The 144,179-nt window shown below is 42.0% G+C and overlaps 2 protein-coding genes across 7 annotated transcripts; one reads left to right on the top strand and one right to left on the bottom strand.

Moving 5' to 3' along the window:
* Nucleotides 1-30,579: 30,579 nt before the first annotated feature.
* Nucleotides 30,580-83,422, top strand: FXR1 (FMR1 autosomal homolog 1). 3 transcript variants are annotated; one of them, XM_058187466.1, is made up of 17 exons: nucleotides 30,580-30,716; nucleotides 59,166-59,218; nucleotides 59,584-59,677; nucleotides 61,942-62,013; nucleotides 62,890-63,038; nucleotides 65,130-65,223; nucleotides 66,533-66,649; nucleotides 66,783-66,953; nucleotides 68,961-69,039; nucleotides 69,427-69,536; nucleotides 72,628-72,714; nucleotides 73,477-73,684; nucleotides 76,399-76,602; nucleotides 78,366-78,566; nucleotides 79,302-79,382; nucleotides 81,543-81,634; nucleotides 82,400-83,422. In XM_058187466.1, exons 1-17 carry the CDS (start codon nucleotides 30,666-30,668, stop codon nucleotides 82,568-82,570), a joined length of 2,034 nt encoding a protein of 677 aa, XP_058043449.1. In that variant the 5' UTR covers nucleotides 30,580-30,665; the 3' UTR covers nucleotides 82,571-83,422. The 3 variants fall into 3 exon arrangements, with proteins under 3 accessions (XP_058043449.1, XP_058043448.1, XP_058043450.1); XM_058187465.1 differs by lacking the exon at nucleotides 30,580-30,716 and adding an exon at nucleotides 35,961-36,116 and having other exon boundaries at nucleotides 59,164-59,218; XM_058187467.1 differs by lacking the exons at nucleotides 30,580-30,716; nucleotides 79,302-79,382 and adding an exon at nucleotides 35,961-36,116 and having other exon boundaries at nucleotides 59,164-59,218.
* DNAJC19 (DnaJ heat shock protein family (Hsp40) member C19) lies at nucleotides 82,548-96,978 on the bottom strand. Of its 4 annotated transcripts, XR_009155652.1 has the most exons (7): nucleotides 96,822-96,978; nucleotides 92,075-92,126; nucleotides 89,025-89,098; nucleotides 88,534-88,610; nucleotides 87,315-87,385; nucleotides 85,838-85,941; nucleotides 82,548-82,712 (listed from the first exon to the last, which is right to left on the bottom strand). XR_009155652.1 is itself a non-coding variant. In XM_058187471.1 (6 exons), exons 3-6 carry the CDS (start codon nucleotides 89,076-89,078, stop codon nucleotides 86,885-86,887), a joined length of 273 nt encoding a protein of 90 aa, XP_058043454.1. In that variant the 5' UTR covers nucleotides 89,079-89,152; nucleotides 92,075-92,126; nucleotides 96,822-96,924; the 3' UTR covers nucleotides 85,959-86,884. The 4 variants fall into 4 exon arrangements, 3 of the variants coding, with proteins under 3 accessions (XP_058043454.1, XP_058043452.1, XP_058043453.1); XM_058187471.1 differs by lacking the exons at nucleotides 82,548-82,712; nucleotides 85,838-85,941 and adding an exon at nucleotides 85,959-86,955 and having other exon boundaries at nucleotides 89,025-89,152; nucleotides 96,822-96,924; XM_058187469.1 differs by lacking the exons at nucleotides 82,548-82,712; nucleotides 85,838-85,941 and adding an exon at nucleotides 85,963-86,955 and having other exon boundaries at nucleotides 96,822-96,977.
* Between the last annotated feature and the right edge of the window lie 47,201 nt (nucleotides 96,979-144,179).

Genomic DNA, 144,179 nt, shown 5'->3' on the forward strand with positions numbered 1-144,179 from the left:
GAGGCGCTTCGGGGCCGATCTCTGCCCTCCTATCAACACCGTCTATGACTGGTCGGAGAGATAGGAGGAGAACCACCGATGAACGGTGCCCCCCACTCCAAGTCCCCCGAGCCGGCGCAGCAGGATACCATGGTCGATGGTATCAAAAGCTGCTGAGAGATCTAGTAGGACCAGGACAGAGGAACAGCCTCTGTCCCGAGCCCTCCAGAGATCATCAACCAACGCGACCAAGGCCGTTTCCGTGCTGTAACCAGGCCAGAAACTGGACTGGAATGGATCTAGATAGACAGTTTCATCCAGGTACTGGGGTAACTGTCGTGCAACCACACTCTCAACAACCTTCGCCACAAAACGAAGGTTGGAGACAGGACGGTAATTTGCTAAAACAGCTGGATCCAGGGAAGGCTTCTTGAGGAGGGGCCTCACCACCACCTCTTTCAAGGCAGTAGGGAAAACACCCTCCATCACAGAAGCATTAACAATTCCCTGGAGCCAGCCTCGTGTAACCTCCCGGGTGGCCAGTACCAGCCAGGAGGGACACGGGTCCAGTAAACATGTGGTCCCATTCAGTCCCCCCAGTATCCTGTCCATGTCCTCAGGAGCCACCGAATCAAACTCATCCCAGATAGTAATCTCAAGACCTGCCTCTCCTACCCCACCTAGATCTACCCAATCTGTGTCCAAACCTTCCCGAATCTGAGCGATTTTATCAAACAGATACTGTCCAAACTCCTCAGCACGTCCCTGTAAGGGATCTTCCACCGCTCCCTGGTGAAGGAGCGAGCGGGTCACCCTAAACAGGGTGGCCGGGCAGTTATGACCTCAACATTCCATCCCCTTAAATAATAAACTTCTCCAGCTCTGCTGTTGCTTCCAAAAGCTCCATTTTGCCTAACAATAGTACTCATCCTAGCTCAGGGGTTGGCAACCTTAAACACTCAAGGAGCCACAAAGGTCCTAACCGGAAGCCCCCTGTTCAATTCTGGAGATGACCAGAAATCCAGTTCCGCCATCCTAGCATGGTGTCCTTTTTCCTCTGCTGACCAGAAGTCCGGTTCCCCCACCATAGAGTCTCCTACTAGTGTGGCGTCCTTTTTCCTCTACCTGTCCTAACTGAAAGCCCTATCAATTGTGGAGCCAACCGGCAACAAGGAGCCGCAGCAGAGGGATGAAAGAGCCACATGCGGCTCCAGAGCCACAGGTTGCTGACCACTGTCCTAGCTACACTGACAAAGCCTACCTAGTTTCCCCAAACTAACCAGCCCATCAGATCCCTAGGATTTCTCACCTTGCAGCCTTCAACTTCTATTCAAATCTTTGTTTTTCCATTATTCAGGATCTCTTTTTCTTGTAAATCTTAACATCCTGGCTATAAAAGATGGCTCAGTGGTGTGTTCCTTATTTTGATTGTTCCATGACAATTAAAAACTCACTTGCATTTTGCCTGGCTGAGTTTACAGCTGATGTGCATAAACCAAGCTGATGTGCATGGAGTGAATTCCAACAGCCTGAATCAATTTTTGGGGGGATGGGGGTGGGAAATGTGCATCCATTTATGGATCCCAACATTCCGATCCCATCCATAATGGAGTTATCAGACACTTTCAATAATGCCAATAAAAGGCAGATAGAACAGTGTATTGTGTATTCACACATTGCTTCGTTTAACCCTGTGACAACAGAATTAATAGCAAATTTTGGACAGATGGATGAAGGGAGAAACTTCACTTTTGAAGTTTTGATGGCCCTTCCAATTTTACAAGAGTCGCTTGGTGCTTAAAGCCAGCATCTGGTAAGGCCCGAACAATCCTCGTTTGTCTTTCGGTACTTTTGAAGCTTGTGAGAACTCAGAACTCGTAAAAGTGCAGACTTCAAAAGGTAGCTATTATACTAGGGTTGGCTACTGCTGCCTTTTCTCATTTAAGTACTGTTTTAAAATATCTCTGCATGCTCTCTATGACATATATCCTTTTTTTTTTTTAAAGAAAAAGAAAGTCCAATTGTTTTCCCAAAGGAAAACTAAGTGGTATATGGGAAATTCTTTGCTAGATCCAATCCTGCCTGTCTGGATTTTTTTTTCCTGCCTAGTTCCAGCCCTCTTAAATTTCATTAATTTTCTAGAAGTTGAAAGTGAGAGGGAATAAGACAAGGTAGGTTTTTTAAAAAGCACCTCATCTAAAATCATAGAGTGAGCTTTCTGATTTAGTGGGAATTGGGTTTAGAATAGAATAACAGAGTTGGAAGGGACCTTGGAGGTCTTCTAGTCCAACCCCCTGCTCAGGCAGGAAACCCTGCACCATTTCAGACAAATGGTTATCCAACATTTTCTTAAAATACATAGCAAAAAAGGCTCTAAGAGTTGTAAACCTAATCTTGCGTAGCTTCTTTTCCAAAAACACTACACTACTAACCAGAGCATATAAAACATTTGCTAGACCAATTTTAGAATACAGCTCACCTATTTAGAACCCTCACCATATCTCTGAAATCAATACAATTGAACATGTCCAGAAATATTTTACAAGAAGAGTTCTCCATTCCTCTGTAAACAACAAAATACCTTATCCCACTAGACTTGAAATCCTGGGCTTGGAAAACTTGGAACTCCGTCGCCTTCGACAAGACCTAAGTTTAACTCATAGAATCATCTATTGTAATGTCCTTCCTGTCAAAGACTACTTCAGCTTTAATTGCAATAATACTAGAGCAACCAATAGATTTAAATTTAATGTCAACTGCTTTAATCTAGATTGCAGAAAATATGACTTCTGTAACAGAATCATCAGTGCTTGGAATACTTTACCTGACTCTGTGGTCTCTTCTCATAATCCTAAAAGCTTTAACCAAAAACTTTCTATTATTGACCTCACCCCATTCCTAAGAGGACCATAAGGGGCGTGCATAAGCGCACAAACGTGACTACCGTTCCTGTCCTATTGTTTTTCTTTTCTTCTATACCGTTATATACTATATAACCTTTCTGTATGATAGTTACATATATTGTTGTGACAAAATAAATAAATAAAATAAATAAAAATAAGTTAGCACCCACTTCTCTCCCTGGAAAATGAAATATTCTAGGAAATATTAAAGAGGCAACATATTATATTTTCCCTAATGGAGAAACATGTTTCTAAAGACAAACTCAGAGCCTCAGCTCCCTGCTCCCCCAGCAGACATTTTGGTGCCAATCTATCTACAAGACAAAGGCTGGGCCAGCTCCAGCAGTGAAATCCGGCCAGATCTATATGGCTCATGTGAACCGATAGGACTGGCGGCGGGAGGCTCCGCTCGCCCACCAGGATAACATTACGTCCTGTTTTTTACCCTCTGCGCATGCACCGAAGACACTGTGCATGCGCAGAAGAGGGGCGTGCGTTCACATTTCCGAACCGGTAACGAAGGTAAGTGCATTTCACTGCTGGCTAGCTCATCTACAACAGAAAAAACATGGCCCTCAGGACATGAGGATTAGCCCTCACTCAAGATCTGAACCAGGACAAAGCCATTAAGCCATAATAGGAATTGCCCAAAGCCCCTTCATTACATAATCACCCAGCAAGATTCAACCAGGCCTGGGAATCTGACAACCAATCAGAGTACATTCCTTACACAGGAACAGGAAGCTCCACGGCGGAGCCAAAGAGCGGGTATAAATCTTTCTCCCTCTCTCACCCATGTGCTCATTTTGCCCAGGACCTCAAATCATGTGGTCCTGTCCACCATTAAATCATCTTTCCAAACAGCTTCCATGTTTCCAGTGTCTTTCTCCCCACTTGGAACTGAACCCAGATGGACATGTCTTTCAACAGCTTCTTGTCCTGCCCTCAGGTGCTTTAGAGAATAGCTTGACTCCCTCTTCTTTGTGGCAACTCCTGAGATATTGGAACACTGCTATCATGTCACCCCTAGTCCTTCTTTTCATTAAACTAGACTTACCCAATTCCTGCAGCCATTCTTCCTATGTTTTAGCCTCCACTCCCCTAATCATCATGTTTGCTCTTCTCTGCACTCTTTCTAGAGTCTAGAATTGAGTACTGGGGAGAACCAAAGGTGAACAAGGAGCCATCCATCCATCCATCCATCCATCCATCCATCCATCCATCCATCCATCCATCCTCATCATTATCTATCTATCTATCTATCTATCATCTACCTGTCTCTGTGTCTCTCTCTCTTTTCTCTCTCATTCTGTCTCTCTGTCTCAATATATTTCTAGTTTGCAATGGGGGGAAACTGTTAGTGTAGAAATATACTCGTCAATATTCAACTGTGTAACAATATTCTATGTGTAACTTTGTCTTTATGCACATCTTTTGGTTTTGCATCGTTGTTTTTCCTTTCTTCTTTTATTTTTGTGGATTTTGTATTCTATACAACAGTACAAAATTTATCAAAAAAAAAGAGACCTCATTTTCTGAATAAAACTCAACTGTTTGGAACGACTTTATGAACTATATTTTATAAAATACAGTGGCTTAGTTTGCGCAACATACCAAACCAACATTAAAGAAAGTGTTTTTTAGCTTAGTGTAATGTGTGAATCAAAAATATATTATAAGTATTTAAAGTATTGTTTACAGGACGAACAAAATATGCTGACAACATTGTCTATATACTACTGATGTGCCAGTGTGGCATTCGAGTTGAGTCAGTTAAAAAACTCTGCATTGCTTCAGTTCATTAGTGCTTACTTCTTTTGTGGAAGGCTGAAATTGTGTTTACATTGCTCTTGTATTTCTTAAAAAAATGAAATGATGAGGAGAAGGAGGAGAAGGAGGAGGAGGAGGAGGAGGAGGAGGAGGAGGAGGAAGAGAATGGAGCCAGAAGGGACCTTTGAGGTCTTCTAGTCCAACCCCCTGCTCAAGCAGACAAGTGGCTGTCCAATCTCTCCTCAAAAAAACTCCATTGATGAAACACCCACAACTTCTGAAGGCAAGTTATTCCACTGGTTAATTGTTCTCACTGTTAGGAAGTTTCTCCTTAATTCCACGTTGTTCCTCTCCTTGATTAGTTTCCATCCATTGTTTCTTGTCCTGCCTTCAGGAGCTTTGGAAAATAAGTTGAGCCTCTCTTCTTTATAGCAGCCCTTCAAATACTGGAATTCTGCTATCATGTCCCCCAAGTCCTTCTTTTCGGTAGATTAGCCATACCGAGTTCCCGCAACCATTCTTCATATGTTTTAGTCTCCAGGCCTTTAATCACCTTTGTTGCTCTTCTCTGCACTCTTTCTAGAGTCTCAACATCTTTTTTATATTGTGTCCACCAAACCTGTATGCTGTATTCCAGGCGTAGTTTTACAATACTAATATTAATACTAGAAATACTAATACTTCACGTGATTCTGATTCTATGCCTCTGTTTATACAACCAAGGATTATATTAGGTTTTTTTTTATTGCTACTGCACACTGCTTCAGCTGCTGCTGTTGTTCTTTGGTTTTACAATTCCTTATGCACTGTTGTGCTACTACAGTTATGTAAAATGTAATGTGAATTTTCAGTTTAATAGGATTCACTTGTGTATCTAAAATACGAAATTATGTGGGGTCAGTTTTATTTATTTTAAAGTGTGATTATTTCATGACAACTGGCCAAATCAAATTATTTTGCAATTGATCAACAGGCAGGTTTAGGATTCCTTGTTTTTGCTTCATATTAAAACACCTTTTTTTTTCTTTCTACAATAACCAGATGGAGTAGAAACCATTCACAGAACAAAAGAGCCCAACAGCTGTGGCTATACCAGGTTGGGAGGTTACAGCAAAGGGCTCCCTTTCCTAACTGGCATTCTGCCAACGTTCTCATCATCCACCACAAATGAAAAATCCATTGGCAACACACTGTATTTGTCTATGGAGATTCTCCATCATCCAGGTCATGGTTGTCCCAAAGGTGCTTTTTCAAGAGGCAATTGGGCTTTTGTGTTTTGTTTTGTTTTGTTTTTGAAGACGTTTCGCTTCTCATCCAAGAAGCTTTTTCAGCTCTGACTGGATGATGGGGAATGGAAGGATTTATTCTCCTTGCAGACAGCTGGATATTTGCATTCTTTTAGTGAGTTGTTAAGGTCACCTGGGACCTTATGGGATGCGGTGGCTTAGTGGGTAAGACGCTGAGCTTGTTGATCGAAAGATCGGCAGTTCAGTGGTTCGAATCCCTAGTACCGCATAACAGGGTGAGCTCCTGTTACTTGCCCCAGCTTCTGCCAATCTAGCAGTTTGAAAGCACATAAAAAATGCAAGCAGAAAAATAGGGACCACCTTTGGTGGGAAGGTAACAGCATTCCGTGCGCCTTTGGTATTGAGTCATGCCGGCCACATGACCACAGAGATGTCTTCGGACAGCGCTGGTTCTTTGGCTTTGAAACGGAGATGAGCACCGCCCCCTAGAGTCAGGAATGACTAGCACGTATGTGCAAGGGGAACCTTTACCTTTACCTAAGGTCACCTGGAGATTTATCTATGTTGTCAAGGTCCCCTGAGTGGTGCAAATTGGTGTGGAGCCTTCTTGGAACTGTTGAAAGGACTTCTGTTGTAGATTGGAGATAGAGGATGTCATATCCCTTCCCCTCTGTTGAGATAGGGCTGTTCTATTTTGACATAGATGGCCTCTTTGACCCCTCTTTCAAACCAGCGGCCTTCTCTGTCCAAAATGTGGGCTTTGTTGTCTTCAAACGAGTGGCCTGTGTCTTTTAACACCTCTCACAATACCTCTCACAATACTAGACAACACAGTATCAACAGTAGAAACCTTCAAATTTCTAGGTTCTATCATATCGCAAGATCTAAAATGGACAGCTAACATCAAAAACATCATTAAAAAAGGACAGCAAAGAATGTTCTTTCTGTGCCAACTCAGTAAGCTCAAACTGCCCAAGGAGCTGCTGATTCAGTTCTACAGAGGAATTATTGAGTCTGTCATTTGCACCTCTATAACTGTCTGGTTCGGTTCTGCAACCCAACAAGAAAAACACAGACTTCAGAGGATAATTAGAACTGCAGAAAAAATAATTGCTACCAACCTGCCTTCCATTGAGGACCTGTATACTGCACGAATCAAGAAGAGGGCCGTGAAAATATTTACAGATCCCTCGCATCCTGGACATAAACTGTTTCAACTCCTACCCTCAAAACGACGCTATAGAGCACTGCACACCAGAACAACTAGACACAAGAACAGTTTTTTCCCAAAGGCCATCACTCTGCTAAACAAATAATTCCCTCAACACTGTCAAACTATTTACTGAATCTGCACTACTATTAATCGTTTCATAGTTCCCATCACCAATCTCTTTCCACTTATGACTGTATGACTATAACTTGTTGCTGGCAATCCTTATGATTTATATTGATATATTGACCATCAATTGTGTTGTAAATGTTGTACCTTGATGAACGTATCTTTTCTTTTATGTACACTGAGAGCATATGCACCAAGACAAATTCCTTGGGTGTCCAATCCCACTTGGCCAATAAAAATTCTATTCTATTCTATTCTTAAATGCAGATGGGCTGCTGAATCTAGTCCTAATGTGTTTGTTCTACTATGTGGTACCATGAGCTTATGAAGTGGTTGTTTTGTTTCCCCACTGTACCGAGCCACACGTGGCTTGCTGCATAGTCCACGTTGCTCACCGTACAACACACTGTATTGTATTCACCACACTTCCATGGCCACTCTTTCATCACTCTGCCCAATCTTCTCCTGCCCTTCTTCTCTGTATCCAGAAAGCAGAGTCCGCATCGAGATCAAGCAGGAAGTGATAGTATCACTCTGTACAGGTAGTCCTCGACTTACAACAGTTCATTTAGTGACCAGCACTGGGGGGGAAAAAGTGACTTAGGACTGTTTTTCACACTTGCGACCATTTGCAGCATCCCCATGGTCACACAATCAAAATTCAAATGTTTGGAGGCCGACTCGTATTTATGATGGTTGCAGTATTCCGGGGGTGTTGTGCGCATCCTGTTGTAGGAATTTAGCACCCACCCCCCTCCTAGAAGAATGAAATATTTTAGAAAATACTTAAAAGGCAGAATATATTTCCCTGGATGAGAAATGGAGAAACATGTTTTAAAGACAAAGCAGCTTCCTGACTCCCCCCCACCTTTGTCAATGGGCCATTAAAGCCTCAACCAAGCTCACTCATTCTCCCCACCTTTGTCAATGGGCCATCATCATCTGCAACATAATAGAACCCATCTAGCAACTGAAACTCACCACATGGCACCTGGGAAGATTACATCAGCCAGCAAGGCTAGCTAAGACCCCCACCCCCTGGGAGTCTGACAACCAATCAGGATACTCTTCCTGTGCCCCAGAAAGTTCAAAGCTCAGAAAAAGCATAAAGCCAGGGAGCACACATGATTTTCTGTTCAGGAACTCAAGCCATGTGATCCTGACCACCATTAAACCATCTTTCCAAGCAGCCTCCATGTTTCCAGTGTCTTTGTCCCCACTTGGAACTGCACCCAAATGGATATTTCTTCCAACACTGTGATCACCTTTTTATGACTTTCTGACCAGCAAAGTCAAGGGGGAAGCCAGTTTCAGTGAACTATTGTGTTATTAACTGTAGGAAGTTAAAACTCATCCCCCCCTCCTAGAAAATCCTCCACTGATCGCTGCTGAGTGAGCGCCGAGTGCCGCCACCGCCGCCAAATGCTCCACTAAAGCCTCCTAGACATCATTACTAAACTGCAGAGCCTACTCTGCTCTGCCAAAGCCCTCGGCTATTCCTTCTGCTTCCTTCTGCTGAAGATGAAGCCCTGCCCTGCTCTGCTGTAGCTGGTGAGTTCCGAGGGGACTCCAGTCTCCCAATTTCTATCAACTTTTTAAAATTCCCACCATTGCAACTGTGCTAAAAGAGGCTTCTTCAACTGCCCAGTTTCATCATTTTTAAATTTCCCGCCGAATCTTCACCGTTACCATAGTGATTGCCACCATTACCATAGTGATTGCCAGAAAAAGTGAAAGAGAGAGAGATAAAAATTGAGGAAGATCGATTAAGTGAGAGATACTTCTTCAATACTAAAACTGAAAAGAGTGTGAAATAAAACAAAAGAAATAAGAAAGATACTGCTTTAATACTAATTACATAAAAACTCAAAAAATATCATTATGCCAGCCAGAAAATCCAACAGATCAACCATTAACGCTGATAAAAACTTAGAAGCAAGAATAATAGCTATTGAACAAAACTTAGAAAAAAGAATACAAGCTATTGAACAAAACTTAGAAAAAAAAATTCTAACAGTTATTGAACAAAGTTTCACAAATCTGATAAAACAAATTACAACACAAAAAAATGAAAACTCAAATGATCTAAATCTCTTCCCAACTCATCTAACATTACATAATACACAACCTAAACAACAAATAACTACTAACCAACTAATTAGAGATGCCATGGAGAGAGGACAAAAAAATAAATAAATAATGCAAAATGAGATATTTTCGGAAATATTAAAAGGGCAGAATATTTCCCCTAAAAGGGAGGGAGAAACTCAGCCCCCTTCCATCTTTGTCAATAATGGGCCATTAAGGCCTGAGCCAGTCCATTCTACATAACAAAGATCTACTTCCTTCAGGCAGAGCCATTTAATTGCCCTTCATTGCATCACCCAACAAGATTCAACCAAACGTAACACACAGACGACCTAAAAAGCTAGCTGTGACCTCTGACAAAAACCAATCAGGGTACTCTTCCTATGCCCCAGGAAGTTCAAAGAGCCAGAGAGGGTATAAAACTCAGGGGCTCTCAGCATCTCTTCCCCTTTTTTCGCCCAATATCTCCAAGTCATGTGATCCTGTTCATCAATAAAGATGATTAGGGGACTGGAGGTTAAAACATGAATGGTTGCAGGAACTGGGTATGTCTAGTTTAATGAAAAGAAGGATTAGGGGAGACATGATAGCAGTGTTCCAATATCTCAGGGGTTGCCACAAAGAAGAGGGAGTCAAACTATTCTCCAAAGCACCTGAGGGCAGGACAAGAAGCAATGGATGGAAACTAAGCAAGGAGAGAAACAACTTAGAACTAAGGAGAAATTTCCTGACAGAACAATTAATCAGTGGAATGACTTGCCTGCAGAAGTTGTAAATGCTCCAACACTGGAAATTTTTAAGAAAAAGTTGGATAACCATCTGTCTGAGATGGTGTAGGGTTTCCTGCCTGGGCAGGGGGTTGGACTAGAAGGCCACCAAGGTTCGTTCCAACTCTGTTGTTGTTATTGTTAAATAAGCCTTCTTTCCAAGCAACTTCCATGAATCCAGTGTTTTTTCCCCCCACTTCGAACTGAACCCAGAAGGATATTTCTTCCAACATAACTAAACAACTGCATTTAACAACCGTAGCAACGAAGGTCGTAAAGTGAGGCAAAATTCACTTAATAAACATTTCGCTTTTGCTTCTCATCCAAGAAGCTTCTTCAGAGCCTTTCTGACAATGCTGCTAAGCAATGCTCAATGTTGATTTTAATTCTTATTCACCGATTGGAACCATGGAATATTGGTCCGATAAGAGAGGGGTAAATGGATTCTTAACGCGTTCATGTCTACATGATATGTAGACATGGGCCTCAGCTGGCTCAACAGACTAATGCAGTCTGTTATTAACAGCAGCTGCTTGCAATTACTGCAGGTTCAAGTCCCACCAGGCCCAGGGTTGACTCAGCCTTCCATCCTTTATAAGGTAGGTAAAATGAGGACCCAGATTGTTGGGGGCAATAAGTTGACTTTGTATATAATATACAAATGGATGAAGACTATTGCTTGACATAGTGTAAGCCACCCTGAGTCTTCGGAGAAGGGCCGGATATAAATGCAAATAAAAAACAAAAACAAAAACATGCATCCGTGTATAAGGATATTTTAAATTCAATGCTCAGCTGAATTTTGCTGGCTTTTTGATCCACAGGTAGAAATATATATTTCAAATTATATAGTTGTATATAGCTAAAATTATTTAGGTAACAGCAGCAGGGCAAAATATAGGCAAAGACCGTAGATGGGAGAGGTGCGGGATAAATCAAACAGCTATCCTGATAGAGATTATGATTTTTCCCTTGTTAATTTGAGTCTCTCATTATAAAATTAATGCATTTATTTTCACTAGCATTTTATACCCTAGGTGGCAGCAGTGGAACAAAATAGCAGTGGAGGAAAACATAGTTTGCTAATCATAATTATATATGTTATTTTTGGTGTGTTCATTTAGGTGATAATGAATTTATTTATATAGTTCATCATTAACTACTGAGGAGATGATTTTCTGAATGAAACAATAGAAGCTAATTGTCCAATACAATTTACAGCCTTTACCCAAATTACTGGAAGAGCTTGATTTACATTAGCTTAAAACAGGGGTGAAATACTCCCAGTTTGGACCGGCTTGCACAATCCGGTAGCGATGGTGGCTGCTGGTTCGGAGGACTGGTAGCAAAAATTCCTGGCCCCGCCCCCCTGCCTCTGCTGAGTCGCACCATCAGTAGAGGGTTTTTTTTTTTACTTTTAAAAGCAGGTTTTTCTTCATCCGAAACATGCCTTTAAAAGTAAAAAAAAAGCCTTTGAGGATCCCGCCCTCAGCTGAGATCGGCAGAGCCTTTAAACTTAAAAAAAAAATTTTTTTAAGGCTTCTCTGGCAATCTCACTTGAGTTCCTCATCAGCAGAACCTTAAAAAACATGTTTTCTACAAGTAAGAGTAGAGATTCTAAGGCACTTACCTGATTACTGATGAACGCATGGCTCTTTTTCCAGCCCGAAAGCAGTTTCACTTTCAGCACCAGACAGAATCAATTGCTTAAACTAATCTATTTCCTCAGTGAGCAACTAATGCTGTCTGACTTTGCTGACTGAGGAACTCTGGGAATCGAAGTCCCCTGATTTAAAAATATAAATAAAATAAAAAAATAAAATATTTATTTATTTATTTATTATTTCAATTTCTATACCGCCCTTCTCCCGAAGGACTCAGGGCAGTTTACAGCCAACTAAGAACAACAAGTATAAAAATTAAAAACAAATTTAAAAGATTAATTTAAATAGGCTGAAAATTCTAAAAACTATTAAACCCCCCCATTAAAAAACTATTAGGCCAGTCCTAATATTTGTGCAGCTTTTTGAGATTTGGTGTGTTTCAGTAGTGTTTCACTCTAACTACACAAACTAACAACAGAATCTCACAAAGCTGTATGTGGCATTTTGTGTGTGTGTGTCAATTGTGTTGTGTTGTGTGTGTGTAAAGTGTGAAAGTTGGTTTTTGAGCTTTTTGTGGCTGTGTGAAGTGTGAAGGGCAGCTGCTTTTACATTGTGTGTGAGTCAGTTGTGTTGTGTTGTGTGTGTAAGGTGTGAAAGTTGGTATCTCTTATTGTTCTTTATACTTTGTTTATTATTTTTATTATTTATTATTATTGGCCATGCCCACCCAGTCATCTGACCACCAAGTCACGCCCACAGAACTGGTAGGGAAAATTTTTAGATTTCACCCCTGGCTTAAAACCTTTATGAGGCAGACTTGCACTATTTCTGATTTTCATATCAAATACGATACAAAATTTATGAGCAGCTGAAGGTAAGAACTAATGGCTCTACTTAGTAAATTCCTAGATGAGGCAAGATTTGAACCAGGAAGATCAGGCTAGTGACACTCGCAAAACATTAACATTCTTAATTAATAATCTGAATGACTAATCTAAATAACTGTGTCTGAGATTTTGAGGATTAAATGAAGAATCTTGGTTTTAGCACTGTCCAAGAGAGATCAGAATTAAGCTTATCTTTCAGTTACATCTTTCTCATATCTTGCTAAGATTTTATTGGGCTGACTGATGGATTGACTGACTGACCGATTGATTGAATGACTGATTGAAAGTTTCTGTGTGCTGCTATAGCAGTTTGGTAATAGAGGGTTTTGGAATTTCAATCTTGTCTTTTATTCTCATTAATAATTTTTATTAGCTTTATAGTATACTATTTTTATTTATTGTTGTTTTCCCTGTTAGCTATTTTGTTATTAATATAGTATGTAGGTGACAGACTAACAATTTGTAAACAGGTTGAATAGTTTAAAATTCTTTTGGCCTATTTGCAAGGGATGGGAAACTAACGTTGTATTCTATCAATCAGCATTCGATTATGGAGGATAATATGTGCATAAACTGTTTCAACTCCTACCCTCAAAACGACACTATAGAGCACTGCACACCAGAACAACTAGACACAAGAACAGTTTTTTTCCTGAAAGCCATCACTCTGCTCAACAAATAATTCCCTCAACACTGTCAAACTACTTACTAAATCTGCACTACTATTAATCTTCTCATCGTTCCCATCACCAATCTCTTTCCACTTATGACTGTATGACTGTAACTTTGTTGTTATGATTTATATTGATATATTGACCATCATTTGTGTTATAAATGTTGTACCTTGATGAAGGTATCTTTTCTTTTATGTACACTGAGAGCATATGCACCAAGACAAATTCCTTGTGTATCCAATCACACTTGGCCAATAAAAATTCTATTCTATTCTATTCTATTCTATTCTATTCTATTCTATTCTATTCTATTATAGGGGACTCCATGTGTCTTGCTTCTCCCCCGCCCACTAGGGGGCAGGGAGTGGGACGTGTTGGGCCGCTCAGACGGCTCGAAGAACAGGGAGGGAGGGCATGTCCCCCCTTTCCCCCTCCCTCCAGACTTACCTCCTCAACTCATTTTGGTTGTGCAGCAAGCAACCAGGGGAAATGGCGGGACCGGTTGCACATGCCAGTAAATAGTTTGGGGGGGGCTTATTTTGTGTGGGTGGCTTATATTATTGCATGCGCTGAAAAGCCTGATTGGGCTTATTATTTGGACATGTCTTATTTTCAGGGAAACTTGGAAATCTTGCAACACAGTTAAATAATAAAGTGCACACAGACCCAAACATGTCAATTACAAAGCCTCAAAAAACATACAAAAACTCATCTACTGGTAGTCACCAGACCAATTTGCTAGCTGCCCACAGAAATGTTTGCTGTTGTCACTGCTCTCTCTAGGTCAAAAAACCTCCTTTCTAATTGCAGTTTGCCCCAAACCTATTTTCCTCTGTCTCCCAATCTGAAATAAGACACGGACCAGATTTAACCTCCAAGAACCAACATAAAAACAATGAACACACGGACAGCAGACCTAAGTCAGTTCTATTGCAACCTCAAAATAATGTTTATTGGCTGTATGCTGAAAGACCTGGTTGAACAAAAATGTTTTTGTGTGGCTCCCACAAAGACAATAAAATGCATGCCTCACTAGGGAAGGCAGTCTGGAGTTCCAAGCATCACTAGAACATTTATTTATTTTATTTTATTTATTTGTCACAACAGTATATATAAGCATAAGCATGAAATTACTATACGATATATAAGCATATATATAAGCATAAGTATAAAATAACTATACGAATTGGATACAATCAAAGGGGACATTGGGACAGGAACAGTAGGCACGCTGGTGCTCTTATGCACGCCTCTTACAGACCTCTTAGGAATGGGGTGAGGTCAATAGTGATAGTTTTTGGTTAAAGCTTTGGTGATTTTGGGAAGAGACCACAGAGTCAGGTAGTGCATTCCAGGCATTAACAACTCTGTTACTGAAGTCATATTTTCTGCAATCAAGATTGGAGCGGTTCACATTAAGCTTAAATCTATTGTGCGCTCATGTATTGTTGTGATTGAAGCTGAAGTAGTCTTCGACAGGAAGGACATTGTAACAGATGATTCTATGAGTTAAACTCAGGTCATGTCGAAGGCGGCGGAGTTCTAGATTTTCTAAACCCAGTATTTCCAGTCTGGTGGCATAAGATATTTTGCTTGCCAGACAGCTACTTGTCACAGCTGTTTGGCATGGGAGAACATCTGGAGCTAGGTCATAGCTGATCAGAGAATATTACACACTATTACTATTTCCATTGTCCAAGAACTAGTTTCAAAAAATCTGCAATTAACCATCTCTCTGCTTTTCCAACTTGGAAACTTTGCCCCAAATTCTCTGCCCCAAATTTTGTTACAAAACAAATGCATCCTGTACCATCCTGACCAAACGTAATGCTTGTTTGTTTATTGAGAAGAGCAACAAAGATGATTAGGGGACTAGAGCAGTGGTGGGTTGCTACTGGTTCGCCCTGGATCGGGCAAAGCGGCAGCAGCAGCAGGAGGCTCCGCCCACGCACCTGGACGCCTCTTCGCATGCACAGAAGCATCAGGCATACAAGTGCATGAGCATGCGAGCAAACCGGTAGCAAACTAAATTGAAACCCACTACTGGACTGGAGACTAAAACATATGAAGAACAGTTGCAGGAATTGTCTAGTTTGATGAAAAGAAGGTCAAAGGATGACATGATAGCAGTCTTCCAATATCTAAGGGCTGCCACAAAAAAGAGGGAGTCAACCTATTCTTCAGGACAAGAAGCAATGGATGGAAACTAATCAAAGAGAGAAGCAACTTAGAACCTAAGGAAAAATTTCCTGATGGTGAAAACAAATGGAACCAGGGACTTCCCTCCAAAAGTTGTAGGTGCTTCAACACTGGAGGTTTTTAAGAAGAGATTGGACAACCATATATCTGAAATTGCATAGGGTCTCCTGCTTGAGCAGGGGGTTGGATTAGAAGACCTCGAAGATCCCCTCCAACTCTGTTATTATGTTATTCAATGGCAAACGTTAGTTGAGCACTCAGCAGAGAGAAAGCCAGAATGGAAATTTGAATAATCTTACCCAATCTGTTGTTTTCTCATAATGTTTGACTGGCACTCCTGTAAGATTGTTCGTTAAGGAGTTAAAGTTCATCACCTACGGATGGCATCAGCTGTTTTAAACTCAGGGCAGAACATATGGATAAAAGATTTAGAAGGTGGAAAACAGATGGGAGGAACCATTTTCATATCAGCTTTCTCCCTTGATATTAGCAGCTAATGACATCTCCAAGCATGTTCTCTTTCAAATGGCACTGACATGCTATGATTTAGCTGTGCTGTTTAATTTTGTACTTTGCTTTTTCTTCTTCTCATATTTGTTCCCCACTGTGGTCTGGTTTTGATGAGAAGGTGGATCACAATTTAATTTTCTTCCACTCAATCAGGTCTGATTCTTGGAGATTACCTGGACAAACCGATTTTCTTGTCAAGGATTTTCAGAAGTGGTTTGCCATTACCTCTTTCCTAGGGCCGACATCTCCCGCTAACTTCATGCCTAAAGCAGGACTAGAATTAACAGCCTCCCAATTTCTGGCTTGAGTCAGTATATCAAACTAGCTCTTGGATTAACAAGTGGGAAATGATAAATCGGATTTTGCCCTCAAATTGACTTTAAACACTAGATCAGGGGTGTCAAACTCGATTTTTTTGAAGGCCACATCAGGGTTGTATTTGACCTCGGGGGGCTGGGGGGCACGGCCAGGGGGCATGGCCAGTTTGACGTCATTCATGTCAGGAGCGCTCTGCAGTGGTGGGTTTCAAAAAATTTTACTACCGGTTCTGTGGGTGTGGCTTGGTGGGCATGGCAGGGGAAGGATATTGTAAAATCTTCATTCCCTCCCCACTCCAGGGGAAGGTTACTGCAAAATCCCCATTTCCTCCCAATCAGCTGAGATTTGGGAGGCAGAGACTAGATGGGGGCCGGGCCAGTCAGAATTTTTACTACCGGTTCTCTGAACTACTCAAAATTTCTGCTGCCGGTTCTCCAGAACTGGTCAGATCCTGCTGAAACCCACCTCTGGCGCTCTGCCAGTGAAAACAGGCTCCTGAGTTCCATTTTCGGATGCGACAGCTTCCTACAACCCACTGCCAGCGAAATCGGAGCTACGTTTTCACTGGCAGAGGCACCGTGGGCCTTGAGTTTGACACCCCTACACTAGATGATGAAGATAGAAATTAAAAAATACTATTTCATCTCATTGAAAATAGCAGTATAGGGAATAATGCCCAAGGCTATTGTAGGAGGTGACCAGGCTGAGCCTGAGGTGAGAGGTCAAATGTGTCATCAGTTCGGAGTCCCTTTGCGCCCATAAGAGTTCTAAGTCCCACCTACCTTGAATTCCTTTGGTTTTTATCTACCGCCAATTCGCTTTGACCGTTGGGCTCAAGGATGGTCGTAAATCAAGGACTACCTCTACATGTTTCTTAACAGAAATTCGAGAAAGGCCTGTCGGGAAAGGATCAACAGTATCCCCCCTCCACTCTGCTCAAAACCGACTTCTTTAGATTTTTCTTTTAAAAACCACCAACAACAACAAGGGGTGGTGGTGGTAATAATGTATAATTTGCCTCTGAGCATTAAGTCCCCTGCTTCTTTCCGTTCTGTTCGGATTACGAGACAGGAAGATGGGATAGGCAGTATGAACCGCCTTCCACAGCCGCCAAAGTCAGTGAGACCTTATCCTAAGTTTATTGGATGGCTTCCTCCCAAACTCTTTGTTTGTGTTATGTATTTGAACTTTAAGAGGGAAGTTTGGGCGGGAACTAGCACGTTGCTGATTGGCTGATGCCTCAGCCAAAATAGTATTTAAAGAGGGGTTTTTGCTGTTGGTCTTTTGCTGGGTCACAATAAACTAAAGAGCTGTTGTCACTTGTGTGGTCTCCTGCCTCGTCATTGCCCAAACTTAACAGTTTGAACTGCTCTTCAAGAGAAAAATGGACAGGGAAGACTTCAAGGCTTCCTAAAATTGAAAACTTGTCCCTGGGGTAATTGAAGTGTGTGTGTGTGTGTGTGTGTGTGTGTGTGTGTGTGTGTGTGTGTGTGTTTAATCAAAGGACTGATAAAATCGGATTCCAGGAGCAACACAGAAGAAACAGATAAAGCGGACTGGGAATTTTGGTGAAACCGAGACGGTGGTAGAGGGCCTATTGAAGACGGCCAAGCTAATTAGAATCAGTAACTCAGGCATTCTATTCCATGCTGTGCAAATGACCTCAGAAGTTTGAAATTTCCCTGTTCTAGTTTTTGTCTCTCTCTTTTTCTGTGTATTTCACAAGTAAAAAAAATAATGTGACCGATGGATTTTATGTCCTCGAATGGCCAACCCCCAAACAGGAGTCTAGCGTATGGCAAATTTCTTTTAAACAAAAGAATTCTTTTGAATTCTACGTATGTCTCTGCCTTCACCACTGTTCAAAACCACTCTTCTAAAAGTTTCACACAGAGCTTTCTGAGTTGATATGTTCAAAAGGATTGGGGTGTGTGTGTGTGTGTGTAGGGAGGGAGGGAGAGAAAGAAGCAAAGAAGCTAAACCGTTTTACGTTTTTGGAAAAAAAAAATGCCGTTAAAGGGGTGAGGTGGTTTAAATCTGATGAGCAGAAATGTCAGCTTAGATCAAAGATGAATAACCGTAGCTTTTCTTTTTTTACAAGGCAAAATGGTCGGGGTGGGCTTCAAAAATTTTAGCAAGGGGTTCTCTGCCCGGTTGCTGGGTAGGCATGGCCATGGTGGGCGTGGCGTAATTGGTCTCCTGCACCACCAACAGGAGAGGAGGCATTTTTGCCCTCCTCGGGCTCCGGCGGTTTTCTTGAGCCCAAGGGAGGGCAAAAACGGCCTCCCCAGGCTCCAGAGGCCCTCCCGTTTCTGGCCCTCCCGAACTTCGAGTAGGCCTGTTTTAAGCCCTCCCTGAGCATCCGTGTGCGCCCTGCACTTACCTTCATCCAAAATTGGCCACATGGGGAGGGGCCAGCCAGGAGTAGGATTTGGGAATTCTCTGAACTACACAGAATCTTAGCTAGAGGTTCTCCCGAACCCCTGCAAATCCCCAGTAGCCCACCCCTGAAAATAGTGCTCAAGGAATATTAAAACAGGGAGTCCTTGTCTTACGACCGTTCGTTTAGTGACCGTTCAAAATTACAACAGCGCTGAAAAAGTGACATGACTGTTTTTCACGCTTACAACTGTTGGAGTATCCCCATGGTCACATGATAAAAATTCAGGGACTTGGCAACTGGTTGACCCACTAGAGTAAGGACACAAGGAATGTTGCGGGCCCCGTCCCCTAAAGAGATACATCTGGCGGGACCCAGAAGAAGGGCCTTCTCTGTGGTGGCTCCTTCCTTCTGGAACATCATCCCTCCGGAAATTAGACTGGCTCCCACTCTAACAATCTTTCGGAAGACTCTGAAGACATGGTTCTGCCAATGGGCCTGGGGAACCCAGAGCGGGATGGAGCCAATTAAATGCCTGGTATAAAAGGTAAAGGTAAAGGTTCTCCTCGCACATACGTGCTAGTCATTGCGCCGACTCTAGGGGGCGGTGCTCATCTCCGTTTCAAAGCTGAAGAGCCAGCACTGTCCGAAGACGTCTCCGTGGTCATGTGGCCGGCATAACTCAACACCAAAGGCGCATGGAACGCTGTTACCTTCCCACCAAAGGTGGTCCCTATTTTTTCTACTTGCATTTTTACGTGCTTTCGAAACTGCTAGGTTGGCAGAAGCTGGGACAAGTAACAGGAGTTCACCCCGTTACACGGCAGCACTAGGGATTCGAACCGCTGAACTGCTGACCTTTCGATCGACAAGCTCAACGTCCTAGCCCCTGAGCCACCGCGTCCCTATAAATGGCTGGTGTGAATGTGTGTTATTTTATTATTTTAATTTTTTTATTAGTTTTGTTTTTATTTCTTTTATATTGTGCTTTTATGTCCCATAAACTATCTTGAGTCATCATGTGCAAGTAGGCAACAATGTACATTTTCTAAATAAATAAATGAATGAATAAATTCATAAATAAATGTATTTATTTATATAGTTGCACTGTCCAGGGGTCACCATTTGTATTCTTCCCAGCGGACTTTCAACAAGCAAAATCAATGGGGGAATCCAAATTTATTTAATAATCCTAATGGTTGACTTAACAGCTACGGAAAAAATTGGCATAAAATAGGGCAAAATTCACTTAACAACTGTCTTGCTTAGCAGCAGAAATTTGGGGGCCAATTGTAGTGATAAACTGAGGGCTACCTGTAAGGTATTGCAGCTGCAGTTGCACATGGAATGTACTACCTGTAAGGTATTGCAGATTGCAGTTGCACATGGAATTCAATTCTGGGCACAGCAGAGATTTCCTAATTCTTCCTCAATAAGGGGTGTTGTGCCATGCCCAGATGTCATGTCATCCCAAGGTTTTCTGCTTGTCAAAATAATCCATTATATAATCCCGTGAGGTCCAGAAGACACAGCCTTGGAAACAGGTCTTAACAGGCTCGGTGTAAATCTTTCCATTTTTGTAAGATTCCTTGAAGACTTTAATCACACCATGTATTCGAATTATTACTTTTAGTATTACTATTACTACTACTATTTCATTAGTTTCAAAATCTTAACCTTTGCTGGCTCATGCTACAGTATATGGGTTTAGACTACCTTCAGTGTCCTCCAGAAATTTGACGGAATATTTTCAAAAATCGTAAGATCCACAACCATAATAATCGGACGCAGAGGCATGAATATATATGCCAAGTTCTATCCATCAGTGGATTTTGATTGATACAGGTTTCATACAGGGGTGAAATGCTCCCGGTTTAGACCGGATCAGCTGATCCGGTAGCAATGACAGTGGGTGGTTCGGAGAACCGGTAGCAAAAATTCCTGCCACCCCCCACCTCCCCTCCTGTGCCCAGCTGAGCCGCCCGATCGTCAGAGCCTTTTTTTAAACCTTTTAAAAGCATTTTTTTACAACCTCTTCCGCCGAATAGATTGTAAAAAAAATGCTTTTAAAAGGTTAAAAAAAAGTCTCTGATGATCCCAGCTGAGCTGCCTGATTGTCAGAGGCTTTTTATTTTTATTTTAAAAGCGTTTTTCTACAACCTCTTTGGCCGATCAACCCCACCCCCAGCACGCACTGTTCTACTTACCCCATGCCTCCTTTTGGCGTGCACTGCGCATGCGCGCACCTTGCATTTGGTGCGTGGTGCGCAGCGCACATATGCAGACAGCGAACCGGTAGTAAACCAGTTCAGATTGGTTTCATAGCTTGTTCTTGGAATAGAACTTATAGCCTCAACTTATAGCCGTTTATTTAGCAACTGTCTGAAGTTACAATGGCACTGAAAAAAAGGGGATTTACAACTGATCCTCACACGACTGTTGCAGCATCCCCAAGAACTGATGGATCAGCGGAGGCAAATCTACAGAACAATTTTTTTGTAACGGGTGGAAGAAGATCCAAAACGCTGATTTCCAGGAAAAATGACATGGGGTTTGGTCGGGAGCTGCATCATGATCCCCGAATGCCGTACTCCTAAATTCTGGAGGTGCAAGAAAAGATGACGGATTTTTAGAGCAGATAAGAAAAAAAAAACTATATTGCATATTTTTCTTAAACGGACAATATTACTGGTAGAGAAGTCTAGTGATGCACGCTGTTGTGCCTCGTCCTCCGTCCTCTCCTCAGCCGGGCTCCTCCCATCTCCTCCCGGACCTGCTATCAGATTCAGAGTCTGATAATGAAGAGGAATGGCCTGGCATGCCTCCAGCCCCCAGCCCTGGCCCCATGCCCGGACAGAATGTCAGGAATGAACAAACAAACCTCACTCCTACAGCGTGTGAGCAGGGAGCCAGCCACGTGCTGGAATTACTGGCAGCAGATCCAGAGGAAGAGAATTCACAGTGGAAGGATCTCTGCTTCCGGAGATCTGAGAGGAGACATCAGCAGAAGGAAGGGAGGGGCAGGCCTGGATAAGTGCTGAGTCATGGAGCCACACCCCACAGCCTATATAAAGGATCAGCTTGAGTCAAGCAACTTTGAGTCAAGCAAAGTCTCCTTTAGTTTGCTGAAGTCACAACTTGAATTCCTGCCTGCCCCGAGAAATCTGAAAGGAATTTGGCAAAGCTGCAGAGGCTTCATGGCCACGCTTGATACGGACTTCCTAGACCCGGTCGTTATTTATTTATTTATTTATTTATTGTTTATATTTATATACCGCCCTATCTCCCAAAGGACTCAGGGCGGTTTACAGGCACTTAAAAACAAAAAATACAATAAATACAATTCTAAAAACAATTAAAAAACTTATTCAAAAGCCTTAATTAAAAATATAAAAATTAAAACCCAAGATAAAACCCACAAACTAAAATCTAACTCAGTCCTGCGCAGTTAAATAGATATGTTTTAAGCTCACAAGGAAGGTCCAAGGTCCGAAGCTGACGAAGTCCTGGGGGCAGTTCATTCCATAGGGTGGGGGCTCCCACAGAGAAGGCCCTTCCCCTGGGCGTCGCCAGACGACATTGCCTCGCTGACGGCACCCTGAGGAGTCCCTCTCTGTGAGAGCGCACGGGTCGGTGAGAGGTATTCGGTAGCAGCAGGCGGTCCCGTAGATAACCCGGCCCTATGCCATGGAGCGCTTTAAAGGTGGTCACCAAAACCTTGAAGCGCACCCGGAAGGCCACAGGCAGCCAGTGCAGTCTGCGCAGGATGGGTGTTATACGGGAGCCACGAGGGGCTCCCTCTATCACCCGCGCAGCCGCATTCTGGACTAACTGCAGCCTCCGGATGCCCTTCAAGGGGAGCCCCATGTAGAGAGCATTGCAGTAATCCAGGCGAGACGTCACGAGTGCGTGGGTGACTGTGCACAGGGCATCCCGGTCCAGAAAGGGGCGCAACTGGCGCACCAGGCGAACCTGGTAAAACGCTCTCCTGGAGACGGCCGTCAAATGATCTTCCAAAGACAGCCGTTCATCCAGGAGGACGCCTAAGTTGCGCACCCCCTCCATCGGGGCCAATGACTCGCCACCGATGGTCAGCAGATTTAGCTGACTGTACCGGGATGCCGGCATCCACAGCCACTCTGTCTTGGAGGGATTGAGCTTGAGCCTGTTTCTCCCCATCCAGACCCGTACAGCCTCCAGACACCGGGACAGCACTTCGATAGCTTCGTTGGGGTGGTCCGGTGTGGAAAGGTACAGCTGGGTGTCATCCGCATACAGCTGATACCTCACACCAAAACCACTGATGATCTCACCCAACGGCTACATGTAGATGTTAAACAGAAGGCGAGGATCGACCCTGCGGCACCCCACAAGTGAGGCGCCTCGGCCCACCTCTGCCCCCCTGTCAACACCGACTGCGACCGGTCGGAGAGATAGGAGGAGAACCACCGATAAACGGTGCCTCCCACTCCCAATCCCTCCAGCCGGCGCAGCAGGATACCATGGTCGATGGTATCGAAAGCCGCTGAGAGGTCTAATAGGACCAGGGCAGAGGAACAACCCTATCCCTGGACCTCCAGAGATCATCCACCAACGCGACCAAAGCCGTCTCTGTGCTGTAACCGGGCCGGAAACCGGACTGGAACGGGTCGAGATAGATGGTTTCATCCAGGTGCAGGGGAAACTGATATGCCACCATACTCTCTACAACCTTCGCCGCGAAGCGAAGGTTGGAGACTGGACGATAATTACCTAAAACAGCCGGGTCCAGGGAAGGCTTCTTAAGGAGGGGTCTCACCACCGCCTCTTTCAAGGCGGCCGGAAAGACACCCTCCACCAAAGAAGCGATCGTAATCGCCTGGAGCCAGCCTCGTGTCACCTCCTGAGTGGCCAGCACCAGCCAGGAGGGGCACGGGTCCAGTAAACACGTGGTGGCATTCAGTCTACCCAACAACCTGTCCATGTCCTCGGGAGCTACAGGGTCAAACTCATCCCAGACAATGTCACCAAGACCACCCTCGGACGCCTCACCTGAGTCACCGCAATCTTGGTCCAACCCGTCCCGAAGCTGAACGATTTTATCGTATAGATAACCGTTAAACTCCTCAGCACGTCCCTGCAGCGGGTCATGCCGCTCCCCCTGGTGAAGGAGGGAACGAGTCACCCGGAACAGGGAGGCTGGGTGGTTATCTGCCGACGCAATGAGGGAGGAGGCGTAGCAACGCCTCGCTTCCCTCAATGCCACTAGGTAAGTCCTTGTATAGGACTTACTTACTTCACTAGTGTCCGATCAGCCTCTGAACGGCTAGACCTCCAGGAACTCTCTAGGCGTCGTTGGAGGGGGAGGGGGACACGACACACGCTCTTACGAGAACATGAGTGTGTTCTGCCCCCCCTTCGCCTCCGTCCGAGCGATGGCTTAATTAGCCGGCACTATCAGCCCTGGCAACAAAATAGCAAGCATCTGCCAAGTGTCTCTGTTATCTCCCTTGACGCCGATGAGTCAAACAGTACTTCAGCTCTTAGTTAAGCAGTTAATTTACCTGCTACGAAGAGGCACAGCAGCTCTTGCTGCCCTTATATCCTGTGGGATGTGGCTCCATGACTCAGCACTTCCTAGGCCTGCCCCACCCCTGCTTCTGTTGTTCCCGCCTCTCCTACCTATGGAACCTAGGATCCAGCCAGGCCTGATTGCCATCAGCTGGGTCTGGAGGCGTGGCCTGGGGGGAAAGAGTCAGGAGATGGAGGCCTCATTATCATTTCCACCTGGCCTGCCTCTGGCTCCTGGAGCTGAGCCAGGCAAGCCGGTGCTCCCGAGGTAAGTCCTGATGGCCCTTCCCCCTCACTTTCCAAGTCACTTTCTGGCAGGAGGCCCGGCTCGGGGGGCGCAGATACAACAGAGTGATTCAAGGGATGGATAACAAGAGATGTACTTGCATGCTTTTTTCTTTCTTCCGTTCAATCGTGTCCGATTCTCAGAGACTGCCTGGACAAGTCCCTGCAGTTTTGTTGGCAAGGGTTTTCAGAAGAGCTTTGCCATTGCCTCCTTTCTAGCGCAGAGAGGGAGGGATTGGCCCAAGGGCACCCGATTGGCTTTGTGCCTAAGACAGGATTAGAACTCACAGTCTCGGTCATAAGTCACTTTTTTCAGTCTCATTGTAACTTTAAAGAGTCATGTTTGTGGAGATTCTCAGATCATGGTTGTCCAAAAGGCGCTTTTTCAAGAGGCAACTGGACTTCTTGGGTTTTCTTTGAAGGTGTCTTCTTATCCAAGGAGCTTCTTCAGCTCCTGAAGAAGCTACTTCAGCTCAGAGCTGAAGAAACTTCTTGGATGAGAAGCGAAACGTCTTCAAAGAAAAATCAGAAAGCCCAGTTACCTCTTGAAAAAGTATCTTTGAGTCAAAGAGTGCTAGTTCTAAGTCAAGGACTACCTGTATTTCAAATAAACAGGTCTGTGCATCAGGCTAGTTGAATCATAGTAGATTGTTTTCTCTTTTCTACAAATTAAATGTCTCCCCGGTGTATTATTGGTCTTACTCATATTACGTGCAGCCAAGATGGCCCATCAGGAATTCTAGCTGAAAACTTTTGGAAGGAACCAGTTGGAACAGGGAAAGGTTAATATTGTCCAGGGACTTTAGTGTGATCAATATTGTCAGTCTGATTTCCTTTGTATTGTTCCGTCTTTAGTTGAGCCCCATAAAAACAACTGGGTTTTTGGGGTTTTTTTGGCCAGCTGCAATGAGCGACCCCAGTATCGGCATATGAATACATTTTGCTTTTTAAACGCTGCTGAGTGCATATTTCCAGCACTAACAATTTTAATCAGGCAAATTCACATGCAGATTACAGTAGGCCAAGCCAACTCTTGTTATCATTATTGACCAGAACGGTGAATAATATTCCAAATATAGCCTTGCTGATATTTCTTGTGGCTGTATATCAACTCACTTGGAAATTAGCAGAATCTTAGCCAATTCAAAGTCTGCAAGGTTGTACGTTTTCCTGACTGATTGCTCTTTTATTCTGACCATGTTCATATGTTATTTGTGACCCTTTAGGACCTAGTTTGTGAAAAAGGCAGTTGTGCAGTTGTTTCGTTTTCAAAAACCCTTCATTGGGCAGGGCTACTTAAAGCCAGAAAACAGCAGGTAAAATGACATTCCATGACTAAAGTTATTTGTTTTTATGAATTGCTGCCTGTTAGATGTTATGATTCTTTTCTGACTTTCTCTATCCCCCAAAGAATTGATTGTTTTCATGGAATTAAACTATCTGAATGTCTGCTTCTATCAAGTTAAAAATTGAATAAATTGCATTAGTGGGGTGGAAAAGTATAGATAATCCTCTACTTGCGACCACAATTGAGCCCAAAATTTCCATTGCTAAGCAAGACAGTTGTTGAGTGACTTGTGTGTGCTTCATTTTAATTTACTGGGTTTTTTTGCCACAGTTGTTAAGCGAATCACTGCAGTTGTTAAGTGAAACTGGCTTCTCCCATTGACTATGCTTGTCAGAAGCTGGCTGGGTAGGGTATACCTGGGTTGTATCTTCAAACGGTCACCAAATGAATGGTTATAAGTTGAGGACTACCTATACTCAGAATGTGAATAGAATACGCTACAAGTAATCTTCAACTTAGAGTTGTAATTCTGCCCACAATTTTGGTCAAAAGTCAAAATGGTTGTAAAGCACATCATCACCTGACAATCTTTTTTCTGGCAGTTGTTAAGCAAACACTGAGGTCATTAAACAAACCCATTGTTTGCTATGGGGCAGTTTTGCTGGAATTTGGAAGTAAACCCTGTTTTTCAGCAAAAACATTGTAAAATTGTGGTCATGTCATGGTGGGGCAACTGCAAATGGTCATAAATGTAACAGCGAGGTTTATGTGTTTCGGACATCAGAATGTTGAATCTAGGTCATAAGTCTCATATTTGGGATCCGTTGTAAGTTTGAACATTTGTCAAGCAACTGAGTTGTAAGTCGAGGACTATATACGGCAGTGTTTCTCAAGCTAGGCAAATTTTAGATGTGTGGAGCCAGTCTGGTTGGTCAGGGAATTCTGGGAGTTGACATTCAAGTCATCTGAAAGTGGCCAAGGATGAGAAACACTGGCATATGTACACTACTGTTACAAGGTCACAATTTCCTATAAGTGATTAGGCAAATGCATACAGGTGTTATGTCTGCCTTATATGCAGCTCTATCATTCCTCTCTATTGTAGTTGTTTCTTATATCACATTGTCCCTCTAGGATTCATCTCTATTGTTCCTGTGATGCATTTCCTGTCCCTGTTGTATTACTCACTCTCTAGTACAGAGGTCTCCAACCTTGGCAAATTCAAGCCTGGAAGACTTCAACTCCCAGAATTCCCCAGCCAGCAAAGCTAGCTGGGGAATTCTGGGAGTTGAAGTCCTCCAGGCTTAAAGTTGCTAAGGTTGGAGACCCCTGATCTAGTAAAATGGTTTCTGCACAGTGATGGCTTATAGTGTGTTTATTTACTCTACATGAAACAGAAAATCCACAGAACACCATTTTGAGGCATCTGCTGATAGCAGAGATATCAAATAGAAGGATTCCATCCTTCGTAAGAACATAAGCATTGCTTGGCTGGATCAGACCCCCTGGTCCATTCTGATCAGCACCTTATTCTTCCAACTCAGTGACCAACCAACTTTCACGGTTATCTATGGACATTCTCAAGCTTCCAGGTCAGGGTTATCCCAAAGGTACTTTTTCCAAAAGCCAACTGGACTTTCTTGGTTTTGGCTTTTAAAACCTTTTCCTTCTCATCCAAGAAGTTACTTCAGTTTCTTCATCAAGAACTAAATGAGCTTCTTGGATGAGAAGCAAAAGGTTTTAAAAGGGAAAAAAAACCCAAGACATTTCAGTTGCCTTTTGGAAGAAGAAAAAAAAAAAACACCTTTGGGACAACTGTCACAGACCAATACACCTAGGAAGCCCAGTAGTTTCCCAGCAGATGGCTATCAGAGGCAGACCCTTGCTTTTAAAATTAAGAACCATGTATCTCCATGACTTCCAAGAATGAATCCAACCCTTCTCTGAAGCCAACCTAGATGGCATCCTGCCACATCGCATGCTAACAATTCCAAAGTTTGATTATGTGTTGCATTTTTTAAAAAAATTCCAGGGTTCATTTTCATTAGATGACCCTGATTTGGGGGAAACAGGTTTACCTTGTCCACATTATCTGCACCATGCACTGCTTCATATCTCAGTCACCCCCTTCCTATTAGAATAGAATAGAATAGAATTTTTATTGGCCAAGTGTGATTGGACACACAAGGAATTTGTCTTGGTGCATATGCTCTCAGTGTAGTCACCTCCTTTCTAGTCACCGTTTTGTTCCATATAGTATCAACCTTGTGAACTCTCAAGTTTTCTCTTTCCGCTATGTGTTCAAAATGGACAGTGATTAATAATAATAATAATAATAATAATAATAATAATAATAATAATAATAATAATAATGATGATGATGATGATGTTTTAATTTGTATACCGCCCTTCTCCCGAAGGACTCAGGGCGGTGAACAGGCAAATAAAATACAAACAGAAACATACACCATAATTAAAATAACCCTTAAAAAACTGATTCAAGTATGCCAGAAATTTAAAATAACATTACACCCCATACAAATTACAACAATTTAAAACCCACAATTAAAATTTAAAATTTAAAATCAGGCCAAGATTAAGATATACATGTATGGGTGTAGGTATAAATATATATGTATATAGCATGTATGTATGTGTGTTACGTAGGTGTAGATATATACTTTGAGAGTAGGCAACAGAATTTCATTTTTAATGTGTGTTGGGTACCCACAGTAAAAAAAATGACAATTAATTATTATAAATTAACTTATTATAAATTAATAAGTTATCTTATTAAGAAAAAAACCCCAAGGGTCATAATCTTCATGCGAATGCTGCTTCAATATTGGATCATCTTAGCAGTCCTCCTCAGGACCTTCTCTAGCTCCACTTTATGTCCTGTGCTCCTGTCAACGACCAAAATAGCACACAATACAGATAGTCCTCAATTTAAAACCACAATGGAGTCCAAAATTTATGTTGCTAAGTAAGACATTTGTTAAGTGAGTTTTGTCACATTTTACATCTTTTTGTTGCCCCAGTTGCAAGTGAATCACTGCAGCTGAGTTAAATAAATAGCAAAGTGATTTAAGTGACTCTGGCTTTCCCACTCACTGCTTGCCAGATTGTGAAATGTGATCACATGACTCTGGGATACTGCAACTATCATAAATATGAACCAGGTACCAAGATCACATAACCATTGGGGAAGCTGCAACAGTCGTAAGTGTGAAAAACGGTCATAAGTCATTTTTCTCAGTGCTGTTCTATCTTCGAACAGTTAGTAAACAAACTGTTATTAGTGAAGGACTATCTGTAGTCCTCATGCAGTGGCACCATTGATTTATTTATTTTGTCAATCATATATAAGATAACAGGTAAAAGTATAAACATAATTTGAATACATGAAGAGTACGTAAAAAAGAATATTAGGACAGGGACGGTAGGCACATGGGTACACTTATGCATGCCCCTTACAGACCTCTTAGGAATGGGGTGAGGTCAACAGTAGATAGTTTAAGCTTAAAATTTTGGGGGTTTGGGGAAGAAACTACAGAGTCAGGTAGTGCATTCCAGGCATTGACCACTCTGTTACTGAAGTCCTATTTTCTGCAATCGAGTTTGGAGTGGTTTACCTTAAATTGGTATCTATTGTGTGCTCATGTATTGTGGTTGAAGCTGAAGTAGTCATTGACAGGTAGGACGTTGTGATAGATAATTTTATGTACTATGCTTAGGTCAGACTGAAGTCAGTGTAGTTCTAAGTTGTCTAAGCCCAAAATTTGGAGTCTGGTATTTTATTGCGGGTAGAGGAGTGGAGAACTCTTCTCATAAAATATCTCTGGACTCCTTCAATTGTATTTATGTCCAATATGTAGTGCGGGTTCCAGACAGATGAGCTATATTCAAGAATTTGAATAGGATTAACTGCTCCCGGGCAGCCACCCACTTACTCAGCCTTCACCTTTATTGCTCCCCATACGGCTCGTATACAATATATATTACAATATTATTGTAAGATTATTACAATATTATTATTATTATTGTAATATATAATTATTATTATATATCATTGTATACAATATTGTATACAATAAAGCAACGTTTTCTACTAATTGTAGTATTTCAGTATATCTATTTCCTTACAAACGTTTCTCAACTTTTAAAAGGTGGACTATTAAAAGTCCCCGAATTCCCCAGCCAGAAAGCCGACTGGGGAACTCTGGAACTTTGAAATCCACGCTTCAAAAAAGCAGCTGCTTCTCCCATTCGAGTTTCCACTTGAGCCCAACTGAAGGATGCTCGGCTGTTACTGGAGGCCTGCCTCCCCCTCCAACCCCGCCCCTCATCACAGGTGTTTGGCACTACAACTCCCACGCCTCCTGCTCAGGTGCATATAACGGCTTCGAGCCGCTAGGAATGCTGGGAGTTGAAGTCCCGCCAACGCCGTGAAGGCCAGAGGCAAGCGGATAAAAGTGGTGGCGGAGGGAAACACCAGCCACGGGAAGAAGACGCGCAAGCCCCGCCTCCTAGGGGTGAAGTTGGGAGGAAAAGGAAGGCAGAAGTCGCCTTCGGGCTTGCGCGAGGTGCCCGAGGAAGGGACGCAGAACCGCCGAGGAGATCCTTCCGCCGCTGTGAGTCGCCCGCGGCGACTGAGGGCGGCGCCGCCCCCGCCTGTCGCGTTTGCCCTGCCGCTCCGCCTCCCACGGCCCTGGGCCTGCGCCGGGTCTGCGGAGGGGGGTGGGGTGGGGGAAGAGCCCTGGGGGCGGGGGTGGGGGAGCCCCGCGTCCCCTCCTTGTTCTTCCTGCCTCCTCTATAACCCACTCAGGTGGCGATAGTTTCTAGAAGCCCGTCCCGGCGTCCTTTGCGGCCCCAACATGGAGGAGCTGACGGTGGAAGTGCGAGGCTCCAACGGGGCCTTCTATAAGGTACGCCGCGCCCCGCTCCTCTTCGCTCCCCCACTTCCCACCGGTCGACCGGCTGAAGCGGGAACCACCGGGAGCTGCGACTTCGGGGCGGGGTGGAGGGGTGGCTCGGCCGCCATCGCCCCTCGGACCACCATTGTTGGGGGGGGGTCTTTCCGCCCCGGGCCGGAGAGTGGAAGGCTGAGGGGCCTATGGGGGTCGCTGGGGAGGGGCGGTTGAGGGGAGGGAGGGAGGGAGGGAGGCGTCGGGGGCGGTTGGTGGTGGGCGTTTTGTGGGGTTGCGGGGAAGTTTCGTCCTCAGAAGTGGGAGCCGGGAGGTGGGGGAGGGATGCCTGGAGGGCTTGGGGCGGCTTTTATCTCTTCTCCTTTGGAGGATGGTTTTCTCGGGATACTTGTAAGAAGCCCTCCATCCATACCCATAATAATAATAATAATAACCTAATCCTAACCTTTAAACCCAGGAGCTTTGGTCTCCTTTGGGGTTTTTGTTTTAGTGCAGAGACAGGGATAGGGATGAGTGTGGGGTTAGGGATTTCATGAGTATGATCTCCAACCATTTAGAGAATGCGCGTCGACAACCACTAGGAAAGTTTGGCCATGGAAAGGGCCAGCAAAATCAATGTGGATTCTTGACCAGGGCCCTTGGGGTTTTCCCATTCCTGACTGGGGCCGTTGGGGTAGGGGTCTGACTCTGGCAAGCCTGGCATTTCCCCACCCTCTCAGCAATCTCTGAGTCCATGAGTGGCCACCACACATAGCTTCTCGCTAGCCCCTTCATCCTGACGATCCCTGGGTGGCCTCGTGGAGGAGGTCCAGTACCTTTCCCTTAATTTATCGGGATTACCACACGATCACCCCATAACAGGCACCCCTTGAGCCGAGAGCTCATCCCGCTTTTTAACAAATTCTTAAACGTCGTCAAGGCAGGGCCACCCTCTTTGTACCCAACCGAGTACAGTCCTTAACATAATGTCCGGTATGATGCCCGAGCCACTTCCTTAGATGTGACTGGGCCAGAGTCCAAAGAGTCAATAAGCAGGATGGGCGTCCCGGGTGGGGTCTTGATCGCCCTGGTAGTGGGCATCTGCTTAACGCGCCTGCATGCCCCACTTCTTTTCCTGGTCGATGCTGCAGCTTGTACGAATAAGCGGCTAAGAAAATAGTCCATCGGGTCAAGCGTGCAAAGTGCCACAGGCGGTCGCCAGCCAATATCCCTAGTAGCGGTCTGTGGTCAGTCACGATTTCAAAATCCCGCCAAAAACATATTCGTGGAATTTTTCACCCTGACACAATGGCTAGTGCTTCTTTATCTAATTGGCTGTAGTTCCTCTCTGGGAGGACATCGCTCTAGAGTAAAAAGCTATAGGGGCTTCTGTGCCGTTTGGAAGTCTATGGCTGAGTACAGCCCCCACCCCATAAGGGGAGGCATCGCAAACCAGCACTAGGGGCAAAGTGTTATGATATTGGATGAGCAGGCTGTCATTCGAGAGCAGGTTTTTTACTGCTTCGAAAGCCCTATTTTCCGACTTTCCCAAGACCAAACAGTATTTTTCCTAAAAGCCTATGCAGCGGTTCAGCAACGGTCGCTTTGTTTTTAAAACCGCTAAAATTCACTAGCCCCAGGAATGCCTGTAGCTCTGCTTTGTTTTTGGGCGCTGGAGCCTTTCTAATTGCCTGACCTTGCTCTCAGTGGGTGAATTCTTCTTGTCTATCCGGTAGCCCAAGAATCACGGATTCGACCCTATCTGGCATTTGTTTACCTTGACTTTAATCCGCTGTCCGAAATGCCCAGAACCTTTCAAACGCCTCCCCACCTCTACCCCTGAAATCAGGACATCATCAAGTAGGGAACTACCCTGGGAGCCCTTGCAGAAGTCGCTCCATTAGGTTTTGGAACAGCCCTGGTGCCACACTCACCCCAAATTGCAATCGGGTACACTTGAAGGCCCCCTGTGTTACAATCGCTTGGGCTTCGCTGTGCGGGCGTCTACAGGCAGTTGTTGGTAGGCTTGAGCCAAGTCTAACTTTGCAAAGACTTGCCCTCGCCCCAAAGAGTGCAGCAAGTGTTGCACCACGGAACCGGGTAAGCGCTTTTCTGTAAGGCTTTGTTGCCGCCTTGTAGTCAGCGCAAATTCTAATTGACCCGTCTGGTTTTATTGGGGTGACGATTGCCTCCCACTTTGCGTGATCGACTGGCACCAAAATCCCTGATTTATGAGCTTATCTAGCTCCTTGTCAATTTTGGTTTTAGGGCAAAAGGACCTCCTCGCCTTAAGCCTAATGGGAGCTACCTGGGGGTCTAAGTTGAAGGAAATAGGGGTCCCCTTGTACTTGCCCAGGCAGTCCTTGAAGACATCTTCGAACTCGTTAAAGAGAATGTCTTTCAGGTTACAGTCACTTCTGTAGATGCCAGTCACTCCCATGCCCAGGGCACGAAACCAGTCTAGTCCCAACAGACTGGGCAGGGTCCCTTCGACGATCGTGATGGGCAGGGTCTTCTTGTGTGGTCCGTACTCGACTCGGACGGAGGTGGTCCCTCGAACAGGGATGCGATTCCCTTGGTAGTCGTGGACGCGTAGCCATTGTGCTTGCAGGTGGCGCTTCGCGACTGACGGTAGTGACTTCGCCAAAGTGTCCCAGGACATGATGGTGATTGCTGATCCCGTGTCTACTTCGAGCCGGCACCGTACTCCCTCTATTTTTGGTTTGGTGAAGATCTTCTTCTCCACTCGAGTCGAGGCGCGGCCTATGACCACAGTCGTTTGGTTTGAATCACGCCTTTTTGTTTGAGCCAATCGCTGGTCGCCTTGCCGATTCCGCGCCTGATTGGCCGATTTGAATTTTCGGCGGAAGGTTGGGCCGCTCGACAAACTTGAGCTAGGTGCCCTTTCTTTCCGCACCGACATATCGCGCCCTTAAACTTGCAGCGTTGGCGCTGGTGTTGACCACCGCAGCTTCCGCATCTGCCTCTCGGTCCCTTTGTCGCTTTCTCGGTTTGGCAGACCCTTCCTCATCTTCACCGCAGATTCGGTCTGAACCTCCTCCTGGTGCACTGGAGTTGGCTTCGCCGCCTTTGATGGGAGAGGCTTTTGCAGTGTCTCCGCCGCTTGGGTGGACATTTCATGTGCTCTGGCTTCCCAGAGCGTGCTGGCCAGGTTGCTCTTTGCTAGCAGCCGCCGCAAACGGATGTCTTTGACCTCGGATGAGTTGCTCGAGGAGCACCTCGCCCAGGTCGCGGTATCCGCAGTCCTTGACGCTTCCTTAGGCGGCCATGTAGTCACCGATGGATTCGCCTCCATCTGCCTTCGCTCTCCGAATTCAAACCGCCGCACGTATTTGGACGGCGTTGGCGCGAAGTGGTTTTTTAGTAAAGTCTGTAGTGTTGGCCACGACACCGATTGTAACGGCGTTGGCTCTGCCAGGGCTTCCGCGATATCAATGACCTCCGGGCCACAGGGGCGTAAGAAATAAGCCCTTTGTTATCTGGAACTCCTTGCAGTTCGTTGGCTTCTAGAAAGTTAAACGGTCATATACATTCCCCATTTCTCTTAGCCGGTCAAACGGTGCGGGCGGAGTGTAACTGGCCATCTCCGCTTTTCTGCCCTGTGTTTGCTGGGTTCGGGTCTTCGTGCTCAGCTCGGTTCTGGTTCTCCTTAGCCTCGAGATCCCACCTTCGTCGCCAGTGTTAAGTTCTGGAAGTAACGAGGCTGGAGACCAGGGTAGTGACAACAGCTCTTTAATATATGGTGAACCCAGCAACAGGCTGGGGGAAAACCTCTCCTTTTATACAGTTCTACTGGCGGCTTCGTCCAATCAGCAACGTGCTGATTTCCCGCCCAAATATTTAAAGGTACATACAAGAATACATAACATATAAGATAACAGGTAAAAGTATAAACATAATTTGAATACATGAAGAGTACGTAAAAAAGAATATTAGGACAGGGACGGTAGGCACGTGGGTACACTTATGCATGCCCCTTACAGACCTCTTAGGAATGGGGTGAGGTCAACAGTAGATAGTTTAAGCTTAAAATTTTGGGGGTTTGGGGAAGAAACTACAGAGTCAGGTAGTGCATTCCAGGCATTGACCACTCTGTTACTGAAGTCCTATTTTCTGCAATCGAGTTTGGAGTGGTTTACCTTAAATTGGTATCTATTGTGTGCTCATGTATTGTGGTTGAAGCTGAAGTAGTCATTGACAGGTAGGACGTTGTGATAGATAATTTTATGTACTATGCTTAGGTCAGACTGAAGTCAGTGTAGTTCTAAGTTGTCTAAGAGGAGAGTGGAGAACTCTTCTCATAAAATATCTCTGGACCCTCTCGATTGTATTTATGTCCAATATGTAGTGCGGGTTCCAGACAGATGAGCTATATTCAAGAATTTGAATAGGATTAACTGCTCCTGGGCAGCTACCCACTTACTCAGCCTTCACCTTTATTGCTCCCCATGGCATAAAAATATATGTTTCAATATTATTGTAAGTTTATTACAATATTATTATTATTATTGTAATATATAATTATTATTATATATCATTGTATACAATATTGTATACAATAAAGCAACGTTTTCTACTAATTGTAGTATTTCAGTATATCTATTTCCTTACAAACGTTTCTCAACTTTTAAAAGGTGGACTATTAAAAGTCCCCGAATTCCCCAGCCAGAAAGCCGACTGGGGAACTCTGGAACTTTGAAATCCACGCTTCAAAAAAGCAGCTGCTTCTCCCATTCGAGTTTCCACTTGAGCCCAACTGAAGGATGCTCGGCTGTTACTGGAGGCCTGCCTCCCCCTCCAACCCCGCCCCTCATCACAGGTGTTTGGCACTACAACTCCCACGCCTCCTGCTCAGGTGCATATAACGGCTTCGAGCCGCTAGGAATGCTGGGAGTTGAAGTCCCGCCAACGCCGTGGCGGCCAGAGGCAAGCGGATAAAAGTGGTGGCGGAGGGAAACACCAGCCACGGGAAGAAGACGCGCAAGCCCCGCCTCCTAGGGGTGAAGTTGGGGGGGGGGAGGAAAAAGGAAGGCAGAAGTCGCCTTCGGGGCTTGCGCGAGGTGCCCGAGGAAGGGACGCAGAACCGCCGAGGAGATCCTTCCGCCGCTGTGAGTCGCCCGCGGCGACTGAGGGCGGCGCCGCCCCCGCCTGTCGCGTTTGCCCTGCCGCTCCGCCTCCCACGGCCCTGGGCCTGCGCCGGGTCTGCGGAGGGGGGTGGGGTGGGGGAAGAGCCCTGGGGGCGGGGGTGGGGGAGCCCCGCGTCCCCTCCTTGTTCTTCCTGCCTCCTCTATAACCCACTCAGGTGGCGATAGTTTCTAGAAGCCCGTCCCGGCGTCCTTTGCGGCCCCAACATGGAGGAGCTGACGGTGGAAGTGCGAGGCTCCAACGGGGCCTTCTATAGGTACGCCGCGCCCGCTCCTCTTCGCTCCCCACTTCCCACCGGTCGACCGGCTGAAGCGGGAACCACCGGGAGCTGCGACTTCGGGGCGGGGTGGAGGGTGGCTCGGCCGCCATCGCCCCTCGGACCACCATTGTTGGGGGTCTTCCGCCCCGGGCCGGAGAGTGGAAGGCTGAGGGGCCTATGGGGGTCGCTGGGGAGGGGCGGTTGAGGGGAGGGAGGGAGGGAGGGAGGCGTCGGGGGCGGTTGGTGGTGGGCGTTTTGTGGGGTTGCGGGGAAGTTTCGTCCTCAGAAGTGGGAGCCGGGAGGTGGGGGGGGGAGGGATGCCTGGAGGGCTTGGGGCGGCTTTTTATCTCTTCTCCTTTGGAGGATGGTTTTCTCGGGATACTTGTAAGAAGCCCCCTCCATCCATACCCATAATAATAATAATAATAACCTAATCCCTAACCTTTAAACCCAGGAGCTTTGGTCTCCTTTGGGGTTTTTTGTTTTTTTTTAGTGCAGAGACAGGGGATAGGGGATGAGTGTGGGGGTTAGGGATAACTCTGTTCTTGATCCCTTGGCCCCTTTGCTCATCCTCATATTTTCTGATCCTTTACTCATCCCCTCTTTTCTGGCTTCTACTTATCCCCCTCTTTTCTGGCCCCTTTGACTCATCTTTTTTCTGGCCCCTTTACTGACTCCCTCTTTTCTGGCCCTTTTACTCATCTCCAACTTTTCTGGTCCCTTTACTCATCCCCTCTTTTCTGTTACTTATCTCCTCTTTTCTGACCCTTTTACTCACCTCCTTTTTTCTGCCCCTTTTACTCATCTTTGATACACTCCAGGAGATGTGAAGTCATAACAATTAAAATAAAATGTAAAAAAGAGACCCGCTGGCCTGAATGTTAACTCTAGAACATTGTGTGAAGTTCTGATCCTCCCAAATTCAGGAAACTTTCAGGTAACAACTTTGTGGCATAATGGAGTGGCTTTTTTCAACTTGGGGGCTCTCGGGAGTTTATTTATGTCATCCGAAAGCCTTTTCCCCTGTTACCCTCTCTGGAATGCCAGGATGTTGCAGGATCAATACAGGATACTCTCTCAGCTGTTGCTGTCAGTCTGTCTTCCTGAGCCAAGCCTTGGATTCTTGAAAATCCTAGCCCTTTTTATGGTGTGTGAGGCCTGTGCTGTTCCTTTAGAGAAGTGCTGCTAGCGGTCAACGGTGTGAATGTTAGTTTATCGCTGCATTGTGTAAATTAATTGCATGTAATAACAGGCATATATTGCTTGTTCTATCCTGCTAGCAGATTCCATGTTTTTTTGTTTTTTAATTTCAAGTTGAATGAGTAGTGGTTAAGAATAATAGGCCTCATGGAAATTTGAAGGATTCTTAAAAAACGGATGTTCCGAGCATTGTTCTTAATAGTTTGGTAAGACTAATGGGAGGAATCCCTATAAAATGTTATTTAATAGCTCTAACAACGACATGTCATACTTTTGAATTCCTACATAGCATATGAGCTGTGTTTCTCTTCAGCTATTTTATATCAAAGGAATGAGACAATGCCTGAATTTGTAGAAGATGCCTCACCTCAAAAGTACCTCAATCCACTAGTATTGATGTTCCAACAAGTTTGTTTATTTATTGCTTTTGTGTAATTATTGCTTGTGTGCACATAAATGAAGGGAAGTGGAAGTGATGTTGTTAGAACGGAAGCTGTTGTGATAGTATCAATTCCACATTAGGGGAGACGACTTCCGGTGTCCAGCGGCAACGGACGTCTGGAAGGCTTCTCCTGCCTCCAGCGCCCGAATCCGGCCGCCGCCGAGGCCCTCAGGGGCCAGGTGTTCCGAAAAGGACACCTGCCGCACGGACGGCTCGCCAGGGGTCTCCCAGCCGACATACAGGACTGTGGGGACCGATGCTGGCGCGTCCTAGGCTTGGCGGGGTTTGGAGGCCACAGGCCGCGGCCATTATTTTGGTCGTCGCCTGGGCGCTGTGCCCGTGACACCGGGCATTGGATTTATAACTGCAGCAGCCTGGTGGTGAACAGGAACGGAGAAGAATTGAGGAGGAGAAGGAAGGAATATCGGTAAACGTGAGTGGAGTGCTCCGAGTGCGGGGGTTTTTCTCCCCTGCGGTTGGAAGGAGCACGAGTTATTCTGGAGAGAGGAGAACTTAAAATAAGAAGATTACGGTTTTGTGGAGCTCTGGAGAAGAGGTGATGGAGAAATTTAGGAGGGAAGGTTTGAGGCCCCCTCCTTCTGGGGAACAGTGGTGGCGTCCAGCTTCCGCCTTCACTATGAGAATTTTGATGACATCACTTCCCTTCGGCTTCCTGGTTGACTAACTGTACTCTGGACTCGTTGCTCCTGTGAGTGCCCCCTGGTGGATCCGGAGGAAATTACAAGGATACTGTGCCTGCCTGAGGATTTTGTATTTTTTTTTTTCCTTAATGGCAAAGGTCAGAGACCAACTGCTGGAGAGATGGAGAATTTTGGAAAAGTTATCTAATATGGACAAGAAATTGGATGAAATAAGAGCAGAAATTGTGACTATCCAAAAGGATTTAAAGGATACTCAACAAGTTTCAGCAGAAAACAAGCAGAAAGTGGAAGGTTTGGAGGGTGAGATGCGGGCAGTGCAGAAAAGAGAGGAGACGACAGGCAATGCTGTGCTTGGACTACAGATGGATAAAATGTCTTATTTCCTTAGGTTTCAAAATTTGGAAGAAGTGGACCAAGAAGACTTGAGAGATGTTGTGACTAAATTGTTGGGAGAATTTCTTGGGAGAGGTGTTGATTTCATGAATTGGGATGTGGATCGAGTTTATAGAGTTAATTGCAATATGCACGCACGCATGCAGTTCCCAGAGAGGTTCATGTCAAATTTGTGAGAAGAGGCGAGAGATGAAATTCTTAGAAAACATAGGAGTGGGGCACTGATTTACAGGGGCAGGAGATAGCCATTCTGAGGCAGATTCCCAGACAGGTACGTGAAAAAGAAAGAAATATTATTTTTGTCAAGCAAATTGTACCAGAAGGAGTGGGCTTCAGATGGCTGATGCCAGAGGGATTGATGATTTTCCGGGAGGGCATTACGAAAAAAATCAGTACAATTGCGGAGGCTACGGCCTATGTGGAGGAACACAAAGCCCTCCTGGAATCAGATGACCCAGGAATTGAAGAAGGGGAGGTTATAGATCATGGGGCGGAAGCGGCTGCCGCTGTTGCGGCCCTGGAGTTGGGTCAGGCTGAACCCAGAGTTCTGAGATCTAAAACTAGGAAGTGATAAAGATATTTGGGATTGTGTTGGTTTTCCTTATTCTCTTTAGTACGATATTCTGTTTATTCTTGACCCTTCTTTATTACGTATTTAAAATTTGTAAACTTAGCTACTTCGTGTTACCTGCTTGCCATATGGCTGTTGTATGTGTTAAAAAATTTGAGTAAAATTCTTATTTTAGATAAGAAAAATGAAAATTTACCATACCTGATATGTATTTGTATAAACCTTTTTTTTGACTAATAAAAACTTTTTGAATATAAAAAAAAAAAAAAATTCCACATTAGTAGGTGTGTAGCTGAAGGCCTCTCCTTGTTTCCATTTTGTTACTAGAGGCACAGGCCATCTCAACAACTGTCTACAATCAGCTCATTTAGCAGCTCAGATCTCTTGGATTGGGATAGTTCAATGCTTTGATAACACACAAATGGCTTATACAAATGCACTTGACATTGAGATACCCTTGAAAGTTGTCCAGAAGTTTCAATTGTTGCAGATCATAATCACCACCATATTAAAGTATATGCTAAATTGCACCACATAACATGGGCCTGAAAGTGCTTCACTGGGCTTCCCTCAATTATTGGATCTAGTATTGGGTGTTGGCATTGGTCTATAAAACTTTAACTACTGGTAGGTACCAGGAATTTAATATTGTCTTCCTCCAATACAATCTAATTTATGCACTGAAGGTAGCTGGGAAAACCCAACAGGTCGTTTGGTTCAGAGTTCAAGGGCTAACGTTAGAATCATGGCACAGTGGTTAGAATGCAGCATTGCAGGTTAACTTACTGCCTACTGCCAGGAATTCGATTCTGACCAGCTCAAGGTTAATGCAGCCTTCCATCCTTCCATCCTTCCAAGGCTGATAAAGTGGAGACCCAGATTGTTGGGGGCAATATGCAGACTCTATAAACCGCATAGAGAGTGCTGTAAAGCACTATGAAGCAGTAAGTAAGTCTTAAGTGCAATTGCTATTAGGACATTCTCAATAGCTGTACCTCAGTTACAAAATTCTACAAAGAAAAAGTAGTTTATCTTTTAGATGTCAGCTGAAGATGTGCTTGTTTACCCAAGTATTTATAAAGTAATGATTCTTGGACCAAGCAGTTTTCATATTTCCTGTTTATATGACTTTTACAATTAACATTTCTAATTTGTGAAAGTAGTTTTAAAGAAGTGTTATTTAACACTACTATATTCCTTTTTTAAGTTGCTTGGGAACCTATGGAAGTAAGTGTAGAATGGAAATAATAGTCATTTGTTAGTGGGATTTAAAATTACATTAAGAAGTTATATTAAAATAATCATTGGCAGATTTATTTTTTCTGTGCTGTGCTACATTTTACTTAGATTGAGCTTGAATACTGAGCAACATCAAACTTGTGTTATCTGTTTGTATCCTGTTTCTTCATTCAGATGGTTAAGTGGATAGCTGTAGTTATAATGCCAAATACAAAATATAAACTAAAACAAACAGAAAAATAGACAGTTAAAACTTTGATTAAAGATATGAGTCCACAGTAAAAGCAAAATAAAGACCAAATATGACTTGTGACAGAATGTGTTGTATAGCCTAGGAATAAGGGCAGACAGAGTCCAATTCTGCATGCTGGATAAATGGACCTCTGAGAGGAGATACTTTTTCAATAGCGTCTGGTCTGCTTAGTATCAAATCCTTGATTGATTTTAGGCAATTGAAGTATTCCATTTTTCTGGTGTGGACTTCATAGAATCTGATTATTTCTTTAATTAGAGTTCCGTATCACCTTTGAGCATTTGTAGGATTCTCACATATTTACTTGTTAATAGCTATTATAATCACATGAAAAATAATATAGTTAGACTTACCGTAAATCAATTTCATATATTCTAAGAGACGAGTACTAGTCTTTTAGAAATTTGTATCTACTTTTTCCTTTATTTACGAAAAATAATCTGAAAGACGTTGAGGGCCTGTCTTTTGAAGAAAATAATATGCCAGAAACATTTTCAGCAAAGAAGAATGTGTAATTATCTGAGGCCCTCAGAAGATGCTGAATCACAACTTGTAGCCTCCATCACCATTAGCCACAGTTGTTGGAATTGCTGATCATTGCAAGGGAACACATGAAAGATCTTAGTTTCTTTATCCCCAATATAGGTGACAGCTTTCAGTAGCTAGATTTGGAAACTAGGTTGAAAAAAAAAATCAAGCAGGCTGAGTTTAACCAGGGTTTTGGAGAAAGTCTCTACATTTTTATTTGTATATTAATCAAGCCAAATTTCCTGCCTCTGGAGAAATATTGTTGATGCCGATTTTCTCCCCACTCCACAAAGGAATTCTATGCATTTCCTGTTTGTCATATTACGATCAGTCAGTGTGATGATCATTAATAATAACAGTGCCATTAATTGAGAGTCATGAAAATCAGAATACTTAATAATGCTTAGTTGTGCTGAACTATACCTTATGGTTAACTGAAATTAGTTAAAAAAAAAGTTAGGCTCAAATTATTGTTTCATTGTTTACCACAATTTGTATAATTAGAAGGCAGTGAAAATGATCTGCGTCAAAACAGCTGAAGTTTGTGGTGGCAAAGGAAGCACCAAAAAAACCCAGTTACTTTTCATATTTTGTGTTCTGAAATCAACACTTATGTTTTGGACTTTCTCTTCAAGGAGTTCTAGGGGATTCTCAAATAATTGACAGTTAAAAATACCCCTCTAAAATAGTGAAATATTAATTAAACATCTATTGAAATTATCCAGCAGATGCCTTTTCCTTGATTTTAACAAACTGCAAAAAACTTTTCCTAGAAGAAGATGTCATGACTTAGATTAGCGGTTTGAAAAGACTTCATCTTAAAATAATCTGAGGCATCAAAGAGGGCCTCTGATTATTTTAGTAAGTGGTTAAGTTCTTAAATGAAGAGAGGGCCTTTGCCATCTATCTGATCCTAAACCCTTTAGGATTTTGCAACTTTGATACCAAGCTATTAAGGCTGTGGTAGAAATTCTAGCAATAGCTCCCTCAGCCCAATAATAATAAATTAATAATATTGGGGATTATTTTTTTTCAAATGGATTGGACTTGCATGCAGTTCTCAGTGAAGGGAATTTGTTATACTTACTTGAAAATAATATTATCCCCCTCCAGATAAAATTGGAAGGATTGTCAGAAATTCATTGAGAAAATAATAATTGAAGCAGATCAGCAGAAGCAGACAATTTTCAGTAGGGCGTTTTAGAGTCAGTTTTAGAGTCACATAAATATCCTTTTAGGAGAACTTTAATACTTGCTGAGAACTTTAGCACTTACATGGGAATCCCTGGAGGCATAGACTAGGCAGAAAAGTAAGAAAAGCATATTGAATAAAGATGGTGGCAATCTGTTCGGTAGCCATAAAAAAAATTCCATGGATTATCCATGAAGTCTGCTTCAGGCATGGAAATAAAGTTACATGTATCCTATAATTACAGAATATACCCCAGGACTGGCTTTTCTGTTCAGATTTGATTTGCTGTGAGCATTGTTGGAGGGAAGGAATGCTGAATAATCCCATTCCACAGGAGGCCAGCAGGTTGGGGTGGGGAGGTTGGCAAGCCAACAGTTTGCTGTCTCTGGTTGCCCCTGCCTTTAGGAAGATCTTGTGTCCGGGCATGAGGAATTTCCCTAGCTCCTTGGTTTTCAACTTTATCCGGCAGAGAGGGTGCACACTGATGGTGCTGGAATTGTCTTCATTTAGTTATGTTAAATACAGTTTGATCAGGTTGTGTTATTTTGATTATAAACCGCCTTGAGTCCTTTGTAGAAGTGGGGATCACCTAATGTGATTGTTTGGGAATCACTTTTATTTACATACCGAGTAGAATTATGTTGCAGCTGTTCTGCATTATTGTATACTAATTAGTATTCTTACAAATTTTGAACCTAGCTGAGAAACGTGTGCAATATTTTGTTCTTTTAAAGAAGCATATGCGGTCAGTGTTTCATATAGTTTTCTTAATATGAAGCCTAAAATTTCATGAATGAATTCATTGAGACAAATCCCTTGTTCTGTGTTACCCACCCTACAAGACAGAATTACTTTCTGAGAAGTTTTGGATGTGTTAGCCTTTTCTATGGACAGAGTTTCCAAAGTAGTTCACGCTACTACGGATAAATAGGCAGAAATCTAAAAAATATCCAGTACTTGCAATTTTTAAAATCTTCAGCTGGAACCTCTGTGAGGCATTATCTTTACTTAGGTCAGAGTCAGTGTTTTCTGGAGAACAAAATAGTCCTGGCAGAAAAAAAAAATCTGTATCCATTTTGTCTAGTGGGAATATTTTTGATTTTAACAGTAATAATTTGTATTAATTGGACTAATTAAATATAGAGTATCCCTGATAGTTTTTTTGAACAAATGTGACAAAATTTGCTACCTTTAATATGTTTTGAAATAATTAATTCGACCATAAGCGATACCTGTCTCTACTTTTGCTTGCTTCTGCTACCCATGAGTCATATGTCATTTTTAGGTTGAGTTCTCATTGGCTCTCTCACATTCACTTGTCACTGTCAAGTTGCATAGCTGTGAGGTTATTTTAGGCTATCTGATTTTGATAGTAGAGCTGTGAAGACTTAAGCTATTCAGCATTTTAAATAGTCTATCTTCTGTTGCTTTTTTGTAGTAATCAATTATTTTGTAGTAATATAAAAAGATTATAAAGATAAAAACTAATAGAAACAAAAAGAAAAAATAAAGTACTGAAAAATATAAAAGAAAAAAATAAGCATATAGTAAAAAAAGCGAAAGAAATACATAGATTTCTTCCCCCTTAATCACAAGTATAAACAATTTTAGTAACTTATCTTCTCTTAAAATACAGCACATTATCTCTTCTTCCCATATCTCAACTCATATCCTCAAAAACTTCTCATCCATGTCTAGTTAACAAAAACCCACTAAAGGTTAACAGAGATAGCAACTGATCTATTTTACCCTTGATCAGATAACATCAGTATTTTAGCAATCTTGATTTTTAGTGCTTTCAAATAATTTCCTAAAATTTTATTTATTTTTTATTTGTCCCTTCTCACAAAAGTCTTCAGAACTTTAACAAATCCCTTTTTTAAATTCAATATAGGAAGATATCCAGATTGCTCTTTTATTTGTATATCTCTTTTAATTATTAAGCTAGCCTGTTTTAATTTGTATATCCAGTATAGCATCTTTCTCCATATAATTCTTGTTGCCTGTCCCTTATGAATACCCATTGAAACCAATTTGAATCTTGTATGGTAAAATCTGTTCCTTTTCATAAAGTATTTTTAAACAGTCTGTTTATAAAAGAAAAGACACCCTTAAATTCTGGATCCACTGTTCACAAATATCCCTCAATACAATAGTTTTTACTACATTCTGTAAGTCAAATTTAAGTGTCCTCCTTTAGTGTAATCTTTAGTTCCCTGGTTCCCTGTAGTCTTAACCTTCAAAATCTTATCCTATCATGATTTGCAAAAAGACAATACAAAACAGAAGCATTTTTCCGTGGAATGACTTCTTAAAATTCATTTCAAAAGTATATGCTAATGACTTTTCTCAACAACTTCATGTAGATGAAGCATAGGGGAGCAAACAAAGCTCTAGGGCACCTCGTGTTGGAGTCTCTGTAGGCTTGACATCTCCCCTTCTGCAAATGATGGACTGAAACCATCCTCTCAGGAAGAAGAAGAAGAAAAGGGACATACAGATAGTCCTCAACTTACGACCACAATTGAGCCCAGAATTTATGTGAGAAATTTGTTAAGTGAATTTTGTCCCATTGTATGACTTTTCTTGCCACATTTGTTAATTGAATCACTGCAGTTGTTAAATTAGTAACACGGTTCTTAAGTGAATCTGGTTTCCCCATTAACTTCGCTTGTCAGAAGGTTGCAGAGGGTGATCACATGACTCAGGAACACTGCAACCATCATAAACGTGGTCAAGTATCCGAATGTAAATCACGTGACCATGAGGATGCTGATTCATATGTGTGGAAAATGGTCATAACTCACTTTTTTCAATGTCATTGTAACTTTGAAGAGTTTGACCTAAATGAACTGTTGTAAGTTGAGGACTACCTGTACTCCTAACGCATAATTTAACTTGTTTGGGCAGAAAACAAGATCTCATCAAAAGCTGCAGTAATAGATGCTCAGTTTATTTTTTGCTAAACCATCAGGAAAGCTGTGAAAACAAATGAATGGGTCATTGGCATATTGCACCTAGTATATGATTTCTGGCTCATAATGAGTTCCAAGGGCTTAAGCATTCGCCAATCCTAGTTGAAGAATTGTATAATTGGTAGTTCACATTTTTAGCCAAGTCAGAATTTTAAGTTATCACTTAAAATGGACTTGAGTGCAGTCCTCGTAAGAAATCTACTCACAATTGAGCCCAAAACTATCAAGGTAGTTCCCTTGGTCTACAGGTGGCCCTTGACTTATGACTACAATTGAGCCCCAAATTTCTATTGCTAAGTAAGGCAGTTGTTAAGTGAGTTGTGCCTCATTTTATGATCTTTTTGCCACAGTTGTTAAATGAATCATTGCTGTTCTTAAGTGAAACATTAAGCTACTCTGGGTTCCCTTATTGACTTTGCTTATTGGAAGCCGGCTGAGAAGATAACAAATGGAGATCACATGACCCTGGGACACTGCAGATGTTGTAAATACAAGTGAGTTGCCAAGCATCTGAATTTTGATCATGTGAACATGGGGAAGCGGCAGTGATCATAAATGTGGAAGAGTCATAAATCACTTTTTCAGTAGTGTTGTAACTTTGAATAGTCACTAAAGAAATGGTTATAAGCCAAGGACTGCCTGTATTACTCTTTCCCAAAAGATCTAAACTACTAATACTAAGGAGCATTTTGGACTTTAATACTTGAAAATACTTGAGGAGTAATTGTTTGACCAGCATGTCTGAGCAGGGCTCCCTCAAGAGGAGGCCAAATTTGTCTGTAACTGCTGATACAGTTTGTAGCTGTTGATACTGATATACTTACTATCCTGAAATGTAACAAAGGCAATTGTTGAGACTTGCCTTCTGATGGGAGATTATTTTGTCTGGAGATACACCAAATTGGATTTGACATATTATATGCAAAGTGTACACCTTATTACTGAGCTGTGGTCCTTCACTATCCTGTAGTAATGTAGCTTTTACAGTGGTGTTTGGTTCCATAACATCTCAGTATTGAGTCCCTTTCAATTGATAAGCTTTCACTGCAATTCTGTAATCCTATTAAAATTGTTTCTGTAGAAATTTACTGTTTCATTAAAAGGTTTATGCAGTTTCAAATTTGCTGACTTTCCTTATTACCTGCTTTATACTTTGAGAGGTATTCTGATGCATTTTTGTGGTTGTAGCCTTTCCCAATGGCATGTTGTCTGCTTATTTCTCACTGTAGACTAGGGTTACTAGAAAGGATTAAAATGGCATTTTGATCAGTAATTTGAATGATAAATGATTTCCAACTTTATTACTTTTTTATGTTAAAATGTTTATATATATCTTTCGAAGAATTTATGGAAAATAGTGTCGATTTCTATGTTGTGATATTCTTGTGTATAAATGATTTTGGGTAAAGCGAACACTTGTATTTTTACAGTCAGTGGCTTAACACTATTTTTAATTCAATTTAATTACTAAATATGTATGTAGAGGATTACAGTTTAAATCAGTGGATTTCTACTTATGTGTCTGAATTAATTTCTGAGTAGATTTGTGTAGAATGGGTCTGTGAAGCAGTAATTTTAATAATTTTGGTTATGGTGATGGTGGTATTATTTGCTCAATTAATCAAAATTGTCTTTGAAGGTTACAGTTAAGCATTTAAATCAGAAAAACAACATGTATTAAGTAGACAAAAACTTAATTACATACAAAAGCAATATCCAAGGATTATGGTGGTCATTTAAAATTAAAAGTAAACCAGTGCCCTTAAATGAGCAGTGCAGAATGCACTTGCCCATTCGTTAAGTGGGCAAAAATGAAATTGTATAATGATTGTTCTACAAGCACGACAATGGCTTTGTGTGACCAGAACTAATTGAATGTGTTGAGATCAGTTTAAAAAGCCCTGAATGGCATATAGTCTTAAAAATCACAAGGATTGGTTCTGATATACCATCCAATCAGTGGGCTAAGATCAGCTGGGGAGGCTGTACTTGTGCTTCCACAGGTTGTGGGAATGGTCAGGAAGGAGGTCTCTGTGACAGTGCTTCAGTTATGGAAAACTCCGAAGGTTTCTATGCTTCGTTTCAGAAAATATATGAAAACCATGCCACTTAATTCAGGCACAGGTAAGCTACTGTGTTTCCCCGAAAATAAGATCGGATCTTATATATTTTGGGCCACCAAAAAAGGCACCTGGTCTTATTTTTGGGGAGGTTAGGGTTTTATTTTTTAGAGGTCTTATTTCCCCCCTCCCTCCCGTACCGGGAAGTGTGGGGTAGGGGTAGAGAAGCTGCCCCTGTTACCAGCAGCTTGGTCCATGGAACAGCTGATCAGCGGCCAACATCCTGCCCCCGCCTCAAAGAATCCCGGCTGCTCTTGCAGCCGATTGAGGCTGCAAAAGCAGCAGGAGGCCCCACGCGTCTTGTGCCCCCTTCAAGAACAGTCTTACATCAATCAGCTGAAATGGCCCACGTTCTTGGCATGACCCAGCCTCTGCCTGCCCTGCTTGCTGCCCTTGCTGGGACACTTTTGGCCATGTTGCTCCTGACCTCGCGGGGGCTCTTCACCCTCCTAGCAGCTCTGCTTTCAGCCGTCATGCTGGGTTGCTCCTGCCTAGTGTGGAGCAAATTGTTCCAGATCTACTTTTGGAATAGGGCATATATTATGCCTACCCCAAGAAATCAAGCTAGGACTTATTTTCTGAATAGGTCTTATTTTCGGGGAAACACAGTATCAGCCGTAGAACAAGATAACAGAGTTGGAAGGGACCTTGGAGGTCAGCTAGTCCAACTCCTTGCAGAAGCAGGAGAGTCTACACCATTCCAGACAACTGGCTGTCTAGTCTCTTCTTGAAAGCCTTCAGTGACGCAACTTCTGAAGGCAAGCCATTCCACTGGCTGATTGTTCTCCTCATTAGAAAATTTCTCATAGAGAAATTTAGAGTCCAATTGTTCATTAATTGACTATTTTTATTCCTCAAGGATTATTGGTTTTTACCCAGGGGAATACAATTGGGAATTGAGGTCTACAGGTTGTACAGTTGCCATAGTTGTCCACCCCTGGTTTTCTTGTATTGTATTATTGGCAGTTATAAAGTTAAGAGCTGAGCGAGTAAGCAGATAGGGACTGTAAATAGAAAAATCAGGAGGTTAGGATGGTCAGGAGGGGTCTTAGAGTTTCAAAAGCCACCACAACAGAAACACTACCACGGTACTTAAAACCTCAGATGGTTCCACACTACTGTAAAAAGTATTTATTTTATTTATTTATTTATTTATTTATTTAATCATATTTATATACCGCCCTATCTCCCGAAGGACTCAGGGCGGTTTACAGGCACTTAAAAACACATAAATACAGTATAAAAACCATTAAAAAACTTATTCAAAAAGCCCGTTAATTAAAACATACAAATAAAACCCAATTAAAACCCATAAATTTAAAATCTAGCTCAGTCCTGCACAATTAAATAAGTATGTTTTAAGCCCGCGGCGGAAGGTCCGAAGGTCCGGAAGCTGACGGAGTCCGGGGGGTAGTTCGTTCCAAAGGGTGGGAGCCCCCACAGAGAAGGCCGTTCCCCTGGGCGTCGCCAGACGACATTGCCTCGCTGACGGCACCCTGAGGAGACCCTCTCTATGAGAGCGCACGGGTCGGTGAGAGGTATTCGGTAGCAGTATGCGGTCCCGTAAATAACCCGGCCCAATGCCATGGAGCGCTTTAAAGGTGGTCCGTACGGGTCTGGATGGGGAGAAACAGACTCAAGCTCAATCCCTCCAAGACGGAGTGGCTGTGGATTCCGGCACCCCGGTACAGTCAGCTGCATCCGCAGCTGACTGTTGGGGGCGAGTTAGTGGCCCCAAAGGAGGTGGTTCGCAACTTGGGCGTCCTCCTGGATGGCCGGCTGTCCTTTGAGGAACATCTGGCAGCCGTCACCAGGAGGGCTTTTTACCAAGTTCGCTTGGTTCGCCAGTTGCGTCCCTTCCTTGACCGGGATGCCTTATGCACGGTCACCACGCCTGGTTACGCCTCGCTGGATTATTGCAATGCTCTCTACATGGGGCTGCCCTTGAGGTGCACCGGAGGCTGCAGTTAGTCCAGAATGCAGCTGCGCGAGTGGTAATGGGAGCCGCCGAGGCTCCCACGTAACACCTCTGCTCCGTGGTTGCACTGGCTTCCTGTGGTCTTCGGTGCGCTTCAAGATCCTGGTTACCACCTTTAAAGCGCCCATGGCTTAGGACCCGGTACTTACGAGACCGCCTGCTGTTACCGTATGCCTCCCATCGACCAGACGCCTCACAGAGAGGGCCTTCTCAGGGTGCCGTCCGCCAAACAATGTCGGCTGGCGGCTCCCAGGGTAGGGCCTTCTGTGGGAGCACCGACGCCTGGAACGAACTCCCCTGGCTTACGCCAAGTTCCTGATCTTGGACCTTCCGTCGTGAGCTAAAAACATACTTATTTATTCAAGCAGGACTGGCATAAATAGTGATTTTAAATTGGGGTTTTAGAGATTTTAAACATTTGTAAATTTTTTAATTTTTAAATTATCGGCCATTTATTAATAGTTTCTTTTAATTTCTTTTAATTGTATATACTCTGTATTTTATTTCGGCTGTACACCGCCCTGAGTCCTTCGGGAGAAGGGCGGTATAAAAATCTAATAAAACTAAACTAAACTAAACTAAAAACTTGAAGCGCACCCGGAAGGCCACAGGCAGCCAGTGCAGTCTGCGCAGGATGGGTGTTATGCGGGAGCCACGAGGGGCTCCATCTATCACCCGCGCAGCCGCATTCTGGACTAACTGTAGCCTCCGGATGCCCTTCAAGGGGAACCCCATGTAGAGAGCATTGCAGTAATCCAGGCGAGACGTCACGAGTGCGTGAGTGACTGTGCATAGGGCATCCCGGTCCAGAAAGGGGCGCAACTGGCGTACCAGGCGAACCTGGTAGAACGCTCTCCTGGAGACGGCCGTCAGATGATCTTCTAGAGACAGCCGTTCGTCCAGGAGGACGCCTAAGTTGCGAACCCTCTCCATCGGGGCCAATGACTCGCCACCGATGGTCAGCCGCGGATTTAGCTGACTGTACCGGGATGCCGGCATCCACAGCCACTCTGTCTTGGCGGGATTGAGCTTGAGCCTGTTTCTCCCCATCCAGACCCGTACGGCCTCCAGACACCGGGACAGCACTTGATAACCGTTGGGGTGGTCCGGTGTAGAAAAGTACAGCTGGGTGTCATCCGCATACAGCTGGTACTTCACACCGAAACCACTGATGATCTCACCCAGCGGCTTCATGTAGATGTTAAACAGAAGGGGCGAGAGGATCGACCCCTGCGGCACCCCACAAGTGAGGCGCCTCGGAGCCGACCTCTGCCCCCCTGTCAACACCGACTGCGACCGGTCAGAGAGATAGGAGGAGAACCACCGATAAACGGTGCCTCCCACTCCCAATCCCTCCAGCCGGCGCAGCAGGATACCATGGTCGATGGTATCGAAGGCCGCTGAGAGATCTAATACTATAATAATAATAATTCCACACTACTGCAAAAAGTATAAAAAGTAAACAAGAACTAGCGATCCTGATTCAGGGATACAACTTGGAGGGATGGTATACATGATAGGCACATAGCACGAGAAGCCTAAAATTTATTTAAAAGCAGAAAACCCAGCAAAACATGGACTGTTGCATTGTACATAAAACAATATACTTGCACAAAAATCTTGGAGCTGCAGTATGGCAAGCTTTTTGAAAAAAGATGAATAAGAATAAAAGAAGAGAGAAACAAAATGGATACATGTGGTCTAGTCATTTCAAAATGGTACCAGTTCTGTTTTTCCTTTTATTCATATCCAAATTATTTCCCACCAGTTTGATTTTTCTCCATTTTCTGTGTCTGAAGGACATGTTACTGGAGTCCTTGGGGGTCTCTAGGTTTGATTACACCAAGGTCTCAGTTCAACCCTCACCTACTGCAATGATCTCTTCTGTTGCTTTATTCACTTTTCCTCCTCTTAAGACATTAAGACTGTTGGACACAGAGGGGGTTTTAAGATAGGCCATATTTTTGTCAAGAGATCTCTAGTGGCTACAGGTGAGAGCAATTGTCAAAGATCTATCAGGACTGTGTTACCTGCTGCTGCCTGCTGAACTGTTTGCTCTAATTCAGGAGTGTCCAAACTTGGCAACTTTAAGACTTGTGGACTTCAACTCCCAGAATTCCTCAGCCAGCAAAGTTGGGAGTTGAAGTCCACAAGTCTTAAAGTTGCCAAGTTTGGACACCCCTGCTTGCCTTTCCTGCTGAATCATGAGACTTTGGACTTTAGGACTCGGATGTTGTGACCCAGGCCCAAGTAGGTAGTAGGAAACTCAGTCAGTGTAAAAACAACAAACTTTATTAGAACATAGTCCAACTAAATTAAAGCAAATTCCTCTCAACACAATTCCTCAGTCCTTTCACCAACCTTGGTCCAGTTAGGCAAATTGCCAAAGGCCTGCCTTGGCAAAAGTTCGGAAGACACCGATATGAAACAAATGCAACAAGACAAAGCTATCAATGTTGTTTTCCGGCAAAGAGTCCAAACGCCGTTGCTGGTCTTTTAAGCCTTATGGAAGGGACCAATCATCCCTTGGCCCTACTCCCGAGTCATCCTCTTTGCTTTAGCTGCTCTTGCCTTCTGGAAGCTCTTCTCATGCATGCATTAGGAACAGGCTCCTCCTGTTTCTCTGCCTCACTACTGTCAGTCTCTGGAGGCTCTGGAGTCCGCACATCACTCCCCGATGGCCCTGGCCCCACCTCTGCCTCTGATGCAGAGCCCTCATCCGGGCCTTCTCCAGCCTCCAGACTGGCCCATGTTCTTCCTCAGCCTCATTGCTGTCTGACTCCGTTGCCAGCTCCGCAGGCTGCTGGTGGACCACAACATTGGATATTTTGAATATTTTAATGGACATTCTAGAAGTAATAGCTTCTTTTATTCTATGTAATAGGTTATCATTCACTCTAGGAGCTACACAACTGGTTTGGCACTGTTTTTTCAAAACAGGATTTTTGTTACGTGATTCCAGATTTTGATTCGCCATGTACATCCAGGTACTGGTAAGCTATCTTTCAATTACTGGCCAGTCATTTCATTTATGATTGCCTCATCACCTGGAACTGAATACAAAGATGGAGTGAAGAAATGTGATATTAGAACAACATTTGTCTTGCTCTCTGTCCAGCAATAGAACATTTGGCCTGACTTGTTGCCATTTGCAGAATTTGCTTTTAAAATACTCTGTGGCATGATGCAGAGTTTATGGCTGTACCCACACATGGTTTGCTCTTGCCTTGAGTTCCTTGAGCCTCAAATTTTCTCCAAGTAGTGCAGCTCCCTTTTGGGAATGTCTGGATTCTGCCATGGCTGTGTGTAAATGGATAGCGTACATAGAGAGGAAGGCTCAAGAATTACTTTCTGGGATTTGAGTGGTTTTCCTTTTAATGTTTACCTTACTTCTGTCTGTCCAAGAAAGTGGATTCAAAGTTTATTGCATTCTTTCCTGTGTCTGCTTAACTCGACAGCGATAGTTTTTCATTCTGAAGTATATCTGGTGTTTCACTGCTTTCTCTTTGTGCAGGAATGATTTCCCTGTTCCATGTATTCAGCATTTCCCCCTCCTGTTCTAATTACTACCCCTGCCTTCCACATGAGGTGGAATACACAATTCTGTGTGCAGAAAGAGGAGGAGATTAAAACCTTTAATTCACTGAAAGGGCCATCCTGACCCAAAGAGATTATTGGAAGCAGTGTCAAATATTATGGAAAGTAGAGGAAATGGCTTCAAGGCTGGCCAGATTAAGAACATTGGCCTTGAGTTGCCAGTCTAATCTTTGTCGGTTAGGGTCATTATTCTCCATGCATTCCATGGTGGAAGGAGAGTGAGCATGAAGAAGGAGGTACTATCATAGCTATCAGGCCTTGGGAACATGGAAGATAGAAGAGGAAATTAGACAGGGAGCTGGATCACTGCAGAAAATATTCCTTACTTGAGAAGAAGGTGGTAGTATGGTATGAGAAAAAGACCAACTCTGCCTTAATTAAGATAGGTGTGTTAAATGGGAATATTGCTTTGACAAGCTTTCAGGGCTGAGTTACATTATCCTGCTAGCAATATAATCTTTGCAGAAACTCAAGTGGTTTTGTTTTGTTTGTGTTTCTTGAGTTATGCCAGCCTCGCAGAGCTTGTCAGCCTTCAACATAGTGTCTTATAAAAAAATCTCTTCTTAATAAAATGGATAAAATATGAGCTATATGTTACTGTTGTTAGTTGGACTCACAATTGGTTGAATGAATGCATCTGGTGAATGCTCATTACTGGCTCCGCTTCAGTTTGAGTTGAATGCCACATGTTTAATTCAACATTTTATCAGGTATTTTTATATTGACCAGGTCTGCATATAACAAAGCTGGGCTGAAAGAAACACAATAAAAATGTGACTCTTCAGTTGCTTGGATCAGGATGAATAAGGTTCCCTCTTGGGGACATAGAGCATATTTTATTTCTGATTGCTATTTAAAGTTTTAGCTTGCTTTAGTGTTATGTGTTATATTTATTTTGTATATATTTAATTATTCTGTATGCCATGTTGAGTTTGGTAACTATATAAATGTTTCAAATAAGTCAGAAAGATCTAGACTGGCCTGCTTATGGACTGAAATTAATAAGAGGAAATTCCACAGGGAATTCTACATCTGGGAAGGAAATACGAATTACAGGTAGTCCTCAACTTACAACCACAATTGAGCCCAGGATTTATGTTGCTAAGTGAGAAATTTGTTAAGTGAATTTTCTCCAATTTTACGACTTGCCACATTTGTTAAATGAATCACTGCATTTGTTCAAAGAGACATTTGTTAGGCAGGCTGAGGCAGAGAGGCAGTCCCGGAACCAGCAAAATCTGGGGGCTGGGCAGGGGACAGAATGTATCTGCCCTCAGTGTGGAAGGGATTGCCACTCTCAAATTGGCCTTTTTAGCCACACTAGATGCTGTTTCCAGAGCACGATACCATAGTCTTTTGAGTCTGGAGGATGCCAATAATAGCATTTGTTAAATTATTAACACGATTGTTAAGTGAATCTGGTTCCCCCATTGATTTTGCTTGTTAGAAGATTGCAAAAGGTGATCACATGACACCCCCCCCACATTGCAACTGTCATAAATATGACCCAGTTGTCAAACATCTGAATGTAAATCACATGACCACGGGGATGCTGCAAGGATCATAAATGTGAAAAATTTGAACTGCTGTTAAGTTGTCGACTACCTGTATAGGGCAAGAGAGATCTGACTTGGTGATAGTACATGTGAAAGGCTTCTGGGTGACCTTGTCAAGCACAAGTCAAATGTGAGCCAGCAGTGTGATACATCTACTAAAAAAGCAAATGCTATTTTTTGGGAGTGCATTAACAGAATCATAGAGTCTGCTCATAGGAAGTAATTGTAATTGTACCATTTTGCTTACCTTAGTCCAATCCCATTTGGAGTCTTCAAGTACCCCATTTATTAATGCTTTCTAGCCTTCATCAAACTTAGGAAATTTAGACAAGGATAAAAACAGCATAATTGCAGAAAATACTTACTATTGAATATAATAAATTAGGTGTTAAATCAAGACTGAATAATAATACTTTTATCTGGCTCTGAAATGTTACTAAAGTTGGCACCAAATGAGCTATCTTGGACCAGACATAGAAATCACTGGGCATGCCTGAGAAGGCACTTGTTTGAAGTAAGAGAATTTGTGTGGTTTTTCACTTAACAAGGCTTCAGGAAGGGTTCTGATTTGACTTGCTTTGGAGGAACTAAACCAGATTTCTTTCAGGCTAGTGATTTTTCCAAATCCAGGGAATAATCCTGGGAACTTTCATATTCATCATTCATTCATTTAATTTGTTTGTTGTTTATCGATACTTAGTCTTGAATTAATTGATATTAATGTGGGGATTTTTAGTGTTGATATTTCTAGCATTTGTACTTATTAATTCAAATAATCATTTAGCAAATGTTTCTTGCATTGTATGCTGTAAATAAAATCTTTTTGTCCATCACTCAGGTAACGTTAGGAAATAATTTTTAATAGAAGCAATGAAGAAAATTTACATCATTTCTTTTTACTTCTCTATATCACCTCCAGTATTATAAACTCATTGAAAGTTAGGAGTCTTATTCTGTGATGGTCAAGGCAGTGGTGGGTTTCAAAATTTTTTACTATTAGTTCTGTGGGTGTGGCTTGATGGGTGTGGCATGGCTTGGTGTGCATGGCAGGGGAAGGATACTGTAAAATGTCCATTCCCACCCCACTCCAGGGGAAGGTTACTGCAAAATCCCCATTTCCCCCCCCCACTCTAGGGGAAGGTTACTGCAAAATCACAATTCCCTCCCAATCAGCTGGGTCTTGGAAGGCAGAGACTAGATGGGGGCGGTGCCAGTCAGAATTTTTACTACCGGTTCTCCAGAACTGGTCAGAACCTGCTGAATCTCATCTTTGGATCAAGGGATTCAATTTATGGCAAGACTGATAGCAGATCCCATGCAGACTTGGAATGCACTTTACTCAGCATAGTAACAGATACAGAAATGAGGTTGCATTGCTGTTGTTAGTTGCAAAGTTGTGTCCGACCCATTGCGACCCATGGACAACGTTCCTCCAGGCCTTCCTGTCCTCTACCATCCTCTGGAGTCCATTTAAACTCACGCCAACTGCTTCAGTGACTCCATCCAGTGACTCCATCCAGCCACCTCATCGCTCTCAGTCTTTCCCAGCATTAGGCTCTTCTCCAGGGAGTTCTTCCTTCTCATTAAGTGGCCAAAGTATTTCAGTTTCCTCTTCAGGATCTGGCCTTCTAAAGAGCAGTCAAGGCTGATCTCCTCTAGGACTGACCGGTTTGATCGCCTTGCAATCCAAGGGATTTGCAGGAGTCTTCTCCAGCACAATAGTTCAAAGGCCTCAATTATTTGATGCTCAGCCTTTCTTATGGTCCAACTTCCATAGCCACACATTGCAACTGGGAACACCATAGCCTTGACTATACACACTTTTGTTGGCAGGGTGATGTCTCTGCTTTTTAGTACGCTGTCTAAATTTGACATAGCTTTCCTCCCCAGGAGCAAGCGTCTTTTAATTTCTTGGCTGCAGTCCCCATCTGCGGTGATCTTGGAGCCTCCATTTCTTCCCCATCTATTTGCCAGGAATTGAAAGGGCCTGATGCCATCATCTTAGTTTTCTTAATGTTGAGTTTCAAGCCAACTTTTTCACTCTCTTCCTTTACCCGCATCAAGAGGCTCTTTAGTTCTTCTTCACTGCCATTAGAATGGTACTGTGTTTCTCCAAAAAGATGTCCCACCTTGAAAAGAAGCCCTATCATGTTTTTGAGTGCATGCAATCAAATTAAGCCCCACCCACAGGAGGTGGGATTAGGCACACAGGTAAAAAATTAGCTGGGGTGGGGATGGGGGGTGGGTGGAGCTGCCCTACTTACCAGGCCTCACACCCCCCAACACCTGCCTTGCCTTCTGCGGCCGCTTCTTTTGCAGCCGCATGCCACCACTCAAATGCATCATCCTGGCCTCCCTTTCAATTTCAGATGTCAGGGCAATGCATGCGAGTGGTGGCAAGTGGCCGTAGAAGAAGTAGGCCAGCAGTGGGCTCCTACTAGGCAGGGAGGCTGGTGCCACTGCTGCGAGATGAGTCAATAATTAGAACCCTCCAAAAAAAAGGCCTAGCCGTTTTTTCAGGAGTCAAAAAAAAAAAAAAAAAAGACCCGGCCTTCTTTTTGGAGAAACACAGTGTCATCTGCATATCTGAGATTGTTGGTATTTCTCCCTGAAATCTTAATTCCAACTTTTGATTCATCTAGACCCGCCTTTCTCATGATGTGCTCTGCATAAAAGTTAAATAGGCAGGGCGACAGTATGTAGCCTTGGCGAACTCCTTTCCCAATTTTGAACCAACCAGTGATTCCATGCTGCAGTAGAGCTTTATGCATTAGAGGAAATTAGAGCTGCGTAAGGTGTGAGAAATCCTCAGGTGTTTCTTTTTTGTGCTAGAAGAAGAAAGTTCATTAGTGCTTAGTGACCACATGTTCAGCAAACATTCAACCTTATAATGGGACTGACCAAGGAGGCTTATAACCAGTCCTCAAGTTGCGCTTGTCACAGTGTCCCTGCAGTCACATAAACCCCATTTGTGACTCTCTGCCATCTTCTCAAAAGCAAAGGTTAAGTGTAAAAGAGTCCCTGCAGATTTTACTCTGCTGGCCATTGCCCACTGTAGGGGTACTCATCTCCACTTCAAGGGCCATTAAGTCAGTGCTATCTTAAAGATGTTACTGCAGCCATGTGACTAACATGATGTCACAAGCACCTTTCCCACTGAAGTGGGAACTACACTCACATTTACATACTTTTGAATTGCTAGGTTGGCAGGAACTGAGTCAAGAACGGAAGCTCACCGTGTTGTGGGACGCTCGGGTTGAGGGTGTTGACTTTCCAGCTGACAAGCCCAGCGACTTAACCATTGTGCCACCCCTTAAGCAAAAGTTGCGGTCATGACATTGCACTTAATGATCTCACACGACTATAACTAGATCTACCATCCTAAGTCATGTGATTTTTTTTCACTTAGTGACAGCAGCGCTTAACAGTGGATTTGCAGTTGTTAATTGCCAATTAACTTTGCAGGTTATTTGTCTGGTCTGAACATTTGCTTTTACTAGTCGCAGTGGCTTAGACGCTGAGCTTGTGGATCGAAAGGTCGACAGTTCAGCGTTTCGAATCCCTAGTGCCGCGTAATGGGGTGAGCTCCTGTTACTTGTCCCAGTTTCTGCCAACCTAGCAGTTTTGAAAGCACGTAAAAAATGCAAGTAGAAAAATAGCGACCACCTTTGGTGGGAACGGAACACTGTTCCGTGCACCTTTGGCGTTTAGTCATGCCATCCACATGACCACTGAGATGTCTTCGGATAGCGCGGGTTCTTCGGCTTTGAAACGGAGATGAGCACCGCCCCCTAGAGTCGGCAACGACTAGCACATATGTGTGAGGGGAACCTTTACCTTTTTATTCTATCATAGTGAAAGTGACAGAATGAAAGTGACAAATCCAGTTTACTAAAACAATGAAAGTACTCATTTTTTAGCAACATGTAGCAACATTTCAGATCTTTCAACAGTGAGATTTGTAGCATATTTAATAAATAAAGTTTGGGAAATGAATTACATAGTTCTTGGGAACTATGAACAGTTATTGGTCTGGGTAGGGAAAAGCCAGGAGAGAATTACAATAGGATGGAGGATTTTTTGTTCTATCAAGAATAGTTTGTTGGGGAATATTTATCTTTATTAGTCTCCATATCACTGTAATAAGACTGAGAGCAGTCTTATTATTTATTTATTTATCAATATCTCTTCTCTAATAAATCCCTGTCTGTTAAACAAATCTACAATTTTTGGTGTCTTTTGCCGCATTTCTGTTAAATAATAGAGATTTTGTAATTTTATTTTGTAATAATTTTTTGTGCTATAAATTATTGTAACAATTTTTGTTCTTTTATCTCAGGGATTCATCAAAGATGTTCATGAGGATTCACTCACAGTCGTGTTTGAAAACAAGTACGTATTACAAAAATTGCTTTTTCCCCTTTCATTTTGTTTGTAGAATATGCCCATTTTTTTTTACACTGGAGGGAAAGGACTGGTTGGCTAAATCACTGTAGAATTTAAAGATTCCAATGCTTTGAATTGCATGTGATAGCCCCACTTGTATTGGCAATCAGAGCAACCAAACTAAAATTGGTGTCCCTTTACACTGGCGGGATTGTTCAGCTTGCAGTTTAGTCCTCATTTTCTAACAGCTGCACTTCTGACTTGTCTCTATACGCAATGGAGTTCTCTGCTAAATTAAAGTATTCCATTTAAATGACATGTAACGTTCTTGGTAATTGTTGCATAATCTAAAATATCTATTCAATTTACAGTTGGCAACCAGAACGCCAGGTTCCTTTCAGTGAAGTAAGATTACCACCACCACCTGATATCAAGAAAGAAATTGGTGAAGGAGATGAAGTGGAGGTGATTTCATTCAAGTATTTCTTTGCTTGCTTATGCGGAAGTTTCTTCTGGAAGGTTAATGGTTGAATTTAGTGTGCTATCATCAGGACAATTGAGCTTTTTTTTAACTGCTTCAAAAATGCAGAAAAAAAGCATAAATGTTATTTAAAAGAAAAGAAATTTATTAGCAAAAATAAAACAAATTAAGAGTTGCTTTTGGGCAGGTTTTTAACCAACCATGTTTAAATTGATAAAAATTCACCGCAACTGTGCCTTGAATATTAATTGTAATAGCTACACAGTACAAAAGATTGTCTTCAATTCCTGCCAAACCTGAAGCTAAGATATAGTTAGAAACGACCTCAAACTCAATTGCTCCATATGGAATTTACACTCCTGACAGAAGGCTGTTTAATTTTTGTTTTAATAAAGTCCACCATGTGCCAGGGTGGAATATTTTAATGCCAAATAACTTTTGTCATGTATGTGTTTTTAATAATTACCCAAAATATGCTTTCTTGGAGAAAAGACTTCCATTGCTCAGTGGTGGATATGAGCAATATTTTGAAGGGGGATGTTTGGAATGCTGAGAGCATGTTGTAGGTGTTTTCACAAAATGGTTGCTATGGTAGGTTTAACCAGTCATACAATATTTATAGAAGGCAGATAGGAAGAGGCTTCCTCCTATCATATCCTGTAGACCCTCAAGATACTTTTTATATTACAACTTAAATATGCCTTTATTTTGGGCAAGTATGAACATTGTTTGAAAGCTTCTTGGGTGCTTCAAAGATGTTCTTGTAAATAAATTTAGTGCTACTGGTTTCTTTTGTTTTTGTTGGGTTCTATAGAGCTAAATTCTTCTAGTTAGAGGAGTGATAAAATGCAGTAGGCAAGATTTCATTGCCTATTCTGTAATATTGCCTGAAAAAAATTCAAATTGTTAACCTAATTCTCTTATGCCACCTGGGCTGTGTAAGCTATTTATTTGAAATTTATTAGTAGTATCTCTGATTAAATCATATATTTAGCCAGTTGGTTTGTGCTTCTGTGCTTAGATTTTAAATACGTCAGATGTGTTGGAATGTCATAGCCATTACTTCCTCATTTGACTTAGAAAATGGATATAGGGTAGCTAGAAAGAGGTATGACCTTATAATACTTTTTTGCTATAGTATAGTAGAATTGGGTTGGTGTTGTTTTATACAGCAGTGGATTAAGTTATACTCAGTTTTAGGTTTTTGACAGTAATTTGTAAATTGTTTATAGCATTGTTAGTAATTGTATATAGAATTTAAAAAATCAGGCCAACCATTAGATTATTGTGATGGGTTCATCCACCACATTTTCTTCAGTAGAGAAGTAATCCATGTGTGGGCATATTTAATTTCTTTTCGTTATGAAAGCATGTCTCATTAAGATTAATTGACGTTATGAATTGCATAATAATAGTTTCATTTCATTTCTGTACTACCAACTATTTATTACAAAATTCCATCTTCTTCAGGCTGGGGAAATTATTTAAAATCAGATTTTTTTCTTCCATATAAACTTAGTTTAATATTCATTTTATTTTTGTGAACCTTTTATTCCACCATACTCAATTTCAAAGTAATTTGTAATAAGCATTTTCTTTAAAATTACGATAAAATGTTTGAATTAAAAAAAACAAGGGCATAGGAATTGATCTACTTAAAGAAAAATAGTTGTCTGCCTATCATAATACATCTACATTTTCTTTACTGGAGTAAAAAGTATTTGAATTTTCCACATAATCAGTTTAAGATTTATCAAATAGTAATAATTTTTGTATAAACATTTTGGAATGTTTAACATTTTAGATATCTTTTTTAAAAAACTATAGTATCCTTTTATTCAGTATATCTAACCTATCAAAAATTTAAAATATGCTTTATTTACTGTTGCCTAAGGAATATGATTTTTTTTTAAAAAGACCAACGAGCCTGCTAATAATCTTTAAATTTAAGAAGATTTTCATAGTTAAGATTTTTTGATGCTTCATAATATTAATTTGTACAAAAATAACCACTTTGGGACAATTGCATCTCAGCATGAAGAGAAACATCTTCCAATATAGGTACCATTTCTTTATGGTGAGAAGAAACAGAAAATATTCAATTAATTAAATTTTCTCATGTCTGATTTTGGGAACTCTGATTAACAATTATGGAATAAATTAAATATTAAATAACATTTTAAAATAATTTTCACTAAAGCAGATGTTCAAATCACAGTGGTCTAAATGCTGTATAATTTACTTTCAGGTTTACTCAAGAGCAAATGACCAAGAGCCATGTGGCTGGTGGCTGGCAAAGGTTCGAATGATGAAAGGGGAGGTAAGTAGAAGTGGAATTGTATCATGAGAAAGGTCCATCTAAAGGGAACATTATTTTTTGTGGACTATTTGAATAGGTAAGAATCACTTAGACGTTAAACTATATATATTTAGTAACTTGCTTCTTATCCCTGGGGTCCTTGATGCATTCTGAGCTTGACATTTCATTACTCAACTAGGTTACATCATCAGTACTAGAACTACACCGTTCTAGCAGAACTAGCAGTGATGATGTTAGTTAGTTGCGTAATGAAATGTCTGGAAGGAAACAAATTCAGAATGTATCAAAGAACCCACAGATCAACCCTGAGCTACAAATACTCTCTTCTACTGATCGCTACTTTCTTCCAATCTTGAAAATAAATGAAATAAACTTGAATTTTCTAACTTAGTTGGTTGTGGAATGGATGATAAGAAGGAAAAAGAGCCTGAAATATAAACTTTATCCCAAATAGTTTATTTTCTGAGGCTATGGCTGTTTAATGTAATGTGACCTAATGAATTTCTGAGGGCAAATAAGTCTTTGACAATGTATGGATGCTAAATAACTGTGCTGCATTATTTTGAATATCTTAATAGGGCCTTAATTATAATATATTATAGGGACTTAATATCTTACATTAATTAATATTGGGTCTTAATATTTTAATTAAAATCACACTCTATAACTTTACCTTACAGGGCAGTTATAAAGAGAAAATGGGGATTAGGAAAGATATGATACTTGACATTCTTGAGCTCTGAAGGGAATGATAAAATGTAATCAACAGATAGTTGAGAGTAGATAAACATATGTAATGAGAGAAAAGTAAATATTGTGAATCTTTGATCAGTCACAACTTATTTTTAAAAATTAAGAATAATAATCTTTTCTCAGTTTTATGTCATTGAGTATGCTGCTTGTGATGCCACTTACAATGAAATAGTCACATTTGAACGACTTCGGCCTGTGAATCAGAATAAACCTGTGAACAAGAATACATTCTTCAGATGTTCCGTAGACGTTCCAGAAGATCTGAGAGAGGCGTAAGAACTATGAAAATTCTTTATATTAGAACTATAGCTCTATTAGGAATTGACTTTCATAGGCTATCCTGAATTTGAACACTTTCTGTCTAATGAAAGAGTGAAGCTGCCTGTCTTTGCTAATTAACACAGAAATTCTCTTTTTGGGCTGGCACTCATATTTTGGAAGGCCATAAAAGGATATATACAGTTAGTCCTCGCTTACAGATCATTTGTTCAGCAACTGTTCAAAGTTATAGCAGTGCTGAAAAAATAAGCTTACAGCCCATTTACAACCTCTTCAGGGTCCCTGAGTCACATGATCACCATTAGAATCAGAACATGTGCCTGACCTGTGGATTTTTCTTTCTCCCCCGCCCCTCCCAACTGAGCAGAGAGATTGCAGAGATAGGGATTGCAAGAAAGTAAGCTGTTTGCTCTTCTACACAATGCAATGAGAAAGCAGCCCAGAGCTGAGAACTGTGATCATACTACGCAAACAGCTTACAGTGTTGTCTTGAAATCCTTTCTCCAATCTCTCTTCTCCAGGGGTGTCAAACTCATGCCTCTTGGGCCAGATGCGTCACGTGCTGGGCACTCCCACCCCTAGTTTAGGGGGGGAAAGTTGCGATACATCATGTGATGACAATGTGACGATGCGAGTTTGACATCCCAGCGGAGCTGGCAGCAGAGTTGGACAGTGAGGAGATTGGGGAGGAACTTGGGCCACTCCTGGGAGCTGGGGAACGCTCAGATGAGGGCTCTGCATCAGAGGCAGAGAGGGAGTTAGCACGGAGGCAGAGGAAATGCTGGAGCCCGTTCCCAGTGTGTGCATGCGCAGAACTGCCAGAAGACAAGAACAACTCAGAAAGCAGGGTCGACTCAGGAGGCTCCTGCCATAGGAAATAAAAGAGGAACGAACAGGGAGTGGGTTTTTGCAGGAAACAATTAGTTTGTTCTGTGACTCTGAGAGACTCTGTGCCAAGTTTTGCCTTGTACTGCAGTTGGAAACAAGTTATGTGGCAGCTTGCCAAACGAGATAAGGTGTGTTGAGAAATATTCCTTTGAAAAACTGTTTGGACAGACCTTGCTGACTGTGAATGAACGTAATTCACAGTCGTATAAGTAAAAGAGGTTTTGCTGGGAGCAATTCCTGCCTCCTGCTTGTTAAGGGAGCCTAGGTCAGAATACTCTGTTCTACCCTGTAGAGTAGGGGTCTCCAACCTTGGCAACTTTAAGCCTGGTGGACTTCAACTCCCAGAATCCCTCAGCTTTGCTGGCTGGGAGTTGAAGTCCACAAGTCTTAAAGTTGCCAAGGTTGGAGATCCCTGCTGTAGAGGGTGAGGGTGTGTGTGTATGTGTGGAAAGGGAAAATAAAGTGATTCCAGTAGACAATTTCTTCTTTGCTAGATCTTTCCCTCCCAACATTGCAGATTGGAGAGATTGGAGAGGAATTTCAAGACACCAAGCTGTTTATTCCTCTGTACATAGAAAGCAATGCACCAGCAACCAAGTGGCAAACAAAAGCTGAAACCGAGTACAGTAATCTTGTCTCTTTCCAGCTGGAAAGAGCAATCGTGGTAATGTGATTTCCCACTTAGCAACTGCTTTGGTTAGCAGCAGAGTTGCCAATCCCAATTAGGGTCATTGAGTGAGGAATTACCTGTATGCTCAAGCAAATTGTTCTCAGTTTGCATAAATCTGAAACGTGAACCTTTGATTTAGCAGAACTCAATGCAGTGGATCTCAGATGCAGCAGATGAAATTCTTCCTGCTTTTACATCATTTGTATAAAAACACCTTGATTCTAATTTGTATTATTTGTATAGTAATGTTCCTTCAAATGATGTACAGTCTGATTTAATGGACAATTGGGAATAATTGGTCTGTTAAATCAATGTTTCACCTTGTAATGTTTTGTTGTGTTTGATTCTTTTGGAAATATTTTGCTATAAGTTTTCAGTTCTTTTCTCAGTAAAAGCAAAAAAGCGGTTTAAAAGTTGTTTTCTGGCTGTGCCTTAGAGGTTTTTCAGTATTTTCAATTTCTCCAACTTCATGTCTTATTGGTCACCTTTCAAAATGAATTAATTAATCCATACATTAATTTCCTAGGTGTGCTAATGAAAGTGCTCACAAGGATTTTAAGAAAGCTGTAGGAGCCTGCAGAATTTTTTACCAGGCTGAAACAGCTCAATTAGTAGTTCTGGTAAGATAAAAGTTTCTTTCTTTTTTACCCCATCCGTGAGCAAGTCATTTTTATGTTAACATGATGTTACCGATTTGATATTTTGGGACTGGCTTGTATAGAAAAATAACCGGTATTAAAAGATATTATTATACCTTTCCACTGGTGAAAGGAAGACATTCTTTGGAGAATGCAGATTGAAGAGTTGCAGATAGGATCTCATGCAAGCTATAATCCAAGCTGTACTGTTTGGGCCTGGTAATCTTTGCCTATTGGATCAAACAGCAACCTGGGACCTATAGCAATGGGTTTTGTATTATTTGGTGTCACTTTGATTGCTATAGCTGTTGCATCTGAATCTGGCTTTTATGCTAAAAGCATATCAAGCTGCATTGAGCAAAGCAGATCAGCAGATCCTGTTTGCCCACTAATAACAACACGGATTTCACTAGGGACAGGAAAGGAGCCTCCCCTGATTGCCTACTGGCATTCAGGTGTCCTGCGAGTAGGATAACACTGTCCGAAAAAATTCCTTTCACAGAGGCAGCCGGCTGCCTTGGTTATCCCTGGCTATCACATTTAAAAAATTAACACTTTAAAAAAAATGGATTTCACTGCCCTAATAACCTAATAAAAATAAATATTTCAGATTTAAGTAGAAAAAAACCCCTAGCATGGACTGGAGGCTAGAACATATGAAGAACGGTTGCAGGAACTGGGTATGTCTAGTTTAATAAAAAGAAGGACTAGGGATGACATGATAGCAGTGTTCCAATATCTCAGGGGTTGCCACAAAAAAGAGGGAGTCGGGCTGTTCTCCAAAGCACCTGAGGGTAGAACAAGAAGCAATGGGTGGAAACTGATCAAGGAAAGAAGCAACTTAGAACTAAGGAGAAATTTCCTGACAGTTAGAACAATTAATAAGTGGAACGACTTGCCTGCAGAAGTTGTGAATGCTCCAACACTGGAAATTTTTAAGAAAATGTTGGATAACCATCTGACTGAGATGGTGTAGGGTTTCCTGCCTGGGCAGGGGGTTGGACTAGAAGGCCTCCAAGGTCCCTTCCAACTCTGTTGTTATATTATATTATATTATATAAAATTTATTTGTTCTCTAATCTACCGCGTGTTCTAAACTAGAAATGGATCAATGGTAGGTAAATGTCTTTAGATTCTCAGTTATCCAGGTCGTGGTTGTCGCAAAGGTGCTTTTTTCAAAGGAAAAACAAAGTCCAGTTGCCTTTTTGAAAAAGCACCTTTGGGGTTTTTTTTATCTTTTTTGATTCATCACCTGTAAAATGAAGATCCTAACACATCGTTTTTCTTTCAGTCTGCCAGTGAGGCGACAGTAAAGAGAGTGGGCATACTCAGCGACATGCATTTGCGTAGCATTCGAACCAAGTTAATGCTCATGTCAAGAAATGAAGAAGCAACAAAGCATTTAGAAGTGAGTGGGTCTCGGCTGGCTTTCTCCCCCCAACTCCCCACCTCCTTTAATTATGCTTCTGGTTTAATCACTGAAATGGTGTTCATGCTTGAAGTTTTTATAAAGAATAAACTTTTTTTTTTCTTTTCCCTAGTGCACAAAACAGCTTGCAGCGGCATTTCATGAAGAATTTGTTGTCAGAGAAGACTTAATGGGACTTGCAATAGGAACACATGGCAGTAATATACAGCAAGCCAGAAAAGTGCCAGGCGTTACTGCAATTGAACTTGAAGAAGATACTGGAACTTTCAGGATCTATGGAGAGGTAATTCATGTTTTTGAATTGGGAAACTCTGACATCTTTGAGCTTAAATCTAGAGGTCTGAATATAGACTGGACAAATTCCAATATTTTAATCCCAGTATAATGGAAATTATGAGGAATTTGTGGAAGAGAAGGCAAATATAGAATATCGTACTGCTCTTTTTACTTGTAATCTTCTTCAGAAGTCCCTGAGGATTAAGTTCTAGACAATTTAACAGTTGTTAAATGCATCTGTGTAAAGCTTTCTCAAATCTCACTTCAGCTTAGAGAGCCTGTCTCCATGTTGGGTTTTGATTCCTACTGGCAGTGGATAGAATAATCCCAATTTAAGTAAATCAGAAAATATTGCTAGGGCAGTGATGGCGAAAGGATGTGCATGCACTTTGCACTCGTCTGGGCCACAACCCAGAAGAGGAGCTGCCCATTGCGCATGCACGCGGCAGGAAATGAACTTTCAGTTTCAGCTACTGAACTTCCGGTTTGGCCAGCGACTCTTCTGGGTTTCTGGCACACATGCGCATGCGACGATCAGCTGGCTGGTGCTCATGCTTACACAGGAAAATGGAAGACCAGCGAAGAAAACAGAAGATCTTGTTTCTGGCACCGCCGCATGCAAAAAGGCCAGCTGATTGGCGCACCAGAAACCCAGAAGAGGAACAGGTGACACCGTGTGTGCTAGGTGACATGGCTCCGCATGCCACTTTGGGCATGCGTGCCACAGGTTCACCATCCATGGTGCTAGGGTGTTCCTGATGAATTCAGTAACGTTTCTCATTTAAGGGTTGTTGCATAAAGGCTAATGAACTTGCCTCCCCCAGATGTCCCATTCCTTCAGGGAATGCTAGTAATGAATGGGCGAGTGTGCTTATAAGGAAGAATGGGAAGAAGACTTCAGGGAGTGTTTGAGACTGTTGAAAGCAGACATCCAACGGAGGCCCTAAGCCTGCATTTGCCAGTAGAAGTTCGATCGCAGCCACAGAGGCTCCCTAAGATGTTACCACACTGTAATATGCAAGGGGGCAGAAAGGGAACATGCAACATGTCTCAAGAAGAATCGCATTAACTATAGATACTTAGTTGTGTTCCTCTCCCCCCCCCCCAATTTTGATGAATATATTTCATAATATGCCATTCAAAGTAATTACATGCTACAAATATAAAAGGGAAAGAAGTGTGTATTTACACTATTTCCACTCTTTTGCTGGAGGTGGCCTGATTGCAATCAAAGCCAATTTTATTATAACCATGCAGCAGTTGTGATGATGTACAGTAGATAAGATACGCATCTTCTCTGCAGTCCTTTCACCTTCATAATGTAGCGCTTTGGTCTTCATGCTACAATACAAAGCCACATGGTAGGTTAGGGCGATCCCTGATTTGGGAAGAACCAAGTAGGCGTGCTTTCTTTCATTATATTGCATCATTAGGATGACTCTTCTACAACTAAAGGACTAAAACACGGGTATCAAACTCGCGTTGTCTCGTTGCCGTCATGTGATGGTTTCGCGATGTTTTTCCTTTCACGGAACTGGGGTGGGTGTGGCCTGCATATAATGCATCCAGCCTGCGGGCCGCCAGTTTGACACCCCTGGACTAGATGGTGAAGTTCAGTTGGTTGCATGTTTGGTTCCTTTGCAGGAATGCTGGTTAATTAAGGATTATTAAAGAATAATCAAGGTTCTCCTCCAATCTGAGAAAATTTTAGATGGGTGACAAAATGGATATCGTAACGTTGAGTTTCATATAAAAACATTTATCTAAATGGTTGTGTAAAAGTACAGGCACCAATTTGCAAATGTATATAGTATTTTGGAGGTAAAGTACCATAATCCCATTTAAGCACCTGTCTGATAGCCATCATTTTTAATTTGCCAGGTACAGATTCTTGCATTTTCTCATTGCAAAAGAGAGTATATGTAGTTTTTTTCTCATTTTATATGGAAATAGTTGTTCCCTAAAAGTGTTTTAACTGTTAATGTTTAATGCATTCTATTCTGTTTATTATCAGAGTGCTGAGGCAGTAAAAAAAGCTAGAAGCTATTTGGAATTTGTGGAGGACTTTATTCAGGTTCCTAGGAGTCTTGTAGGTACGTAATAACAATAACATTTTAATAGTAGCAGGGAAAAGTCTCAACATAAAAATCTTTCCCCCATATTCATTCATTCTCTCTCCCCCCCCCTCTCTCTCCCCCATCTCTCTCTCTCTCCCATCTCTCTCCCCCTCCCTCCCTTCCCCCTCCCATACACACACACCCTGCCAATCTATTTCAATCTAACCTTAGTAATAAATATATTTTGAGGGCACCACAGAGCCTAATGGGGAAGTGGGAATTACCCTTCTCCTTTCAGTTATAAAAGTAGTTCCGTCATCAGCCTTAAATTATTCTAAAGAATTTTTCTAATTGTTTTTCTTGTTGACGGTTTACCTGAGACCAAACTCCCAATGATATCTCAATATCTTTTATTTGTTAAAGGGAAAGTAATTGGTAAAAATGGCAAAGTTATTCAAGAGATTGTGGACAAGTCTGGAGTCGTGCGAGTGAGAATTGAAGGAGACAACGAGAATAAACTACCCAGAGAAGATGTAAGATTTTAACTTCTTCTTCTTCCTCTTTCCTTGGCAATGAATGTCCTGTGGGTAGGGTAGAAATTAAAGATGGATCTTTTGTTTGTGGAATAATAATGGGAAGGGTGTGCTGTTCATGCCATATGAGTCGCGGTGGTGCAGTGGTTCGAATCCAGTACTGCAAGCTACTTCTGCTGACTGCAGTTCGATTCCCACTGGCTCAAGGTTGACTCAGCCTTCCATCCTTCCGAGGTGGGTCAAATGAAGACCCAGATTGTTGGGAGCAAATATGCTGACTCTGTAAACCGCTTAGAGGGGGCTGTAAAAGCACTGTGAAGCGGTATATAAATCTAAGTGCTATTATCATCTTGAGCTCCTGGAAAAAAAGGCTGCATAGGTAGTCCTCAATTTATGACCACAATTGAGCCTAGAATTTCTGCTGCTAAGCAAAACATTTGTTAAGGAAGTTTTGTCCCATTTTATGACCTTTCTTGCCACAATTGTTAATCATTGCAGTCGTTCAGTTAGTAACACGATTAAGGGAATCTGGCTCCCCCATTGACTTTGTTTCTCAGAGCTGATCACATGTCCCTTGGGAACCCTGCAGTCGTCATAAATAGGAGTCAGTTGCCAAGCGTCTGAATTTTGATCACGTGACCCCGGGGATGCTACAAAGATCATAAGTGCAAAAAAAAAAAAAAACCAGTCATAAGTCACTTTTTTTCAGTGCTGTTGTAAACTTTGAACGGTCAGTACATTGTCGTAAGTCGAGGACTACCCGTACATAAATCTAACAAATATGTACTTGAGTAGCTGTATTGTTAATTGTGACATCTCATTATTTCTTTAATGTGCTGTGTCAGTAATGCTCACTTGGGCTCAAGAATTGATCCAGTATTTATATTTCCCATTGTGTCGAACCAAGTAACTGTCCAAAGATACTTTAGAAAATAGATAGCTCAGATGCACACGGTTCTAAATCGGTATTTTGAACGATTGCCTTCTTTCATTGAAGCATATGGATTCGCCGTATGAAGTCATAGGAGAATGCTGTGGGCTCTAGATCAGGGGTCTCCAACCTTGGCAACTTTAAGACTTGTGGACTTCAACTTTTTTTTAAATTTGCATTTATATCCCGCCCTTCTCCGAAGACTCAGGGCGGCTTACACTATGTCAAGCAATAGTCTTCATCCATTTGTATATTATATACAAAGTCAACTTATTGCCCCCAACAATCTGGGTCCTCATTTTACCTACCTTATAAAGGATGGAAGGCTGAGTCAACCTTGGGCCTGGTGGGACTTGAACCTGCAGTAATTGCAAGCAGCTGCTGTTAATAACAGACTGTCTTAGCAGTCTGAGCCACCAGAGGCTTTGCTGGCTGAGGGATTCTGGGAGTTGAAGTCCACAAGTCTTAAAGTTGCCAAGGTTGGAGACCCCTACTCTAGATTGTGCTCCCCTCTTTAGTCTAGTGATGGTATAGCAGCAAGCCTTCACTGATGTCTGTATGACCTCTGTCTTGTCCATCTGAGTAACTTCAACAATATGCCAGTATCTCTGGCAGAGTACAACGGTTCCTCACTAATTAGAGATGCAATCTTGACATTAGCTTATTCTTGATGAAATGATCCTATATATCAGTTATGGCTTCTGCTCCCCATGGGTTTGGCCATAAGTTAGCTAATTTTCTTAAAAGCTGGATTCCAAAAGTCAAAATCTGGGTTCTGTTATTTTTAACGTTTTCTACAGGTTTTATTTTATTTAATTTATTTAATTTATTTTTATTTGCATTTGCATTTATATCCCGCCCTCTCCGAAGACTCAGGGCGGCTTACACTATGTCAAGCAATAGTCTTCATCCATTTGTATATTATATACAAAGTCAACTTATTGCCCCCAACAATCTGGGTCCTCATTTACCTACCTTATAAAGGATGGAAGGCTGAGTCAACCTTGGGCCTGGTGGGACTTTAACCTGCAGTAATTGCAAGCAGCTGCTGTTAATAACAGACTGTCTTAGCAGTCTGAGCCACCAGAGGCTTTGCTGGCTGAGGGATTCTGGGAGTTGAAGTCCACAAGTCTTAAAGTTGCCAAGGTTGGAGACCCCTACTCTAGATTGTGCTCCCCTCTTTAGTCTAGTGATGGTATAGCAGCAAGCCTTCACTGATGTCTGTATGACCTCTGTCTTGTCCATCTGAGTAACTTCAACAATATGCCAGTATCTCTGGCAGAGTACAACGGTTCCTCACTAATTAGAGATGCAATCTTGACATTAGCTTATTCTTGATGAAATGATCCTATATATCAGTTATGGCTTCTGCTCCCCATGGGTTTGGCCATAAGTTAGCTAATTTTCTTAAAAGCTGGATTCCAAAAGTCAAAATCTGGGTTCTGTTATTTTTAACGTTTTCTACAGGTTTTATTTTATTTAATTTATTTAATTTATTTTTATTTGCATTTGCATTTATATCCCGCCCTTCTCCGAAGACTCAGGGCGGCTTACACTATGTCAAGCAATAGTCTTCATCTATTTTTATATTATATACAAAGTCAACTTTTATTGCCCCCAACAATCTGGGCCCTCATTTTACCTACCTTATAAAGGATGGAAGGCTGAGTCAACCTTGGGCCTTGAACCTGCAGTAATTGCAAGCAGCTGCTGTTAATAACAGACTGTCTTACCAGTCGGAGCCACCAGAGGCCCTATAACTCCAGGCCAATCAATTCAGGCGCTCCTGAGAAGTCAGGTTAAGTTCTTAAGATTTACTGGTTTGTAAAATATACACAAAACCAATCTTAACAACTGGCTCACCATCCAAACTGAATTGTATAGCCAGCATACAAATAAATAGACCAAGCTTATGCATAGCAAAAAAAAAACCAACCCACAAAAAACCCCAACCACTTCATACTAGAATATATTGTTGAGACTGCTCTGGAATCATAAGCATAAATAAGACAGACGCAGTCTAGCACATCAGTTACATGGGTAGCTTAATTTAAACTAGTGCTTGGGTTTGTGTGTGTCCCGGCATGCATATATAGTTGCAAGAATTATTTGTGATTTAGTTTGTGTATATATTTGAAAATATATATTTTATCTTTCTAGGGAATGGTTCCATTTGTGTTTGTGGGTACTAAAGAAAGCATAGGGAATGTCCAAGTACTTCTTGAATACCATATTGCCTACTTAAAGGTAAGCATTGCTTGATGTAATTTTCAGATTTAGTTTGAGTCCATTCTTACCAATGAGGGATCTGTTAAATGAATGCGATTCGATGCTGCAGAGCTAGGAATCAGGATTGATTCTAATTATTTTCACTTAAATCTACTTTATCTTGAAGGTGATCATTCTGCTTTTTTCTTACGCCTTTCAGTATACGTGGGCAGAATTTCTAGATCAACCTTGTTATACTCCTATCGTCATTGCTATTATTTATTTTTATGTATCTTTATACTGTATTCTTCAACCCCTATATAAAAGCCTGATCGTTTTCAGCCTAATTGCTACTTTTTTATTTTATAATTTCATAACTCTATTATAAGACTACACAGTAGTTTTAACCTCAAGGATTTTAATTCTGGTAATTTAAAAAAGTTGATTTGAACAAATCTAGCTAATGCCTAAGTGACACCTTATACCAAGAAATGTTGGAAATTGGTCCTTGATGTGAAAAAACAGATTGCTGCAAGTAAAAATTCTGAAACATTTGAAAGAAATGTATATCAAGCTATCTAAAATATATAGGGTACTTCCAGTGAATCATGTCTTGTTGATTCTCATTGGCATTTAAGCGATCAGAAGCTCTTTGACCCTGTAATTCTGTGAACATAATTATTTGTTAGCATAGTTAGAAACTCCTTTTTTCCCCCCTAAAGTGAAGAGTGCATAAAAAATAACTTGGGGAAAGATAACATTACATAGCTTAGTTTATATTTAATGCAACTCTCAATTCAGGAGGTAGAACAACTACGGATGGAAAGGCTCCAGATTGACGAGCAGTTACGTCAGATTGGCATGGGTTTTAGACCTTCGTCTACCAGAGGCCCCGAGAAGGAAAAGGGTTATACCACCGATGAAAGCAACCCTTCGTCTGTACAAGGCTCAAGGTCCTATAGCGGAAGAGGCAGAGGCCGGAGGGGCCCCAATTACACCTCTGGATATGGTAAGTGTTTTTAAAGAGAAGCTATGAAAATTTGCTTTGCTCCTCTCGTCCTTAATAGAGAATATAACAAGGGCATTGTGCTTTTTTACCATATACACATACAGCATATATGTATATGTGTATTATGTATGGGTATGCGTAGATATATACTTTCTTTTGAGAGCAGGGAACAGAATTTCATTTTTAATGTGTGCCAGTATGCTCACAGTAAAAAAATGACAATAAAGGTTATCTTATATGTTTTTTTTTCAGAGTTTTCGATACACTACAAATCTTTAGAGTATCAAAATTATCAATATGAATTTCAGAAAATGTTTATTGTTTCTTAATTCAAACTTTTTATATTAAGTGCCCTCTAGATGTGATTGTTTAGGGGACATCAAGTTGGTATCAATTCTTAGCAATACGTAAGACTGACCTTCTACAGGATGCTATATCCCCAGTGTGGCCCACTGTATTTGAGTGCATCCAGCTCACTACTGATTGTCTTTAATTTCTCTTTCTTCCCCTCTTTCTTAGAATTATGGACTTCTCAAGAGAGTTAGGTCAGATTTTTTATTCCTTCAGCGAAAACTCTGAATTGATTGGTTCTATGATCCCTTTATTGGTTTTCTTGGCAATCCATGGTATTGTCAAGAGTCTTCTCCAAAAGTTGAAAAGCCATAATACTCTTTCTGTCCAGCTTTGGTTCGATAGAAAAGCAAAAAGAAAACCATTGCCTGCACACTGTTGATCTTTTGATACCATGGTATCTAGATAACTTTTCCAAGGCTGTTTAGTGCAAGTCTCTAGTGTATTTCTTGATGTCTGGTCACTTTACTGTTATTAGGGTAAAGGTAAAGGTTCCCCTCACATATGTGCTAGTCGTTCCTGACTCTAGTGGGCAGTGCTCATCTCTTTTTCAAAGCCGAAGAGCCAGCGCTGTCAGAAGACGTCTCCATGGTCATGTGGCTGGCATGACTCAATGCCAAAGGCGAACGGAACGCTATTACCTTCTCACCAAAGGTGGTCCCTATTTTTCTACTTGCAATTTTTATGTGCTTTCGAACTGCTAGATTGGCAGAAGCTGGGACAAGTAATGGGAGCTCACCTCGTTACGCGGCGCTAGGGATTCGAACCGCTGAACTCAGCATCTTAGCCACTGAGCCACCGCATCCCCTGTTATGTTATTAGTTCATCTTAAAATGTAATATCTTCTTTGCCATTTCTAAGGCTGGTTTCTTTATACACTGTAGTTCGTTTCTTTATATTTGATTGTGCTTTTTTAAAAAAACTGTACTTCTCGACTTTTGTTACTAGAGCTTGCAAGTTATTTGCATTTTCAGTTCTCAGAGCAGTATCATCAGCATAGCTCATTTGATGTTTCCCTCCCTCCAGTTTTAAAACCACATTCATCTTGTGAATTTTGACATTTTTGCTGCATAGAATTTCAGTATAGTCCTTCCATTCCAGTGTGAGCTTTGAAACAGCTACTGCCTGTCCATAGGCATCCTAGAGCAGGATCTCCAACCTGGGCAACTTTAAGACTTGTGGACTTCAACTCCCAGCTTTACTGGCTGAGGAATTCTGGGAGTTGAAGTCCACAAGTCTTAAAGTTGCCAAGGTTGGAGACCCCTGCCCTAGAGTCTACCAGTTCAAGAGTGGAACCTTTTGAGTTCAGTGAGCTTTTGGAAGACTTTTCTTGTATTTTTGTGTCAGTTTTCATATCTTTACAGATGTCATTGTAATGCTCTTCTTGTTTTTTCCAACAGATCTCTAAAATTCATTGTAAATACCTAGATTTTATTTATTTATTTATTTTCACTTCAGCTTCTCTTCTTCCTGGCAATTTCTACCATTTGTTCTGACAGCTGGTTTGCATTTTTTGTTTGCATTTCAGACAAGTGGCTGTCCAGTGATGGATTAGCCATAACTTCTGAAGGCAAACCATACCACTGGTTAATTTTTCTGTTAGGAAATTTCTCCTTAGTTCCAGGTTGCTTCTCTCCTTGATTAGTTTCCATCCGTTGTCTTTTGTCTTGCCTTCTGGTGTTTTGGAAATTATATTTGGGAATTATATTTTGGATGTGACACTTGTGATTTTATTTATTTCTTGCTGCCCTTAAGTTTTATGATGAAATATAATGAATGGTGATCACTGGTTCATTATCTCAAAATATGTATTATGCATGACAGAAAATGAAATTTTACCAAATCAGGGCACCTTTTATTAAAAGGTGTATAGCACTCGTTTCACCCATCCAGACTACATCACATTCTGCTGTAGAACATATGGCCCTTGTGTAGGATTCTTTGTGTCTTTTGTTATTTTTTCCCACTAACAGTATCACATAGTTAACAAACAGCTAGGGCTCATTCCTTAAAAGCAGTACACTTTAAAATATGTTGGCTCTTAACTATCTTTATATGCTTTTGGTCTCTCTTAGCATCAGCTGTTTTCTAATTTGGATCTCATCTAATACATTTAGTCTACCTTTTGGATTAAGTTCTACCTACCTGCAGATATAGTTACAAGAAGTAGTCCTGATATTAGATGTATAGTCTGCTATGTACCGAATGGTAATATCCTCCTTGTAAAGCAGTAAATCCAATGCCTGTTAGGCTTTGGAGAATTGCATTTGGTATTTCTTTGTGCCTTTGAAATGATTCAGAACCTTATAAGTATTTTGCTGATTCATGCTTTTATTCTTTTTGTTCCCATTTTCTTCCTGAAGGAACAAATTCTGAGCTATCTAATCCCTCTGAGACGGAATCAGAAAGAAAAGATGAACTGAGTGATTGGTCACTAGCAGGGGATGAAGATAGGGAGGCCCTACACCCGCGCGACAGCCGAAGGCGCCCACCAGGAGGAAGACGTAGTGTTTCTGGGGGTCGGGGCCGAGGTGGCCCGCGAGGTGGGAAGTCATCTATCAGCTCTGGTATGGAGAACGTGTTTCGAATTTATGACAGAAAGCTCTACTGCTATCATTTTCAAGTTCATTATCTCAATTCACAAAGTAATTAGATGTAAATAATTCTTCACATTTTTCATCTCGGCCAAACAGGACAGGTGGCTAGACGGTGGTGGTGGTGGGGAGGCCTTGTTGATGCCACTGATGTTGGGACATGGGATTCTTTAACCTGGGAGGCCAAATTTAGATTGCGAGGTCTACTGGTGCATAACACGAAAAAAAAGAAGAAGCAGAAAAGCCTTTACATTAATTCCTGGGGGAAAGCAGATAGATCCTGAGCACCTTCTGATTTGGAAGTTTGTAGATATTTCCGAGAATATCCTAAGAGATAATGTTGCAATGTTGCAAGTGGGTTAATAGAGGGACATGACTGACAGATGAAAAAGAAACCAAGGTTCATGCCAAAAACCAATGAAGAGGGTCATTAATCAGGGTTATTAGGTATTTGCTAAGCAACCAGTCTTAGTCAAGGACTACTTGTGGTACGGCCTAAGTTCTAAGGGAGAACCTTCTAAAACAGGTGTCTCCAATCTTGGCAACTTTAAGCCTGGCGGACTTCAGCTCCCAGAAAGCCCCAGCCAGCAAAGCTGGCTGGGGCATTCTGGGAGTTGAAGTCCGCCAGGCTTAAAGTTGCCAAGGTTGGAGACACCTGTTCTAAAATATGACTGGTAAAAAACAAAACAAAACAAAACCCTGAAAGACCCATTGTTATTTCTGAGCTGGTAGCATGCCTCCAGCGAACAACCACAGGAATTGCTGTACCTGCTTCAAGCATCCCAGAGTGTTTTCTCAATTGCCATGAGAAAGGAAAGGCTGAACTAAAATGGGCCTTGGCCTTGATTCACTGAGGTTATTAAAATTTGAACTTTGAATACTTTTGTGTTGCCATTTTATTTTTTTCTCATCCAATGGAAAGAAAGTATATAAAGGGGTTCAAGTCTCTGTCATCAGTCGCTCAGCGGGATAAATTTCTGAAAACTGAGCCAAAACAGGACCAAAGCTAATCTTGTGGGACAATTCAGGAAAGGAAAGACCAAGTTTGAAAATAGATTGGGACTGTAATAACACTGCAAGAAAAATTCCCCTGAGTGGGAGACAGTTGGGCAGCTGCTCTAGGATATTACCAATTTCTGTATTCAAAGAAATATCTCCAGCTCACAAACCCTAAGTGGAAGCAGCCTGCCTGTATTTTCCAATATGTGCATATGGATAAATATCTCATATAAACACTACTGGAAAGAATTCCAGTAGCTACGATGTGCATATTCTTCCCTCTTTATTCATATCCTAATTTAAAGACCGCCAGAAAGAGACAGAAATTTATGTCTGATCATTTACCTCACAAGATGAACAAAAAACACAAATTGCCTCTGGAATTTTCTGGAGGATAGAATTAAAGCAATGGCCTTGATGTTTATAACAGGAGTCTCCAACCTTGGTCCCTTTAAGACTTGTGGACTTCAATTCCCAGAGTCCCTCAGCCAGCAAAGCTTGTACCGTCTACCCTTGAGCTTTAGTTTCCCTTTCAAGAGCAATATTCTCAAGTTTTCAAGAACGTTTCAGATTTTTCCTAGGTTGCTTGGCATATTAGTATGTGTATTCTGGATTAGATTACTTTGTACTTGGTTACCCTCGTAGCGTTTTGTTTAAAATGGCAGATGAAAACAACACAAATTTATGTGCCACTTCTGGCCTTTGTGGGGGGGGATTTTTTTTTCTCATTACTTTAGTGCTGAAAGACCCAGACAGCAATCCTTATAGCTTACTCGATAACACAGAGTCTGACCAGACTGCAGATACTGATGCAAGTGAATCGCATCACACCACGAACCGACGCAGGCGATCTCGCAGACGGAGGACTGATGAAGATGCTGCCTTAATGGATGGCATGACAGAATCTGACACGGCGTCAGTTAATGAAAATGGCTTAGGTATGTAAATCACTTGTAACAAAACCGAAGAGGTTCATACCCAGAAACTTGTATAATTGTAATGTGCTATTACAGTCAATCACTCTACATTTTCATCGTCACCACTCTAATTGTAATTTAATATAGTGTTAACTGTTTGCATAATTAAAGATGTCACTTGCATGTAACCAAAACATTTGAGGCCATGTTCTTATAATTGCATTAAAATCCTTCTGGTTTGAATTTTACACCGCCGTGTTAGAAGAACAGAGCATTTGTTTCAAGTCTCAACAAAGAAGTGTCCATTTTGTACCTACCATGAAGTGCACAGTTGATTTAGTCTTGAGGATTTTGAAATCCTGTTTAGAATAAATAAATGTAAACTTAACATCCATTTTATCTTTGGTAGGGCCTGAGTGATTTTGTTGCTTAGATTTGCGAAATTAACAGTAATTGAAGTCAGTAGGACTTCTTTGCGTGTAGGTGTCTCTCAGCAATCTGTAACTGCCATTTTGTGATAATAGTTTAAGCAAAGTATATCAAGGCGAAACCTTTCTAATAAGATGGGGAAATGATTCCTTGAACCAATGTTTAACTTTTGGTATCAACATAAATTAAGGCCAATTTAAACATGGTCTTATGCTGTTACTATTCCACTTGCAAGTGTGAAATAGGGTTTTTTTCTTTCTGCTTTGTGCTGAGAAAAAAAAAATATTCATCTGTAAGATGGTTCATGCCTCAACTTTGCAATTGCAGATGATAGAGACAAAAAAACCCAGCGACGCAATCGTAGTCGCAGGCGTCGCTTCAGGGGTCAGGCAGAAGATAGACAGCCAGGTAACTTAAGTGGAAAGGTGGCCCACTCAGGTCACAAGCATGAAGGAATGCTCCATGTCTGTTTGTGTACCTCTAAAGCGTGTGAAGTGCCTTTTGTAAATAATAATTACTTAACTAGACTACAGGCTGAGAAATTACTAGTTACTCATCTTCCAGTAACTAACATTAGTGTCTTATAAACTGGTCATGCTCCCAGTGCAACAAGCATCATTAAAATGGAATGATTTGTAGATGTCAGAATGGAAATATATGCCATAATGAAAGCAACACTGCCTGGTGAGGCTCATTTCTGGCAACTAGTTGTTAGTAGGAATGTTGGCCAGCTTATTAGTACTGCAATAAAACATGAAGTGACTTGCATGGTATTTGCCTGTCTCATATTTTGAATCAATATGATCAGCAATTCAAGGACAACAGAAATCGCACAACTGCTGTAAAGCAAAAAATAGTTGCATGTTTTGTCTGCCATTGTGGTTTGATGCATCTTTAAATATGTACTAACACCTTAAAAGTGCAGATTTTAGTTTCCAGAACAATCCATGTTTGCTGCATTTGTAAATATCTTGCATTTGCTAAACAAGTTCAAGAGCATCAGTGTGTCCTCTAATATGTTTCTGTAGAGTTCAAAGGCTTATGAGTACAATTAAAAATGAAACGAAATGGATTGCACACCACAAAATGCTATAGAATAATAGACACATATTGATCAGTTAACCACAAAAATCATTCGATGGATAATTAAAAATTGCTTTCTCAATCTGCTTCTGATGGTTTCACTTTAATTCTGGAGAACTGCAGTATGACTTCACTGGAGAAATATAGTAATCAAAAATATTACACCCATAGGGATCCTTAACAAAGTAAGGCTGTATGCTTTTTGATCAATTAATTTTAAATTCTGAGAGATAATGATAGCCACCGCTGGGAAGTATTTTCAGATATGCTGCATATTTTTGGCCATATGGTGAATTTCTTTATTAGTTACACCTTGTACATCACACAGAACTCATTTTAATATCTCTTTCCCCCAATTATTTTCCAGTACACTGTATTGGAAAATATAGTTGCTATATGGAGTCAAAAGGACACAATGAGCCAAGGTACTCCCTGCCTAAGAATACTTTTCTCCAAAAGGAGAAAAGAAAAAAGCATTTGCTATTTTAAGATTTTTATTTGTATCCTGCCTTTATTTCTATAAATCACTTAATGTGGCGAGATCGGCTCCAACCCGCCAGATCTTCTGCCAGAGACCTGACTCAGCCAATTGGCTTGGGGCTCCAATGGGTAGGGGGCTTCACTTTGGGGGTGGCTGATAAATAACAGATCCCCCTCCCCCCCATCCTGTTCCCTCCCTCCCAAACTTTTAGTTAGAGTTGAGTATATTTTTATAGTATTCAATTTGTATTGAGTATAGGATTTGTAGTTTTATCCTTTTAACATTGTAAGTCGCCCAGAGTTACCCTATGGTAAGATGTGTGGCCAATAAATTAAACAAAACGTGTGATCTTCCTATTTTCCCCACAACCCTGTGAGGTGGGCTGGGCTAAAACAGGGGGATTGGCCAAACCCAGCTGGCTTTCATGGCTAAGGTGGGATATTAATGCCACTTCAATTTTTCCTTATGTATATTTCTCACTTCAGAAAAAATGTTCATAAATCTAAGAACATCCTCGAAAATATCTCTTTGGGCTCTGTATCCATCTGCCTCAAGTCTCTCACCAGCTTGGATTAAAGCATGTTTTTTTTAAAAAAAATCATTTTCCAGGGTTCTTTTCAAAATCTGGACCATCTTTCAAATCTTCAGTACCTTTAAATATACCCAACACACACACACCTTCCAGGAAAGTTGTAGAGTTCTCCTTTGATAATAAATAAGGCAAACATATTTTGAAACTTAAAAAAGCAAAAAAAAATTAAAAATTTAAAAATTTTTTAAAAAAGCAAAAACAGCTCAATATCGATTTAATTTAATTTAGCTGCATGAAAATTCAGGATTAATCATTAAGTCTTTCTATTTTGGAGGGCCTCAAAAGATGACTGAATTTGTATAATATGAGCCTTGGAACATAAAAGGATAAACGTAATTTATCCTTTTGGATTGTTAACCAGGAGTTGGGATGTTTCCTAAATATAAAAGTCTGAAAATCTTTCTCCTCACAGTTACAGTTGCTGATTATATATCAAGAGCAGAATCTCAGAGTAGACAAAGAAACCTCCCAAAGGAAACACTGGGTAAAAACAAGAAGGAAACGGTAAGAAACATAAAAGTACAAACTAATACCTAGCTAGAGGGGGCGCAATGGCTGAGGTGGTCAGCTGGAAAACTAACAGCCTGGGTTTGAGACATGACAGAGCGAGTTAGTAAATCAGTAGCTACCACTTTGGTAGGAAGGTAGCTGTGTTCCGTGTTTTTGCCATATATTCTGTGCTTCAGTATGTCGTCATATGGAAATGTCTTTGGACAATTGTGGCTGGCTCCCTTGGCTAACAGAGAGAGTTGGGCACGACTGGATAGGGAAACCTTTTATCTGTACATAATACCTATTTATGAATTTACTTCCAAGATTATGTAAATTACTACATCTATCTGTAGGTGCTGAAAAAGGTTGGCCAATTTGGAGGGCTCTATAAAAATAGGAAAATTAAATGTTACAAATTTATTAGCCGATTTAGATAACTTCTGTTAAGAATACCTTGCCCTAACCACATTCTTCAGCTTTCAAAGAATGGCAGCCTGGGGCAAAAATGCACCTTATGTCTAGAAATAATTACCTATCTTGTTCATTCGACATTGTTTGCAGCTGGATTTTAGGAATGATTTAAATAGATACTACAGATAACTGGGTATAACATCCACTATTACACATAAAATGTTTATCTAATCATCTTTCTAAAATTAATACCTTCTGTGGATTTCCTTATGAAGTCTGAAATTGGGTTGGGGGGGGTGTATTAACTATGCTGTAATGATTCACAGTTCTCTTGTCACCAAGTCTTTTTTTTTTCCCCTTTAAAAGGTGAAAGAGGTGATTGAAGAGGTTGGCCTTTCTGAAAAAGCAGTAAATGGCCCGGCAGTGGTTTCTGGGACTGAATCTTCCAAGCAGCAACATAGTCCTGAAGAAAAGCCTAGTCCTATACAAGAAGACGGAAATAAACAAGAAGAAGCTGTGTTGAATGGTGTTTCATAAACAAAGAGTTCCTAGTTTACAGTTCTTTTACATTACATTTTACAATAGTGCTTGTATAAGCTTGCCAAAGATAGAATATGGATTGCGAGTCTTGACACCGCACTTTCAGTTCCTCCATTTTGGAAAACAACAGGGAGGGATCCTGAAAAAAAATCCAACGTTGAACATACTTTGACACCTACTGTGTTATAAATATCATCAGATGTGCCTTGAGAATAGTATATGTAACATTTAAATAAAAACAAATTGCTGGCTATAGGAAATGTTATTTTGTTTTCAAAATATGACAGATGTGGGGGGGAATCCCTAACATAACCTACTTTATGAAAGCATTAGCTGCTTTTATTACATTTTTAATAATATGCAACCACTTCTTCACCTGAGGGAAAACTAGAAAAAAAATGCAGTCTAAAATATTTTGCACTGAATTGTAATTTCTCCATTAGTTTAGTCTGGAAACTGGTCTGTTTTAATACATGTTTTTTAAATGCTGTATGTAGTGGGGGGAAACTGCAGACCACTGGAATACATTTATTAAATTCTCAATCTGCAGGGATATTGGGTGACATTGGCAGTGACTGTTCTACATTGAGGCTTTGTTTGATTTATTTATTAAACTGTACAGTATTTAAAAATCAAACATAGCTTTAGTTAAAACACTTAATTCTGAATTAGTCATGTCCATTAAGATAACCAGAACTACTGAAAAGATCAATTTCCAGAAAGTTTATTCTGTATAAACTACATATGTTAGTCCTTAGAGTATTTTTATTTTTGGTTGTTTGATGTGCAATATGTTTTTGTATGCTGGTAGAAAAATAAACCTTGATCTTCCATTGGTTGATCCTTAAACATTTGCTAGTTATTTGTTATACAAGGGTTGGACATAAGTTCTCATGGAGGCATTATCTTTGAATGAAAGAATATATTAATGTCATTTCCTGAAAGGTTTATGTAGCTGGCAACATTGTTCCTCATTTAAGTTGCAGTTCAAAATGCCTTTCCTTTTCATCGGTTATTTCATAGAAAGCAGTAATGGGACAATTTAGGAAAAAAAGGTAATTTTTTTCACAACTGGATTCTTCTCTCTTAAAAATCCTGGCATTCTAATTAGATACCCCATTACACATATCATTTTACCTCAAGAGCAAGTCGGACTTCATTGCTGATGTAGCACACAGAATGCATTGCTTTTGCCAAAAAAAAAAAAAATCACCTTTTTTTTTCCAGGAGACATTAGAACTAAGTCACAGAACCTCTTTAATCATGCCTCTCCCCTGTAGATTAAGAAAAGCTTAGCTTTTGGGTCATACTTATTGCTTAGCATTTCCTAGAGCTGTGAATCACTGCTTTGCATGTCCTGCCATATTCATGCCACTGTAATTTCAAAAGTCTACTCACTGCCATCTAGGTTACTACTACTGGTACTCATTGTCTTTACTCCATTCATGGTTTTGTCCTTTGTAAGAATTGGTGTATCCTGCCTATGGCCTTCTGATGTGTATTTTTTTTTAAAAATCCAAAGTATTTAATGTTTATACCATGCAGAAAACTGATGACAATTATTTTGGAAAGGGAGAGCTCACTTACGCTAACAAATTTGTGAAGCATTTCTTTTTATTTAAAATCACTATAATATCTCCTAGATTTCTTCAGGGGTAAGGATGCCAACTTCTTTCAATACTTCCTTGTAGAATTTGGACTCTTGTCTTCAGTCTTATCATTTAATTCTGCTTCAATACGTTCTGGCCAACTTCCCTCTTAAATGTGTCACGTATAAATGGTCTCTATTCTAAATGTAACTTGATTGAAATACTATGCTTGCAACAATCAATTTTTAAGATTCATAGTAACTTTTTTAAAAAATGATTATATTTCTATTAGCAGTCTGCTAGTGATCCATTAAGATGCCTAGTTTGAATTGCCACCTAACTAAATTTCTGCTACCTTAAAATTATGGAGGTTCTCTGCAAAAAAAGTCATTTTAACTGAACTTCATCAAGTTAAATCTCAGCTTCAAGTCGATTAAAAATTCTACTCATGACTACATAACATAGCTTTAACATCAGCAATAACGTTTCTTCAGCTTCATGCAGGTAATTTATATGAGTTTGATACTTTCCTAACTCTTCCTCTAGGTTGAGACAGAGGAATTAATAAGACCAGGAATTAATAAATAGCATAAAGTTAACCAGCTGTTACGCTTCAAGGAATGAATAAATACTGTTCGTATTTTACTATTGTATCAATAAGTATCTCTGAGACAATGTTAATGAGTTTGTGAAAAATAGTTGATGGGGGTATCTGATTATATTTTCACTGAATTGTAGTACTCCCCATCCCTTTATGCTAAAGCTGTAGTTAAATTTCTTCCACAACTTAAATGAATTATCTTCTAGGGGGTAAAGGGTGACCACTGACATACAAGTCCAGATTCAGTATATAGTTTAGTGCAGGGGTCCCTAACACCCAGCCCACCACCCGCTACCATGCTGCAGCTTCTTCAAAAACCAGTTGCGGGAGAAATGGGCAAGCGCGTGCATGAAGTTCCACTCGTGCAAGTGGCAAGCAAATTGTGCATAGGCGCAAAATGCGTGCTACTTGCGTGAGTGGAGCTTGCATGAGAGTGCAAGTGCAGGCCGCTTGTGCGAGTGGAGCTTTGTGTGCAAGCACCCTCCACTCACGTGTAAAAAGCTCCATATGAGTAGAGTGCATGCGCTTGCACCGTTTGCACAAATGGAGGTGTGTGAGTGCCTGCCACTCACCCTCCCATGCTGCTAAGCTGGAAACGATAGGGACCACTCACTGGTTTAGTGTCTTATCCCTTGATCTTATGTCCAATATTCTTCCATTCTCCTAATGGTTGCCATGTCTCTCTCCCTGTTTTCATCTGCTCTTTCACAGAACTGTCTTCTTTCACCGTTCCTAAATACTGGAGATAGTTTGTTCACATTTGTAGTTGTATTTCTTCCTATACTTCAGGCACAAATACAATATCGATACTACAAATGACAGGAACATGGTACCATGAAGAAGACAAAATTGCTCCAGATGGCCTGTTTCCATTGCTTCCTAAATATCTCCAGATCCCTTTGGGAAGAAATCTATAATTTCATGTATTTATATTTATGACTGTTGATGCTGTGTCTTGAATTCTGCCTAAAATGTAGAATATAATATAATCATCTCTGGATGAATCTGCCATCTCCAAGTACTTCATACCCTTCCCTACTAGAGTCCCGTATAAAAATTCCCGGAGCTACTCACTCAAATGTAGAATTCCAAAAGCTGTCCTATAGAGCTGCTTGCTCTAATTAGATTCAATTATGGATCATGCAACTCGAGTTGATCTGGATAACAAATTAGGCAACCTCCAAGATAAAAAAGAAAAGTGAAAAAAAGCATACAGCTTCCAGAATAGGTTGAGCAACATGTTTTGTAAGCTACAGAAGGCTTAAAACATTAACAAAGCACAGTGTTTTAGAAGCCACAAAATCAATTAAAATGCCTCAATAGAACTGTGTTTCCCCTCCATTTAAAAGGGGAAAAATTATAGCTTACAACTAAGACAGAGAGAGAACATTATTCACAATGCTTAATACTTGGATTTTTAAAATCCATGACAGCTTCAAGCCAAGTTCTTTCCCATTTTAATCGTCCTGAAATGTTCACAAAGGCAGGTGCCATTATTCAGAAATAAATCTAAGCTTTTCTTGGTATGAAGAATTGAAAATTGTTGTTTTAAAAGCTCTATTAGAAAGTTGGAGACTACCAACTAGGTTTTCATTCATGACTGGCTGTTTGACCAGCAGGAAGGTATAGACCAGCTTACAAGAGCGACTTCTATAACAACACTTTCTTATCCAGTCATATAAAGAAATACTGTACGAATTTTATTGCTCAGCAATCATGGTAATAAAAATCATTTTTGAAGAATACTGCACCATAATTCTATGATAAAATAATACAGCTGTTCTCAGCTGAGAAATAAATTACTTCAAAATATTATTAAGTCTCACAGGTGTTTTCAGCAGAATCTCGGACGTTCACACTTATCCTGCTAATTTTTAAATCTAAAACAATAACAGTGAATTTCAGATATTACTATCTGGTTAACTGTTTCTGTACAAAGCTTGCACTTCGTTAGAAGTACATCAGAAATTGTGGTTGACATTAATTTCTGGAAATAACCCCAGAGAAGGATGTTCCCTACATCAAAATGATTTCCTTTTGGCATGTATGACAGCTTCGTTTGTCAATTTTGTTTGGGCTATTTTGAAAATATATTCTAATCGTTATGTCAGTGATGAGTTTTCATTTCTTAGCTTGACCTTCCAGTAAATCCTTAGCTTCATTAATTTTGGCTGCAACATAAGGAGACCCACCTGGTAAAGAGGAAAATATGGTTGTCATGTTCACAAGACAGAAATTATTCCATTATTCTGGTAAATGAAATATATGTGATCAGTGAACTAAAATAATAAAACATTTTAGTCATTTCAATAATAAAATGGTCCACATACAAAAACATTTAGCTACTTTAGCAGCAGTAATGAAACAACAGCTTGCCAGGCTTATCAGAAAATTCTAGTTTTTCCCTCATGTGCATGCACAACTTTCAAATAAAGTTAGGAAAATAGAACTCAAAATGTCTAAATTCAATTCTTAAAATGTTCCCATGCAGCCCCATAGGACAGTCTCATTTTACACGAGCCATTTAACATATTAACATCTTCTGATTTACCTTTATCAGGATGATTCAAAAGCATGATTCTTCTGTGAGCTTCTCTGATTTTTGCTTTGTTAGCTGTAGGACTAACAAGTTTATTTTTTAATTAGATAATTTATAACTAGGAAAAATATCAAATATCAGACAGATTATTATTAAACACACCAGATTACTGCACCTATGTCAGTTCACTACCTCATTTCACAATATGACTATTAGGAGGAAGAATGATATACTGTGTTCTTGAATTTTACAGTTTGCTTAAGATATATTTGCAAGCTACATTTTTTTTTTGTGATAATCTAGTTTATGGCTAGATAAGCAAATGGCTTATTCTGATTGTTCTGCAATTATACATACAAATAAACTCATTCCCTCCCCTCCCCCATTGTCTTATTAGGATAGTAAAAAAAAAATCAGATCCCTCATTATACCACCCAGTTTTTGAACTTCTTTGCTTAATTGGCTGGGTGAGTTACAAATATGACAAATCTGTTCGCCTGAGAAAATAAAATTCAAAATTTTATAGAGCTGTGGTGATGCAGTGGATTAGAATACTGTATTGTAGGCTAACTCTGCCCACTGCCAGGAGTTCGGTCGTGATTGGCTCAATTCAGCCTACCATTTTTCTGAGGGCGGTAAAATGAGGGCCCAGATTGTTGGGGGAAATATGCTGATTCTGTAAACGGCTTAGAGAGGGCTGTAAAGCAGTGTGAAGCAGTATATAAGTGCTATTGCTATATACCTCTTCATAGTGCTTTACAGCGCTCTCTAAGCCGTTTACAGAGTCAGCATATTGCCCCCAACAATCTGGGTCCTCATTTTATTAACCTCAGAAGGATGGAAGGCTGAGTCAACCTTGATCCGGTCGGTATCAAACTACTGACAGTCGGTAGAGCTAGCCTACAATACTGCATTCTAACCAGTCCACCACCATGGCTTTAAGTGCTATGTAAGTCTAAGTGCTACTGTTATTCTAGGGCAATCTGAACACTTCGCATCCACCCTATGTCCAATCATTATCTTTGAGACCCTGTCATTAACAATACTGAATGTAAAGTTGGCTGTTACATTCTGATCAGAGTTACAGCCTGTATGATGCAAAAAGATTACCATAAGCTTTTTATTATTCAAATCATAGCTACAAAAATTACACCAACTAACATGTTTCCCATTCTTTTCTTATGCAGTTTTCCCTGGAAAATATTCCTGTGATTTTTAATTTTAATTTTACCTCACTCCTAATATTAAGGCAGCTTCCCGTTTGTTCATTTTGCTTTCGAATCCACCTCTGTAATAACCACTGAAGGCCTGAAAATAAAATACATTGTTATTACAAAAGCATAATGCATGCTACCAATAAGAAATTAAAGATGCACATCACTCAACTGTGGCAAATAGAAAACACACCATCCAATTACATACAGCATTGCCAAGTAGTAGACGAGCCGACACAATTTCTTACTTTTAATGTCCTCCCACTTGGCTTAGTTCATCATTACCAACCAATCAATTTTTTTTCTAACATGAGACAAAAATATTTCTATAAAACTCACCAATTATTTTTTAATTAATTTGGAGATCTTAATAAGTATGAGGCTTATAATGGGCAAATTTGGGATCTCATAATCCTATGCATTGAAGTGTTTCTGTCTCATGTCCCATGATAAGCAAAGAAGAAAATGATATTGCTGCAAAAGAATACTGAGTTAAAAACAAACTCACCGTTTTTGGCAGAGATTGCAGAGTTTGCTTTACTTGTGGTTCCATTTGCTTCATTGCTTGCAGCGCATAGCGACCTCGAAGGAAAGGAAAGATTCCATTTCAGCTATTTAGAGTGAGATCTGCAGAACCTGTAGATGCAACTAGACTGGTGGTAAAGGTTGACTACCCCTGGTTTATACTCTCTTCAGCCTATTGCAGTAGTAGGAAGCTTCTTGGAAGCATTACATTTTGTTCATTTTTGCCTAGGATTGTCTAATTCAGGGGTAGTCAACCTTTTCATACCTACTGCCTACTTTTGTATTTCTGTTAGTAGTAAAATTTTCTAACCGCCCACCAGTTCCACAGTAATGCGCCATGTATCGTCTGCGCATGCCTCTCGCGCATTGTGGATTGGGTTTGTGTGTGGGGGTGCTGGCTACCAGCTCTGCTTGTCTGTTACAGCTGGGTGGTGTGGGGGGAGATGCGCAAGCTATTCTGGGACGAGGCTCTTTTGTTTGCAGTCGTACTATAGCGCCATTTAGTTTCACTTAGGTAATGTCAACTAAACTTATGCGTGGGCGATACAAATAGTCTATTTTCAGGAATTTAAATTGTCACGGGGAATTTTATGAAAACCTAGTGAAAATATTTTTAAATAATGCTATGAAATTTTTTTAAAAAGTCAATTAAATTAAAAAAAAAGGAAAGTGCTTCAGTATCGGACAAAACCCCTACCTCCCACCATGAAAGCTGGAACGCCCACTCGTGGGTGGTAGGGACCAGGTTGACTACGACTGGTGTAAACAGACATCCAGTACTTACTGTCCCACTGAAAGGATTTAATTTATTTTTCCCCCCACACAGTACTCAGGCTACTAAATCCCAGGAAAGGCTGCATAAACCATTCTCAAAATTATTTTTCCCTCTGCCTTGCACAATTCAAATTCTATTTTAAAGGATTGAGTACCATTTATTGATGTAATTTTAAAAAAGGCAATATATTTTAAGAATTTCACAAAGTCAACAATAAGTAATCTAAATTAAGGATTACTGACAAGGGTACTAAACACATCCCTTAAAGAACCATTTATGTTATGTCTGGGCAGCAGAAACAAAACAGCAAGGCAGATTCTCTTTATGGTGTTCCTTCCTTTCAGAAAATCAAGTTTCAGGTAATATATATACAAAACAAAGACAGCTGTGGTATTGTAATGCGAGAATAATACATCTGCAATAGACTTAGGAGAAACGCCTAACCAGGGAAGTGTGCAGGGTGAGGGAACGTCAGTTTAAAAAGTTGTCTTAAAGAGAGACAAGTGTCAGTGGGATGAGTGAAATTTAACAGCGTTACTAATGCTTTTAGCATTATCAAGTTTTGTGATTGTCCATAGCTTTCATGGTAGACATTTTATAAATGGACTGTCCCCTTCATAATGGTCATTTTGCAAGAACCTTGTGGTACTTTGTCAGCAATCCAAGTATGACTCTACCCCACAAGAATGGAAAGCCCCATAACCTGGGGATCAGCTTCCTCTGATGTGATAACAAATTCTGAGATTGTGTATCATCTTTTCATATAGGATACAAGCACGGGTACCTGAGGATCCATCCTCTTTTGAAGCTCGTCAATTTATTGTGGATGAATAAACTGAGGTCCGTGATGATAAATTTCTATCATTTAAATCAGTGGTCACCAACCGGTGGTCCGCGGGAAAATTTTGGGGGTTCGCAGAAATATTATTTGCATTTTTATATTGCACTAAATACTATTTATCTTTTTAAAAAATTCATATTAGTGGTCCACAGGATTTAAAACTATGAATTTAGTAGTCCCTGTGGTCTAACCCCTGATTTAAGGCAACCCCAAGGAACCCTTGATTTAAGTACTGTAATTCCCTAGACCAGAGCAATTAGTTGATATTTCTCATCCTGGTGAAGGTGTTAATAGAACAGAATAGAATTTTTTATTGGCCAAGTGTGATTGGACACACAAGGAATTGGTCTTGGTGCATATGCTCTCAGTGTACTTAAAAGAAAAGATAAGTGTTAGACCTTATGGTTCATCAAGAACCATAAGATACAACACTTAATCATATTTTAAATCATTATGGTCCAAATTCCAGGTTTCCATGTGCGAGCCATAGGCAGAATTATGTCCAATAATACAGATGCAATTCAAACAGATTAAGTCATAGAGCGCCAATTTACAAATTACATTAAGCCGTAATATAGTATGGCTATGTGAACCTTACTTAATGAATGTTGAATCAGTCAATAAAATATGGTTAGCAAATCAATGTTTTCTGTAATATGTGAGCCTATATTGATGATATCTATTTTGTAAAAAAGATGTAAAAAAGATGCTGAGACTCTAGAAAGAGTGCAGAGAAGAGCAACAAAGGTGATTAGGGGACTGGAGGCTAAAACATATGAAGAATGGTTGTAGGAACTGGGTATGCCTAGTTTAATAAAAAGAAGGACTGGGGAGTCATGATAGCAGTGTTCCAATATCTCGGGGTTGCCACAAAGAAGAGGGAGTCAAGCTATTCTCCAAAGCACCTGAGGGTAGAACAAGAAGTAATGGGTGGAAGCAACTTAGAACTAAGGAGAAATTTCCTGACAGTTAGAACAATTAATAAGTGGAACGACTTGCCTGCAGAAGTTGTGAATGCTCCAAAACTGGAAATTTTTAAGAAAATGTTGGATAACCATCTGTCTGAGATGGTGTAGGGTTTCCTGCCTGGGCAGGGGGTTGGACTAGAAGGCCTACAAGGTCCCTTCCAACTTTGTTGTTGTTATTATTATTATTATTTTAAACTTAAAAGCATCAAATCCGGCATCACAATAACAAACGTGATATGAAATGAAATGTATCAAATAATTAGCAATATTTGACAAAAAAAGTGCCACTGAAGCCATCCACATGAACCACTGTCTTTCTGTTTATTAAACCATCCAAAATAGCCTTGTAGACAGATGCCTATGCTTCCCAACACTAGACTGTAATACTACTATCCATCATAGTAGTATTTAACACAAACAGAAATAAAGCAAGCTTTCCAAGAACAAACCTGCATAACCAGCAGCAGCTATTGTCAGGCCAACTACTATCATAGTACCAGCCTAAAAGAAAGGAAAAAAGGAATAAATAAAATGAAATATTAACATCAGAACATTTTGCTTGTACACTATCAGTGAAAAAGATTTTTTGAATATGTAAAAGTATAACCAAATATCTGAGACAGGGATTGCTTAAACATTATACAGGTCTTGGCCATTTTTAATTCCCTGCATTTGAAATCATATTGAATTTACTCTCTCTCTCTCTCTCTCTGTGTGTATGTGTTTCTGAGAGAGGAGGGAGGGAGGGAGGATGATTAGGGAAATTATCTTGAAACCTAGATTTATATGGTTAGTGAAACATGAATACTGTACTTTACTTTTAAAACTAGGACATAAAACATTTTTGTATTTGCTCATTACTTTTTGACTATCAGAGATATTCTATAATTCAGAAGCTTCTATTATGCCAATTTCCAATCTTATATAGGTACTGTAATGAATAACTTCACCAATGAGATTTTACTTTAGTCTCTTCTTCCAACCCTTTGGAGCAAATCTTGGGTGCATGTAGGTTTTAAAAACATAACTGAGAGCTAGACAATCAATTTAATTGTTCTGTATTGAAATAATTGCATATGTATAAGAAATCCAGCTCTTAAAAGTTCTCAGAAATCTTAGCGTTATTTTTATTCCAGCTGGATAAAATAGCATTTTTAAAAATAAACAAAATATTGTCCCTAGGAAGATTTTTGTTTATTTCTCATCATAAAATACTTACTGAAATTCAAATATCTGTCAATAATTCATGCATTAAGATACTCATGAGTTAAGAACATACTTTCCAGGGTTCTTTCGCCGTATATATAAACATGATATATGTTGTCTTTTCCAAAATAATTAAGAGTAGCTAGCAATCAAGGTTATTAATTTTAAGCCATAAATGTTCCACAGGTAGTTTCTCATTTATGTGTTTAGGCAGTCTCATGAGAAATACTTATTTCTCATGCAAGTTAATAATCTATATTTGAAATTATATCAGAAATGAGATAAGCAACCTTCCTAAAACTACATCATTGTAGTTTTTTTAAATCAAGTATTATAGCACAGCAGAAAACAGCTTTCCTGCAGCTACTCAAAGGTCCTAAATAGGAAATATTTGATATCTAAAATTTAGTAGGATGAAGTTCCAATGTATTATTTCAATATGTTTTATTTATATAGTGTCTAGTTCGTTTCAGTGGGGGGTGGGTAAAATAGAATAGCTCTGGGAGCTGTGCAAATGCAATCTATTTGGGGCTTTTTAATTTTGCTCTTAAAAGATTGTGGCTTATATCTCGAGAATATTGCAGCTCTATTGTATCTAGCAGATGGTACACTTGAATTTTATTTAATATATTTTAGCCACTTTTTCAAGATTATACTTTCTCCAAAATATTTAAAAATATAAAATAGTAAAAATCAATACCAATTATAAAGAACTCTGGCATTTAAATAATTTTAAAATAATCAGTTTAAATAAAATGCAAGTTCAAATATTTATCGGCAACAAATGTAGCAATTTATATGAAAGACAAAGAGGAAAAAAATGCATTTTAATGCCCTTTTAAAATGCTGCCAGAGATGGGACTATCCATCTTATCTTGAATGATGGAATATGTGCCCTATCACCTGCTAACCCTACATATTTATATAATGGTTTGGCGAGCATCACTTCCAAAGATGAATAAAGCTCAAATCTGTGGGCAGTCCTTGAAATATCATGGATCTAAGTGAATTACACTTTATTATTATGAAGTTATACATTTATGCTAGCACTTTTAATTGTGCCTGGCCATCACAGTAGTACTCGGATGCATGGGATATGACCATTGCTACAGTATTATCTGAGCTACAACAAGAGGAAAATTGGATATATTATGTACCAGAAGGTTCTAAATAATTTTCAAAAACGATCACATACATGTGCAGCACATTACAGTAATTCAAATTATGCCAGTTTTGCCTAGAAATGGATAACAAACTCAACTCTGTCATATCGAAGCATTCACAAACAGGACATAGGCAACTAAATTTAGGTTTGGAAAGTAAACACATTATGTACTATGGTATACTTTCAACATATACTTTTAATATAAACTGGTCGAAGGTTTTCTCATACTACCAATCTCCCAAATCTCGCACATGCACACACAGCAGTCATGATCTGGAAACTGAGTCATGGCAACTTAACTTATTTTGTTGGTTTGAAACATTTCACTGCTTATCCAAGTAGCTTTTTCAGTCTGAGCAAGTTGGTTAGGAGGAATCTCATATATGTCCTCCAGGGAGGTTTCATTTCTTACTTAACCTGGATAAGCTCATTAGGTAAGTAGGCAGAGAGGAGTTGAATAGTTTCGACTCCTAAATATTTTACCTAACTACTCTCTGCCTACTCACCCAATTAGCCTATCCAGGTGAGGCGCTAAATGAAACCTCCTTGAAGGACATATATTGGGTGTCCCTAACCAACATGCCCAGACTAAAGAAGCTACTTGGATAAGCAGTGAAACATTTTGAACCAACAAGCAGTCCAGTTGCCATGACTGGATGACTGAGAACCTTCAAAACAGAACTGTGAATTAACTAAGTTTTATTTAATAGCCCAGCAGATGGCAGCACCTAGCTGACCTTGACTAGGTGCTGAAAAATTAGTTAAGGTTTAACCTGGTTAGTGCTTCAGTTAGGTCTACAAAATTGAGACAGTCATCTGATTAAAAGACAGCAAAGAGATATAGAAAACGCTTTACCCTCTGAAGCAACCAGATTTTGCAGCCCAGATTTTGGAGTCCACCCCCAGGAAAAGCAAGACTATGAAGTAGACTGGGAAGTTGGGGAAAAAAAAACATTCCTATAAGGATATGAAGAAATCCAAGGGAAAAAAACTTTTAAGATTGTGACCTATGAAACTAACAGAAAACCCTGTACAGCCAACCTTATGAGATATAGAGGTTACTGATTTAACCACAACTAGAGTGCTATGGAAATCTTAACAGAGATTGAGGGAGAAGTAGTAGATAGAGACTGAATTTCTCTTCTTTAATTTTTAAATTGCCCAAATCTTTTGATGGACAGCAAAAACTTTAAAATAAATCCAATGACAAGCCATTCTTATATTATGGCCAAAAAAACTACAAAGGTGGCTACAGCCATGTTTAAATTTACCAGCTGTTGCAGATGGCCTAATTTCAGCTATGAATAAATCCCACATTGTAGGTTCTACTCCAGCCACAGTATTTATTCAGTAATAACATAACATTGGCTGTTCTAATCCATTCTGTAACATTGTACTGGACAGAGAAAACCTTACTTGTAAGGGAAGGTATTTCTTCAAATTTGAGCTCATATGCCTTATTTCACAGAAAATGAGTTTATGCAAATGCTTCTTCCAGGTAGCCTGAATGGATGATTTAGTAAAAGATGATCCTGCAGGTACCTGTGAACTTTAGACCTCAGTTAGGCATGGAAGCCAGCTGGTAACATTGGGCCAATCACCAGGAGACTGTGAATTCTGGTCTCACCTTAGCTAAGAAAGCCAGCGGATGACATTGGGCCAATCACCAGGAGATTGTAAATTCTGGTCTCACTTTAGCTAAGAAAGTCAGCTGGATGACTTTGGGCCAATCAGCAGGAGACTGTAAATTCTGGTCTCACCTTAGCTAAGAAAGCCATCTAGGTGACTTTGAGCCAATCAGCAGGAGACTGTGAGTTCTAGTCCCTCCTTAGCCAATGAAAGCCATCTGGATGACTTTGAGCCAATCAGCAGGAGACTGTGAATTCTAGTCCCTCCTTAGCTAAGAAGTCAGATGGATGACTTTGGGCCAATCACCAGGAGATTGTGAATTCTAGTCCCTCCTTAGCTAAGAAAGTCAGCTGGTAACATTGGGCCAATCTCCAGGAGACTCTGAATTCTGGTCTCTCCTTAGCCAATGAAAGCCATCTAGGTGACTTTGGGCCAGTTGCTCTCTCTCTCAGCCCATCCCACTTCACAGGCCGTTGTTGTGGGGAGGAATAGAACAAGCATTACCCGTATTTACTAGGTTGAGTTGATCAAAAACATACAAAAAGACAGGACAACCATTTAACCCGGCATCACTGGGGCTAAGAGTCAGGGAAAACTGATCAGGGATAACAAAAGCAAGCCAGGATATTCATCCATATTCAAAATCATGGGTGATGGTGGTTAAAACAGCGCTGCACGTCCTCAGGGAAAGGGCAAAGCCGCCCCTTCTCTCCCCCCCCAGGCATCCCAACCAATTATTCCTCATTTTTAGCTCCATTTTAAGTTCTGCTCTGAGGAGAACATCACAGCCATGGCCTAAAGCAGAGGTCTCCAACCTGGGCAACTTTAAGCCTGGCGGACTTCAACTCCCAGAATCCCCCAGCCAGCAAAGCTGGCTGGGGGATTCTGGGAGTTGAAGTCCGCCAGGTTTAAAGTTGCCCAGGTTGGAGACCTCTGGCCTAAAGGAGGCTGAAACTCCCGTGAAAATTTCTCCTGGGCAAACCCCTATGGACAAGGTGGCTTATTTCCCCCTTGCGCCTTCCTCAGCCATCCAGGCGTGCTGGGACTACAACCCCCAGGGTTCCCGGCTACAGCACGACGACCACGCCCGAGATGCCCAGCCGGTCGCCACAGAAAAGCCAGGTCAGGGAACGCCGTCCCATCCGCCGCCGGTGAGGGAGGGAGGACGGTTCAGGTCACCGTTCCCACGCACTCACCATGCCTGCCGCGTTCCTTCACACGCCCGGGGAAGGGGAAACCAAAAAAACGCGGGAAAACACCCGCGGCCCGCCCTCGCAAGAGGCTCAGCGGCCCCCTCAGAAGCCCTGCCGTAAGCCGAGGAAGGGCCTGTCGTAAAAGCGGCCGCTCTTCCGCCTCTCGGCCCCGCCCCTCCGGCAGGCTCCGCCCACCCAGGCGCGAATTCGAAGAGCGGAGCGAGCGCGCGGGCTCTTCGCGCCCCTCCCCCCCCGGTTGCCTACCGGGTGCATCAGGTTTCCCCTCATCTCGTCCTTCCCTCAGCTTTCCCCCGGCCCCGCCCCTCTCCGAGCCCCCAATATATGGGAATTGTCTAATCTACTCATGTATACATTCGAAGTAGACGGTGATGTTTCTCTGGGCCACATGTGTCTCTATGTGGGTTTATGCATAATGGTTATCCTTAGAGAGCAGAAATGCAACCACATTTCATTTTAATGTGCGCTGAATAGTGTACATTCAAAGTGATAAAGTTCTATTATTCTGTTCCATTCCATCCATTCCTCTAACCTATCCTATCCAATGTTCTATTCCTATCCCATCCCATCCTAATTTTCCATTCCATTCCATTCCATTCCTATCCTATCCTATCCTATTTTCTATTCCTATTTCCATCCCATCCCATCCTAATTTTCCTATCCTATCCTTTTTTTTTTTATTTATTTTTATTTTATTTTATTTTTATTTTATTTTATTTTTATTTTCACAAGTCTGGAAAGCAAAGGAACAGAACAGAACATAAAACAGATAAATAGAATATAAATACAATATAAAACATTTAAAAACTTATTCTAAAGCCCGTCCAATTAAAAATAGAAATAAAACCCAATTTATCCTATCCAATTTCCTATTCCTATTCCTATCCCACCCCATCCCATCCTAGTTTTTCATTCCATTCCATTCCTATCCTATCCATTTCCTATTCCTATCCCATCCTAATTTTCCATTCCTATCCTATCCTATCCAATTTCCTATTCCTGTCCAATTTTCTATTCTTATTCCTATCCCATTCCATTCTGATTTTCCATTCCATTTTATTCCTATCCTATCCAATTTCCTATTCCTATCCCGTCCCATCCCATCCTAATTTCCATTCCTATCCTATCCTATCCTATCCTATCCTATCCTATCTTTCTATTCCATTCCAATTCCATTCCATTCTATTCCATTCTGAAGGATGAGTGGTGTCATGATTGCTATGTTCCAATATTTGAGGGGCTGCCACAAAGAAGAGGGGGTCAACCTATTTTCCAAAACATCTGAAGGCAGGACAAGAAACAATGGATGGAAAATTATCAAGAAACCAACCTAAAACTAAGGAGAAATTTCCTGACAGTGAATCAAACAGTGGAACAACTTATCATCTCCAAAAGTTGTGAGTGCTCCAACACTACAGGTTTTTAAGATTTGTCGAGAATGCTATATATAGGGTCTCCTGCTTGAACAGGGGGGGTTGGACTAGAAGATCTGGGTTCAACACGTGCTTATTAATGATCTTTGGTCCAGATTTAGCGACCTTCTCATAGTTACATTGGTGGTGAAAAAGTAACTTTATGGCCAGTTGTTACATTTTTTATTTTCACAAGTCTGGAAAGCAAAGGGAACAGAACAGAACATAAAAACAGAGAGGGAAGGGACCTTGGAAGTGTTCTAGTCCAACCAATCTGAAAAAAGCTGAAGTAAGATCATTAGCACAATCACAGATTCGGTTAGTGAGTATTTCACTTAATGACTGAATTGCTACTCCCAATTGTGATTGCTAAACCAGGACAACCTGTAAATACAATCTATCTGGAGAGTTTATTCAGTTTTGGACCAACAAATTGTGTAGACCTGGCCATTGTGATATATCAACTTTGCTTGTGGGAAACCAGCAGGGAATATCTTTTCATCTAAAACTAAATCTAGGCTTCCCAAGAGCATGAAGCAGACTCCTTGTCCCAACAAAAAAACCCTTTTTATTAAGTTACTCTGAATTCCTCTCATTCATATCAGGCAAAGTCTTTCAAGGGAGAACTTACAGTCACAGACCTTATCTGGCTTGAAGAGCTGCCAGGCCGGTATCTTCAAAACTTGGCAAGAAATCTCTGAGAGTCATGAACCAATTAAGCGAACTAATTGTCTCCTGCAAAATCCACTCCCCTTTCACTCCTCTTTTATTCCCTCTGGGAGGGGCTATTCGTGGTCCACCTATGGCCTTACTCCCAAGTTGACCCTTGTTCTTTAGCTGTTCCCTTCATCTGACAACTCTGCACATGTGCACACTGGGAACAGGCTCCAGCTGTTTGTCTGCCTCACTGATGTCTGATTCCGAAGGCAGCTGATAACTGGCATGTGGCCCTGGCCCCCTCTCTGCCTCCGATGCAGAGCCCTCATCAGAGCCTTCCCCAGACTCCAGGACTGGCCCATGTTCTTCCCCAACCTCCTCACTGTCCGAATCAGCTGCCATCTCTGCTGGCCGCTGGTGGGCCACAACAAAAACATCTTAAAAGTATGATCCTAGGGTCCCAGGGGTCTTTCAAGACCCCCCCCCCAGGGCCGTGGGTGGCTCAGGCTGTAAGATAGCCTGTTATTAAACACAGCTGCTTGCAATTACTGCAGGCTCGAGTCCCACCAGGCCCAAGGTTGACTCAGCCTTCCATCCTTTATAAGGTAGGTAAAATGAGGACCCAGATTGTTGGGGGGGCAATAAGTTGACTTTGTATATAAATATACAAATAGGATGAAACTATTGCCTTACACAATGTAAGCCGCCCTGAGTCTTCGGAGAAGGGCAGAATATAAATGTAAATTAAAAAAAAAATTCTTTCCCACCCAGGTTGAAAAATAACTCATTATTAAAATTCCATAAAACAACCATGAGGAGTGACAGCAGCAGCTAATGCATCCATTTTAAATTTTTAACGCAGTAAATATAACCCATACGAATAAAACTTTGTGGGGTCCTCCATCATTTTTAAAATTGAGAGAAAAAAATTTAAACACTGGTGTAGAAAAAAATATGTAAAAAAGGCATGAAGTACCTAGATAAATAAGGAAGGGGAAGACTAATCTTTAAACAAGAAAGCATACAATTATTCTGAAGTTAACAAGTACATTTGTTCCTGAGAAACAGACATCCCCATCCACTAAAGCAACTAATTTTGTAATTTACATAGCATTAAATAAAATCCCGCCAGGAAAAATAATGTTGTAATGGAAATTAAACTTTGGGGTACAGTCAAGTGGCAAATATGTTTGCGTCTCCCTGCCCTCCAAATCCTGGTATTTTGCATTGTTCTTGATCTATTTTACTAAAGCTAACAGGAGTAGCCGAGGGCTGAACTGATCAACCTAATTGCTAATACATGTAGTCCTCGACTTACTACCACAATTGAGCCCAAAATTTATGTTGCTAAGTGAGACAGGTTAAGCGAGCTTTGTCCCATTTTACAACCTTCCTTACCACAGTTGTTAAGTGAATCGCTGCAGTTGTTAAATGAGTGACACAGTTGTTAAGTGAACCTGACTTCTCCGCTGATTTTGCTTGTCAGTAGGTCGCAAAAGATGATCACACGACCCCATGGACACTGCAACCGTCATAAATATGAGCCAGTTTTTTTTTTTTGTTTACATTTATACCCCGCCCTTCTCCGAAGACTCAGGGCGGCTTACAGTGTATAAGGCAATAGTCTCATTCTATTTGTATATTTTTACAAAGTCAACTTATTGCCCCCCCAACAATCTGGGTCCTCATTTTACCTACCTTATAAAGGATGGAAGGCTGAGTCAACCTTGGGCCGGGCTCGAACCTGCAGTAATTGCAGGCTTTGTGTTCTTAATAACAGGCTTTACCAGCCTGCGCTATTCACTGGCCCTTGACATCTGAATTTTGTTCATGTGACCATGGGAACACTGTCTGCAAAGGTCGTCAGTGTGATCATAAGTCACTCTTTTCTGTGTTGTTGGTAGCTTTGGTCATTATATGAACTGTAGTAAGTTCAGGATTACCTGTCATTGCAGCTGTCCACTTAGATAGGAGAAGATCCACAGGAAAACGTTGCTTCCCAGTTCCAACTCATGCAGACCATCCAGAAGTATGCCATGGTTGGATCTAATAAGAGCAGTAAGAATGAAGGATCTAATAAGAGCAGTAACTCATAGAATCATCTATTACAATGTCCTTCCTGTCAAAGACTACTTCAGCTTCAATTGCAACAATACACGAGCACACAATAGATTTAAGCTAAATGTTAACCGCTCCAATCTTGATTGCAGAAAATATGACTTCAGTAACAGAGTTGTTAATGTCTGGATTACACTACCTGACTCTGTGGTCTCTTCCCAAAATCCCCAAATCTTCAACCAAAAACTGTCTACCATTGACCTCATCCCATTCCTAAGAGGTCTTTAAGGGGCGTGCATAAGAGCACAAGAGTGCCTACCGTTCCTGTCCTATTGTTTTCTTTCTTTATATTCAATTAATTTAGTTATTACATACTCATACTTATATATATACTTATATACTGTATAGTTACTTCATGCTTGCGCTCATATATACTGTGTGACTAAATAAATAAATAAATAAATAAATAAATAAATAAATAAATAAAATAAAGATGGTACTTACTCATCCAGGTTCTAATGAAGGTTATCCACACTAGGAACCAATGCAGTTTCAATCCAATGCTTGGGTCTGAAATTTGTTTAAAAGGCATCTAGACACCCCATTTCATCCAACATTCTTTGTAGTTACAGGTCCATCTGTCAGGGTTCGAAGTAACACCCCCAATGAAATCAAACTCCGAGGCTTGAGGTTCTTCAAAGCTAAATTTTATTAGAGATGTCATATTGGGCCATCTGGGAAAATCTGAATCTGAGAGCTTCTGGGTTTTCCTCACCCAAAGGAAAATTCAAGTCCCTGCCCAACACCCACATGTCCATCCCATGCACCAATCAGGTACCCTCCGGAACAGAAGATACCTCCTCATTCGTCTCAGCACAGCTGCAGGTCACAACGGCCTTGACTTTCTCTAAAGAATGTTATTTTGACTACATATCATCTTCACTCCATACAATCCCCCCCTCCCAATTTCCCACAGTAGAATTTGTGGCAGGCCTGAAGGCTCAAAGGTGAGAAGATGGCTTCCAGGTCTGACACCATCATTTTGTCTATCTTTATATTTGAAAAGGGAAACTTGACAACCTGGCAGAAGTTGTCTAACACTGCCAGATGGAGAGATGGCATCTTCAGGAGGAAAAGTACCACTGCCTCCTTCAGAGTGGGAAGAACACCCCTTTCCTCAAAGCAGCATTTGTTACCTCTTGACTGCAACCACACACACACACAACCACACACACACACACACACACACCCCACACGCAATTGACCCAAGGTGGCAGAGCTCATGCTGCTGAGAATCCTGTTCACACCTTGAGTCCTTAAGATCAAAAGAAACCAAGACAACCTGGCAAAACCTTGCTTCAGTTATCCTACTTAACTCTTGCCCATGAGAAGTCCAAACTATAGTGAACAGGAGTAATTTTGTTAGCAAAATGTCTTGCAAATATGCCACAACCATTTTGAAGGAGATCGCCGTGTCCATTTTTGCATAATAAAGTAAGGACCTTGGCAGGGACTATGCTGCTAATACACCGAAAGCAGAGAAATATGGATACTTCAGCATGGTGTAACATGTTCAGTCATACTCTTCACTCCTGTCACTCAAGGCTTCACTTTTATCAATTCCTTCAATCTGAATAGAGCTGGTAGGAGCCATGAAGGTTTTCTAGTGCAACCCCCTGCTCAAGCAGGAAACCCTAAACCAGTGGTGAAATCTGAAACAATTTTCTACTGGTTCATTGGCTGCGCATGCGCGCTGTGTGCACGCATATGCGGTGCGCACCACACACCAAATGTGAGGTGTGCATGCGCACACACCATGCACACCAAAAGGAGACATGGGGTAAGTAGAATAGCACATGTTGGGGGGAGTGATCAGCTGTGGCGTGCAATCTTTTTTTTTACTTTTAAAAGCATTTTTTCCCCCAACCTATTCGGCTGAATAGGTTGTTTTAAAAAAATGCTTTTAAAAGTAAAAAAAAAAAGGCTCTGACGATCAGGCACCTCAGCTATGATCGTCAGAGCCTTTTTTTTTTACTTTTTAAAAGTATTCTTTAAAAGAAGCAGCAAGTGGGCGACCGGGCAATTGGGTGGGCATGGGTGGGAGGGGAGCAGGGATTTTTATTACTGGTTCTCTGAACCACCCGCAGCCATCGCTACCGGATCGGCTGATCCGGTCCGAACTGGGAGCATTTCACTCCTGCCTTATACCATTTGAGTCAGGTGGCTCTTCAGTCTTTTCTTAAAAGCCTCCAATGATGAAGCACCCAAAACCTCTGAAGGTAAGTTGTTCCACTGGGTTAATTGTTCTCGATGTTAAGAAGTTTCTCCTCAATTCCAGATTGCTTCTCTCCTTGATTAGTTTCTATCCATTGTTTCTTGTCTTGCCCTCTGGTGCTTTGGAAAATAAGTTGACCTCCCCTCTTCTTTGTAGCAGCCATGGAATGCTATGCCAGATATCCTTAGAAATGCTTAGTAAACCACAAAATGCCCTGGGATCTGAACTTTGGGAGATGCCACTTGAAGACAATCATGTCCAGTGCTCTTGTTATCTCCATATTCCAGGGATAAAAGCAGCCAAAATATTGTTTGGGAAATATCCAAGCGCCTGCTGAAATCCAATCAGATCTATCAGGTTTTGGCACAAAGCATCTTAATTGTCTTCAAACCTTGCAAATGTCAGTAGTGTTCGTAGAGTCACAAACTGGCCAATCTGTGATTAATTACAGTGACCTTCACTATTTCATCACAAGCCGTCTGCTTAGACTCAATGCATTTTAGTTTAATGTTCTATGTAATCTGTTTCATGGATTTATTCTTCAGTGTATTCAATTTAGCTAAATTTCAGCCAAAACGATTGTCTTTTTTTATTGCATTTTCCAACATAGTGCCTCAACTGTAACCAAATGTGAGCTGTAATATGAGTTCAAGAATGATCACAATATACAGGTCGTCCTTGACTTACAACAATTCATTTAGCGGCCATTCAAAATTACAACTAAAAAATTACTTACGACTGGTCCTCACGCTTATGACCATTGCAGCGTTTTTATGTTCAAAATTTGGGTGCTTGGCAACCAGCAAATAGTTACAACAGTTGCAGTGTCCCGGATCATGTGATTGTCATTTGTGAACTTCCCAGACCCCTTCCAACAAGTAAAGTCAATGGGGGAAGCCAGATTCACTCAACAGCCGTCTGATTCACTTAATAACTGCAGGGATTTGTTTAAGAACCATGGTGAAAAAGGTGATAAAATCTGGTTCAATTCACTTAACAAACATCTTGCTTAGTAATGGAAGTTCTGGTCCCAATTGTGGTCATAAGTTGAGGGCTACCTGTACAGTATTCTGGTAGAAACCTGTTCATTAAAGCATCTGATTTAGAAACTCCAAGGTTGATGTTGCTAAGTTATGTCCAACTCTCCAACTCTTTATTTGTTAAGATTTTAATGTTTTAATGTTGGAAGTTGCCCATGGACCACAGCATGCCAGGCTCCTTTGTCCTCCACTGTCTCCCAGAGTTTGCTCAAATTCATGTTCATTGCGTCGATGATACTATCTAACCATCTGATCCTCTGCCATCTCCTCCTTTTGCCTTCCATCTTTCCCAACATCAGGGGCTTTTCTGATGAGTCCTCTCTTCTCATTAGGTGGCCAAAGTATTGGAGCTTCAGCTTCAGGATCTATCCTTCCAAAGAAGAGTCAGGATTGATGCCCTTTAGGATTGACTGATTCGATCTCCTTGCAGTCCAAGGGATTCTCAAGAATCATCATTATCATCAGAATAGAGCTGGAAGGGACCTTGGGGGTCTTCTAGTCCAGCCCACTGCTGAAGCAGGGGACCCTATCCCATTCCATTCAAGTGTCTGTCCAGTCTCTTCTTAAAAACCTCCAGTGATGGAGCACCCGCAACTTCCAAAGGTAAGCTGTTCCTTCTTCTCCAGCACCACAATTCAAAAGCATCAATTCTACGGCGCTCAGCCTTTCTTATGGTCCAGCTCTCACAGCCATACATTACTCCTGCAAAAACCATAGTTTTGACTATAAGACCGTGATGGTGATCCTATGGCATGCGTGCCGGAAGTTGCACGCAAAGCCATCTCTCCAGGCACGCGAGCCATTGCCCATTGCTTTTCCGGGTTCCAGCATGCCGGCCAGCTAGTCTTCATGCGTGCTGGAGCACCGGAAACAGAAAGAGCAGCCACTCGGTGCGCATGCGGGCGCCGGGAAGATGATCTTCCGGTTTCCGGCATGTGCATGCACACCGGCCAGTTGGTCTTTGTGCGCGCATGCATGCCAGAAACCAGAAGACCAGGTGCACCTGGATCCAGAAGAGCAGACGCCCAGCATGCGCATCCACGCCGGGCAGCTGCTCTTTTGGTTTTTGGTGTGCACATGCACATTGGCTAGCTGGTCTTCACGGATGCATGTGTGCAAGAAACCAGAGGACCAGGTGGCCAGTGCGCATGCGAGTGTCAGAAACCGGAAGAGCAGCTGCCCAGTGTGCACATGTGCACTGAGTGGCTGCTCTTCCACTTTCCTGCATGTATTTATTTTTATTTATTCAATTTTTTATACCACCCTTCTCCCGAAGGACTCAGGGCGGTTTACAGCCAAAATAAAAACAACATAGACATAAACAAAAATTAAAAACATATTAAGAAACTGATTCTAAAATTTGGCCCAATATGATTAAAACTATCCTAAACCGTCATAAAACCCCATTAAAAATTTCGTCAGGCTAGCCCCGCACGGTGGAATAAAAAGGTCTTGAGCTCGCGTTTAAAAGTCCGGAGGTCGGGGAGTTGATGCAACCCCGGAGGCAGCTCATTCCAAAGGGCAGGAGCCCCCACAGAGAAGGCCCTCCCCCTGGGGGCCGCCAGTCGGCATTGTTTGACTGATGGCACCCTGAGGAGGCCCTCCCTATGGGAGCGCACAGGTCGATGGGAGGCTATTGGTGGCAGTAGGCGGTCCCGTAAGTAACCCGGTCCTGTGCCATAGAGCGCTTTAAAGGTGATAACCAACACCTTGAATTGCACCCGGAAGACCACCGGAAACCAGTGCAGGCTGTGCAGGAGAGGTGTTACATGGGAGCATCGTGGTGCTCCCTCTATTACCCGCACAGTTCTGGACCAGCTGGAGCTTCCTGGTGCTCTTCAAGGAGAGCCCCATGTAGAGAGCATTGCAGTAGTCCAGGCGGGAAGTGACAAGGGCATGAGTGACCGTGCATAGGGAATCCCGGAATAGTCAAGGAAGGGACGCAACTGGTGTATCAGGCGCACCTGATAAAAAGCTCCCCTGGCGACATATGTTCTTCTAAAGACAGCCGATCGTCCAGGAGAATGCCTAAGTTGCGAACCCTCCCCCTGGGGGCCAGTGATTCGCCCCCAGCAGTCAGCGATGGAATAAGCTGGCTGTACCGAGATGCCGGCATCCACAGCCACTCTTTGGCACTTGCTGCCCAAAAGGTTCGCCAACACTCCTATAAGAAACACCAAGGAAGTACTGCTAATCTGTATGAACTGTGAGAAACCAGAAGACAATTTCCATGTCTCTTTTTTCACAAAGCTTCTCATTGACTATAGATTACAAGTGAAAAATGCAGGAGAGAATCTACACAGGATTACTGCAAACCAAGTTATAGTAAATATTCACCGTACACAGTCCGATGTCAATATAACCAATAAATAAGCAATCTTTCTCTCCGAATCTGTGTATAAAATCTGAACAACAGCAGAGCTGGAATTTTCCCTGCTCGGTGAACTTTCATTCTGAACCATGGGAGGAAAAAAATGATTTCATAATGGAAGCAAAAGATGTACTTCTTCTATTGCTTTTGTTATATGTGAAACACTATTATTAATACATGACACTATATTATTAAGAATACTCACAAACAAGTACCAGAGCAGTAATTCACCCTCATTTTGTGATAATCTCAGCAATCAAACAATTCAGCTTGTCCAGCTGGAAAATGCATGTGGTATTAAGTTTATCCAGATTACTACAGTGGTCAGTTGTATTTGTGCGGAGCCCCAGTAAGAGACATGGCATTAGAGCCTGCATTCACTCAAAATCCAGTGGTAATGTGTTCAGAACAAAAAAGGAAAGGAAAAAGGGGTAAAGTGTCGTGGGTGGTAGGGGTGAAATTGGAGGTCATAGACGAAATGAAAGAACATATATACAAGCAAGGTATAGAAATGATAAAATATAGATCAGAGGGACCAAAGGACATTTTTTAAAAAAAGAATGGAAGTTATACAGCTGTAAAATGATTAACAAAGATGATATTCCATTTTTTATGACAGGTTAATTTGTTATTTGAGAAAAAAAACACTCTATTACAGAACGAACTATAAGTTCCTGCTTTTAACTAAGAGGAACAGTTGCTTTCTAATCACACTGTAGAGACCCCAACATTGAGAACATATTTTTAAGGCTGAAGTGGAACTGCTTTCAAGCTTTTTCATGTTTTATAAGCTCCAGTGTGTTCCTTCACTTGTACACAATTCTCTAAGCCAGTCATCCATGACATATTTGGCATAGAGCTATACTGAAAATACATTATAAACCATTCCATTGTTGTTGTTGTTTTTTTAAAAAAATGTCTACTCTCAGAGGTGGGTTTCAGCAGGTTCTGACCAGTTCTGGAGAACCGGTAGTGGAAATTTTGAGTAGTTCAGAGAACCGGTAGTAAAAATTCTGACTGGCCCCGCCCCCATCTATTCTCTGCCTCCCAATTCCCAGCTGATCATGAGGAAATGGGGATTTTGCAGTAACCTTCCCCTGGAGTGGGGTGGGAATGGAGATTTTACTGTATTCTTCCTCTGCAATGCCAACCAAACCATGCCACACCCACCAAGCCATACCCAGAGAACCGTGTTAAGTTCGGGCAATGAAGAGGCAGGAGACCAACGAGTGGCAACAGCTCTTTAGTTTATTGTGACCCAGCAAAAGACAAACGGCAAAAACCCCTCTTTAAATACTCTTTTGGCTGCGGCTTCAACCAATCAGCAACGTGCAATTTTCCCGCCCAAAATTCCCTCTCGAAGTTCAAAATACATTACACTCCTTCCCTCCCAGAACGCTTTGTACCTCTATTTACATAATATTTACATGCTATCTCTCTACGTAGTCACGCAGGTAGACAGGCGTCTCTAACTCTTTCTGACCTCGCAGTTCATTTTCTGGGAGAGAGTCGAGCTGGTCGGAGGGACTGTTTGTTCCTCCCCGCTCCTCCTCTAGGCCGTCCGGCCCTGGATTATTGGCTGAATCGTTCCTGTTGCCTTCAGGAGGAACCGGTTGGCGTCGCTGGACTTCATCGGAATCAGATAAGTCCTCCGCTCGCCTCGGGTTTGAGTCAGCTGCAGATTCAAACAATTGGTAGTCAGGGCCTGGTTGTTTGGTTTCTAATTTGTTTGGTATACGTTTTCTTAGCTGGTCTATGTGGCGTTTCCATACCCGGCCGTCCTCCATGTCTACTACGTATGATTTGGGTCCGGTTATGCCCAAAATTTCCCCTTTTAACCATGTTGGGCCCTCGCTATAGTTGTGTGCCCATACTAGGTCACCCACTGTCATTTCCCTGGTTTTTCCTTGAACACCCTTGTACCCGTCTGGGGTATAAGTTGGGTTTAGACGGTCTCATTTCATTTATTTCATTTATTTGATTTTTATACCGCCCTTCTCCCGAAGGACTCAGGGCGGTGTACAGGCAAATAAAAAACAGATAAGACAATATTTTATAAAATGCAAGATTAAAAAACTTATTATAATTTGCCTAAAAAATTTAAAATATATAGAAATTAAAACCCCGTTTAAAATTAATAATAAAAACTATAAAATCCATAAAATTTAAGCCAGCCCTGAATAAAAGATGTGTCTTCAGTTCGCGAAAGGTCGGAAGGCCAGGTATTTGGCGTAACCCGGGGGGAAGTCCGTCCCAGAGTGTGGGAGCCCCCACAGAGAAGGACCTTCCCCGGGGGGCCGCCAGCCGACATTGCTTGGCGGACGGCACCCTGAGAAGTCCCTCTCTGTGAGAGCGTACGGGTCGGTGGGAGGCATATGGTAACAGTAGGCGGTCCCGTAAGTACCCAGGCCCTAAGCCATGGGCGCTTTAAAGGTCATAACCAAAACCTTAAAGTGCACCCAGCCACAGGTAGCCAGTGCAGTCTGCGCAGGAGGGTGTTACATGGGAGTGCGACTCTCCTCTATCCCGCAGCTGCATTCTGGACTAACTGAAGCCTTGAGTGCACCTCAAGGGGAGCCCCATGTAGAGAGCATTACAATAATCCAGCGAGAGGTAGCAGTGCGTGAGTGACTGTGCACAAGGCATCCCGATCAAGGAAGGCGCAACTGCCGAACCAGGCGGACCTGGTGGAAGGCCCCTGGAGCGGCCGTCAAATGATCTTCAAGCGACAGCCGCTCATCCAGGAGGACACCTAAGTTGCGCACCCTATCCTTTGGGGCCAATAACTCGCCTCCAACAGTCAGCTGCAGCTGCAGCTGACTGAATCGAATGCCGGCATCCACAGCCACTCCGTCTTGGAGGATTGAGCTTGAGCCTGTTTCTCCCCATCCAGACCCGTCGGCTTCCAAACACGGGACAGCACTTGACAACTTCATTGGGGTGACCTGGGGTGGAGAAGACGCCTGGAGAGTGTTTGGAGGTCTAGCTGTTCCGAGGCTGATCGGACACTAGTGAGGTCCTTTACTAGGACCTACCTAGTGGCAATGAGGAGGCGGCGTCTCTCGTTTCCACCCTCATTGCATCGGCAGATAACCGCCCGGCCGCCCTGTTTGGGTGACCCGTTCCTCCTCCATCAAGAGGGCGGGATGACCTACAGGACGAGCTGAGGAGTTTAACGGTTATCTATCGATAAAATCGTTCAACCGGGATAGTTTGGACCAAGATTGCGATGATCCAGCGGGAATGACAGAGCACGTCTTGTTGAGGTTATTTGGGATGAGTTTGATTCTGTGGCTCCGAGGACATGGACAGGTTGCTGGGAGGTTACATGCAACTACATGTTTACTGGACCCGTGCCCTTCCTGGTTAGTGCTGGCTGCTCAGGAAGTGACACGAGGCTGGCTCAGGGGATTATAAATGCTTCTTTGATGGAAGGGTTTTCCCGCCGCCTTGAAGGAGGCGGTGGTGAGACCTCTCCTCAAGAAGCCTTCCTGGACCCAGCTATTTTGAGTAATTATTGTCCAGTCTCCAACCTTCGCTTTGTGGCGAAGGTTGTTGAAATGGTTGCATGGCAGCTCCCCGGCACCTGGAGGAAACTGTCTATCTGGACCCGTTCCAGTCCGGCTTCCGACCCGGTTATAGCACGGAGGCGGCTTTGGTCGCGTTGGTGGATGACCTCTGGAGGGCCAGGGACAGGTTGCTCCTCTGCCTTGGTCCTATTAGATCTCTCAGCGGCTTTCGATACCATCGACCATGGTATCCTGCTGCGCGGTTGGAGGGATTGGGAGTGGGGGCACCGTTTATCGGTGGTTCTCCTCCTATCTCTCTGACGGTCGCAGAGCAGTGTTGACAGGGGGCAGAGGTCGTCCTCGAGGCGCCTCACTTGTGGGGTGCCTCAGGGTCGATTCTCTCGCCCACCCTGTTCAACATCTATATGAACCGCTGGGTGAGGTCATCAGTGGTTTGGGGTGAGTTATCATCTGTACGCTGATGATACTCAGCTGTACTTTTCCACCCGGACCACCCCAGCGGCGGTCAGTGCTGTCCCGTTGCAGGGACGTGCTGAGGAGTTTAACGGTTATCTATACGATAAAATCTGGGTACGGTTTAACGGTTTAACGGTTATCTATACGATAAAATGATCTGGATTTAGGAGATTTAGTGAAAGAACCGGTGTCATGGTCAGATCATTTTCTTCTTCGCCTAGACTTTCAGACCGCCGCTCACCACCGCAGGGAGACGGAGCCAATGCGTTGGTTCCGTCCCAGGCGCCTGATGGACCCGGAGAGGTTCCTGACGGAGCTTGGGCCGCTTCCTGAGGATCTTACCCACGGCACGACTGAAGAACTGGTTGCGGCCTGGGAACGGGCTGCGGCTGGGGCTTTGGACCGTGTCGCGCCTTTGCGGCCTCTGACCCGGCGTAGATCTCAATTGGCTCCCTGGTTTTCCGAGGAGCTGAGAGAGATGAAACGCCGGAGAAGACGCCTGGAGAGTGTTTGGAGGTCTAGCTGTTCCGAGGCTGATTGGACACTAGTGAGGTCCTTTACTAGGACCTACCTAGTGGCAATGAGAGAGGCGAAGCGTCTTTACGTTTCCACCCTCATTGCATCGGCAGATAACCGCCCGGCCGCCCTGTTTCGGGTGACCCGTTCCTCCTCCATCAAGAGGACGGGATGACCTACAGGGACGAGCTGAGGAGTTTAACGGTTATCTATACGATAAAATCGTTCAACCGGGATAGTTTGGACCAAGATTGCGATGATCCAGCCGGGACGACAGAGACGCGTCTTGTTGAGGTTATTTGGGATGAGTTTGATTCTGTGGCTCCGAGGACATGGACAGGTTGCTGGGAGGTTACATGCAACTACATGTTTACTGGACCCGTGCCCTTCCTGGTTAGTGCTGGCTGCTCAGGAAGTGACACGAGGCTGGCTCAGGGATTATAAATGCTTCTTTGATGGAAGGGTTTTCCCGCCGCCTTGAAGGAGGCGGTGGTGAGACCTCTCCTCAAGAAGCCTTCCTGGACCCAGCTATTTTGAGTAATTATCGTCCAGTCTCCAACCTTCGCTTTGTGGCGAAGGTTGTTGAAATGTGGTTGCATGGCAGCTCCCCGGCACCTGGAGGAAACTGTCTATCTGGACCCGTTCAGTCCGGCTTCCGACCCGGTTATAGCACGGAGGCGGCTTTGGTCGCGTTGGTGGATGACCTCTGGAGGGCCAGGGACAGGTTGCTCCTCTGCCTTGGTCCTATTAGATCTCTCAGCGGCTTTTGATACCATCGACCATGGTATCCTGCTGCGCCGGTTGGAGGGATTGGGAGTGGGGGGGCACTGTTTATCGGTGGTTCTCCACCTATCTCTCTGACCGGTCGCAGAGCAGTGTTGACAGGGGGCAGAGGTCGTCCTCGAGGCGCCTCACTTGTGGGGTGCCTCAGGGTCGATTCTCTCGCCCACCCTGTTCAACATCTATATGAAGCCGCTGGGTGAGGTCATCAGTGGTTTGGGTGAGTTATCATCTGTACGCTGATGATACTCAGCTGTACTTTTCCACCCGGACCACCCCAGCGGCGGTCAGTGCTGTCCCGGTGCCTGGAACAGGCTGGGAACAGGCTGGGGGGTCGGCCAATGTCCAAGGCCGATTTAGAAGTCCGAACTCAGTTTGGGGTCGGCCACCATACCGCCGCTGATGGTAGCCGCGGCGCAGGCTGAGGGGTCGGCCGATGTCCAAGGCCGATACGAAGTCCGAAAGTCCAAAGTCCGAAAGTCCAAAGTCCGAAAGTCCAAAGTCCGGAATCAGCTGATGGTAACCGCGGCATAAACGCCGCTGATGGCAACCGCGACACAAACGCCGATGATGGCAACTGCAGCAGGACCTCAGGCCGCACCAGGCCGGAACACCCCCCATCGCCCGAAACCGGCCGCCGCCATCCGCTGCCCATCCACAGCTCTGTTCTCGGCAACCGAGGGTCTCCAAAAGCCCGAGGGTCTCCAAAAGCCCGAAGACCTCTCCCTCAGTTGCCGACATGTTGTTCTCCCGGAGCTGGAACCAGGCCGGAACACCCCCCCATTGCCCGAAAATGGCTGCCGCCATCCGCTGCTCGTCCGCGGCTCCGTTCTCAGCAACCGAGGGTCTTCCAAAGCCCAAAGACCTCTTCCTCGGTTGCCGACATGCTGTTCACCTGGAGCCAGCGATCCAAGCAGCCCGGCGGTCGGCAGAAGCAACGCCTCGACCAGGGAATGCCCCGCTTGCCATCTTCACGAGATCAAGTCGCCGCCATTTCGCGCATGCTCAGAAGAAGAAACGGGCACCTGAGTTTCCTGCCCATTAAAAGTTCTGCTGGGCTGCGGCCAGTTGTTACACAAGGGGTCCTATGTTGGACGGCCAGGAAAGTGTCTATTTTCGTTTGCCAGTTGCCTGGACTTATCCTAGATAGCGCTTCCTTGGTGTTCCGAACGAAACATTCTACAAGTCCGTTCGTCGCTGGGGGGAAAGGCGCCGAGAGGACATGTCTGATACCCTCTCCCCGCTAGATACCCCTCAAATTGATTTGCCGTGAATTGCGGGCCGTTGTCAGAGACTAGGGTGTCGGGCAGGCCGTGTGTTACGAATAGATGCCTTAGGACTGTGATTACTGCTTCGGCCGTTGTGCTTTTCATGAGGATTATTTCCAACCATTTTGAGTAGGCATCTACCACAATTAAAAAGGTCTGCCCATGGAACGGCCCCGCAAAATCTATGTGAATCCTGGACCAAGGCCCCTGGGGTTTCTCCCACTCTCTAACTGGGGCTGTAGGGGGTAGCGACCTCGACTCTTGGCAGGATTGGCATTTCCCTACCCTGTCGCTGATGTCCTTATCCATTAAGGGCCACCATACATAACTCCTCGCTAAACTCTTCATCCGCACAATCCCTGGGTGGCCCTCATGCAACAGTTCCAACACATTTTCGCGTAATTTTTCTGGGATAACTACCCTATCCCCCCATAACAGACACCCCCCTTGAACAGACAGTTCTGATTGTTTTTTCGCAAAGTCTTTGAACGCCGCGCAGCGGGCCAACCCCTTTGCACCCAACCGATCACAGTCCGAATTGTAATGTCTCTATACGATGCCCTAGCCACCTGCTTGGATGTGACTGGGCCAGAGTCCAAAGAGTCAATTAGTAAGACGGGTGTCCCCGGGGTGGGGTCCTCAATTGTCTCTGGTAGAGGGCATCTGCTCAGAGCATCCGCATGCCCTAAGTCTTTTCCTGGGTGGTAGAGCAATTTGTAGGAGTATGCTGCTAGGAAAATAGTCCATCGGGTCAGCCTGGGAGAAAGTGCCACGGGCGTTGGGCGGTCACCCGCTAAAAGACCTAGAAGGGGTCTGTGGTCCGTGACTATCTCGAAATTTCGTCCGAATAAGTATTCGTGAAATTTCTTAACCCCGGAGACTATGGCCAACGCTTCCCTATCTAACTGGCTGTAGTTCCTTTCCACAGAGGACATAGTCCGGGAATAATACGCTATAGGGGCTTCTGTTCCATTCGGTAACCTGTGGCTAAGCACTGCCCCCACCCCATAAGGTGAAGTGTCGCAAACTAGTACTAGTGGCAACGTGCCATTGTACTGGATGAGGAGGCTATCGCTGGACAAAAGGTTTTTTACCCCCTCAAATGCCCTAGCCTCTTCTTTTCCCCATGACCACACAGCTTTCTTTGCTAGCAACTTATGTAGCGGCTCGGCTACTGTTGCTTTATTCTTCAAGAATACCGCATAGAAATTAACAAGCCCCAAGAATGCCTGTAATTCTGTTTTATTTTTGGGGGCTGGGGCCTTTCTAATGGCCCGTACCTTGCTCTCCGTGGGTGGATCCTTCCTGTCTATCCTGTATCCTAGGAATTCTACAGATTTCACCCCAATATGGCATTTGTTGAGCTTAACCTTAAGCCCGCAGACCTAAAATGCCCAACACCTTCCTTAGTTTTACCCGAGTTCCTCTAAGTTTTCAGCTGATACCAATACATCGTCGAAGTATGGTACCACTCCTGGCAGGCCCTGTAATAATCGCTCCATTAGGTTCTGGAAGAGCCCTGGGGCCACGCTAACTCCGAACTGGAGTCGCATACATTTGAAAGCCCCACGGTGCGTGACGATTGTCTGCGCCTCAGCTGTGCTGCTATCTACAGGTAGCTGCTGGTAGGCTTGGGCCAAATCGAGTTTGGCGAAGACCTGCCCTTGCCCTAATGAGTGCAGCAGATGTTGCACCACTGGAACGGGGTATGCACTTTTCTGCAACGCTTTGTTAAGCGTTGCTTTGTAGTCAGCGCAAATTCGGACCAAACCGTCCGGTTTGACTGGGGTTACTATGGGTGTCTCCCATTTTGCATGGTCGATGGGGACTAATATTCCCTGGCTTACTAACTTGTCCAATTCTCGGTCAATTTTTGGTTTTAGGGCGAATGGGACCCTCCTAGCCTTTAACCGGATAGGGGTCCCCACGTACTTGCCCAGGCAATCCTTGAATACGTCCTCGAACTCTTTCAGTAGTTCATCTCTGAGGATGACGTCGCTCCTGTGGACCCCGGTCACTCCCATACCCAAAGCTCGGAACCAGTCCAACCCTAGCAAACTCGGTAGAGTTCCGTTTACTATGGTGATCGGCAGGGTCTTTGTGAATTGTCCATATTTGACTTGGACGGCTGTAGCTCCTCAAACAGGGATCCGATTCCCCTGGTAGTCCTGCACCCTCAGCTTCTGGGTTTGTAGCTGACGTTTAGTGATCGCTGGCAAGTCTCTCACGATGGTGTCCCAGGACATAATTGTGATTGACGACCCAGTGTCTACTTCCATGGGACACGGCACCCCTTCAACGTAGACTTGGGTAAATATCTTCTTCTCTAGTCGTGTCGATGCGTGGCCCACTCTCACAGTGGTCTGGTTTAACCGCCCTTTTAAATGGACCAATCCTGGCCGCTTCTGCTCCCGCTCTGATTGGTCGGTTTGAATTTTGGCGGAAGGTTGGGGGCTCGGCAGGCCTGAGCTATGTGTCCTTTTTTTCACACCGCCGACAAACCGCATCCTTGAATCTGCAGTTTTGCCGTTGGTGTTGCCCCCCACAACTCACACATTCGTCCCGGTCACCTCTCTCCAGCCTCCCGGTGTGGAACACCTCTTCCTCTTCCTCACCTTCCGATTCGGCCTGGACTTCCTCGCTGTGGACCGGTGTAGTCTTTGTCCCGGCACCCTGCGCGTTTGGCTTTTGCAAGGTCTCCGCCACCTTGGTGGACATCTCATGAGCTCTGGCTTCGTCCAGGGCTATCGCTAGAGTCAGGTTGCTTTTAGACAGCAGCCGCCTTTGTAGTCTGATGTCTCTGACCCCACAAATGAGCTGTTCGAGTAAGGAGTCCTCCAAATCTCTGTACTCGCAGTGGTTTGCGGCTTTCCTCAATGCGGCCATGTACACACTTATTGATTCGCCTTCTCGCTGTACCCGTTGCCTCAATTCGAAATGTTGGACGAACTTTGAGGGTACCGGTGCGTAGTGCGCTCGAAGTGTTGTTTGTAGTGTCTGCCACGGTACCGATTGTACCGGCGTTGGTTCTGAGAGTGACTCCGCCGTATCGAAGACCTCTGGACCGCAGTGGCTCAGGAAGTATGCTCGCTTCCGATTGTCCGAGACTCCCTGTAGTTCGTTCGCTTCGAGGAAACACTCGAAACGAGCCATGTACGACCCCCATTTTTCCTTGGCTGGGTCGAATGGCGCTGGCGGCGTGTAGCTGGACATCGCTATTTTCCGCCTTCGCAAACTGGCTGGGTTAAGGAATTCCTGGTTCCTTCAGCTCTTTCTTTTGATCTCACTGCCTCAACATCCCACCCTCGTCGCCAATGTTAAGTTCGGGCAATGAAGAGGCAGGAGACCAACGAGTGGCAACAGCTCTTTAGTTTATTGTGACCCAGCAAAAGACAAACGGCAAAAACCCCTCTTTAAATACTCTTTTGGCTGCGGCTTCAACCAATCAGCAACGTGCAATTTTCCCGCCCAAAATTCCCTCTCGAAGTTCAAAATACATTACAACCGGTAGTAAACATTTTTGAAAACCACCACTGTCTACTCTCAAATGTTAAGGTAAAAGCATACATATTCTACTTGTATCAATCAATCAAACAATCAGAATAGAGCTGGAAGGGACCTTGGAGGTCTTCTAGTCCAGCCGCCTGCTCAAGCAGGAGACCCTGTACAGTTAGCGATGTGGCTGTCCAGTCTTTTCTTAAAAACCTGTGGTGATGAAGCACCCACAACTTCTGAAGTTTCTCCTCAATTCCAGGTTGCTTCTCTCCTTGATTAGTTCCCATCCATTGTTTCTTGTCTTGTGCTTATGCTGTAATAAATAAGTAAAGTAAAAACAATTTAATCCCTGAAGGGCACATGGCCAGGTTATCTGCCTCTCCCTGACAGTATCTGCCCATCCTACCAGATCAGATAAGGTGGGTATTTTCCAGATGCCCTCTATCAGGGGTGAAATGCTTCCAGTTCAGACCAGATTGCCCGATCCGGTAGCGATGGCAGTGAGTGTTTCAGAGAACCGGTAGCAAAATAGGGTCTCCTGCTTGAGTAGGGGATTGCATGAAAATATCTTGAAACCCCCTTCCAACTCTGTTACTCTGGATCCCTTCTCCATCCCTGCCCTATATAAGCTAGATAACCTTTATTTTCTTAGCTTTCTTGGTATCTGTGACGGTCTGACTTTCCCCCCAGATGCTACTTCAGGAAGAGAGTTAAACGCAGCATGTGTATGGTTGGTCTGGGATAATTATGATGCCTTATTGGGAGTTTTATAATTTTCTGAGATTCTGATTATTATTATTTATACATCTAGTGTGACTTTGTTCTTTTGAGCTGTCCAGATTTATGGACAACCATACAAATTTTAGGGGTTGCAGAGATTCTTGAAAATATTGTTATTTCAGTTTATATTATAAAAAGCTGAACTATTCTCTCTTAAATGTTCTTTTTCAGTTCTGTATTCTTATTCTAATTTGTGTCTCGAGTCCTGTTGGTGCAGTGGTTAGAATGCAGTATTGAAGGCAAACTTTGCCCACAGCCTGGAGTTGGATCTTGATGGGGCTCAAAGTTGACTCAGCCTTCCATCCTTCCGAGGCTGGTAAAATGAGGATCTAGATTGTTGGGGGCAAATATGTTGACATTTGTAATCTGCCCAGAGAGTTCTGTAAAGCACTATGGGATGGTATATAAATTTAAGTGCAAACAAATATCCAAGAATGCTTGAAGAGATTATGTTCCATCAAGTTGATATAGATTCTTAGCAATCATTTACATAGATATTTTCCATGATTTATGGTCTCTAAGCTGATCTTTCAGGTCTTCCTTTGTGCGCTTATCTCTACTTTCTTTGCAAAATTTGAGCCTGGTCATTTGTACCTTGATTTGTTCAGTGGTCCATTTGTTTGTTTCTTGGCTGGTCATAGTATTCTCAGAAGTCTTCTCCAGCCACCTGTTGTGCCTCGTCCGCTTTCCCCGCAGCCGGGCCCGTCTTATCTGCTTCCGAACGCTGAGGAATGTCCTAGCATGCCTCCCGGCCCCAGCCCTGGCTCCATGCCCAGACAGGCCGAGGAGGAAGAAGTGCCTCCAGCCCCCAGCTCTGGCTCCATGCCCAGGCAAACGGAGCAACTAGACCCCTCCCCCTCCCACACAGCATGTGAGCCTGAGGAAGGTCAATTACCAACAGCTGCAGACTGGAGTGACCCTCGCTTCAGGAGAATTGATAGGCGGCGTCAACAGAAGGAAGGGAGGGGCAGGCCTGGATAAGTGCTGAGTCATGGAGCCACACCCCATGGCCTATATAAAGGATCTGCTTTCTGGCATTCTCTGAGTCAGGCAAAGTCTACCTTATCTTGCTGAAGTCACTTTCTGGTCTCTTGCCTGCCTTGAGAACTTTGCTAGGACTTTGGCAGAGCTGCAGAGGCACGCCTGATTCGGATTTCCCTGACCCAGCCGTCAGCGGAGGAGTGGGACACGACACCACCAAAGTTCAAAAATATCAAAGCACTTCCTATTTTGCTTCTTCAAAGTTCAACTTTTGCTTCCATAGAATGTAAAAGAGAATACGATTACTCGCACTCTTCTGATCTCTGTAGTATAAACACATCATGAGTATCTTTCCCAAGGGCTTTGTGGCTGCTCATCAAAATGTTAATCTGCAGTGTATTTCTTGACTGCTTGTTCCTTTACAGTTGATGGTTGCTTCTAAAAGGAGAGCTATCTACCACTCCATTATCTCCGTTGTCAATTCTAAGGCTGGCAATTCTGTGTGTTTTAATTAGTTCGGTATTCTTTATATTTAATTTAATCCCATTTTTTCACTGTGCTCCTCGACTTTTTTTTTACTAGGGCTTGTAGAGACTGTAATGGAGAATAGAGTTACTTGGTGTAGATACAGCCAGATTATGGCATTTGAGTATCTTTTCCAAGGCCTCATGGGTACTCTACCAAGTGCTAGTTAGTGGCGTATTTGTTTACTGCTTGTTCCTTTTTGTTTTGCTTGATCCTAATGATCACATGACCCAGGAATATTGCAACCCTTATAAATATACAGGTAAAGATAATATGCACATATGTACTAGTCGTTCCCAACTCTAGGGGGGGTGCTCATCTCCATTTCAAAGCCGAAGAGCCAGCACTGTCCAAAGATGTCTCCGTGGTCATGTGGCCGGCATGATTAAATGCCAAAGGTGCACGGAACGCTGTTATCTTCCCACCAGAGGTGGTCCTTATTTTTCTACTTGCATTTTTTACGTGCTTTTGAACTGCTAGGTTGGCAGAAACTGGGACAAGTAATGGGAACTCACCCTGTTACACGGCAGTAGGGATTTAAACCGCTGAACTGCCGACCTTTCGATTGACAAGCTCAGCGTCTTAGCCACTGAGCCACCACGTCCCTGCTCATAAATATATACCAGTTGCAAAATATTTGAATTTTGATCAAAATTATTGGTATCCTACAAGTATCCCAGAGAGTTGCTGCAATGGTCATAAAGTGTGAAAAATGGTCATAAGTCATTTTTTCAGTGTCTTTGTAACTTCGAATGGTCACTAAATGAATGGTTGTAAGTTGAGGACTACCTGTAAAATTCGGCTTTTACTCCAGGACTAGAATAAAAGATACTTTACCAAAGTCTCTTTCATTCTTGCTTCCTTGTTCTTTCCCAACCGAGTTGGGTTTAATAGAGGAACCAGGCCAGAGATGTTGTCAAAATACACATCCTGTCAGGCCTGGAAGCCATCTTTTTTGTTGGATCTTCAGGCCTGCCACATTTCCTACTATGGGAAACTGGGAGGGGGGATTGTATGGAACCAGGGTGATATATAGTCATAATAACATTCTTTTCTCAGAAAGTCAAAGTCATCTTGCCCTGTGCCTAGACGGTTGGAGCTGGGAGACGTCTCCAGTTGGGATGATGCTTAATTGGACCATGTGATGGACATGTGGGTGTTGGGCAGGGACTTGGACTTTCCTTTGGATGGGGAAAACCTAGAAGCTTTCAGATTCGGGTTAATGTCAATTCAAGTTAATGTCAGGGTTCCAAGTAACACCCCCAGTGGAAGAAAACTCCAAGGCTTGAGATTCCTCAAAGTTCCATTTTATTAGAGAGGTCATATTGGCACATCTGGGAAAATGCAAATCTGAAAGCTTCCAGGTTTTCCTCACCCAAAGGAAAATTCAAGTCCCTGCCCAACACCCACATGTCCATCACATGGTCCAATCCAAGCACCTGAGATGCCTCCCAGTTTCATCCATCCAGGTGCAGGGCAAGATGTCCTTGACTTTCTGAGAAAGGAATGTTATTATGACTATATATCACCCATGCTCCATACAGTCCCCCTTCCCAGTTTCCCACAGCAGTAGTAAATGTGGCAGGCCTGAAGATCCAATGAAAAAGATGGCTTCCAGGCCTGATACATCCATTTTATGAAGGTTATGAAGCAGTTGATGGAAGGAAACACGCTCAGGTTGAGTCCCAGCAGCAAAAAAAATAGTTCCAAAAATAATCAGTGACAACTCTGATGAAAGGTTGCCCTATTGGCTTCTCTTTTTGTCTAAGAAAAAAGCCTGAGAAAAAAATAGGTAGCTCGGAGAACTAAAAATAGTAATTAAGAAAAATGTTTTACCAGGTTTTGAACCAACAACCTTCTGCTTGTATGATAAATATAATCACCATTGTACTGTTGTAGAATTATTGCTAAGGATAACTCTAGAAGACAGTAGAAGCTATGGTAACTATTGGCTGACTTGAAGATTGAGCACTTCTGCACTTGTGAAGTAGCCAATGAATTTGCCAGGGTGAAACTGTAAATTAAATAAAGTCCATTCACCAAAACAGAGGACCAGAAGCGAACATAAAGATGAAAAAGAGTACTGCATTTCAAAATCACAGCAGGAAAACTAATAACATGCACTATGCTTGATTGGTGGGCTAAGATTAAATATAAAATAGGCCAAATATAGGTAGTCATCGACTTACGACCACAACTGAGTTCAAAATTTCCATTGGTAAACAAGAAAGTTGTTAAATGGGCTTTGCCCCTTTGTGCGACCTTTTGTTGTGACCCAGGTTCCTGGACTCGGACTCCTGGACTCGGATGATTCTGAAAGTGAGGAAGAGGAACTGGCAAGGCCTGCTTCTCCTGGGCCCTCTCCCTCCCTGGCACCCACCCCAGAGGAGGAAGGGGGGCTGGCAAGGCCTGATTCCCCCGGGCCTTCTTCTGATTTGGCAATGCCCCAAGAACAATCTTGGCTCGATGCAAGACTGCGCAGACGTGACCGGCGCGCGCAGCAGAGGAGGCGTTGGGACAAAGTCAAAGAATGATGAGTCACAGAGTGACACCCACAGGGGCTATAAAAGCAGGAGGCGGAACTTCCTGGCTTTTTGTCTTGGACAAAACAGTGAATTTGCGCGGGCAAACTGTTTCAATGGAGGGAAGAATATCTTAGTAAGTAACTCTGACCTTATCTATAATTTCCTAGTTATCTCCAGAGACTTGGCAGGCGCGTGGGTAGACGTGGCCAGAACATTTATCTATGTAAATAAACTAGAAAAGAAGGCCTTTGACTGACTCTTTGTTGGGAGTATTGGGGGAGGGAAACAGAACACCTTTCTTCCCACAGTTGTTAAGTGAATCCCTGCAGTTGCTAAGTGAGTAACATGGTTGTTAAGTGAATCTGGCTCCCCCATTGACTTCGGTGGTCAGAAGGTTGCAAAAGGGGATCACATGACCCTGGGATATTGCAACAGTCATAAATACATGCCAGTTGCCAAGTATCTGAATTTTGATCATGTGACCATGGGGATACGGTAATGGTTATAAGTGTGAAAATGCTCATACATCACTGTTTTCAGTGCTGTTGTAACTTCAAACTGTCACTAAACAAATGGTTATAAGTCAAGACAGTCTTAGAACTGTCAATGAAGACATTGCAATGGTGGCTAAAGTCTGCCTTTTAGGTATCAGAACTAACAGTAAAAGAACCAACAGTCAAGAAATATACTGTAGAATAGCACTTCCTAGAGTAGCACTAGATATGGTACAAGAAGAAGAAGACCTGCTTACATATGATATGGCGTCTGATTTTTCTAAGACTTTATTGCAGAGATCTTCAAACGTGGCAGCTTTAAGACTTGTGGACTTCAACTCCCAGAATTCTCCAGCCAGCATAGCTTGAGTTGATAGAGTTGAAGTCAACAAGTCTTAAAGCTGCCACGTTTGAAGACCTCTGCAATAAAGTCTTAGAAAAATCAGACGCCATCATATGTAAGCAGCTCTTCTTCTTCTTGTACCATATTCATCATCGGATGTTGGTGATCATGTTGGGAATCCTATTTTTATCAACAGCCGCACGGAAAAGTGCTGCTGAGTTTTGTCTAAACCAGTCCCTTAGATTTTGAAGCCATGATGTTCTTCTTCTCCTAGGACCTCATTTGCCTTCAGATTAAGTGAAGTATGGCATATTTTTCCAGGTGTCGCATCACATGTCCAAAATATTCTAACTTTTGCTTTTTAATGGTTTTGATGATTTCCCTTTGCTTTCCCAGGTGGCTTATCACCTCCTCATTTCTGATTTTGTCAACCCAGTTTATACATAACAGCCACATTTCAAATACATGTAAGCAGATAGACAGGTAGATATGTCTATACACAGAAAGATCAGAGACGTGAAGGCAAAGCTTTACCTTGTGACACTCTAAGGAAGCACATTTGGACTTTGAAGAAGTATGGTATACTATAGAACCATGATGGTGAACCTAGCCATATCAGTGGGCATGTGAGCTCAGCTCCGGTGCATATGCGTGCACTGGCCAGCTGATTTTTGGGCCTTCTGAGCCCACCAGAAGTAGGGAAACAGGCTGTTTCCTGCCTCCAGAGGGCCTGCGTGGTGGTGGTGAATTCCCGTTTTTCTCTCTTACATGGCTCCGGAGCCTCTCTAGGAGTCTGGGTGGTGGTGGTGAAAAACTGCCTTTCCCACCACTCCCCAGGCCCTCCGAAGGCCAGAAGCAGCCCATTTATCAACTTTCGGTTGGACAGGAAGTGACGTTTTTTGCTGTCCCCAGCGCCTAGAGCCACTCTGGGAGTCTCTGGAGGCTGGGGACAGCAAAAAAGTCACTTCCTGTCCAAGTGGAAATTGGTAAACGGGCCGTTTCTGACCTCCGGAGGGCCTCCAGAGAAATGGGGAAGGCCATTTTTCACCCTCCCAGACTCATAAAGAGGCTCTGGAGACAGGTAAGAGAGAAAAGCAGGCCTACCGGGCCATCGTGTGTCAGGGGGGGGAAGAATTGCGTGTGCATGCACGGAGGTGGGGAGCATAGAATTATGGGTGTGGGCACGCACGTGCGTGACTCCCCCAACCCCCCTCCTCCTAGCACGCGATGGCAAAAAGGCTAGCCATCACTGCTTTAGAAAATGATGCTTATGAACTTCAATATTGGAGAAGACTCCTGAAGTAGCCAGGATATTAAAGAAATAGATCAGGGTATTAAAGAAATACTATTAAATATTAAATATTAATATTTACATTAAATATTAAATAAAAATATTAAATTAAAATTTAATATTAAAATTAAAAATTAAAATATTATATTATATTAAATATTAAAGAAATAGATCAGGTCAATCCAGAGTTCTCACTCAAGGCCCAAATGGTCAGGTGCAACTTACCATATTTTGGACTCATTATGTGAAGAGTCAGTCCATGATGCTGGGAATGGTGGGAGGAAAGAGAAAAGGATGGAAAAGCTCAATGCAGGGCATCCAGGAAAATGTGGATGAGGCAAACTGAAGCTGATCTAACCCACTGCAGGTTAGACTTGAGTCAAGTTAAAATCACAGCAATGGACAAAGCACTTTGGCAAGGCATTGGGTTAAACCTCTATGGTAATATCACCCCAGGTATTTAGAACATAGAATAATAGAGTTGGAAGGGACCTCGGAGGTCTTCCAGTCCCAGCCCCACTACCATTTCGGATAGATGCTTGTCCAGTCTCTTTTTGAAAGTCTCCAGTGATGGAGCGCCCACAGCTTCTGAAAACAAGCTATTCCATTGGTTGATTGCTCTCATTATTAGGCAGTTGTAAGTTGCTTCTCTCCTTGGTTAGGTTCCAACCATTATTTCTTGTCTTGCCTTTTGGTCCTTTGGAAAATAGTTTGGCCACCTCCTCTTTGTAGGAACCCCTCAAATATTTGGAAAGTGCTATTGTAGTCTCCCATCAACATTTTCTTCTTAAGACCTGCCCCCCCCCACTTTTTTTTGTAGAAATAAAGTTTCTAGCTCCAACCTAATTGTTCTTCTCGGAAACCACTTCCCTTTTGTTTGAATCCATTTTAAACTAGGATACTCAGAATTGAGTTCACAAGGTTTGACAAATGCACAATAAGCTATTATTTCCTGTTACGTGGCAATTATATTTTTCTTGATTGAGCCTAAAATCCTTTTTATAGCCTTATCATAGTGCTGTTACATGTTTAGTTGGTGGTCAGCTACTAATAAAAAGGGCCGCGGTGGCTTAGTGGGTAAGACACTGAGCTTGTAGATCAAAAGGTCGGCAGTTTAGCGGTTCGAATCCCTAGCACCGCATAATGGGGTGAGCTCCCATTACTTGTCCCAGCTTCTGCCAACCTAGCAGTTGGAAAACACGTAAAAAATGCAAGTAGAAAAATAGGGACCACCTTTGGTGGGAAGGTAACAGCGTTCTGTGCGCCTTTGGCGTTGAGTCATGCCGGCCACATGATCATCGAGACGTCTTTGAATTTTAGAATTTTAGAATTTAGAATTTATTGGCCAAGTGTGATTGGACACACAAGGAATTTGTCTTGGTGCATATGCTCTCAGTGTACATAAAAGAAAAGATATGTTAATCAAGGTACAACATTTACAACACAATTGATGGTCAATATATCAATATCAATCAATATAAATCATAAGGATTGCCAGCAACAAGTTATAGTCATACAGTCATAAGTGGAAAGAGATTGGTGGTGGGAACTATGAAACGATTAATAATAGTGCAGATTCAGTAAATAGTCTGACAGTGTTGAGGGAATTATTTGTTTAGCAGAGTGATGGCCTTCGGGACAGCGCTGGCTCTTCGACTTTGAAACGGAGATGAGCACTGCCTCCTAGAGTCGGGAACAACTAGCACATATGTGCGAGGGGAACGTTTACCTTTACTAATAAAAAGTATCACATAATTTTCATTCTTAGAATAAAGATTTTGTGTGCTGTTTTGAGGTGGTAGAGTTCATGAATTGATAAAAATCAGATGATCAAGGCCACGAGTTATGCTGTAGTGATAGCAAGAGTTACAATCTGTGATAGTGGCGAATATCTGTAGCTTGGGTGTAGGATGAAGGTGGAGGTTCATTCTCCAAGCTTGTGGGCTGGTTTCCATACGTTTCATTACCGGGCTAGGTAACTGTTGTGACCCAGGCCCAAGTAGGTAGTAATAAACTTAGTCCATGGAAAAAGAAACTTTATTCATTCAATTCAAAGTAAAACAAATGCCTCCCAACACAAATTCCTCGGTTATCTCACAAACCTTAGTCCAATTAGGCAAACTGCCAAAGGCCCTTCCTGCCAAATGTCCAGAAGCTACAAAATCAAAGACATACATGAAACAGAGGACGCAGCTACAACATTGTTTTCTGGCAAGCTGAAACACCGGTGCTGGTCTGTTTTAAGCCTTATGGGAGGGGCCAACCATCTCTTGGCCCTACTCCCGAGCTGTCCTTTCTGCTTGAGCTGCTCTTGCTTTCTGGCAGCTCTTCTCATGCATGCATTAGGAACAGGCTCCTCCTGTTCCTCTGCCTCACTACTATCAGTCTCTGGAGGCTCTGGAGTCCGCACCTCACTTCCCAATGGCCCTGGCCTCACCTCAGCCTCATCGCTGTCCGACTCCGTTGCCAGCTCCGTAGGCTGCTGACGGACCACAACAGTAACATCTTCAACTCTTCATGCTGAAGATGTTACCTAGCCTGGTACCAAAACATTAGGAAACCAACCCACAAGTTCGGAGGATGAACCTCCACCCTCAGAGTTACAATCAATATGGGTACTCCCACATAATGTATGAGTTCAGTACCAGTCCAGACATTGAATTGATCATGGGAAGCAAAGAACTTGTTTTAACTGTTTCATCAAGAGCCATCTCCTTGGATTCTTCAAGATCCTTCTTATATTTCTTAGTTCCATTCCCGAAGATTGAAGGTTGAAGATAAAAATGACAATTTACAGGATGTTTTTTAAAAAAAAAAAAAAAGTCTTGGCTAATATGCTTTCCGCCCTGGGAGAACAAGATATATATGGAGTCATGAAATTTAGTTGTGTAGGGCAATGTTCCTCCACTTTGGCGTCTTGAAGGTGTGGCATCTCCAAGCTGCCCAGGTTGAGAAACATTAGTGCAAGGAATTCATGCTCAATAATTTTGAAGGCTCTGTTTTAAGATCTAAGATGCAGGCTGTTGAAAGTGTCAAGTCCAGATCTGCTAATCATTTAGGCCAGGGGTCTCCAACCTTGGCAACTTTAAGAACTTGTGGACTTCAACTCCCAAAGCTGGCTGAGGAATTCTGGGAGTTGAAGTCCACAAGTCTTAAAGTTGCCAAGGTTGGAAATTCCTGATTTAGGAGACTATCTTGTAATCCATGTTAAAGATCTGGCCATTCTCTGGATCTAGAGATCCACTGCACCCTATTTATAGAACGGCTCAATGTCTAGACTTCTTGGCTTTGTAAGAATTCACCACTTCTCTTTGGCTCTAGATGGAGAATGTTTTAATTTAGCAAATAAAGAATAGTTTGTCAAAACTAACTACCAATCTGCAATTTCTCTATTATGTAGTCTTTCAAAACATGTTAACATTATATTTTTTTTTGCCATGAACGCTTGACTTAATTAATAGTGAACTAAGTAATTCTTCTTAACAAAACAGCCTTTTCTTGGTTTGAAGTTAGTGGGTTTTCTAAGTACTGTTTTGTACGTTCATGTACAACCCATTGACACTTGTTCCCACCCTCATCACCTTCCACAATTATTTAATAGCTGAGTAAAGGTATAAAATCATTAACTCCCAGTTTAAATAAAACTGTGTCAGACTAATAGCTAGATTAATACGTTTTAATGATCTCTATTTTTTTTTTGGGGGGGGGTGTAGTGTAGAGTAAGGAAAACAAAAACAAAATTGCTGCATATATTCTGCACCTATGAAAAAGTCAAGTTTAATGATAAATCTGGCCTTAGAGAACCAACCAGAATGCATAGAGTCTGAATAGGATTTAAAAACCCAACTGTGCACAGAAATTAGAGTTTTGCCCCTGAATCATATGGAATTACAGTGCTAGATGTGTGTGCCATGCCTACACAATAAAACCCAGAGGAAGCTGCTATTTCTGTTGGTTTTATTAAACCAACCAAGCAATTTAATTCTTTTGTTCAGGAGAGTTCTACTTCATTGATTAACAAAAGCAGGGATATAATTTTTTTTCAGCCTTTTTGAAAAGCCTGAAATGTCAAGCCTTTTAAAGCAGATTATTCTGCCTCTGTGCAGTGAATACAGCCAGAATAACCTTTTGTCTACAATTAAATATTCTAGCATAAATATAAAAGAAAAATCAGAGATGGGAAGATTGACTCACGAGAGATTGGAGAGGTAGATTCGCAGAGTGATAGTGCAAGCAGCTTGCTTCTAATTAAATATGCGACTGAGTCTCAAAGCATTCCCTTTCAGCCTCAGACAGAAGAAGTTGGTGAAGAATGGGAAGGAAGAACTATATGCCATCTCATCTGTCTGTCCAGAGCATTTCCTCGGGGTGTATAGAGGTACATTAGAATGTTTATATTGCTATTTATTTTCAGAGTGGAAATAAGGGGCCAGAAAGGTTAACTCTGGAGACCAGGACAAGGCAGCCGACTTGAAAGTTTGAACTCTCAGCTTGGCGTGTTCCAACTCCTTCTGCCTGGCACCTAGATGGGTTCCTATCAAATGTTTTGTGGTTAATGGGGTGACGTGGAGGATGATAAAACTTCAGGTTGTGTTTCATATGCTTGATAACCTTTCCCTGGCATTTTCAGAGTTCAGTACCTTTTCTCGTTATTTCGTGTCCTAGCTTATTTATTATTATTATTATTATTTTGGGGGGAAAAAACCCTACAATGTCTATATATGTCTCTACCTTTATGTACAACGAAGCCCATGTGCCTGTTCCTATATTACATGTGTGTGTGTGTGTGTGTGTGTGTGTGTGTGTATTGTGTGTGTGTATCCATTTGTAAATGATGAAGCCAAAAGGTAACATTTAAGGCTCTTTTAACCATTTTGAAGCAATGGTTTTTAAAAAAAATTTTTTTTGATATGATTTGCAGTGGCAGACTTAGCTTTATTTATATTCATAAGTCTTTCATCACATGGTATTTTCAGTAAAGTACTTAAACGTGGTTCTTATAAAATGCTGATGATATAAAATACACTTGATCCTCTTAGGGTTTGCAGCTTCCACAAAAATATTGCAAAATAATGGAAACCAGTATATTCTTAGTTATAGCCTACTGGATTTTTTTTTTAAAAAAAGTTAACATATTATTGAAATTATATTGCAGTTATGTTTTGCTGTCTGTGCATTAACTTTCCTGCAACCTGGGTGAGACAGACCATTTTCTAATATAAATATGCATTTTGTGGTGATTTGATGTTATAGAAATATTCTTCAGTTTACTGTAGCTTAACCTTCTGTAGTTACCTTTACCTTGATGTTCTGGTTTTATTATTAAATAACTGAGTTAGCACTATTAAAAGAAGGTTTAGGTGAGAGTTATATATATCGAAACTGTTGCAGTATATAAACGATCATACTTGTTAGTAGGTTGAGAGTACAGTATACTTTACTGGGATTTTGCTGTGATAGTATTTAAACAAACAGTTTTAATTAGTAGATTTCTTATGGATATTACTCCAGAGGTACTACAAGCTTACATTTTAGCATCAATGCCCCCTTTGTATTTTTCCTCATGTACACAGATATTCAATCAAGAGACATAAATACAATAAACTGTTTTAATCTTTTTCTCTCACTTGTATGGACTAGTCCATTTTATTGCTGTCACATAGTGACAGTAATAAATGACATATTTACTGTCATTTAGACTGCCTGAAATAATATATAATGCATTTGTGTACACTAAAAATAGCAAGCTATATTAATAAGAAGATCAGGTAATGAGCGACATTTATAAACTGGGAATGTTGTGTACTGTGAGGGTGTCAAAATGGTTTGTGGGTGTGCGATATCTACGTGGTATAAGTGGCTGTGTTTGATTTTGTCAGTGTGCCTATCGATGTGCATATATTCTCCTCCCTCAGAAAGACAAATGTCCTTTTATATAATATCTTGGAAAAACATAACTTTTGGAATTTAAAATCATCTATTTCCTATGCGAGATTCAAAGAGTTGACTTATAAGAGATAAGAGTCAGCTCCACTGCTAGAAATACACTGGATGTAAGATTACATTTCTGACTTGATCCAAAGTATATAATTTATTTAATCTTCACACTAAATTAAGAGCTCAGTGGGGGGGAAAAACTTGTAAATAATTTTTAGAAATCCTTTGGACATATACCTTTAAAATCATAGCGAGATCTCATGATGCAGATTGGAAGAGGCTAGGTAACTATACAAAAACAAGTTGCTTACTGAGGTGAGCATTTAAATACTGCAGCTACAACACATAATCCTATTTTTACCCTTATTGAAGACAAAGAATTATATGCTGTTGAAGAACCATTTAATACGTTGCTGTACTGATATATTATCTTATTTTTCCCTTCAGTGATTTTTCCAACATTCTATCCATCCTTTGTTTGTATAATTTTTTTTTACAAATAAAGTAGAAAGCCATTTACAATAATTTTGAATCTTTTTCTGGAACATTTTACCAACAGTACATGAAGCATCCATGTTCCAAAAGGAAGTATTAATTATGCCCAAAGTTATTTTGGATGAGATAATGGACTTCATAATTTTTTAAAAGAAATTAGCAAAAAAACCTGTGAACATAGAATAAGATAAGATGTGGTAACTGTTTATTCATACTAGAATAATGCTTTTATTATATATTGTATACCATTTGTATTATATTATGATTCTTAGTCTTAGGAAATATTCCTCCACCCTCCTTACTTTTGATTTCAGAAATTCATTAAACAGAAGTGGCCTTTAAAAAAAAAACAACTCGTTTTTTTAAAAAAACTGTTAACTTTTTGCAAGCTGTTAACTTTTTTATTCGCTATTTGAATGTTTGTATTTTTAAGATCCTGAAAGTGTAACACTTATTATTCTCTATTATGTGATATTAGTTCTACATACAGTATTTTTATTATGCTGGGATGAAATGAAACATATGCTGTCTATGTGTTTGTGTATATGTATGATATCAAAAGGCAAAGCTGAGATACGGCATACTATAAGCAATAATTTACTTGTCTGGATGAATATGTCTCAAATAAGCACATGAAATTCCCTATAATTTTGGTCCATTAAATCCAAATTATTCTTAGCTCATTTTATTCCTTTCTTTAAATGGAATATATATATATATATATATATATATATATATATATATATATATATATATATATATATATATATCTGTTACCTATATTGTCCACAATATGGCTCTTATATGACCCATCTGTGAGCTGGATTGTGACCATTATTTCTCTCACTGTTGTAATATTTGCTTGTGTGTTGGTTAAGAAGAACTGGAAAAAAATGAATTTTCACTAAGGCATCCTAAATAAGAGCAATTGAAAATGATAGATATTATGTTCTTTTCATGTAAATATCACTTTTAACATGCATAATAACATGTTTATTCTTGGTATAGTCTGACACTTTCTCACTGCCTGATTCCTTCTGAAAGACTTGGAAAGCATAAAATACATTCATAATCTTGATTGATAATGTGTCATCAAGTCATGGTCAATCTTAGTGACTATATAGAAGCTTTTTTTTATTAATGTCAACAATCTACTCTCAGCCATTTTAACAGGATTTACATTGGAATGGACCGTAGTGGACAGCAGTCATAAACTAGCCCTAATTATTTAGCATATGATTTATTCCCACTATTGGTGTCTTTATTATCCTGCTAGAAGCAGTAGTATAAACTCAAATTAATTTCATTTTTAATAGTTGCTCTTGGTGCGACTTAACTGAAAATAATAATCCCTTTTAAGAATAGCTAGCTTTATACATGGCTAATCTTATACATATTAACATGTAGCCAGCTGGTGAAAGCTAAGTACATTACTGAATTGTTTTGCTTTGGTTGACCACTAAAAGGGTATTTTGAAAACGCAAAACTCTGTTTGTCCAGTCAAATTTTGATATTGACTAGACTAGACTAGACTAGAATGACAGAGTTGGATGGGACCTTGGAGGTCTTCTAGTCCAACCCCCTGCCTAGGCAGAAAAGCCAACACCACTTCAGAAAAATGGTTATCCAACATCTTCTTAAAAACTTCCAGTGTTGGAGCATTCACAACTTCTGGAGACAAGTTGTTCCACTCTTTTTTTACCCCATCTTCAGTTAAAAAAAAGATGAGTTTTAATTAGATCATTGGTAGAATGTACTGTTGCCTAGTTTTATAATATTATAGCTATGCCGAAAATGTTTTAGACATTTGTTCATGGCTATAAATCAGTATTAGGTTGGCTGGTTAGGGGTTACCAGTCAGACTTCATGGCTAGCATTTAAATAGAATAGAATAGAATAGAATAGAATAGAATAGAATAGAATAGAATAGAATAGAATAGAATAGAATTTTTATTGGCCAAGTGTGATTGGACACACAAGGAATTTGTCTTGGTGCATATGCTCTCAGTATACATAAAAGAAAAGATACGTTCATCAAGGTACAACATTTACAACACAAATGATGGTCAATATATCAATATAAATCATAAGGATTGCCAGCAACAAAGTTACAGTCATAAGTGGAAAGAGATTGGTGATGGGAACGATGAGAAGATTAATAGTAGTGCAGATTTAGTAAATAGTTTGACAGTTTTGAGGGAATTATTTGTTTAGCAGAGTGATGGCCTTCGGGGAAAAACTGTTCTTGTGTCTAGTTGTTCTGGTGTGCAGTGCTCTATAGCGTCGTTTTGAGGGTAGGAGCTGAAACAGTTTATGTCCTGGATGTGAGGGGTCTGTAAATATTTTCATGGCCCTCTTCTTGATTCGTGCAGTATACAGGTCCTCAATGGAAGGCAGGTTGGTAGCAATTATTTTTTCTGCAGTTCTGATTATCCTCTGAAGTCTGTGTCTTTCTTGTTGGGTTGCAGAACCGAACCAGACAGTTATAGAGGTGCAAATGACAGACTCAATAATTCCTCTGTAGAAATTTCCCATTATCTCTCGGTATAAATGGGGTGTAATACCCTCCCCTCGGTGTGATTGCGGGGTCCCATGTCAAACTGTAAATCACATCATCATTGTCTGTAACCTGAAGGCATATACCGGTCTAGTATCTCTTTTTTAACAAATATAAATGATACTGCACATCAATGGTTAGATGGTCTAGACATTGGTATTTGAACATAATTTTTTTTAACATTTATGTTTTATTGGGTTCTACTAATCTAGTTGAAATGTTAATTTACATTGTTAGTCCACGTACCATATGCCATACGCTAAATAAAATAAATTCCCATTGTCGGTTTCTATCGTTCTGCGCAAAAACTATTATTGTTGTTTGTTCTTGTGGGCTTCTGATTGCCCAATGTTGCATTGGCAGGGCCTCACACAGAGAAGACTGTGAGTGTTATCCATGTGGTGATAACATCCATCCGGGAATGAAGTATCTCCCAGACATTTAACTGTCTTCATTGACGACAATACTATATAAAATGCAATCTATTCTTTATTTGGAGCATAGTAGAGGTCGTTCGTTTGCAGGCTTTTAAAACCGTTGAGTTGAGCTGGATCGGAATGAAGAAAATTTGTGTCCCTTCATTCCCTTGTTGTGTTTCAGTCCAAATCATCTTCCCAAGCTTTTTTTATTTTTCCCCTCCTTCTGTGAAGATGCTCTGGAGGGTGGGGGGGAGCGAAATAAAGGAGAGGAAATAGGAAAATATCAACTTGGCACGCCTGCTTCTCTCACGCAGACATATAAATCAAAAGGGGCAGACACAAATCGCTCAAGGCGAGGTAATGTATAGTTTCTGAGTGCTTCTCCATTGGAGACGGTTCATGTATGCAGCTGTTACTCATTTAATGTTAAGTAATCAAGTGATAAGACACCAACTGATACGCTGTGGTTTTTTTTTTCCTGAAATACGCTTTTTTTTTCTTTTTTTCTTTTGGTCTAATCAGTTTGATGAGAGGCCAGTTCTCCTTAGCAGCATATGAAGAATTGGCATGATGATAAAATGTGTGGTAATTGTGAAACCTGCATTTTTGATATTACGATTCAAAGCCAAATTACGTATCATCTGGGATACTATGGATTTGCTTTCCTCCTGCTATTTTTTTTTTTTTTAAAGAAATCTGAGGCATGTCTAGAGAGTTCTAAGTCTGGGCAAAGAAGCAAGTCTTAGGACACCATGTTTAAACTTGACTATCTGCTTTTGTGGGCTGAAATCAGACTGCCTGTGGTCCCAACAACAATCTGTGGAGGAAGTGGGGAATCTTTGTGTGGGAAGCAGGATGGAAAAAATAAATACTTCTACAGGTTGTAAGCTGGAGTGTGCAACAGAAAACTCGGGCCAACTGAAAATTACCAGATCTCGTAATGTATCTTCTTTGTAATGTGTCATCTATATATTAATGCCTAAGGGACGTGGTGGCTTAGTGGGTAAGACGTGGAGCTTGTCGATCAAAAGGTCGACAGTTCAGCGGTTCGAATCCCTAGCGCTGCATAACGGGATGAGCGCCCGTTACTTGTCCCAGCTTCTGCCAACCTAGCAGTTCGAAAGCACATAAAAAATGCAAGTAGAAAAATAGGGACCACCTTTGGTGGGAAGATAACAGCGTTCCGTGCGCCTTTGGCGTCTAGTCATGACGGCCACATGACCACAGAAATGTCTTCGGACAGCGCTGGCTCTTCAGCTTTGAAACGGAGATGAGCACCGCCCCCTAGAGTTGGGAATGACTAGCATATATGTGCGTGGGGAACCTTTACCTTTTTATATATTAATGTAGGAAATTCAATTGACGTTAGTTCCAAGCAATCTACTGGTAGTCCTTGACTTGCGACCAAAATTGAGCCCAAAATTTATGTTGCTAAGTGAGACATTTTTAAAGTGAGTTTTGCCCCTTTTTACAATCTTTCTTGCCGCGTTTGTTAAGCGAATCACTGCGGTTATTAACTTAGCAACACGGTTGTTTGGTCAATCTGACTTCTGCATTTACTTTACTTGTCAGAAGGTCATACAAAAAGATGAATGACGTGATCACGGGACGCTGCAACCGTCATAAATATGAGTCAGTTGCCAAGCCTCTGAATGTTGATCACATGACCATGGGGATGGTGCAATGGTCGTAAGTGTGAAAAATAGTCATAAATCCTTTTTTTAGCGCCGTTGTATCTTCAAACGGTCACTAAGTGAACTGTCGTAAGTTGAGGTCTACCTGTACAGTGTATTGCCCTGCACTCATGGAAATAATGTTGTTGACCTCGGTGGGTGTTATTATAGGCTAAAATTGAACCGCAGCAAGATGTGGTTACTGTTCATCCATCCAACCAGAGCCACGGTGACACAGTGGTTAGAGTGCAGTACTGCAGGCTACTTCTGCTGCCTGCTGGCTGCCTGCAATTCGGCAGTTCGAATCTCACTAGGCTCAAGGCTGATTGAGCCTTCCATCCTTCCGAGGTGGGTAAAATGAGGACCCAGATTGTTGGGGGAAAATATGCTGACTCTGTAAACTGCTTAGAGAGGGCTCTAAAGCACTGTGAAGCGGTATAATTGTCTAAGCGCTATTGCTATTGCTATACTTTTAATGGCCTCTGAACTGAATGGGATGGGGGAAGTGCATCCATCATTGCTCTGCTTGACTTCTCAGCAATGATGAGATACTTGATACTAGTATGGACCATATCTGGATTGGTTGAGGAGGTTGAAGATGATTGTGTTGGTTCACTTTCTTCCTCTGTGACAGGCTCTAGTTGGTGTTCATTGGAAGTATGAGATTCTGCAGGGGTGAAATGCTCCCACTTTGGACCGGATCACTCGATCCGGTAGCTATGGCGGCGGGTGGTTCGGAGAACTGGTAGCAAAAACCCCTGCCCCACCCCCCAAGCCCAGCTGAGCTGCACAATCATCAGAGGGTTTTTTTTGGCCAAAAAAATGCTTTTAAAAGTAAAAAAAAAAAAGCCTTGATGATCGCGTGGCTCAGCTTGGATCATTATAAAGATAAAGATAAAGGTTCCCTCGCACATACGTGCTAGTAGTTGCCGACTCTAGGGGGCGGTGCTCATCTCCGTTTCAAAGCCGAAGAGCCAGCACTGTCCAAAGACGTCTCCGTGGTCATGTGGCCGGCATGACTGAACGCCAAAGGCGCACAGAATGCTGTTACCTTCCCACCAAAGGTGGTCCCTATTTTTTCTACTTGCATTTTTACGTGCTTTCGAAACTGCTAGGTTGGCAGAAGCTGGGACAAGTAACGGGAGCTCACCCCGTTACACGGCAGCACTAGGGATTCGAACCGCTGAGCTGCCGACCTTTCGATCAACAAGCTCAACGTCCTAGCCCCTGAGCCACCGCATCATTAGAGCCTTTTAAAAGCATTTTTTCTATAACCTCTTCAGAGGTTGTAAAAAATGCTTTTAAAAGGCTCTGGCGGTCCCAGCTGAGTTGCCTGATCGTCAGAGACTTTTAAAAGCATTTTTACAACCTTTTTGGCCGAAGAGGTTGTAGAAAAAATGCTTTTAAAAGTAAAAAAAAAAAAGAACTTGGCCACGCCCACCCAGTCACATTACCCCACCGCCACCAAGCCATGTCCACAGAACCGGTAGTAACAAATTTTACATTTCACCACTGGATTCTGCCCTCCACCCTTATGGGTTGCCTCAAAGTTCAGCATCTGCTCCTGTGTAACAACTACTGTATGCCAATCTGCTGAGTGAGGTCATCAGAAGGGTGAAAATTCACGCTATGCTAATGATATCCAACTATATATCTCTATCCCTGGTAAAGGAAGTAATGCTATTAATGTCCTGTCTTAGTGCCTGGAAGTATGGATGGGCAACCAGACTTTGGGTCAATTCGGGCAAGACTGAGTGTCTTTGGCGGTTGGGGTCACCAGGACCTGGGAATTGTCCATCGTCAGATAAGGTGACACTGCTATTCAATTGGTTACAACTTACAACTCTTTCTTGAAGAACAGGTATCAATTGTGGCTAGGAAGCCCTCGGCACAATGCCACGGTGGCGCAGTGGTTAGAGTGCAGTATTGCAGGCTACTTCTGCCAACTGCCTGCAATTTGGCAGTATCAAATCTCACCAGGCTCAAGGCTGACTCAACCTTTCCATCCTTCCGAGGTGGGTCAAATGAGGACCCAGATTGTTGGGGGCAAATATGCTGACTCTTTAAACCGCTTAGAGGGGGCTGTAAAAGCACTATGAAGCAATATATAAGTCTAAGTGCTATTGCTATCCTGGCTACTGGATAGCTCTATAGCTCTAACTCTGGAAGACCAGATCTCTGTAACTTGGCATGGCTGGCTGGGGAATTCTGAGAGCTGAAGTCCACAAGTCTTAAAGTTGTCAAGTTTGAAAATACTTGCAATATGATTTGGAGTCATAACTATTGCTTCCTTTCTCCTAGGAATGGGTAGGGAATATGAGAGATGCTGAGGAAGTTATATCGTTACTCTGTTTATAGTGTTATATTTAGTTTTTCCTCCTATTACTTCTCTGGAATGTCTGTAAAGTGCTAAGAGTCAGAAGTCACAGGAGCAGCATATAAACCCTGTCAAACAAACGGACAAGCAAGCAACAAATAAATAACAATGTACACTACTTTGTTGTCAGACTAAGTAAAATGGAAGTTTTAGTAACATAATATCTGGATTCCACAGTACACGTAGTTATTAGTTTATGACTGCATTAAGGTTAAAAAAAAATAGCTTTTATATTCCCAAATATAAAAAGTACGGAATCTGTTTAAAATCATCAAATATATCATTTATTCCCACAGAAGAAACCATTATATACATTATATTTACTGTACACAACCTAGGACTAACCCAAATGAAACATATGCTTGTTAGCCAACATGTTTGGTATTCTAATCCAGGGGTCCCCCAACCCCCAGGCCATGGACCACTGCCAGGCTGTGACCCATTGGCTGTGACCCCTTCATTTACATAGGCAGAGGATTCAGGTTGTGCAAATGAAATCAATCCCCTCCTACTGCCCAAATCATGGAAGCTGCCAGCCGCATTGCTGGTCTGCCGAACCCAAAATATTGAAGACCCTTGCTCTAATTCATCAATATTGCAATTAGATTCCAAGACATTGCATATAATACCGTATTTTTTCAGAGTATAAGATGCTCCGGATTATATGACGCACCTATCTTTTTTGGTGAGGAAAACAAGAAAAAGAAATCTGCCTCTGCCTCCCAGCAATTTGGCCTCGATGCAGCAAACAGCAAATAGCCTCCTTTACTTTCATTTTCGTTTTTGGCATAGCTTGATTAGCACAAGAAAAAAAAAATCTGCTCCCAGCAATTTACCTTCTTGCAGCAAGCAGCAGAGGCCTGCGCAAAACAGCTGAGAGTTGGGAGGCCGATCCAACGGACAATCAACTTGTGCTAATTAGGCTCTGCTGAAGCTGAAATGGGCTGTTTCTTCTTGCTGCTTTCTGCAAGGAGGGAAATTGCTGGGAGGCAGAGGCCAAAGGGTGAGGGCCATTGAGTGGGCGGGGCTACATTCGGTGTATAAGACGCACCCAAATTTTCACCCCCTTTGGGGGGGTGGGAAAGGTGTGTCTTATACTCTGAAAAATACGATATGTTTTAGATTCACCTTCTCAAATTGTTCATTTTTATTTATTTAGATAGACACCCCTTCATAAAAAAAATTCTACTAAGAAACCTACACAGTTCAATCATGAGTTCTCATCAGAATCTTGAAACTATCAAAATCTCTATTAAAACTAACAAGCTGTAAAGGTCAGACTGAAGAGGAAGGTCTGCATTTTTTTTCCTTTTAACGACTCTGCATTGGGGTGGAGTCAGGGCAACTGAATGGAGCTGAGCGTTTACTGGCTGGATGCCCTTCCTGACACCTACATGGAATTCACAGTAGATATTTTCTCTTTGGCCCCAGAGTATTGAAGTCGTAGCCTCCTGATTGTGAGGCAAGAGCTTCACCTCTAGGTCACCATGCCGCTCACAAGAGGAAGGTCTTCATCAATATCCCCAAAACAGTATGAGTAGAGCAGGGGTCCTTAATCCCTGGTCTGTAGTAGGCTAGAAATTGGGCCGCGTAAACAGGCGAAGCCCCATCTGTGGGATGCAGGCAGCATGAAAAACCACACCCCCTCCAGTCCACAGAAAAACCTCTCTCTAAGGAACCAGTCCCTGGTCTGGAAAAGGTTGGGGGTGTTGTGACCCAGGCCCAAGTAGGTAGTAGGAAACTCAGTCCATGAAAAAACAAACTTTATTCAAACAGCTGAGAATTATTTCATTCCCAGCGTAGTTCAACTAAATTAAAGCAAATTCCTCCCAACACAAATTCCTCAGTCCTATCACCAACCTTGGCCCAATTAGGCAAACTGCCAAAGGCCTTTCTTGGCAAACGTTCAGAAATCACAAAAATAAATGCAAGGTGTAGACAAAGCAGAAGACGAAGCTACCAACGTTGTTTTCCGGCAAAGCTGCAACGCCGTTGCTGGTCTGTTTTAAGCCTTATGGGAGGGGCCAATCATCTCTTGGCCCTACTCCCGAGTTGTCCTCTCTGCTTGAGCTGCTCTTGCCTTCTGGCAGCTCTTCTCATGCGTGCATTAGGAACAGGCTCCTCCTGTTCCTCTGCCTCACTACTATCAGTCTCTGGAGGCTCCGGAGTCCGCACCTCACTTCCCGATGGCCCTGGTCTCACCTCTGCCTCATTGCTATCCAACTCCGCTGCCAGCTCCACAGGCTGGGCAGACCACAACAGGGGGCTGCTGGATTAGAGGATAAAGGCATCTCCAAAGGGATTATATTATAAAGCTTGGAAGCAAAAATAGCTGAAGCTCTTACCTATATGCCAACAGATAAAACTGGGAAAATGAAAGTCTCATTAAGAGGACCTTTCCCGCTGATTTAAATATCTGGGTAAGTTTACATCTAGGTAGGCAGTCCCTTACCTAATTAGCAGGAAGATGTTTAGGTCTAACCACTTAAAAGTATGCCCGGAAAACAATTAGCAACCAGTTGGCAGCTTGGTATAATCAAACTGAGAAATAACTGAAGCATAAATGATGGTTAGCAGTTTGACTGGCTCAGGCATAATTGCAAGAGGCTCATTACACATTATTGTACAAATGACTCCTGTGCTATTACCTCCACCTGGCTATCAGGTTGGGAGTTGGAGCACACTCCCAGATGGCAGAGCAAACTGAAATAATATAGCGGAGTAGTCCTTGACTTACAACCTTACCTTTAGCGATTGTTCGAAGTTAGAAAGACATTGAGAAAAGTGAGTTGTGACCATTTTTCACACTTATGACTGTTGCAGCATCCCCACGGTCATGTGACCAAATGCAGATGCTTGGAAACAGACATATTTATGACGGTTGCAGTGTCCTGGGGTCATGTGATCACTTTTGGGGTCCTTCTGACAAGCAAAGTGATGGGGAAACGAGATTCATGTAACAACTGTGTTATCAACTTAACAACTGCAGTGATTCACTTAGCAAGGTTGGCAATAAAGATTGTAAAATAGAGCAAAACCCACTTAACAACTGTCTTGCTTAGCAACATAAATTATGGGCTCAATTTTGGTTGTAATTTGAGGACTATCTTTAATTCCTAACATAGATCATCCACTCAGAAAATCTAAGAATCCTGAGAATCTAGTTTCCTATTGACAGGAGCCTCTCTGCCATGTTTTGATTTAATTTTGGCTTTTTCTTATCACCCAGTCAAAAGAATCACTTAATTTCAAGAGGATAAAAGGCAAGTTTTGGTCGCCACAATTTAAAAAAGATGTTGAGACTCAGAGAAGAGCAACAATGATGGTTAGGGGACTGGAGGCTAAAACATATGAAGAACGGTTGCTGGAATTGGGTATATGTAGTTTAATGAAAAGAAGGACTAGGGGAGACATGATAGCAGTGTTCCCATATCTCAGGGGCTGCCACAAAGAAGAGGGAGTCAAGCTATTCTCCAAAGCACCTGAGGGTAGAACAAGAAGCAATGGGTGGAAACTAATCAAGGAGAGAAGCAATTTAGAACTAAAGAGAAATTTCCTGACAGTTAGAATAGTTAATCAGTGGAACAACTTGCTTCTAGAAGTTGTAAATGCTCCAACACTGGAAATTTTTAAGAAGTTGTTCGACAACCATTTGTCTGTAATGGTATAGGTTTTCCTGCCTAGGCAGGGGGTTGGACTAGAAGACCTCCAAGGATAGTGGTTGTATCAGCATACCGATGGCCTTGTATTACCAAGCCCCACATGATCTTGTGCAGCTGTTTCATGAAGATATTGAGCTTCATAGGTGTTGTGGTCTGTCAGCAGCCTACGGTGCTGGTGGTGGAATCGGACAGTGATGAGGCGGAGGCGAGGCCAGGGCCATTGAGAAATGGGGTGTGGATTCCAGAGTCTCCAGAGGCCTAAGAGTAGTGAGAGTGAGGTGCGGACTCCGGAGCCTGAATGAAGTAATTCTCAGCTGTTCGAATAAAGTTTGTTTTTCCACGGACTAAGTTTATTACTATCTACTTGGGCCTGGGTCACAACACTACTAAATAGAATAGAATAGAATAGAATAGAATAGAATAGAATAGAATAGAATAGAATAGAATAGAATTTATTGGCCAAGTGTGATTGGACACACAAGGAATTTGTCTTGGTGCATATGCTCTCAGTGTACATAAAAGAAAAGATACGTTCATCAAGGTACAACATTTACAACACAATTGATGGTCAATATATCAATATAAATCATAAGGATTGCCAGCAACAAGTTATAGTCATACAGTCATAAGTGGAAAGAGATTGGTGATGGGAACTATGAAACGATTAATAGTAGTGCAGATTCAGTAAATAGTCTGACAGTGTTGAGGGAATTATTTGTTTAGCAGAGTGATGGCCTTCGGGAAAAAACTGTTCTTGTGTCTAGTTGTTCTGGTGTGCGTCGTTTTGAGGGTAGGAGTTGAAACAGTTTATGTCCAGGATGCGAGGGATCTGCAAATATTTTCACGGCCCTCTTCTTGATTCGTGCAGTATAAAGGTCCTCAATGGAAGGCAGGTTGGTAGCAATTATTTTTTCTGCAGTTCTAATTATCCTCTGAAGTCTGTGTTTTTCTTGTTGGGTTGCAGAACCGAACCAGACAGTTATAGAGGTGCAAATGACAGACTCAATAATTCCTCTGTAGAACTGGATCAGCAGCTCCTTGGGCAGTTTGAGCTTACTGAGTTGGCGCAGAAAGAACATTCTTTATTGTCCTTTTTTAATGATGTTTTTGATGTTAGCTGTCCATTTGAGATCTTGCGATATGATAGAACCCAGAAATTTGAAGGTTTCTACTGTTGATACTGTGTTGTCAAGTATTGTGAGAGGTGGAAGTATGGAAGGGTTTGTCGTAAAGTGTACCACCATTTCTACGGTTTTGAGTGTGTTCAGTTCCAGATTGTTTTGGTTGCACCACAAGGCTAGTCGTTCGACCTCTCGTCTATATGCGGATTCGTCATTGTCTCGAATGAGACCAATCACTGTTGTGTCATCTGCGAACTTCAGTAGCTTAACAGATGGATCATTGGAGATGCAGTCATTGGTATACAGAGAGAAGAGAAGTGGGGAGAGCACACAGCCTTGGGGGGGCCCTGTGCTAATTGTACAGGTATTTGATGTGATCTTGCTTAGCTTCACCTGCTGCTTCCTGTTTGTTAGGAAGCTTGTGATCCACTTACAAGTCTGTTCCGGTACCTGTAGCTGGTTTAGCTTAGTTAGAAGAATGTCTGGAATGATGGTATTGAATGCTGAACTAAAGTCTACAAAAAGGACCCTTGCATAGGTCTTTGGAGACTCAAGATGTTGTAGGATGTAGTGCAGAGCCATATTAACAGCATCATCTGTTGATCTATTTGCTCGGTATGCAAATTGCAAGGGGTCTAACAGCGGATCCGTGATGGTTTTCAGGTAGGAAAGCACTAGCCTTTCAAAGGTTTTCATGACTACAGATGTTAGAGCAACTGGTCTGTAGTCATTCAGTTCCTTGATGGTGGGCTTCTTTGGCATTGGGATGATGGTAGAGCGTTTGAAGCAAGAAGGAACATAACACATCTCTAGTGATTTATTGAAAATATGGGTGAAGATGGGGGCCAATTGGTCAGCACAGACTTTTAAGCAAGAAGGAGTTATCTTGTCTGGGCCTGGAGCTTTTCCTGGCTTTTGTCTGTGAAATAGGTCCTGCACTTCCTTTTCTGTGATCACTAGGGGTTGTGAACCCAATGAAATGGGGTCAGTTGTAGGAGGCTTGGCTGTTGTTGGTGTGTCTGAGATGGGGGTTGTGGAGATAGGTGGCTGTAGTTTCCTTTCAAACCTGCAGTAAAACTCATTCAGGTCATCTGCCAGTTGTTGATTACCTTCAGCTTGGGAAGGAGGTTTGCCATAGCCGGTGATTTTTTAAGAGTTTTCCACATGTTTGCTGGTTCATTTGCTGAAAACTGATTCTTTAGCTTTTCAGAGTAGCTTCTTTTTGCTGCTCTGATCTCCCTTGTTAGTGCATTTCTGGCCTGATTGTACAGCATTTTATCACCTTTTCTGTAGGCTTCCTCTTTGGAATGTCGTAGCTGCTTAAGTTTAGGTGTAAACCAAGGTTTGTTGTTACTGTGTATTCGCAAGTTCCTTGTAGGTACACATAGGTCTTCACAGAAGCTGACATATGATGTTACAGTATCTGTGAGTTCATCCAGGTCTGCAGAGGTATCTTTAAAAATATTCCAATCAGTGCAGTCAAAACATGCCTGTAGCTTTAATTTTGATTCCTCCGTCCAGGTTTTCACTGATTTAATTATTGGTTTTGTGGCTTTAAGTCTTTGCCTGTAAGCAGGTACAAGGTGAATCATGCAATGATCAGAGTGTCCTACAGCTGCACGTGGTAAAGACCGATAGGCATCTTTTAGTGTTGTGTAGCAATGGTCTAGAGTATTCTTGCCTCTGGTGGGACAATTGACATGCTGAAAGTATTTTGGTAGTTCTTTCCTTAAGTTTGCCTTGTTTAGATCTCCCAAAACAATGGCCAGTGAATCAGGGTGTTTGGCTTCAGCCTCCATGATTTGGTCAGCTAGAGTTCGTAATGCCTTGTTTACACAGGCTTGTGGTGGGACATAAACAGCAATTAGAAGAAATGAGGAAAATTCACGAGGCGAATAGTAAGGTTTGCAGTTGATAATTAGAGTCTCTAAATTGTTGTCACAGAATTTGTAAATTATGTTAAAATCTTGACACCAGGTTGAATTAATATATAGGCATAAGCCTCCTCCTTTCTTTTTACCAGATGTTTCTGGAATCCTGTCTGATCGTTCAATCTGAAATCCTGGAATGTTCAGGCTGCTATTTTCAATTGATTCATTTAACCAGGTTTCAGAGAAGCATAGGACTGCTGAATTGCGAAAATCAGAATAGTATTTGTTTAAGAGGAGTATTTCATCCATCTTATTTGCAAGTGAGCGTATATTTGTTAGGAAAATTGAAGGCAGAGGAGTTTTAATGCGAGTTCTTAGCTTGATTAAGATCCCAGATCGCTTACCCCTCTTCCTTCGTTTCCGTCGTTTGGTTT

This window comes from Ahaetulla prasina, chromosome 6 (assembly GCF_028640845.1).
Source record: "Ahaetulla prasina isolate Xishuangbanna chromosome 6, ASM2864084v1, whole genome shotgun sequence".
Classification (NCBI taxonomy): domain Eukaryota; kingdom Metazoa; phylum Chordata; class Lepidosauria; order Squamata; family Colubridae; genus Ahaetulla; species Ahaetulla prasina.

What these genes read in the sequence shown, in the direction of transcription:
- FXR1 (XM_058187466.1), top strand. Translation starts at nt 30,666, where the DNA reads ATGGAGGAGCTGACGGTGGAAGTGCGAGGCTCCAACGGGGCCTTCTAT. An exon ending in GTGAAGGAGATGAAGTGGAG is followed by an intron (nt 59,678 to 61,941) that starts GTGATTTCATTC and finishes ATTTACTTTCAG; the next exon opens with GTTTACTCAAGAGCAAATGA. An exon ending in AAGCAACAAAGCATTTAGAA is followed by an intron (nt 66,650 to 66,782) that starts GTGAGTGGGTCT and finishes TCTTTTCCCTAG; the next exon opens with TGCACAAAACAGCTTGCAGC.
- DNAJC19 (XM_058187469.1), bottom strand. An exon ending in TGCAATCTCTGCCAAAAACG is followed by an intron (nt 88,611 to 89,024) that starts GTGAGTTTGTTT and finishes TTTTATTTTCAG; the next exon opens with GCCTTCAGTGGTTATTACAG. An exon ending in GCCTTAATATTAGGAGTGAG is followed by an intron (nt 87,386 to 88,533) that starts GTAAAATTAAAA and finishes TAAACTTGTTAG; the next exon opens with TCCTACAGCTAACAAAGCAA.